This window comes from Leucopleurus acutus (assembly GCF_964270905.1).
Source record: "Leucopleurus acutus genome assembly, chromosome: 12".
Classification (NCBI taxonomy): Eukaryota; Metazoa; Chordata; class Mammalia; order Artiodactyla; family Delphinidae; genus Leucopleurus; species Leucopleurus acutus.
This window is the reverse complement of record NC_139154.1, coordinates 18,996,886-19,122,570: the sequence shown is the minus strand read 5'-3', so window position 1 is coordinate 19,122,570 and position 125,685 is coordinate 18,996,886. Positions and strand designations below refer to the sequence as shown.

Below are 125,685 nucleotides of genomic sequence, written 5' to 3'. Positions count from 1 at the left end.
CTTTAAATCATTAAAAAACTATTCAGGGATGATGGAGAATTAGGTCAGCTACTTACTCTCAAATGGCTGGGAGGAGAGGGAAAGGCCTTTGTACCATGCTTGCAACTTTGCTGTAAATTTGAGATTGTTTCAAAATAAAAGGAAAATAATATATGTTAGGTGTCTGGCATTGTAATAAAGACTGTGAGCACCCCACCCAGGTCCCCTTTACCCTTAATTCATCATCCATTCTCCAGCTGGTGTGAATGAAGGAGCTAGCAGGCACAGGCACACCAGAGTGATTCACCCTGCATCCCTGCCCACCAGCCTCCCCACTTTGGCTTGGAGGTGGCAACCGATGCCTGACTGGCCTAGCGCTGCAATAGTCCCACCCCTTGCCTCAAAGTGGGACAGTAGGACAACTCTGCAGTATGATCCCTCCAGAGCACCCTGTGAGTCAGGCCATGAATTTATCTGAGTGCTCATTCTTCATTGATTCCTTCTGCTTCCCTGACTCCCTTACAGGCTTACCTTAAAGAGCACACTCTCAAAAATCATGTGCATCTGGGTCCTTGTCTCAAGCAGCTTCTAGGGAATCTCAACTAAGCCAGTTACACAACAGCTCAGTAAATGATAACTATTATTACTGGCATCAATGACAACACCATTAGATGCAATACCAATGCATGTATTATAGGTCTTATAGGTATGTTGAATCTAAGGTCTCCTAACATCCTTATTTCTCCTGAACTATATTATTTTTATATGGAAAGTTTCTCATCAGAAACAACGGTAGAACTCTGAAAAATGTTCACTTTAGGATTCTTCTTGTAGAATTCTTCCATAAAACAAATAAACACCTAAGTGAGGCTGTTGTTCTGATTAAACTTATTCCATTTGACCCCTTCCAGGAAGTATTTGTGGATTTCCATTCCCAGGTGTGCTGCTAAAACTATGGCTTCACTTGGATTTTGGGATTCCAATTCTCTGATGTCTTAGCAGCAATAGTTCTCAATCAGAGTAATTAATGCTTGCATTTGTTATCATCTCAATGACTGGATTGTGCTACAACATTTGACATCCTGCAATGCCCGGGGCATCACATACAATGAAGGACATCCCAAATTCAGTGTCCAACACACTATCAAATGTCCTGTTGGACATTCATGGAGGTGAAAAACCAGTCTGTAAATATTTGAGCCAAGTCCCTATTAAAGAAAAAAGTGGTTTTGCTAAGGTCACTAGTGCCATTCATGTTGCTAGATCCAGTGGACCTTTCAAGTCCTCATCTACCATTTCAGTTGACTGCCTCCACCTTAAAGACTTCTGTGGGCAATCTTGACTTTATCCTGTCTTGGTTTTCCACCAACTCTGCCAACTCTTCAGTGCCCTTAGCCAGCTCCCCCTGCGCTGACCAGCTACACCAACTCTACCAACTCTTCAGTCCCCTTAGCCAGCTCCCCATGCGCTGACCAGCTCCACCAACTCTGCCAACTCTTTCAGTCCCCTTAGCCAGCTCCCCCTGTGCTGCCCAGCTCCTAAGTGTTGTAGTTGCTTTATCTCACACTATACATCCACCATAAGCAACCTCTTTCGTTCCCATAGCTTTAGATACCATTCTGTATACAACTTCACAATTTGTATTTTTTCATTCCATACATAGGACTGTCTGCCTTAGAAACAGGTATGCCCAAAACCCATGCTCCCAAGCTCTTTCCCCCAGGGAACCTCCATGCATCTAGCTTTTTTTTCTGTTTTTGTTTTTTTTTTTACTAGAAATCCTTTCATTTTCCTCATTTCCCACTTTAAGACCATCAGTCTGCCCTGCCAAACTTCACCTGGACTCTGTCCCCTTCTCGATATACCTCGACCATCAACATCACCTCACTTGGACAACCATGTCCCTGCAAAAGCTATACATGTCACGTCCTCAGAGAAGCCTTCCTAGTTCCCACAATTAAAAATCAAGTGTAGGGCTTCCCTGGTGGTGCAGTGGTTGAGAGTCCGCCTGCCGATGCAGGGGACACGGGTTCGTGCCCCGGTCTGGGAAGATCCCACATGCCGCGGAGCGGCTGGGCCCGTGAGCCATGGCCGCTGCGCCTGCGCGTCCGGAGCCTGCGCTCCGCAACGGGAGAGGCCACAACAGTGAGAGGCCCGCGTACCACAAAAAAAAAAAAAAAAAAAAAAAAAAAATCAAGTGTATGTGTTATGTCTCCTCTTCTGTCTCTCTGAAATTTAACTTTTTCTTCATAGCACATCACAATTTGTATCATATAATTACTGTCTGACGTTCTACCTTCCCTGGTAGACAGACAGTAAGCACTATGAAGGTAGTGGTAATTTATTCACCACTGTATCCTGAGCACCGAGCACAGTGCCGGGCTAGGTGAACAAATGAATGATTTGTGTATTTTTTCTCTCCCAAAGAATTATATTCTATAAATGATAAAGAGCATTATCTTAGTGGCTTACATCCCATTCAATGTTTTTTTTTTTTTTTAACTCTACAAATACGTGACATCTGTTTGGTTTTTTTCTGATTTACAAAATATTTCTTCTCCTAAAAGAAGATGCCTTTTCCTGTTTGAATATGCCTTTTTCCTTTATGAATATTAAGGAGATTACTCAATTGAGCATTAGAGATCACCAGTAAATATTAAAGTACAGGAAAATGTTCAAACCATACACAATAGAAATATTTATAGGTCACTGTTTGTCCAGACACAAATGGTTTTTAACTTCAGCTTACATTACTTGGGACAATACTGCTGTTTCAAACTACTAGATGTTTTAATAAGAATGGCAAACTGATATATACAAAACAAGAATTTTTTTTAACAACTAGGCTGTTTTATTATATTAAATATTGGTGGTATAAAATGGTAACATCCACAAGATAAATTATTACACTTAGAAAAAACTGTTTTGTGAACTCTGAAATGAATTCCACGTGGGTGAAAAAAAAGTTTTAAAAGGATGATTTGAAATGTGAAATGCTTCTCAAGGTACGTAATTTACTGGTCTTTGAGTTTAGCTGCCAGTGATCTTTAACAGAACAGACATGAAAAAATGCAAGAAGATAAAGTATTCTAAAGCAAAATCCCTAACTGGAATTTCAACATACAAAATCAGTACAGCAGAAATCATGTGAAATACTGATGTCAAATTGTTTGGGCACTGTTTTTTGGGTTTTTGATCACTTGTTAGAGAAATACATTATAATTAAAATGTTTTGGTGCCATTTAAATACTGTTACACAAAAACTCTGATTTTTTGACAAGGACAGAATGTAATACCAGAGAAATCTTCTTTGAATTTTGGAAAGCTTCTTCTCTCTAAAGCAACTTTTCTGAATATGTATCATCAAAAAGTGCAATCTACAGTGATTCATAAATAGTGAAAAATAAGCAATCGTCTTCCTTCATTTTGTTAGGTTTTCATAATAAGGTTAAGTTCTCATTCAACAGGCCCTCTTAGTCAAAACCAATTTTTGGTTTCTTTGGTAACATACACAAATAACTTCATTCCACATCTATCATTTCTATTCCATCACTTTCTTTAACATACACCACTGAACCCAAGGCTTTCTCCGAAAGAGATCCTGTGCCAGTATCTTTGCTCCTTGTAAAGTTTTCTTGGTTTGTGTCTTCTAATCTTATTTTCTTGGTGTTTTGAAATAACTGAGTCACTGGTTCCAATTTGCTTTTCTCAGTGCCTTGCATTAAGTGATCATCCACTTTTGAATCCATACGCATAGCAGATACCTGAGTAGCAGATTTACTAAGAGAAAATCCCATTGGGACAGTTGAATAGAAATAGTTTGCAGGTCCCTCTTTAAGTAGTGGAGACGTTTCTTCAACTTGACTGCTTGGGGAAAAAATTGTTACAAGTGAATACAGCGGGAATTTCAACTAACGTCATGGCAATGTTTGTTTTAATGAAATTTCATGGTGATGATGCCAAAAATATAAAGTAAAATCGCCTTCCACCTCTCAGTGTTTACATTTTCTTTGTGGAAGGGTTTGCAGGTTCTACAGATTCTCCGAAAGTCTTTTTATTAAAAGGAATTTACTAGATGTTACCTTTTATCACCTTGCAGAAAATAATAGAACTTCTCTACTTAGTCCTGCCTATCATTCTTTTTTTTTGCAGTACACGGGCCTCTCACTGTTGTGGCCCCTCCCGTCGCGGGGCACAGCCTCCGGACGCGCAAGCTCAGCGGCTATGGCTCACGGGCCCAGCCGCTCCGCGGCATGTGGGATCTTCCCGGACCGGGGCACGAACCCGTATCCCCTACATCAGCAGGCGGACGCTCAACCACTGCGCCACCAGAGAAGCCCATGCCTATCATTCTTATTATCAAAAACTTTTAATTTATTATTAATGGATTAAAGAAATAATTACTGAAGGCCAAACACTCTGCTAGGTGTTCTGGGAAAAAAAAAAAAAGCTGCCCAAACTGTAAACATTTACACACGTAATAATACACTATCAAAATAATGAAGGAAAAACTGACAGAAATGAAGGGAGAAATAGACAGTTCTACAATAATAGTTGGAGATTTCAAAACTGAACTGTCAATAATGGAGAGAACAACCAGACAGGACACAAGTAAGGAAATAGAGGATTTAAACAACACAATAAACTGACTAGAGCTAACAAACACATGCAGAACACTCCGCCCAACAACAACAGGATACATATTCTTCTCAAGGGGACATTTTCCAGGATAGACCATATGTTAGGCCACAAATTAAGTCTCAGTAGATTTAAAAAGATGGATAGCATACAAAGTATGGATATCATACAAAGTATCTTCTCTGACCACAATGGGATGAAGTCAGAAATCAACAACAGAAGTAAAACAGGAAAATTCACATATTTGTGGAAATTAAACAGTATACTCTTAAACAACCAATGGATCAAAGAAATCACAAGGGAAATTTTAAAAAATACTTAGAGATGAAGATAAACAAAAACACAACATATCAAACTTACGAGATGAAGCAAAATCAGTACTAAGGGGGGAATTTATAGTTATAAATACTTGCATTAAAAAAAACAAGAAAGATCTCAAATCAACAAACTTTACAGCTTAATGAACTAGAAAAAGAAGAAGAAACTAAACCCATTACTAGCAGAAGGAAGGAAACAATAAAGACTAGAGCAGAGATAAATGGAGTAGAGAACAGAAAAGCAATAGAGGATAATCAATTAAACCAAAAGTAGTTTTTGAAAAGAGCAACGAAATTGACAAACTACCTCGATGGACTGAGAAAACTCAAATTACTAAATCAGAAATGAAAGGGGACATTACTACTGATTCTACAGAAATAAAAAGTATTATAAGAGAGTGCTATGAACAATTGTATGCCAACAAATTGGATATCCTAGCTGAATGGACAAATTCCTAGAAACGTAAAACCTACCAAGACTAAGTCAATAAGAAACGAAAATCTGAATAGACCTATGACTGGTCAGACCATTCAGTGGGGGAAAGGGCAGCCTTTTCAACAAAATGTGCTGGGAAAACTGGATATCCACACGCAGAAGAATGAAGTTGGACCCTTACCTAATACCATATACAAAAACTAACGCAAGATGGATCAAAGACCTAAATGTAAGACCTAAAGCTCTAACTCTTAAAAGAAAACATAAGGCAAAATCTTCCTGATGGATTTGCAATGATTTGAATACACCACCAAAGGCAGAGGCAACAAAAGAAAAAATAGACAACTTGGAACTTATGAGAATATATAAATTTTGTGCATTAATAGACACAAGACTATAAAGGCAACCCACAGAAGGAGAAAATATTTGCAAACCATACATATGATAAGGGACTAATACCCAGAATATACAGAGAACTGAAACTCAACAACAACAAAATAATCCAATTCAAAATTTGGCAAAGGACTTGAATAGCCATTTCTCCAGAGAAGATATATGAATGGCCAACAATTACATGAAAAAATGCTCACCATCACTAATAATTAGGGAAATTCAGATCACAGCTACCAATTAGATACAGCCTCACAACCATTAGGATAGCTACTATTAAAAAAAAAACAGAAAATAACAAGTGTTGTTGAGGATGTGGAGAAATTCAAACCTTTTTTTAAAAAAATTAATTAATTATTTTTGGCTGCATTGGGTCTTCATTGCTGCGCACGGGCTTTCTCTAGTTGCAGCGAGTGGGGGCTACTCTTCATTGTGGTGCACGGGCTTCTCATTGTGGTGGCTTCTCTTGTTGCAGAGCACAGGCTCTAGGCACGCAGCCTTCAGTAGTTGTGGCTTGTGGGCTCTAGAGCACAGGCTCAGGAGCTGTGGTGCATGGGCTTAGTTGCTCCGCGGCATGTGGGATCTTCCCAGACCAGGGCTCGAAACCGTGTCCCCTGCATTGGCAGGTGGATTCTTAACCACTGCGCCACCAGGGAAGCCCGAAATTCAAACCTTTATGCACTATTGGTGGGAATGTTCAATGGTACAGCTACTGTGGAAAACAGTGTGGCAGTTCCTCAAATAATTAAAAATAGAATTACCATAAGATCCAGCAAACCAACTTCTGGGTCTTGAAGACATATTTGTACACCCATGTACAAATAACATAAGCTATTATTCACAATAGCTAAAATGTGGAAGCAACTCAAGTGTCCAACGATGGATCATAGGTAAGCAAAATGTTGTATATAAATATGATGAAATATTCAGCATTAAAAAGGAGGAAATTCTGCAATATGCTACAACGTGATGAACCTTGAACACATTATGCTAAGTGAAATAACTCATAAAGACAAATACTGTATGACTCTACTTACATGAGGTAGCTAGAAGTCAAAATCATAGAGACAGAAAGTAGAATGATGGTTGCCATGGGGAGGTGTTGTTTAAGGGGTATAGACTTTCAATTTTACAAGATGAAAAGAGTCCTGGAGATAAATGGTGGTGATGACAGCACAAAATTATGAATATATTTAATACACTGAACTATACACCTAAGAATGGCTAAGATGCTACATTTTATGTTACATGTATTTTACCACAATACAAAAAACTAAAGAAAAAAAAAAAAAGATGTCCAATAAAGAAACAGTACCTTTTATTACCAATGCCCAATCTGCTTAGAGAGATGAGCATGCAACATGGAGGGAGGGGCTTGGAAAGGTTGTGAAAGGAGGGGGCCTACGTCAGGGTTGGGCTTTGAAAGATGGTCAGGAATTTGGTAAGCAGAGTTGACCAGGATGGCAGAAGGGACCAGAGCTTGTTACAGAACAGTGATCTACTGAAGAAGCTCTAGCAGCAACTTGAGATCTGGAACCCACTCCACAGCTGTGAATGAAAGCACTTACTCACCTTTTAGAATGTATTTCTTTAATATTTAGGTACTGGAGTTATCTTTTATGAGTTTACAATTCCATCCCCATCAAGCCCTAATCATTTACTGACAGAAGATTTCTAAAGATATCATCTTGAAACCTGTTTATCCATATTCGTGATTGAATATCAGTGTTTAATCTGTAACAGAACAGAGTCCAGGGTCTACAGTAGTATCCTAAACATAGTAGTTAATCAAATGTTGTTAGTATAACAAATACCTGTTTCTTAGATTTGGAAATTGAAGATGAATTTTTTTCTCATCAAGTGAATATCCAATACTACCTTCAAATGAGTAAAAGTGAGTTTATTCTGTTATTTGGTTCCTCCTCTTTGATTATTTAAAAAGGAAACACTCCTCTCAAAAATGCATAAGTTGGGGCTTCCCTGGTGGCACAGTGGTTGAAAGTCCACCTGCCGATGCAGGGGACACGGGTTCGTGCCCGGGTCCGGGAAGATCCCACATGCCGCGGAGCGGCTGGGTCCGTGAGCCATGGCTGCTGAGCCTGCGCGTCCGGAGCCTGTGCTCTGCAATGGGAGAGGCCACAACAGTGAGAGGCCCACGTACCGCAAAAAAAAAAAAAAAAGCATAAGTTGAATTTAATCATGAGGAAACAATCAGATAAACCTAAATTGAGAGACATTATATAAAATAAATAACCCGTACTCAAAAATGTCAATGTATGAAAGACAAAGAGAAGTTGAGGAACTGCTCCAGATTAAAGGATACTAAAGAGACATGATTTCCAAATGTAGTCAATGATCCTGAATTGGGAGGTGGGGTGGGCTGGAACGTGGAGGAAATGTACTACAAAGGCCATTTCTTGGACAATTGGACAATTTGAATATGGATGGTTTATTAGATAATAATGTTGCATCACTGTTAAATCCCCTGATTGGGATAACTGTATTGTGGTTATATTAGTGAATGTCCTTGGTCTCAGGAGATAACATGCTGACATAGGGGTAAAGGATCATATCTACAACTTGCTTTCAAATTATCTAGTGAGAGATAGATACAGAGAGAAAGTAACATATGCAAAATGTTAATGACTCTAGGTGGGAAAGGATAAAAAATTCTTCAGTATATTATTTTTGCTAAACTTCTATATGTTTAAAACTTTTTCAAAATACAAAGTTAAAAAAAAAAATTAAAGGGACTTCCCTGGTGGTGCAGTGGTTAAGACTCTGCACTCCCAATGCAGGGGGCCCGGGTTCAATCCCTGGTCAGGGAACTAGATCCCACGTGCTTGCTGCAACTAACCGTTCACATGCCACAACTAAGGAGCCCATGTGCCACAACTAAGGAGCCCGCCTGCCACAACTAAGACGTGGTGCAACCAAATTAAAAAAAAATTTAAAAGAAAATACTAACAAAACTATAAAACATACCACATTTGAAATTGACAGAGGGTAAAATAATGGTAATGTATACAATTACCCACTAGCACATTAAACTTCACTCTAACAGAGGGACTGAGAAGGAATGAAATGCAATAGGTTAGATTTGGCCCTATGAGTCTCACTTTAACTTCTCTGGGATTTTGAGGACAGGAAGGGAGAAGAAGTCTATTGGGGGCCTCTTTGACCTAGTATTTCAGTTACCATTCAAAGGAAATCTTGTATGCATATGGAAGAATAAAGATCTATAAAGAGCTAAATAAATTTGGACATACACACACAAAAAGCACAGAGACTTGCCTTACCAGATTTTAAGATATGCCACAGGGCCTTCCCTGGTGGCTCAGTGGTTGAGAGTCCGCCTACCGATGCAGGGCACACAGGTTCGAGCCCTGGTCCAGGAATATCCCACATGCCGCGGAGTGGCTGGGCCCTTGAGCCATGGCCGCTGAGCCTGCGCGTCCGGAGCCTGTGCTCCGCAACAGGAGAGGCCACAACAGTGAGATGCCCGCATACCGCAAAAAAAAAAAAAAAAAAAAAATCTTCCAACAAACAAAAGTCTAGGACCAGATGGCTTCACAGGTGAATTCTATCAAACATTTAGAGAAGAGCTAACACCTATCCTTCTCTAACTCTTCCAAAAATTGCAGAGGAAGGAACATTCCCATACTCATTCCATGAGGCCACCATCACCCTGATACCAAAACCAGACAAAGACACTACAAAAAAAGAAAATTAAAGACCAATATCACTGATGAACATAGATGCAAAAATCCTCAACAAAATACTAACAAACAGAATCCAACAGTACATTAAAAGGATCATACACCATGATCAAGTGGGGTTTATCCCAGGGATGCAAGGATTCTTCAATATATGCAAATCAACCAGTGTGATACACCATATTAACTAATTGAAGGATAAAGACCATATGCTCATCTCAATAGATGCAGAAAAAGCTTTTGACAAAATTCAACACCCATTTTTGATAAAAACTCTCCAGAAAGTGGGCATAGCGGGAACCTACCTCAACATAATAAAGGCCGTATATGACAAACCCAGAGCAAACATCATTCTCAATGGTGAAAAACTGAAAGCATTTCCTCTAAGATCAGAAACAAGAAAAGGATGTCCACTCTCACAATGATTCAACATAGTTTTGGACGTCCTAGCCACAGCAATCAGAGACGAAAAAGAAATGAGAGGAATACAAATTGGAAAAGAAGAAGTAAAACTGTCACTGTTTGCAGATGACATGATACTATACATAGAGAATCCTAAAGATGCTACTAGAGCTAATCAATGAATTAGGTAAAGTTGCAGGATACAAAATTAATGCACAGAAATCTCTTGCATTCCTATACACTAATGATGAAAAATCTGAAAGAGAAATTAAGGAAACACTCCCATTTACCACTGCAACAAAAAGAATAAAATACCTAGGAATAAACCTACCTTGTGAGACAAAAGACCTGCATGCAGAAAACTATAAGACACTGATGAAAGAAATTAAAGATGATACCAACAGATGGAGAGATATACCATGTTCTTGGATTGGAAGAATCAATATTGTGAAAATGACTATACTACCTAAAGCAATCTATAGATTCAATGCAATCCTTATCAAATTACCAGTGGCATTTTTTATGGAACTAGAACAAAAAATCTTAAAATTTGTATGGAGACACAAAAGACCCTGAATAGCCAAATCAGTCTTGAGGGAAAAAAACTGAGCTGGAGGAATCAAACTCCCTGACTTCAGACTATACTACAAAGCTACAGTAATCAAGACAATATGGTACTGGCACAAAAACAGAAATATAGATCAATGGAACAGGATAGAAAGCCCAGAGATAAACCCACGCTCCTATGGTCAACTAATCTATGACAAAGGAGGCAAGGATATACAATGGAGAAAAGACAGTCTCTTAAATAAGTGGTGCTGGGAAAACTGGACAGCTACATGTACAAGAATGACATTAGAACACTCCATAACACCATACACAAAAATAAACTCAAAATGGATTAGAGACCTAAATGTAAGACCAGACACTATAAAACTCTTAGAGGAAAACATAGGAAGAACACTCTTTGACATCACAGCAAGATCTTTTTTGATCCATCTCCTAGAGTAATGGAAATAAAAACAAAAAATAAACAAATGGGACCTAATGAAACTTCAAAGCTTTTACACAGCAAAGGAAACCATAAATAAGATGAAAAGACAACCCTCAGAATGGGAGAAAATATTTGCAAATGAATCAACGGACAAAGGATTAATCTCCAAAATATATAAACAGCTCAGTATTAAAAAAACAAACAACCTATCCAAAAATGGGCAGAAGACCTAAATAGACATTCTCCAAAAAGACATACAGATGGCCAAGAAGCACATGAAAAGCCGCTCAACATCACTACTTATTAGATAAATGCAAATCAAAACTACAATGAGGTATCACCTCACACCAGTCAGAATGGCCATCATCAGGAAATCTACAAACAACAAATGCTGTAGAGGGTGTGGAGAAAAGGGAACACTCTTGCACTGTTGGTGGGAATGTAAATCGATACAGCCACTATGGAGAACAGTATGGAGGTTCCTTAAAAAACTAAAAATAGAATTACCATATGATCCAGCAATCCCACTACTGGACATATATCCAGAGAAAACCATAATTCAAAAAGACACATGCACCCCAATGTTCATTGCAGCACTATTTACAATAGGCAGGTCATGGAAGCAACCTAAATGCCCATCAACAGATGAATGGATAAAGAAGATGTGGTACATATATACAATGGAATATTACTCAGCTATAAAAAGGAACAAAATTGGGTCATTTGTTGAGACATGGATGGATCTAGAGACTGTCATACAGAGTGAAGTAAGTCAGAAAGAGAAAAACAAATATCGTATATTAACGCATATATGTGGAACCTAGAAATACGGTACAGGTGAACTGGTTTGCAGGGCAGAAATTGAGACAGTGATGTAGAGAACAAACATGGACACCAAGGGGGAAAGCGGCGGGGCGGTGGCAGTGGTGGTGTGATGAATTGAGCGATTGGGATTGACATGTATACACTGATGTGTATGAAACTGATGACTAATAAGAACCTGCTGTATAAAAAAATAAGTAAAATAAAATTCAAAAATTAAAATAAAAAAAGAAATTGTAAACAAAGTTCAGAAGACGGAGAAAGGAATGGAAGATGTGCTGTCCAAGCTGACAAGGGATTTATAGCTAAAATATAATAAGAACAACTATGAATTAACAAGGAAAAAGGAAACCCATTAGAAAAATGGGCAAAGGATACAGAGACATAATTCGCCGATTGGAGAATCCCCAAAAGATAACGTGTGCATAAAGCGATGCTCAGACTTATTAGAAATCAGAGAAATGCAAGTTTGCTACCATCTGAATGGCAGATAGGTGGGTAGCACCGAATATTTAGTAGAATGCAGGAAACCTTGTGCATTGCTGATGGAGTAATTTTTAATTTCTACCTCACATTCCACATCCAATCCTTCAGTGAATCCTGTTTCTGTTTCTACCCTTGCCTATGCCTCCCCACTGTTTGTTCTTCTAACTGTATCTGGAATGAGCCTTTTAAAACATAAGCCATATCACATCCATCCTTTGCTCAACACGCTCTAGTTACTTCCCATCACAGAGTAAAGCCAAATTCTCTACCTAACAAGTCTCCAGCTGTGGTAGGCAGAAGAATGGTCCCCAAAGAAGTCCACATCCTAATCCCCACAACCTGCGAACGTTCTGTTACATGGCAAGGGGGCATTAAGGTTGCCAATCAACCTACCTTGAGGTGGGGAGATAACCCTGGGCTAATTGGTGGCTACGAATATAATCACAAGGGTCTTTATAAGTGAGGGAGAGGGGAACTCCCTGGCGGTCCAGTGGTTAGGACTTGGCACTCTCACTGCCAAGGGCCTGGGTTCGATCCCTGGTTGGGGAACTAAGATCTCAGAAGCCACTCAGTGCAGCAAAAAAAGAAAAAAGAAGAAAAATTGACGGAGAGACAGGAATGTCACTGTTAGAGTGATGACTGGCCATCGCTGGCTTTGAAGATAGAAGGGTACCACAAGCTAATAAGCCAAGCGGGCAGCCTGTAGCAGCTGGAAAGGCAAGAAAACAGATGCTCCCTCCCCTAGAACCTCCAGAAGGAATGCAGCCTTGCTGACATCTCAGTATTAGCCCAGTGAGATCCGTTTTGGATTCTAACCTCCAGGACTGTAAGATAATAAATTGGTGTTGCTTAAAGCTACCACATTTGTGCCAAACTGTTACAGCAGCAATAGGAAACAGATACACCAGTAACATTCTGTCATCCCAAGCTCTTCTCCTCTCCACTCTGCCCCCCGCCCTATGACCTCATTACTGTTCCTCCAGGACATGCTTCAGGGACCTCTTCTGCTTCAGGGCCCAGGCACTGACAGTTCCCTCAGGCTGAAGCAATTTCTGAATTGCAAACCACTTCTGATGGGGATGATTAGTGGAGATAGCTGACTTCTGCTTCTGTCCAGGATGGAGTAACATGGACCAGATTTATCCTCATGCCTTAAACATCTTAAAAACAGACAAAACACATGAAGCAATGGTTTTTAGACACTGGACAATAGGTAGTACAAGAGAGTGATCCCTAAGAGAAAGGAGATAAGGTTAAGTCTTATGAGTGCTCAGGGCCTGGAAATTTTAGGCTTCATCACAAGGAAGGGGAATCCAAATTGAGTCTGGCCACTTCAGTGAACTGTGAAGACAGACTTCAGAGTTTGCAGAGGCCAAGATGGCTAGAATTTGTGGAGAGAGGGGAGAGGTGCAGTGAGAGAGCGAGCTCCAGAGATCTGCAGAAGATTCCCCACAGTTCTTTGGCTGAATACTGATCAGTGTATGTGTGTAAAAAAACTATTGAGCCCTGGGGAAAACAACACCAAAAAGGAGAAGGCAGAATAGTTCTTAGAGCCTACACAGGGCCAAGAATAGAGTTCTCACCAGTCAGAGTAGAAAGAACTCTTAATACACTGGTCATTGAATAGAGTCCTCAGAAAGGTATTGCCTCAGTAATGGGGTCAAATTAGCCCTAAATAAAGACTATTTTGGACCTAACAAAGCTTAAAAGAAGGCTTCTAAAGCAGGTCTGTCCAACAGGACTTTTTGCAATGATGGAAATATCCTATATGGATTGTCTAATATAGTAGCCACTAGCCACGTGTGGATGTTGGCAGGAGAGAATTCTAATACAGAACGACCGATGCAAGCTGGATGTTGGAATTTGAAATATACAGAATACAAATGAGGAACTAAACTTTAAATTTTATTTAATTTTATGAATACAAATTCAAATAGCCACATGTAGCTAGTGGTTACTATTTTCAACAGGGCAGCTCTAAAGGATCAAACTGTTTCCAAGTAAACTTGTTGCATCTCAGAAAAAAGCCTAAATATATTTAAAGAAAAACCAAAACCCAAACCTCCAGCACCCAACAATGTCAAATCTGCAACACCTGGCAGCCAATAAAAACTCACCAGGCATGAAAACAAGCAGAAGAATGTGACACATAACCAGGAGGAAAAAAATCAGTTAATAGAAACAATGCCAAGAATGAGACAGATGATAGAATTAGTATACAACAGCTATTTTAAATATATTCCATATTTCCCAAAGCATGGGCATGATGAAGTGAGAAATGAAAGACATTAAAAAAAAATCAAACTGGAATCCAGAGATGAAAAATACAAATCGGACATGAAAAATATCGTGGATGGGAGTAACACTGCCAAAGGAAAGAACAGTGAGCTTGAAAATATATTAGTACAAACTATCCAATTAAAAAAAAAATGAACAGAGCATCAGTTAGCTGCAGAACAGCAAAAAGCAGCTTAACATGTGTATACTTTTTTTTTAAGGGGACCAGGGAGGTACCGAGGAAGAAAAAAGGTGAAATAGAGGTTTTTGTAGCGAAGTTTGTGAAATGGAGAAACCCGACCTCAGACTTGCACAGGAGTATCTATTACAAGGGAGAGAGCTCAGGTGCTATAAAAGGATTAGGTGGGGCAGGAGGGGGCACTCAGCACTCTTTGGGTTTCCACAGAGGGAGGAAATTTTTCACTTTCTTGGGCTGAGGGAGGAAGTCAACAGTCCTTGATAGGAAAAGAAAGGAAACTCTTCATGCCCTGGTCTAGCTTTAAAATGATCTTTTCCCTACATTCTTTTTTTTTTTTTTTTTTTTGCGGTACGCGGGTCTCAGTATTGTGGCCTCTCCCGTTGCGGAGCACAGGCTCCGGACGCGCAGGCTCAGCGGCCATGGCTCACGGGCCCAGCCGCTCCGTGGCATGCGGGATCCTCCCAGACCGGGGCCAGGGAAGCCCCTCCCTACATTCTTTCCAAAGACTCTTTAGTAACATCTACGTGGCGTACGTACCTAAATGCTTAAACTCTTCTAATTTTTTCCCTAAAGGAAGTACTTTCCTACCACCTATATTAACAATCCCCTTCTCCCCACAAGCCTTCAACTCTATCTTAGAGTTTTGAGGTTTGTACATTTTTCCCCATTTCTTTTCAATAATGCTAGATCATGAGAACATTTTATTCAAAATAATCTTAGTATTTTAAGAGGAAATGAGATTATACTTTGTTTTCCCTAAAATAACTTTTCAGGATGGTCTTTGAGAGCTCATTCTTCTTTGTAACTTATTTTATCAGTTAGGTATAATTATATTTCACAGGAAATGTATGTATCTCTTGGGACCTCTGACTTCTTTATCTAAAATAACAGGGACACGATTTAATTTTTTAGTATCTAGCTATACTTACAAAGTATATTATATCTGAAAATATGAGAAAATGTACTGGCACAAATAACAAATAAAATGTACTGGCATAAAAAAATCAGAGCAGAGACTGGAAAAACATATGGCACATATTTAAATGCACTTCTGTGAAATTCGTTCTAACATAAAATTTATTTATGCCTGTCAAAATACATTGTAGGAAAAAAATGAGTACTCACCTGGCAAAAACAGGAAGCGTTAGTCTCTTGAAATGTGAGATTACTTTTGAAAGACACAGGCGAATACTATACCAAGATCATCAGAGAACAGCTATGAAAACCTAGTTTATTTCATCTGTAGGAAAAGACAGGGAGATAAAGCCACCTTTAGAGTTCAGAAGCCCTTGGGTTACTTAAGAAAAGTGGAACATATTAAACATTAAGAAATGTTTAAAGGACAATATTTCTTTTCCAGCTGAGCTCCAAAAATTTGGCAGAATAATGCAATTCTCATTCTTTTTCCCTAAAAAGTTCATTTCTTCATTTTTAGGTAATGTGGTCAATATTAACATAGTTGGATGGCCAAAAATAATATTACACCTGGTTAACTTAAATGAGTGTTCCCAGACTGAAGGCTCCTATTTGAGAGGACAAATTTAAACGGTATTAAACAGGAGCAGAATCTGTACAATATTAAATATCAAGTGATATTTCTTTTTTTTGTTAACCATGATCAGTTTTTCTTCAAAGGGGACTTGGAGAAGGCCTGGCTTGTGGAGAAGGCATACCGGTCAGGAACCTGCGCTGTCATCACTAGTTCTGTCACTCCCAGATTCAACCCAGACTGGATGGTGCCTGGCGGACGGGGCTCGGGGTCCGCAGGCTCCCCAGCTGCGGGCGCTTACCGCAACAGGACCGTCTCTCCCCCGAGGCTGCAAGCAGCAGCACCCGACCCGGGAGGCTCCCCGCAAACAGGCCCCTGACTGCGGACCGAGAGCGCACCACCCTCCCAGCGCCCAAGAGCAACTCTGCGGAGTAACGAATTCACTGAACGTGGGTCCAGAATGGTACCCGATCCCTGGGGAAAATAGCACAAAAGAGCGGCAGCAAAGCAGCAGGTGTCCCAGAGCTAACTGAAGGCAGCCGGAGGGAATGGAGCCCCGCGCATGCGCATTCCACTCAGGTGCGGCCGTCGCCCCCAGGGAGTAAGGAAAAAGTCTTGGAAAAGGGGATAGCGGCTGGTTACTAGGAGACGGGACTCTCGGAGGGGTAGTCTAGACGCTGCGTGGGCGTGCGCCTGCGCGGCGCGGATGAACCAGGAAAAGGCCTTATCCTCAAGCGCCCTGTAAGGCGGACAGGAGGACGTACGCGTCGCTACGTGCGTGGGTGTGCGCGCGCGGCTTGTAGTCCCCGCGAGAGGGAGGGTCGAGCCAGGTACGCGTGCGCACAGGGACTTGGGACGCGCTGGACGGAAGCGGAGCAAAGGCTCCGGGGAGGTGGAGGACGAGTCCCCTCAGGTACAGAGCGTGAGGGCGGGGCCGACGGCGGCGGAGGCCGGCGCTAACCGTCCCCGCCTCCTTCCTGCCGGGTCCCGCCTCCCTGCGACTCCCGGGGCGGGGCCAGGTCGATTTGGGATGGGAAGGGAGAGGAAAGGGGCGGAGGATGGAGACCTCGAGGGACCTGGATCCCTGACGGAGGCGGAGTCCTGGCAGTCGCCAGGATGAGCTCCGGGGAGGATGGCAGGCCGAGAAGCCCGGGGAGGGACCCGCAGCCCCAGGTAGAAGCGCGGGGATGCGCCGTGTTGGGGTAAAAAGCATCTCCTGGGCCAGAAGGCCTCTGAGAGGGCAGCTGCAGGGGGCGGGTGTGGTGGGTGTTCGGGGGTGAGGGCGACCCCTGAGGTGGGTATTGGCTGCTGGAGCCGCTGTTAGGGGCGGTAGCCGGCGGAGTTGCGGTCCAGGGAAGCCCGCCAGGAGCAAACTTTGCCCCTGTTGTCGTTTCTCGGGAGCTTAGGGTTGAGCCCAGTTCCTATGGTGACCGCCTCGCTGCCTACCGCGGCTCTCCGCTTGGTCGTTGCGGGGATTGTTCTGTTTAGAAACGCTCTGGAGTGGAGCTGAGGAATTTGGAAGCGAGAGATTTGGGAGTTCAACCTGGCTCTTCCTGACTCCCAGCCTCTCACTTTTAAGCCACTTTATAGACTTGGCGAGGTGAAGGGCCGAGACTACGTAGTCAATTGCATGAAAATCTCATATAATTACAGTAGAAATTATACACCAGAAAGATAGGGTACGCTGGCTTTCCTTGGAAAAAGTACTTGAGGTTTAAATTGAATAACTGCGGCGATCAGGGAGCTGATACCTAAACACGCATAGGAATACACTTTTTTTTTTCTTTAAATAAAGTCAAGGATAGCGATTTCAGGAAACGTTACATAGATGACACAGGGTCTCTGTGTTTGTTTTCCTTTTTCCATTTAAGGCCATTATATCTCACGATATTCGTTGTTTTAAATTTCCTCTAGTGGTTTTCAAAATTTCAAGCACACTTTTTTTTTGTTTTTTCCTAACCTGTAAGGAAATAAATAGAAGAATAATCGGGTTGCAACTAGAAGAAAATAGTTTAGTTATAACTATGAAAGGAAAGGGTTACATTGCTCAGATCTGCCTCCAGGATAAAACTGATTTTTGTTTGTATGTTAATTGATGAATGAGCTAAGCCATTTAGTCTTAATTAGTGGGTAGTAACTAGGAAGATACATTAATGATATATTTATTTTAAACAGTATACAGTTTAGCATTATCTAATGGCAGCTTCCAAAATAAATCTTGTTTACCTTCTGAAAAAAATCACTAGATGTAGACGTTCTCTGACCTCTCTGTCTTCTTCTTCAGGTGCTTCTTTTTCCATTTGTTTTAGGATTATTTGCTTTTTTTTTTTTTTTTCGGTACGCGGGCCTCTCACTGCTGTGGCCCCTCCCGTTGCGGAGGCTCCGGACGCGCAGGCCTAGAGGCCATGGCCGCTCCGCGGCATGTGGGATCTTCCCGGACCGGGGCACGAACCTGTGTCCCCTGCATCGGCAGGCGGACTCTCAACCACTGCGCCACCAGGGAAGCCCTACGATCACTTGCTTTTAAAAGTACTCCACATACAGAGGCAGTTAGAGCAGGTGTTGTTATTCATTCCCTTTTCCCATCACATGCTCCTCCTTGTTCCCTTTCTTGACTTCTATGATAGCCACTTCCTTGCTTTTCCTCGTAGTTTCACCATCTTTGTATGTGACCATGCACTTCCTAGTTTGGCTTGTTTTTGAACTTTAGGTAGATGGGATTGTACTAAGTTTTCCTTTGTATTTTGCAAAGTTTGCTGTTGTAACAATGTTACTCAATATTGTTTTTACGATTGATCCTTTTTATTGCTTGTAGTTAGTTTGTTGTTTGGTGTTCCATTGTAAGAGTATACCACAATTTACCTACTGTTGGTGGACACTAGGGTTTCTATGTTTTTTGGTGAATATGAGGAACACTGCTGTGAATTTTCTTGTACACATACCCCATGATAATCTCTTGAAGTGTGCTGGTTGGTAAGGTAGTTCTGTTTGTCTTAGTTATGCTATTTATGTCAGTCTGTATTAAATTCCTTTGGTTCTGAAAAGCCTCTTGACAACAACTCTTTGACTCCCTTCTTATGTTTCCAAGAGGAACTGATAAATGATTCTTCTCCTAAGGCCATTGTTTTATGCTCCTTAAAAAGGACAAGTTATTTCTTCACAGTACAGTCTGGATTGAAGAGAACTGAGGAGCTTTGGTTTGGATGGAGTGACTGGAGAGATTATTTCTTTTTAAGAAAGGTTAAACAAGTGACCTTACTGTTTTGTTTGAAGTGAATTTCCAAAACATATATTCACTTATTTTTTATAAATACAGAACCCACCTCAAAATTATTCATAAAATTTTATGTGGTTTTCTACATCCTTCTCTTAGTGAAGCTATTCCCTCCTACTTCAAAGTGTCTTTCAGTCTAAACTTTTGGAGACAGTTTTCTAAAAAGAAAACAAGTTGACCTTTTGTGGAACCAGATTTCAAAATCCTATATAAGATACTCCAGTATTTTCAATTATTCTATCAAAATATTCAGTAGATGTTTGTTGAGCACATATTATATTTTGCTCAGCACTGATGATACTTTTTAGCATGTGATCTCAACTCCTGTTTCACTGAAAAATTAAAATTCTGCCAGGCAGGAACTTCTTCAGATTTCTACCCCTTCTTATCTAAATCGTTACCTGACCTTGCTTTTTTCTGTCTTGTCTCAAAGGACAGTGCGCACCCTTTACCTGGGTTTTCTCTTACTAGCTTATTGGCCTTTCTCCTTTAGTTAACATTAACCCATGTCTTAGGAATCGTCATTGTGTTTATACTGGTAAGAATTTTTAACCTGGAGTACAAGAAATTTGGGGAGTTCTTGAACCCCCTGGAATTGTTTTTAAAGTTTTGTATGTGTTTGCATTTAACTGGGGTAACAACCTAGGGCTTTTGCTTAATTCTGAAAGGGGTCCTTGATATAGAGGAAATTAAGAAGCAAGTTTTTCTCCTCTTCTGTTGGCCCTTCAACAACCCTGCTCTTTTCCCAAATTTTGTTCTATCTTTCTTCTCACAATCATGCTTTGTAAAAGAAATCTACACTTTCTATTTCTTTTTCTTTACTACTCATTCATTTGTTCATCCTCCTACCATTGAAACTACCTTGTTTGAATCATCAAAATTCATTATTTGGGAAATGTTTTATTGAGTACCAACTTTGTGCTGGGCACTCTTCTAGGCATTAGGGATATTACAGTGGCTGGACAAGAGCCTAGATCACTTGGAGCTTACATTTGGTGGGGGGTGACAAACAATAAACAAATGAAGAAATAAGTGATATAATTTCAAATAGTGTTAAGTGTGATAACCTAATGGGCGAGTGAATAGGAGAGAGGCTACTTTAGGTAAGAGGTTGGAGAGGATGCTCTGATATTTCAGCCAAATTGCCAAGGCTAAGAAGGAGCCATTCATGTCAAGGGCTTGGGGGTGAGAATGTTCCTGACGGAGGGAAAGCAAGGGAGGAGGCCTCAGAGTGGAATGAGATTGGCACAGTAGAGGAACAGAAAGAAAACCAATAAACCTGGGGGGTGAACAAAGAAGAGAGTAGTAGGTGTATTTAGGGAAGTGAAGGCAGGGGCCAAATCATGTAGGACCTTAAAAAGTTTGACTTTTTTTAAGAAAATTGAAATCGTATCAAGTATCTCTTCCGACCACAATGCTATCAGACTACATATCAATTACAGGAAAAAAAACTGTAAGAAATACAAACACATGGAGGCTAAACAATGCACTACCAAATAACCAAGAGATCACTGCAGAAACCAAAGAGGAAACCAAAAAAATACCTAGAAACAAATGACAATGAAAACACAACAACCCAAAACCTATGGGAGGCAGCAAAAAGAGTTCTAAGAGGGAAGTTTATAGCAATACAATCCTACCTCAAGAGACAAGAAACATCTCAAATAAACAACCTAACCTTACACCTAGAGCAATTAGAGAAAGAAGAACAAAAAAACCCCCAAAGTTAGCAGAAGGAAAGAAATCATAAAGATCAGAGCAGAAATAAATGAATAAGAAATGAAGGAAACAGAGCAAAGATCAGTAAAACTAAAAGCTGGTTCTTTGAGAAAATAAACAAAATTGATAAAACATTAGCCAGACTCATCAAGAAAAAGAGGGAGAGGACTCAAATCAATAAAATTAGAAATGAAAAAGGAGAAGTTACAACAGACACTGAAGAAATACAAAGCATCCTAAGAGACTACTACAAGCAACTCTATGCCAGTAAAATGGACAACCTGGAAGAAATGGACAACTTCTTAGCAAGGTATAGCCTTTTAAGACTGAACCAGGAAGAAATAGAAAATATGAACAGACCAATCACAAGTAATGAAATTGAAACTGTGATTAAAAATCTTCCAACAAACAAAAGTCCAGGACCAGATGGCTTTACAGGTGAATTCTATCAAACATTTAGAGAAGAGCTAACACCTATCCTTCTCAAACTGTTCCAAAATATAGCAGAGGGAGGAACACTCCCAAACTCATTCTACAAGACCACTATCACCCTGATATCAAAACCAGACAAAGATGTCATAAAAAAAGAAAACTACAGGCCAATATCACTGATGAACATAGATGCAAAAGTTCACAACAAAATACTAGCAAACAGAATCCAACAGCACATTAAAAGGTTCATACACCATGATCAAGTGGGGTTTATCCCAGGAATGCAAGGGTTCTTCAGTATATGCAAATCATTCAACGTGATACACCATATTAACAAACTGAAGGATAAAAACCATACGATAATCTCAATAGATGCAGAGAAAGCTTTTGACAAAATTCAACACCCATTTATGATAAAAACTCTGCAGAAAGTAGGCATAGAGGGAACCTATCTAAACATGTAATAAGGCCATATATGACAAACCCACAGTCAACATCATTCTCAATGGTGAAAAACTGAAAGCATTTCCTTTAAAATCAGGAACAAGACAAGGTTGCCCACTCTCACCACTGTTATTCAACAAAGTTTTGGAAGTTTTAGCCACAGCAATCAAAGAAGAAAGAGAAGGAAACGGAATCCAAATTGGAAAAGAAGAAGTAAAACTGTCACTGTTTGCAGAAGACATGATACTATAAATAGAGAATCAAAAAGGTGCTACCAGAAAACTACTAGAGCTAATCAATGAATTTGGTAGAGTAGCAGGATACAAAATTAATGCACAGAAATCTCTTGCATTCCTATAAACTAATGATGAAAAATCTGAAAAAGAAATTAAGGAAACACTCCCATTTACCATTGCAACAAAAAGATAAAATACCTAGGAATAAACCTACCTACAGAGACAAAAGACCTGTATGCAGAAAACTATAAGACACTGATGAGAGAAATTAAAGATGATACCAACAGATGGAGAGTTATACCATGTTCTTGGATTGGAAGAATCAACATTGTGAAAAAGACTATACTACCCAAAGCAATCTGCAGATTCAATGCAATCCCTATCAAACTACCAAAGTCATTTTTCACAGAATTAGAACAAAAAATTTCACAATTTGTATAGAAACACAAAAGACTCCAAATAGCCAGAGCAATCTTGAGAAAGAAAAACAGAGCTGGAGGAGTCAGGCTCCCAGACTTCAGACTATGCTACAAAGCTACAGTAATCAAGACAGTATGGTTCTGGCACAAAAACAGAAATAGAGATCAATCGAACAGGATAGAAAGCCCAGAGATAAACCCATGCACGTATGGTCACCTCATCTTTGATAAAGGAGGCAAGAGTATACAATGGAGGAAAGACTGCCTCTTCAATAAGTGGTGCTGGGAAAACTGGACAGCTACATGTAAAAGAATGAAATTAGAACACTTCCTAACACCGTACACAAAAATAAACTCAAAATGGATTAAAGACCTAAATGTAAGGCCAGACACTATAAAACTCTTAAAGGAAAACATAGGCAGAACACTCTGACATAAATCACAGCAAGATTCTTTTTCTTCTTCTTTTTTTTTAAATTAAGAATAAACAGTCAATTTTATTGGGCTCAGACTAAGAATCCATGGGTTTTGAGGACCTCTGTGAATTTGTCAATTTTCTTCTCTGTGTTCTTTTCGGCCTGCTTCCATAGCCTCGTGAGCTGCTCCTTTTCCCAGTAGTGGATCTTGGCCTTCTCATTTCTCTTCTCCTCAGGGTGGCTGTTACTGCCTGGTATTCCAGCCAACCTGATGAGCCAGGGACCCTAGGTAGGCAAACTTCCACATAGGCTTCAGATGCACAACCTTGAGGGCGGTAGGAACCACCATCCTCTTTTTCTTGTCATAGGGTGGCAGGATCCCATCAAACGCCTTGAGGCAGTTTAGAGCGGCCTGGCCTTGATTGGCCTTATGGGACAGCATGCCTTGCACTGTCTGCCAGAAGATGCGGCTGGGGGCTCAGAAGTGGTAGGGGGCTGTGGGAGGGGTTGGTGTTCATCCGCTTGCAGAGGAATGCCAGGTACTTCAACTTGTTTCTATAGAAATTGCCAGAAATATTGATGCACTGTCTGCCAGAAGATGTGGCTGGGGGCTCAGAAGTGGTAGGGGGCTGTGGGAGGGGTTGGTGTTCATCCGCTTGCAGATGAATGCCAGGTACTTCAACTTGTTTCTATAGAAATTGCCAGAAATATTGATGCCATCACAGCACATAGCCACCACCTTTTGACCCAGAAGCACCTGCTCGGCCATCATGGCCACCAGGCAGTCCAGGAGATGGCCTTGGCCATCGAGAACCAGGACCTGCCCCTCCGCCATCTTTGGCAGCTGCCTCCAAGATGTTTTTTGACTCACCTCCTAGAGAAATGGAAATAAAAACAAAAATAAACAAATGGGACCTAATGAAACTTCAAAGCTTTTGCACAGCAAAGGAAACCATAAACAAGACGAAAAGACAACCCTCAGCATGGAAGAAAATATTTGCAAATGAAGCAACTGACAACGGATTAATCTCCAAAATATACAAGCAGCACAATATCAAAAAAACAAACAACCCAATCCAAAAATGGGCAGAAGACCTAAATAGGCATTTCTCCAAAGAAGAAATACAGATTGCCAACAAACACATGAAAAGATGCTCAACATCACTAATCATTAGAGAAATGCAAATCAAAACTACAGTGATGTATCACCTCACACTGGTCAGAATGGCCATCATCAAGAAATCTACAAAAAATAAATGCTGGAGAGGGTGTGGAGAAAAGGGAACCACCGTCTTGCAGTGTTGGTGGGAATGTAAATTGATACAGCCACTATGGAGAACAGTATGGAGGTTCCTTGAAAAACTAAAAATAGAACTACCATATGACCCAGCAATCCCACTACTGGGTATATACCCTGAGAAAACCATAATTCAAAAGAGTCATGTACCACAACATTCATTACAGTACTACCTACAATAGCCAGGACATGGAAGCAACCCAAGTGTCCATCGACAGATGAATGGATAAAGAAGATATGGCACATATATACAGTGGAATATTACTCAGCCATAAAAAGAAACAAAATTGAGTTATTTGTAGTAAAGTGGATGGACCTAGAGACTGTCATACAGAGTGAAGTAAGGCAGAAAGAGAAAAACAAATACCGTATGCTAACACATATATATGGAACCTAAAAAAAAAAATGGTTTTGATGAACCTAGGGGCAGGACAGGAATAACTACGCAGACATAGAGAATGGACTTGAGGATGCGGGGACGGGGAAGGGTAAGCTGAGATGAAGTGAGTGGCATGGACATATATACACTACCAAATGAAAAATAGATAGCTACTGGGAAGCAGCTGCATAGCACAGGGAGATCAGCTTGGTGTTTTGTGATCACCTAGAGGGGTGGGATAAGGAGGGTGGGAGGGAGAAGCAAAAGGGAGGGGATATGAGGATATACGTATGCATATAGCTGATTCACTTTGTTATACAGCAGAAACTAACACAACGCTGTAAAGCAATTATACTCCAATAAAGATGTTAAAGGAAAAAAAAAATATATGAGCTACCTTTGTAAGCTAGAGATTAAAGTAAAAAAAAAAGTTTGACTTTTATTCTGATTTCAGTGGGAAGCCATTGGAGTGTTTTGAGCAGGATCTCATTATTTTAAAATGATTGTTTTGATTTCAGTTTGGAAAAGAGGTTGCAGGGAGCAGCAGTAGAAGGAAAAAGACCAGTTAGGAGACAATTGCAGTAATCCATGTGGGAGATGATGGTGACTTGAACCAAGTAGGTGATAATAAAAGTGTACAGAAGTGGATGATGGATTGGGGATATATTTTGGAGGTAGATCCAAAGGGCTTGTTGATGGATTTGATGAGGTTCAGGAAAAGAGGAAACAAAGACAACGCCTTGGTTTTTGACTTTGATCACTGCACAAATGACAGTGCCATGTGACATGGGAAAGACTGGGAAGGAACATGGTGGAGGCAGGGTTGAGAGTAGAAGTGCAGGTGGAGGAATTGAGGTCTGTTTTTGTTTTTTTTTTTGTGGTACACGGGCCTCTCACTGTTGTGGCCTCTCCCATTGCGGAGCACAGGCTCCGGACGCATAGGCTCAGCGGCCGTGGCTCACGGGCCTAGCCGCTCCGCAGCATGTGGGATCCTCCCGGACCGGGGCATGAACCCGTGTCCCCTGCATCGGCAGGTGGACTCTCAACCACTGCGCCACCAGGGAAGCCCAAGAGGTCTGTTTTAACATGTTAAGTTGTGATGGCTTTGGACATCCAATAAACAATATAATGTGTTAAGTGCTCCAGTAGGGATATGTTCATAGTTTGGAGGGAACATGGAAAATATATGCTAAGTCTTTGGGGGGAAGTAGAAGTCAGAAATACTTTTTTGTAGTCCTGTATTCCCTTAGCATACATGTATGTGGCACGAATCATACTGTACTGTAATTTCTGATTTGTTTTGGACTTCCCTAGATTCATTGAGGCTTGAAATTGTAAGTTTTTTGTTTTAATTTAATTTAATTTTATTTATTTTATATTGGCTGCATTGGGTCTTTGTTGCTGCACGCGGGCTTTTCTCTGGTTGTGGTGAGTGGGGCTACTCTTCGTTGCGGTGCGCAGGCTTCTTGTTGTGGTGGCTTCTCTTGTTGGGAACACGGGCTCTATGTGCGCAGGCTTCAGTAGTTGTGGCACACGGGCTCAGTAGTTGTGGCTCGCGGGCTCTAGAATGCAGGCTCTCAGTAGTTGTGGCGCACGGGCTTAGTTGCTCTGCAGCATGTGGGATCTTCCTGGACCAGGGCTCGAACCTATGTCTCCTGCATTGGCAGGTGGATTCTTAACCACTGTGCCACGAGGGAAGCCCCTTGAAATTGTAAGTTTTTATTTGTTTTCTATCTTTCTAGCTTCCCAATCTAATATTGGTTCATCCTTATCCTAACTGTTCATAAATTTGTTTGGTAAGTGAATAAATGTTACAATCTGATAGTATGAACTGAAACAGTGATAGTAGTGATGGAAGAAATGTGTTTGAGAGAGATTTTAGTGAAAAGATCAGTAGGACATGACGGCCAATTAAATAAGTTGAGTCAGTGAGAGGAATTAGTAATAATAGTAATTGTAAATAATAATAATATATATATAGCAGTTATTATTTATTGCCAGGCACTGTTCTAAGTGCTTTACATATAATAACTCATTTAATCCTCACAACAACTCTATGAGGCAAGTACTGTTTTCATCTCTATTTTAGAGATGAGGAAGCCATGGCCAGAGAAGTAACTTGCCTGTGGTCATGCAGCTAAGAAGGGGCAGAACAGGCATTATGAACGGAAGCAGTCTGAGGCTAAAGAACATGCTCTTAACCACTATGCTGTGTTGCTTCCCCGTTGAGAATGATTGTGATTCTAGCTTGGGTGTTTATGATGACAATTTGCTGCTTACAAAGTACTTTACTTGCGTTCTCTGAGATCTGTACAGGAACACAAGTTCCATTCAAAGCTCCATCTAGAGATCACTGGAAGGTGGAAGATATTCAGGTAGCCTGAGGTGGAGAAACTGGCATGCCAGGCATGGGCATTTCAGATACACTGATTTCTCTCCCTTTTTATTGCCTCCAAAGTTAGTGTAGGGAAAGTCGCAGCTCAAATATGATGGCTCACAATTGTCAGGTAGACTCTTGGTCTCTTTATACTTCTGATTTCTAGACTAGACTGATAGTAAACGTGACTGTTCATTTTACCAAAAAGAAGAAGGAAGGTTCCATTTTATCTGCTTTAGTACACTGCTTCATTATCAACCTCTACAAATTTGTATTGACACCTTCCTGTTAGCCAAAGAACTGTGCAGATTGATGGAATACAGAGAGCTCTAGGATATTATTTGTTAAGATTCTAATAACTGTGTGAGGAAGACATATCCAGAAAAAGTAAATAGCTACATAAATTGTTCTATTACCAAGATATTTGGATGTCTCAATGAAGAGGTGATCACCGTTCGATGGAGAAGACAGAGAAAACCTCCTAGAGAATATGGAATTCAAGCTGAGCCTTAGAAGTGTCTTTACTTCAGTGGAGAAAAGAGTGAGGGCAAAGCTCATGAACAAAAGATAATATGTTTCTGAATGTATGTATAAAGAAGGTGTAGAATAGTTTGTCTTTAATAGAGGGGTTCTTGGAGGTGTCAAGTAGGAGGTAAATTTGAAGAAGTAGGAAGGGACCAAATTATGAAGAACTCTGTATGCTAGGCAGGTTTAGATTTTAGGTCCTTGCTATTCAAGGTGTAGTCTGTGTGCTAGCCAAATAGGGATCGCTGAGCAGCTTTTTAGAAATGCAGTATTTCAGACCTACTGTGAGTAATAATCTCATTTTAACAAGATTCCCAAATGATTCGTATGTTTACTAAAATTTGAAAAGTACTGCTATAGTGAGGAGTCATTTGATTCAGTTATACTTAGTCACATGTTTATAACTAGGAACATATTTTTCAACAGAAACTATGTAAGAAATGGTAGTTAGGATTTCAGCCTAACCCATAAAGGCCTAAAACGATTCATAGTTAGAAATGCTTTGTGAGATCTAATGCTGAAGTTCCAGGAGAGGCAGGAACTGCTGGACTAGAGAACAGAAAAAGCAGATTTGTGTCTTGTTTAGGGAAAGGGAAAAAGGGAAATAAACCTGTCAGACTGCTAAGGGCTGAGTTGTACAGGGCGTTAACACAAGGTCAGTGATCCTGAGCCTTAATTTCCCAAGCACTAGATTTTGGAGCATAGCATCTGTGTTGCTTTGCTTGTAGCAAATTCTCTCTTAACGTAATGGTAGCCTTGATTCAGAGAAAGAAAAATTATTTCCTTAAATTATACAGTTTCTAAGATACATAGTCAAGTAAAAAAAGCACAGTGAAGAGTAGTATGTGTAGTATGCTAAAGTGAGAAATCTTTTAACACTGTTATTTTGCACATGTGCAAATATGTATGTAGAAAAATTCTGAGAAATGGAATTATTTGTAAAGAAGCTATGTGCATTTCTAATGTTGCTAGATTTACCCAGTTGATCTCCATAAATACTGTGTCAATTTACACTGCCACAGAATGCTAATTTATATATCCAACTTTATGATTTTGCCAATGTGATGGTTAAAAAATGGTATCCCAGTGTTGTTTTAATTTGTATTCCTCCAAATGGTGAGATTGAATATCTTTAAATCTATTTAAAAGCCATTTCTGTGAAATATCCATATTCTTGGCCAATTTTTATATTAGGGTATTTCTTTTCCTTTTTTTAATTATAGGAATTATTTATATATTAGGGAAATTAGCCCTTTGTGATATGGGTAGCAAACCTTTTTGTTAATATACAAAAATAACAATAAACAGGTAGCTAGTGAACATCATAGCCCTGGAAGTAGACCACTTAATTTGCTGCTGACCCATATTCCCTTAAATAGAGTGGAGTATGTCTTTTTTGAAAAGCATGTTCAATACTATAGTTTCATATTTGGAAAACACACAGAAGAAGTTTTATAATATAAAGTTTTAAGAAAGTAAATGTTGATGAAGTCCTTTTAGCTGGTGGAACAGGTTAAAAACAATTTTTTAATTGAATGTTGTTAATTTTCAAAATTATGATTGTTGTGGGAAATCACAAAGCTGTTTTAAACCTGACTGTCTCTATATTATTCCCATTCCTTCCACTAGGTTACCACCAAAGAACATGATTTTGATCTAGGGGCTCCAGTTTCTGAAGCTGAAAAACACCAGAATATTCTCCAGCTAGAACAAGAAGTGAGAAATCAAGACAAATTCATTTCTTCACTGAAGTTACAGGTTACATTTAATTTCTCTGCATATTTCCCTAAATTAATTTGGGATGGGGGCCTATATTAAAATAAGATAAAGAATAAATACCAATTCAGTGCTCATTTAAATTGTATGGGTCTAAAATCATTCCATTTTTATCTTAACCATTTTGAAACACATAGATTCAGAGTTAGTGAGTGAAAACTGTATCCCAGGTGTTGTATCAGATGCTTTCAAGTACATAATCTTACTTAATCATCCCAACTTTGTGAAATTGTGATGTTATTTCCATTTTACCAATGTGGAAGCCCAAGTTCCAAGAGGCTAAAGAATTATGATATTTGACTAATGAGTGACAGAGCTAGGATTTCTCTGAACTCCCATGTTAGCTAGAATTTGAATCCAGTTGTCTGAACTCCCAAGTTCATTATTGTTTCTGTTCTCCTGGTGTCTGACCTGTGGTATAGCTATTAATAAAGGCTATTAAAAGAAACTTCCTCTTCTAGGAAAATGGAGACTTACTTTTCCTTACTCTTCCCACTAAGTACAGCTAAAAACCCTGAATATTATGTATAAAGCAAGCATAAGAACACTCTGAAAGGTGGGAAGAAGGAAGACTGGCTAGAGACCTCAGCACACAATGAATGTTAGGACATGTTAGGGAGTTCCTGGTTTTTCTTTTTGTTCCATATATCCCAGGCAGAGTACTGGAAAAACTGGCAACCAGAAATCATGGGTGCAGATTTATAAAGGTCTCAGAAAAGCCATCCCTTTCTAGCTGAAGGACTAGGAATTGGGCAATCTAGCAAGGCAGATTACTCTTAGACAAGAACTGCCCATTTTAAGCAGACACCAGGGAAAAAAACTAGCTCCATTCCTGCCAGCAAAGGCTAAGAGCCCAGACATCCACCCTTCTCATGCTATAACAAAGAACCCCATCCTTCCCTCATCCCCCCACCCTGCCCCACAAGGCCCCCATCCCACCAGGGTGGTATCAAAGAAGGCTGAGTGGGGAACCAAGACTTTTGTGTCATTCAGGAAGTAAGGAAGTCCCCAACCCCATATTGTCAGCAGAGACCACATGGGGAGCCAAGAAGTCCACTGCCACCTGGTAGTAAGAGGTGCCCCATTTCCTCTTTGCTGGGATGATATCAGAAGAGACCTAATGCGGAGTCAGAACCTTTACCACCCTCCAACAGTAACAAGTCCACCCACCCACAGTGGCAGTGGAGGATACATGGGAGCGGTAATAAGGAGCCTCCATTCTTCCAGCTCTGGTGATATCAGCAGAGGCCTGGTGGGGAGCCCGAAGTCCCATCCCTGCGTAGCCGTAACGAGGAGCCCCACCCTTCCCAGGTGTCAAAGGAGGCCTAGTGGAGAAATTGGGCTTTTACTCCCATCCAACAGTAACAAGGCAGTGTCCCCCTTTTCTTGCTGGAGCGGTGTCACAGGAAGCCTACTGAAAGATAAGAGTCGGTGTCTTAGACTATGAGGTCTCAATAAAAAAAAAGGAAAAAACACTCCTCATCCCAAAAATCAGGAAGATTTCAACCTCTATGAGAAAAGACAATCAAGAGATGCCAACACAGAGATGAATCAAATATGACAATTATCTGACAAGGATTTTAAATTAGCCATCATATAAATGCTTCAACAAGTAATTTTGAGCATGCTTGAAACAAACAGATAAAGTACAGCCAACTGGAATTTTGGTAGCAAACAGACTGTTCGAAATAAAAGATATAAAGTAGAGGCAAGTGGAATTTTGGTAGCAAACAAGCTGTTCTTCAGTAGGTGAATAGAATAAACAAACTGTGGTATATAATAGAATATTATTCACTGATTAAAAGACATGAGCTATGAAGCCATAAATAGACATGAAGGAACCTTGAAAGGATATTGTGAGGTGAAAAAAGCCAATCTGAAAAGGTTACATACTCTGTGATTCCAACTATACGACCTTCTGGGAAAGACAAAACATAGAGACATTAGAAGAAGATCACTGGTTGCCAGGGATTTGGAGGGAGGAAGGGGTGAAGGGAGCACAGGGTATTTTTAGGGCAGTGAAACTATCCTGTATACAGTAATGATGGATACATGTCACTGTACATTTGTAAAAACCCACAGAATCAACAACCCTAAGAGTGAACCCTAATTAAACTCTGGATTTTAGTTAATAATAATGTATAATGTTGGCTCATCAATTGTGACCAATGTACCACACTAAAACAAGACGTAAATAAGGGGAAACTGGGGTGAGTTGGAGGGGGGAGAAGGGGTATGTGGGAACTCTCTGTACTTACTGGTCAATTTTTCTGTAAACCTAAAACTGCTCTAAAAAAAAGTGAGTTTTATTAAAAAAATACATGGGAGAAAAGACTTCCAAATTATGTATCTGATAAGGGATTAATATCCAGAATATATAAAGAAATCCTATAACTCAACAACAAAAAACCCCAAAACAACGCAATTCAAAAATGGCAAAAAACTTGAATAGATGTTTCTCCAGAGAAGATATACAGATGGCCAATAAACATGAAAAGATGCTCAACATCACCAGTCATTAAGGAAATGCAAATCAAAACCACAATGAGATATCACTTCACACCAATCAGGACCACTCTTATCAAAAAGCAGAAAATAACAAGTGTTGGTGAGGATGTGGAGAATCTGGAGCTCTTGTGCATTGCTAATGTAAAATGGTTTAAGCATAGTACAAAATTTTGGCAATTCCTCAAAAAGTTAAGTATAGAATTACCATGTGATCCAGCTATTCCACTCCTAGGAATATCCCCCAAAGATTAAAAGCAGGGACTCAAACAGATACTTGTACACTAATGTTCATAACAGCATTATTTATGATAGCCAAGAGGTGGAAACAACTCAGATTCCATCGATAGATGAATGGATAAACAAAATGGGGTACGTACAAACAATGGAACATTGTTCAACCTTAATTCTGAAAGGAGACTACAAGATGGAAGAGCCCTGAAAACAGTGTGCTAATTGAAATAAGCCAGGCACAGAAGGACAAATATTGTATGATTCCACTTATATGAGGTAGGAAAATTCATAGATAATTATTTAATGGGTACAGAGTTTCAGTTTGTGATGATGAAAAAGTTCTGGAAATGGATATGGGATGGTTGCACAATGTTGTGAATGTACTTAATGCCATTGAATTTTACATTTAAAAATGGTTAGAGTGGTAAATTTTATGGTGTTCTATTTTACCACAATAAAAAAGTTTAAAAAAATACAGTAACTGAAATTAAAAACTCAGTGTTCTCAAACAAAAACATGAAGAGGAGGAGAAAAGAATGAATCAGTGAACATGAAGATAGAAATAAAGAAATTACCTGATCTGAACAATAGAGAGAAAATAGAATGAAAAAATGTGAACAGAGGCTCAGGGACAGGTGGGAATATAACAAAAGATCTACATTTGGATTGTTGGAGTCCCAGAAAGAGAGGTAAGAGAAGGTGGGGCTGAAAAAATATTCAAAGAAATAATGGCTAAACAGTCCCCAAATTTGGCAAAAGACATAAACAAATGAAAGAAGGTGAGTGAAAAGCTACCAGGAGTCTCCCAAAGAAATCTACACTGAGACACTTCATATTCAAACTGAAAACTAAAGACAAAAAAAATCCTGAAAGAAACAATTCATTATTTATAGGGGAGCACCAATTCAGATGGCAGCAGGTCTGGAAATGAGATCAGAAGGAAGTGGCACAACATTTTTCAAGTGTTGGAAGAAAAGAACTGTCAACCCAGTGCATATTCTGTATTTAGAAAAGTATGAAGGGAAAAGTAAGAAATGAAGGGAAAATTAAGATATTCTCGGATGAAGGAAACTGAGAATTTGTTGCCAGCAAAGCTACCCTAAAAAAATATCTAAAGGAATTTCTCTAACAAGGAAGGAAGTGATAAAAGGAGTAGTCTTGGAAGAATAAGAAGGAAGGAGGAACAACATATAGAGCAAAAATATGGGTAAACGTGATCGAATTTCCTTTTCTACTTTTCTAAATTATGTTTGTCGAATGTAGTTCTCAGTGCATGTAGAGGAAATATTTAAGAATTATTTTATTAATAAAGGAGGGTAGAGGGACGTAAAGGGAGGTAAGGTCTCTGCACTTCACTTGAACTGGTAAAATGTAGGCTGTGATAACTTATGAACATATAATGAAACACCTAGAGCAGCCACTAAAAATCTGTAAAAAGAGTTATACTCAGAATTGCCATGGATATCTCAAACTGGAATTCTAAAAAATGTTCAAGAAACCCAGAGGAGAGTGGGTAAAACAAAACAGAAAGAAAAATTTTTAAAAAAAACACAACAGAAAACAACAGAAAAGTCACACTTGAATCTTAACATAAAAGTAAGTACATTAAATATATGTAATCTAAATACACCAATTAGAAGCTAGAAATTGGCAGAGTGGATTAAAAAACCATGACCTAGCATTATGCTGTCTATAAGAAATTCACTTCAAATATAATGATATAGCTAGGTTGAAAGGCATTCAGACCCAAATGAAGAAATAAAACTATCCCTGTTTATAGATGACATGATCTTCTTCCTGGAAAATCTCATACCATCTACAGTGTAAAAACTAGAACTAATAAATGAGTTCAAAAGGTCAGAATACAACACAAACATACTGTATTTTTGTTTTAAATGTATTTATTTATTTATTTTTTGGCTGCGTTGGGTCTTTGTTGCTGTGCGCAGGCTTTCTCTAGTTGCGGTGAGCGGGGGCTATTCTTCGTTGCGGTGCACGGGCTTCTCATTGCAGTGGCTTCTCTTGTTGCAGAGCACAGGCTCTAGGTGCCTGGGCTTCAGGAGTTGTGGCTCGCAGGCTCTGGAGCACAGGCTCAGTAGTTGTGGCACACGGGCTTAGTTGCTCCGCGGCATGTGGGATCTTCCCGGATCAGGGCTCGAACCCATGTCCCCTGCACTGGCAGGTGGATTCTTAACCACTGCACCACCAGGGAAGCCCTGTATTTTTGTATATTATCAATTAACCTGTGGAAATCTAAATTAAAAATTACATGCCATTTACAATCACTCAAATAGAAAATGGAATCCTTAGATGTAAATCTAACAAAATAAGTATGAACTCACATTCTGAAAACTACAAAATGCTAATAAGAGAAATCTAAGAAAATCTAAACAAATATTCAGGGATTGATAGCCTCAACATAGTAAGATATCAATTCTCTCCAAATCTATATCCAAGTTTAATACGATTCCCATCAAAATCCCAGCAAAGAACAATTTTGAAAAAGACCAAAGTGGAAAGAGTCATTCTCCTTGATTTACAAACTTAATATATAGCTACAGTAATCATGACTGTATGGTATTGCTAGAGGGACAGACGTAGATCAGTGATACAGAATAGAGAATCCAGAAATAGCCTTACACGAATACAGCCAAATGATTTTTGACAGAGGTGCAAATGCAATCTGATGAAGAAAGGTAGTCTTTTCAACAAAATGTGCTGGAGCAATTTGATATCTTTTAGGAACAAAAATGAGCCTAGACCTAAACCTCACACCTTATACAAAAATTAACTCAGAATAGATCATAGATTTAAATGTAAAACATAAAACTATGAAAGTTTGAAAAGGTAACATAGGAACAAATCTTCAGGACCTTGGGCTTGCTGAAGAGTTCTTAGACATGACAGCAAAAGTGTGATTCATAAAAGAGAAAATTGATAATTTGAATTTCATCAAGATTTAAGTCTTTTGCTTTGTGAAAGACCCTGTTAATAGGATGAAAAGATAAGCTACAACCCCTGTTTCTGTCAAAGGAATCGTATCTAGAACATGTGGAGAACTCTCACAACTCAACAGTAAAAAGCAAACAATCCAGTTAGAAAATGAACAAAGAATATAAAGACATATTTCACAGGAGGATGTATTGTTGACAAATAAAAAGATGTTCATCTTTTCTAAACATCAGGGAAATACAAATTAAGACCATGATGAGATAACAATGCACACTGTTAAGAACAGTTAAAATAAAAAATAGTCATGATACCAAATGCTGGCAAGGCTGAGGAGAAGCTGGATCACTGATACATTCCTGGTGGGAATGGGGAATTGTACAGCTACTCTGGAAAATAGTTTAGTTCTTAAAAAACTAAACATACATTTACCATACAGCCCAGCAATTGCACTCTTGGGAATTTATTCCAGAGAAATGAAAACTATGTCCACTCAAAAACCTGTATACAGTTATACAGTTGTTCATAGCAGCTTTATTTGTTATAGTCCCAAACTGGAAACATCTAAAACTTCCCTTAATTGGTGAATTATTAAACAAACCGTGGTAATCCATACCGTGAAATATTATTCAGCAATAAGAAGGAATGAACTGTTGATCCACATAACAACTTAGATGTCAGGGGCACTGTGCTGAGTGAAAAAGCCACCGTCAACAGATAGCATACTGTGATCTCTATCACATGATTCTATTTATGTAACATTCTCAAAATGGCAAACTTATTATAGACATCAGTGGTTGCTAAGAGTTGAGGGTGGGGAAGGAAGGCTGTGACTATACAGGAGTAACGGGAGGGTGATCTTTGTGGTGATGGAATAGTTCTGTGTCTTACTGAGGTGGTAGTTACAGCAATTTACACGTGATAAAATGGTATAGAACAATAGGCACACGTTGTACCAATGTCAAATCTCTGGGTTTGATATTTTACTGTAATTTAAGATGTAACTGTTTGGGGAAACCAGGTTAAAGGCACATGTACCTCTGTACTACGTTTGCAACTTCCTGTGAACCTTTAGTTATTTCAAAATAAAAAGTTTTTTTTTTGGCAAGTTTTTTTTTTTAATAAAAGCTAATTTTTGAGTACCTATTGTCTGCCAAAAATTTTACTTGAACTTTTATATCTCTCTAACTACACCCTGAAAATTGTAGGTATTCTCTCCATTTAACAGATGAAACTCAAGAAGCTTCCATTTATTTTTTTCTGAAGTCAGATGCATCTCTTAGGATCAAGAAAATATGGTAAATTGTCCGAGGTTAAGTGACTGGTGAGGAACTGCAGCAGGGTTTAAACCTGTCTGCCTCAGTCCAAAGCCCACATCCTTTGTAACCTCCTCTTCTAAAGTACTTGTGTCTTGGAATTAAGTAAAAGTGGGGCTTGATGTCAAGGTGAGGGAAGTGTTCATTTATTTACTTATAATGTATTTGTTTTATTCATTTAATAATTGAGCATCATGTGCTAGATATATAATAAATGATACAGAAAGGAGAGGTATGTTGATACAGAAATTAGAGACATGATCCCTTTAAAGTCGCTTAGAACTTAGTGGAACAGACAGAGAAACAAATGATTATAACACATCTTATAAAATACTAAGATAAAAATATATAAGAAGCTGTATGGGAGCCCAGAGAGGAAAAGCATGTGTAACCTTTCCTGGTGGGAGGTCAGGAAACATTTTTAGCATGTTCTTGTTGCTCAGAGACGTGGCACTGTTGAAGCCATGAACAAAGACAAAAAGATAGATAAATTGAAGTTTGTTTATCCCTATAGTTAAAAAAATGCTAGTAATGAAAAGAGGTAATAAGAGTGCGGGAAAGTAAAGAAACAGTGAAAGCATGGATAAGAAGAGCAAACAGGAAATCATTGCATGGTTTCTGTTGCTAGTTGCTAGAGGTGAGCTGCAGATTTCTTTAAAATTACTACAGGCAAAAGCAACAAGGAAATTGTAAAGTAATTCACGGTACAAAGAATAAAAACAAGCCAGGTATACAAAAGAAGCACATGTTTTTCTGAAATTGAGACCTGAGCGAAGTTTTCCCTGAGCATTCTTTTTTTTTTTTTTTGTGGTACGCGGGCCTCTCACTGTTGTGGCCTCTCCTGCTGCAGAGCACAGGCTCCGGACGCGCAGGCTCAGTGGCCATGGCTCACGGGCCTAGCCGCTCCGCGGCATGTGGGATCCTCCTGGACCCGGGCACAAACCCGTGTCCCCTGCATCAGCAGGCGGACTCTCAACCACTGCACCACCAGGGAAGCCCCCTGAGGATTCTTATAGAGAGGGTTCTGTGATATAGTATATAACATTTTCAATAAATTTCCTAACAGGTTTTAAAATGAGTTTAGCAAGTTTCTTACAGCATGTCTAGAGCTTAGGTGTATATTGGAGATGGTGGAGAGGGCTTGGGCAGGGCAGTAGGCCTGGGACCACAAATGGTATTTGTTCATCTTATTCTCAGTGTAATGAAGCACCATAAGGCTACAGGAATTACTTCAAATTTGCATTTTCAAAGAATTTTTAGCTGTAGTTGGGAGAATGCCAAAAAAGAAGAGAGTAAGAGGTATTGCTGAAATTCAGCCTGGTTGTGATAAAAGGCTCAACTACAGAAATAAGTGCATTTACAGTTTGCGTTTTTGCTTTTTAAAAAATTCTTCAAGTTTTTTTTTTGTCTCCTGGTTTTGACAATTTAAACTCTTTTCCTGTAAATCTCACAAGTTAGTGTGCCTTACAAAATACCAAAGTGAGAATTGGATTAAAATAATGGCTTTTATTGTGCTTCTTGAGTATAATAAATGTCATTGTGGTATAGTTAGTTATATATAATTCATGACCTTTAGGATATTTCTTTATATAGTGACAAATAATAAAGTTTATATTTTTAAAGAAAACTTTGTTGATTTTGATGGTTTGGAAAGAGCTCTCTCTAGTTACTTGAAAAGGGCAAGGTTACAGCAAAAATAATGTTAGAACTAAGAATAATGTTACATAAGAGATTTAGCAATTTTAGATGCTCTTTAAAGACCAAGACTGTTTTTTTCTTCTGTCTTTTCACATCTTGCACACACAGTGCCTTGAATATAGTAGGTGCTCAATAAATATTTGTTAAATATACAGTGAGAGACAAATCCTGTGGAAAAGGGCTTTGTGCCACCCCTTTATCTCAGATATTTCTCTTACGGCACTTAACATACTGTATATATATTTCCACAAGTAAACAATACATTCTCTGAGGCAGATAGCTAACCTATCTTTGTATCTGTTGAATTTAACATAGTTCTTGACATATTATCATTATTCAATCGGTATAACATATCTTTTTTCCTTTAAAGGCATTTGGATACCTTCGTGATAGAAAAGGCCCTTTTCTTCATCCATTGATGGTTTGATAGTGGGCTAGGAAAGAAAGCTGTGGTCCTCCGCATAAGTCAGCAGATACTTGATTGATTTGGTATTTAGCTTAGTCAAGTAAGTTACTGATATGTTCAAAGGACTTTTCTAAAGAGTTAACATATTTTGATGACAGTAGTTAGAAACTTAATTCTAAAGAATGCCTAATTGATGATATTAATTATTTAAATTAAATAATTTCAAGACTGGTTTCTTTTCTGCAGATATAAATATTTGGCAATTTTTCTAATAGTTTTGTTAAATATCAACACTAAGTGTTTTTTTTTTGTTATTAAGCTGTAAATTGTTTTGAGAATTATAGCTATAAACCTTTAAATTTTCACTTAGTATATTTTTTTCAGATAGGTAACACAGTCACATGGTACAAAATTCAGAAAGTAAAAAAAGATATATAGTTAAGTCTCCTTGCCAGGGAAGCAAACCTCCCTTCCTGAATCTAGTCACCTAGTTGTTCTCCTCAGAGGGAAGCTAAGGAAATAGTTTAATTTGATGATTTTCTTTCTACTTGTAACAGATTGAAGATCTCAAACAGACAAATCATGGCTTGGAAGAATGTGTTAGGAAACTCTTGGATGGTAAGGAGGTGGTAAGCAGTCAAATAGAGGATTTAACCAGCCACAATGAGCATCTTTGTCAAGAACTGATTAAAATTGACCAACTAGCAGAGCAACTAAAAAAAGAGAAAAAGTCTGTGGTGGATACTGCCAACAAGGAACTTGAAGAAGCAAAGGTATTAGATTGATCACTGATCAGGTTTTTTTTTTTTAATTGAGGTATAATTGACATATAACATTATATTAGTGTACAACTAGTATACAATTATATTCAGGTGTACAACATAATGATTCAATATTTGTATGTATTGTGAAATGATCACCACAAGTCTAGGTAACATCCAACTACTGATCAGGATTTTAATTCTACTTTAAACATCATATAGTTATTAATGCAGTGGAAAAAGTGGCATTCTCATTTACCTCATTTGAAAGTTTTTTAGATTTGACATTGTAATTAAATGTCTATTCTAAGGATTAAATTGTTTTGTGTTTCACATTTTATTTCTTTTAAAAATTTTTACCCAAAAATTTTCCTAAGTAATATGTAGTCATAGTAAAAACTCAAAGCAATGGGAATGTTCTGTATATAGAACATTTCTCTTTCTCCCTAATCCTTTTTTCCTCTGCAGAGGTATCTACCAACAAGTATATATATTTCCATTCTTCTTTTTTTTTTTTTTTTTAACATCTTTATTGGAGTATAATTGCTTTACAATGGTATGTCAGTTTCAGCTTCACAACAAAATGAATCAGTTATATATATACATATATTCCCATATCTCTTCCCGCTTGCGTCTCCCTCCCTCCCACCCTCCCTATCCCACCCCTCCAGGCGGTCACAAAGCACCTAGCTGATCTCCCTGTGCTATGCGGCTGCTTCCCACTAGCTATCTACCTTACGTTTGGTAGTGTATATATGTCCATGCCTCTTTATCGCTTTGTCACCGTTTACCCTTCCCCCTCCCCATAGCCTCAAGTCCATTCTCTAGTAAGTCTGTGTCTTTATTCCTGTTTCACCCCTAGGTTTTTCATGACATTTTTTTTTTTTAAATTCCATATATATGTGTTAGCATACGGTATTTGTCTCTCTCTTTCTGACTTACTTCACTCTGTATGACAGACTCTAGGTCTATCCACCTCATTACAAATAGCTCAATTTCGTCTCTTTTTATGGCTGAGTAATATTCCATTGTATATATGTGCCACATCTTCTTTATCCATTCATCCGATGATGGACACTTAGGTTGTTTCCATCTCTGGGCTATTGTAAATAGAGCTGCAATGAACATTTTGGTACATGACTCTTTTTGAATTATGGTTTTCTCAGGGTATATGCCCAGTAGTGGGATTGCTGGGTCATATGGTAGTTCTATTTGTAGCTTTTTAAGGAACCTCCATACTGTTCTCCACAGTGGCTGTATCAATTTACATTCCCACCAACAGTGTAAGAGGGTTCCCTTTTCTCCACATCCTCTCCAGCATTTATTGTTTCTAGATTTTTTGATGATGGCCATTCTGACTGGTGTGAGATGATATCTCATTGTAGTTTTGATTTGCATTTCTCTCATGATTAGTGATGTTGAGCATTCTTTCATGTGTTTGTTGGCACTCTGTATATCTTCTTTGGAGAAATGTCTATTTAGGTCTTCTGCCCATTTTTGGATTGGGTTGTTTGGTTTTTTGTTATTAAGCTGCATGAGCTGCTTATAAATTTTGGAGATCAATCCTTTGTCAGTTGCTTCATTTGCAAATATTTTCTCCCATTCTGAGGGTTGTCTTTTGGTCTTCTTTATGGTTTCCTTTGCTGCGCAAAAGCTTTTAAGTTTCATTAGGTCCCATTTGTTTACTCTTGTTTTTATTTCCATTTCTCTAGGAGGTGGGTCAAAAAGGACCTTGCTGTGATTTATGTCATAGAGTGTTCTGCCTATGTTTTCCTCTAAGAGTTTGATAGTTTCTGGCCTTACATTTAGGTCTTTAATCCATTTTGAGCTTATTTTTGTGTACGGTGTTAGGGAGTGATCTAATTTCATACTTTTACATGTAGCTGTCCAGTTTTCCCAGCACCACTTATTGAATAGGCTGTCCTTTCTCCACTGTACATTTCTGCCTCCTTTGTCAAAGATAAGGTGACCATATGTGCGTGGGTTTATCTCTGGGCTTTCTATCCTGTTCCATTGATCTATCTTTCTGTTTTTATGCCAGTACCATACCGTCTTGATAACTGTAGCTTTGTAGTATAGTCTGAAGTCTGGGAGCCTGATTCCTCCAGTTCCTTCTTTCGTTCTCAAGATTGCTTTGGCTATTCGGGGTCTTTTGTGTTTCCATACAAATTGCAAAATTTTTTGTTCTAGTTCTGTGAAAAATGCCAGTGGTAGTTTGATAGGGATTGCATTGAATCTATAGATTGCTTTTGGTAGTAGAGTCATTTTCACAATGTTGATTCTTCCAATCCAAGAACATGGTATATCTCTCCATCTATTTGTATCATCTTTAATTTCTTTCATCAGTGTCTTATAATTTTCTGCATACAGATCTTTTGTCTCCTTAGGTAGGTTTATTCCTAGATATTTTATTCTTTTTGTTGCAATGGTAAATGGGAGTGTTTTCTTGATTTCACTTTCAGATTTTTCATCATTAGTATATAGGAATGCTAGAGATTTCTGTGCATTAATTTTGTATCCTGCCACTTTACCAAATTCATTGATTAGCTCTAGTAGTTTTCTGGTAGCATCTTTAGGGTTCTCTATGTATAGGATCATGTCATCTGCAAACAGTGACAGCTTTCCTTCTTCTTTTCCGATTTGGATTCCTTTTATTTCCTTTTCTTCTCTGATTGCTGTGGCTAAAACTTCCAAAACTATGTTGAATAAGAGTGGTGAGAGTGGGCAACCTTGTCTTGTTCCTGATCTTAGCGGAAATGCTTTCAGTTTTTCACCATTGAGGATGATGTTTGCTGTGGGCTTGTCATATATGGCCTTTATTATGTTGAGGAAAGTTCCCTCTATGCCTACTTTCTGCAGGGTTTTTATCATAAATGGGTGTTGAATTTTGTCAAAAGCTTTCTCTGCATCTATTGAGATGATCATATGGTTTTTCTCCTTCAGTTTGTTAATATGGTTTATCACATTGATAGATTTGCGTATATTGAAGAATCCTTGCATTCCTGGAATAAACCCCACTTGATCATGGTGTATGATCTTTTTAATGTGCTGTTGGATTCTGTTTGCTAGTATTTTGTTGAGGATTTTTGCATCTGTGTTCATCAGTGATATTGGCCTGTAGTTTTCTTTCTTTGTGACATCCTTGTCTGGTTTTGGTATCAAGGTGATGGTGGCCTCGTAGAAGGAGTTTGGGAGTGTTCCTCCCTCTGCTATATTTTGGAAGAGTTTGAGAAGGATAGGTGTTAGCTCTTCTCTAAATGTTTGATAGAATTCGCCTGTGAAGCCATCTGGTCCTGGGCTTTTCTTTGTTGGAAGATTTTTAATCACAGTTTCAATTTCAGTGCTTGTGATTGGTCTGTTCATATTTTCTATTTCTTCCTGATTCAGTCTTGGCAGGTTGTGCCTCTCTAAGAATTTGTCCATTTCTTCCAGATTGTCCATTTTATTGGCATAGAGTTGCTTGTAGTAATCTCTCATGATCTCTTTTATTTCTGCAGTGTCAGTTGTTACCTCTCCTTTTTCATTTCTAATTCTATTGATTTGGGTCTTCTCCCTTTTTTTCTTGATGAGTCTGGCTAGTGGTTTATCTATTTTGTTTATCTTCTCAAAGAACCAGCTTTTAGTTTTATTGATCTTTGCTATTGTTTCCTTCATTTCTTTTTCATTTATTTCTGATCTGATTTTTATGATTTCTTTCCTTCTGCTAGCTTTGGGGTTTTTTTGTTCTTCTTTCTCTAATTGCTTGAGGTGCAAGGTTAGCTTGTTTATTCGAGATGCTTCCTGCTTCTTAAGGTGGGCTTGTATTGCTATAAACTTCCCCCTTAGAACTGCTTTTGCTGCATCCCACAGGTTTTGGGTCGTTGTGTCTCCATTGTCATTTGTTTCTAGGTATTTTTTGATTTCCTCTTTGAATTCTTCAGTGATATCTTCATTATTAAGTAGTGTATTGTTTAGCCTCCATGTGTTTGTATTTTTTACAGATCTTTTCCTGTAATTGATATCTAGTCTCATGGCGTTGTGGTCAGAAAAGATACTTGATACAATTTCAATTTTCTTAAATTTACCAAGGCTTGATTTGTGACCCAAGATATGATCTATCCTGGAGAATGTTCCATGAGCACTTGAGAAAAATGTGTATTCTGTTGTTTTTGGATGGAATGTCCTATAAATATCAATTAACTCCATCTCGTTTAATGTATCATTTAAAGCTTGTGTTTCCTTATTTATTTTCATTTTGGATGATCTGTCCATGGGTGAAAGTGGGGTGTTAAAGTCGCCTACTATGAATGTGTTACTGTCGATTTCCCCTTTTATGGTTGTCAGTATTTGCCTTATGTATTGAGGTGCACCTATGTTGGGTGCATAAATATTTACAATTGTTATATCTTCCTCTTGGATTGATCCCTTGATCATTATGTAGTGTCCTTCTTTGTCTCTTCTAATAGTCTTTGTTTTAAAGTCTATTTTGTCTGATATGAGAATTGCTACTCCAGCTTTCTTTTGGTTTCCACTTGCATGAAATACCTTCTTCCATCCCCTTACTTTCAGTCTGTATGTGTCTCTAGGTCTGAAGTGGGTCTCTTGTAGACAGCAAATATATGGGTCTTGTTTTTGTATCCATTCAGCCAATCTGTGTCTTTTGGTGGGAGCATTTAGTCCATTTACATTTAAGGTAATTATCGATATGTGTGTTCCTATTCCCATTTTCTTCATTGTTTTGGGTTTGTTATTGTAGGTCCTTTCCTTCTTTTGTGTTTCTTGCCTAGAGAAGTTCCTTTAGCAGTTGTTGTAGAGCTGGTTTGGTGGTGCTGAACTCTCTCAGCTTTTGCTTGTCTGTAAAGGTTTTAATTTCTCCATCAAATCTGAATGAGATCCTTGCTGGGTAGAGTAATCTTGGTTGCAGGTTTTTCTCCTTCAACACTTTCAATATGTCCTGCCACTCCCTTCTGGCTTGCAGAGTTTCTGCTGAAAGATCAGCTGTTAACCTTATGGGGATTCCCTTGTGTGTTATTTGTTGTTTTTCCCTTGCTGGTTTTAATATTTTTTCTTTGTGTTTAATTTTTGATAGTTTGATTAATATGTGTCTTGGCGTATTTCTCCTTGGATTTATCCTGTATGGGACTCTCTGTGCTTCCTGGACTTGATTAACTATTTCCTTTCCCATATTAGGGAAGTTTTCAACTATAATCTCTTCAAATATTTTCTCAGTCCCTTTCTTTTTCTCTTCTTCTTCTGGAACCCCTATAATTCGAATGTTGGTGCGTTTAATGTTGTCCCAGAGGTCTCTGAGACTGTCCTCAGTTCTTTTCATTCTTTTTTCTTTATTCTGCTCTGCAGTAGTTATTTCCACTATTTTATCTTCCAGGTCACTTATCCGTTCTTCTGCCTCAGTTATTCTGCTATTGATCCCATCTAGAGTACTTTTAATTTCATTTATTGTGTTGTTCATCGTTGCTTGTTTCATCTTTAGTTCTTCTAGGTCCTTGTTAACTGATTCTTGCAATTTGTCCATTCTATTGTCCATTCTATCTCCAAGATTTCGGATCAACCTTACTATCATTATTCTGAATTCTTTTTCAGGTAGCCTGCCTATTTCCTCTTCATTTGTTAGGTCTGGTGGGTTTTTATCTTGCTCCTTCATCTGCTGTGTGTTTTTCTGTCTTTTCATTTTGCTTATCTTACTGTGTTTGGGGTCTCCTTTTTTTTTTTTTGCAGGCTGAAGGTTCGTAGTTCCTGTTGTTTTTGAGTCTGTCCCCAGTGGCTAAGGTTGGTTCAGTGGGTTGTGTAGGCTTCCTGGTGGAGGGTACTAGTGCCTGTGTTCTGGTGTATGAGGCTGGATCTTGTCTTTCTGGTGGGCAGGTCCACTTCTGGTGGTGTGTTTTGGGGTGTCTGTAGACTTATTATGATTTTGGGCAGCCTCTCTGCTAATGGGTGGGGTTGTGTTCCTGTCTTGCTAGTTGTTTGGCATAGGATGTCCAGCACTGTAGCTTGCTGGTCGTTGAGTGAAGCTGGGTGCTGGCGTTGAGATGGAGATCTCTCGGAGATTTTTGCTGTTTGATATTATGTGCAGCTGGGAGGCCTCTTGTGGACTAGTGTCCTGAAGTTGGCTCTCCCACCTCAGAGGCACAGCACTGAGTCCTGGCTGCAGCACCAAGAGCCTTTCATCCACAGGGCTCCTTAAGTTGGGATGATTCGTTGTCTATTCAGGTATTCCACAGATGCAGGGTATATCAAGTTGATTGTGGAGCTTTAATCCGCTGCTTCTGAGGCTGCTGGAAGAGATTTCCCTTTCTCTTCTTTGTTCTCACAGCTCCCAGGGGCTCAGCTTTGGATTTGGCCCCGCCTGTGCGTGTAGGTCGCCGGAGGGCGTCTGTTCTTTGCTCAGACAGGACGGGGTTAAAGGAGCCGCTGATTCGGAGGCTCTGGCTCACCCAGGCCGGGGGGTAGGGAGGGTCACGGAGTGCAGGGCGGGCCTGCAGCGGCAGAGGCCGGCGTGACGCTGCAGCCTGAGGCGCGCCGTGCGCTCTCCCGGGGGAGCCGTCCCCGGATCCCGGGACCCCGGGACCCCGGCAGCGGCGGGCTGCACAGGCTCCCCAGAAGGGCGTGTGGCTAGTGACCTGCGCTCGCACACAGGCCTCCTGGCGGCGGCAGCAGCGGCCTTAGCGTCCCATGTCCGTCTCTGGGCTCCGCACTCTTAGCCGCGGCTCGCGCCCGTCTCCGGAGCTCTCCCAAGCAGCGTTCCCAATCCCCCCTCCTCGTGCACCAGGAAACAAAGAGGGACGTAAAAGTCTCTTGCCTCTTCGGCAGGTCCAGACCCCTCCCCAGACTCTCTCCCGGCCAGCCGCGGCGCACCAACGCCCTGCAGGCTGTGTTCACGCCGCCAACCTCAGTCCTCTCCCGGCGCTCCGACAAAAGCCGGAGCCTCAGCTCCCAGTCCCGCCCGCCCCGGCGGGCGAGCAGACAAGCCTCTCGGCTGGTGAGTGCCGGTCGGCCCGATCCTCTGCGCTGGAATCTCTCCGCTTTGCCCTCCGCACCCCTGTTGCTGTGCTCTCCTCCGCGGCTCCCAAGCTCCCCCACTCCGCTTCCCGAAGTCTCCACCCGCGAAGGGGCTCCTAGTGTGTGGACACTTTTCCTCCTTCACAGCTCTCTCCCGCTGGTGCAGGACCCGTCCCTATTCTTTTGTCTCTGTTTAGTTTTTTCTTTTGCCCTAACCAGGTACGTGGGGGGTTCCTTGCCTTTTGGGAGGTCTGAGGTCTTCTGCCAGCGTTCAATAGGTGCTCCGTAGGAGTTGTTCCACGCGTAGATGTATTTCTCGTGTATCTGTGGAGAGGAAGGTGATCTCCGCGTCTTACTCTTCCGCCATCTTCCCGGAACTCCCCCCATTCTTCTTTTCTGTTTTCACACATACACAATTTATTATAATTATATAATTATAATTTACACATTCACACTTTTAAAAAAGGTGGGGTTTTTTTAACCAAAGCTTTTAAATTTCTATGTAGTCAAATTTGTCAATCTTTACTGAATTCTGAGTTTTGATCTTTTATTTTTTGAGGTCCCACCCCCTTTTAAAACATTTGAATGAGACTTCCCTGGTGGCGCAGTGGTTAAAAATCCACCTGCCAGTGCAGGGGACACAGGTTTGATCCCTGGCCTGGGAAGATCCCATATGCTGCAGAGCAACTAAGCCCGTGTGTCACAACTACTGGGCCTGCGCTCTAGAGCCCACAAGCCACAACTACTGAGCCCGTGTGCCTCAACTACTGAAGCCCTCGGGCCTAGAGCCCATGCTCCACAAGAGAAGCCACTGCACTGAGAAGCCTGCACACCGCAATGAAGAATAGCCCCTGCTCACCGCAACTAGAGAAAGCCCACACGCGCAGCAACAAAGACCCAACGCAGCAAAAATAAATAAAATAAATAAAAGTTTAAAAATATATATTTGAATAGACTTTATTATTTTAGAGCAGTTTTAGGTTCATAACAACGTGAAGCAGAAGGTAACAGAGATTTCCCATATACTCCCTGCCCCCACACATGCCTAGTCTCCCCCATTATCCACAATCCCCCACCAAAGTGGCACATTTGTTACATTTTATGATAAAGAATTGACATATTGGGACTTCCTTGGTGGCACAGTGGTTAAGAATCCGCCTGCCAATGCAGGGGACACAGGTTCGAGCCCTGGTCTGGGAAGATCCCACATGCTGCGGAGCAACTAAGCCCATGCATCACAACTACTGAGCCTGCACTCTAGAGCCTGCAAGCCACAACTACTGAGCCCATGTGCCACAACTACTGAAGCCTGTGTGCCTAGAGCCCATGCTCCACAACAAGAGAAGCCACTGCAATGAGAAGCCCGCTCACCACAACAAAGAGTAGCCCCCGCTCGCCACAAGTAGAGAAAGCCCGTGCACAGCAACGAAGACCCAATGCAGCCAAAAATAAATAAATAAATAGATAAATAAATTTATTTAAAAAAAGAATTGACATATCATGATCACCCAGAGTCCATAGTTTACATTAGGGTTCACTCTTGGTGTTGTACATGCTATGGATTTGAACAAATGTAAAATGACATGTACCTACCATTATAGTATCAGTAATTTCACTGCCCTAAAAACCCTCTATCTCCACCTAAGGTTTTTTTTTGGGCGGGGGGGATACGTGGGCCTCTCACTGTTGTGGCCTCTCCCGTTGCGGACCACAGGCTCCGGATGCGCAGGCTCAGCGGCCACGGCTCGCGGGCCCAGGCACTCTGCGGCATGTGGGATCTTCCCGGACCGGGGCTCGAACCCGTGTCCCCTGCATCGGCAGGCGGACTCTCAACCACTGCACCACCAGGGAAGCCCTCTCCACCTAGTTTTGAACCTTGTTTAGGAAGGCCTTCTCACCTCAAGAACTACAAGAATATTTTCTACAGTTTTCTTTAAAGAATTCTTAACATGTATATTTAAAGTTTTAATCCTTCTGGAATTTCTTTTTGTTCTAGTATGAGGTATGGTTGAATAGTCCTTTCTTCAGTCACTGATTTAAAGCGCCATTTTAACAGCTACTGAATTCTTGTACGTGCATGGATATGTTTCTGGACGATTTGGTTTCATTGATTCATTTGCCATCTTCTATGCCCCTACCGTATTATTTTAATAACTATAGCTTTATGATATTTTGATAAACATTTTATTTCTTGATTAAATTTTAGTACCCTACCATGACCTTTAGAAACTAGGAATTTAAACACTACTATAAAATGAAGACTTTGATTTCTCATTGTTGTCTAATGGCTTACAGGCAAGACACATGGTATATATTAAAGCCAGAAAACAACCTGTTGAAATTTTAAGTGATAACATGTGCTTATTCATCTTGATTTTATTAATCACCAAATTAGTAAATTGTGTCTGTAAGATGGTAGTTTCCCAAAGCTAATTGTTATTACATGTTATTTCATACACATCCTTTTAATATACTCTTGGTAGCATATATAATATAATAAAGCATATATTATTATATAATATAATAAAATAAAAATATATTATTTATTATAATAATTTAATAAAGCATATTATATGGTACTCTTGGTAGCATATGATAAAGCACTTAAATGATCAGGCTATAAACCTAAGTGTTACTGAAGACATTATTTGTTACAGTAATTTGAAACCTAAGAGCCTCGTTAATGAGCACTAGGATGGTATTTGTTTACATACAGTAGCCTCACTATTTAGAGTGTGTAAAGGATAACTCTGTATTAATGAAAAGTCTGAATAATGGAATATTTAAATACATGAAGTTTATTACTTTAATATAAGGACACAATCTTCCCGGAGGAAGATTGTGTTGCCTGGAGGAGGTCCTTAGGAGAACTATTTGAGAGAGTAGATAAGAATGATTTGTTTTTAACTTGCAAATTATTTATCTTGTAATAGTTGTTACCAAAGTATTTGAAGGGTATTTAAAAGTAACTTAACTATTTTAAACATTCTCAACAAACTTTTTTGTTTGTATTGTTTCTTTTTTAATAATAGTTATCATTCATTCACAGTTTAATGGTAAATTGAGTTCAGTCTTAATTATAAAAATTGTCAAAAAACACTGGATTGATGTTTTATTATGTCTTTCTTGTTTTCTTCTTCAAATTTAAAATTAACAGCACTCCTTCCCAGACTGTGGGAAGCCTAGTTGGCCAAATTCCCATAAAGAGAATGCCTGGTTTAGAAGTCATCAATTTTAAAGTGTTGTTAGGGTCTGTGTTCTAGAGAGAGAGTGAGTACTCTTTGAGGGTGAATCCTCTGCTATCAAAAGGAAGAATTTCAGGAATGCAGAACATCTAAAATAAAAGAGCTAGGATTTACCTAAAACTGAAAATATTAAATTCATAGATGGAAATTCTGCCTAGCTCAGAAAAGAGTGTTTCTAGGAAATAGATATCCATATATATATATATGATTTGGAATGTTTGGTGTATTCGAGAATTGGAAAGCTATTTGTAGAAGAGGTGGACTGTAGTCTTAGGGTAGAGATAACATTGCTGATGCAGGGAAAACATTGGAAAGTCAATAAAGAGAGGACAAAATGGAAATAGGTCCTTTGTGTTGGTAAAATGCCCTGAAATGAAAACACCAACCTCAGTAAGGGGATGTTCCAGGTAGAATGGGGATTAGAAAGATGCGTGAAAGGTGCTGGGAATGTGAATACCAGTGCGTGTTGTTATCATCATGAAGTCATTGGGTGTACAGTTTAGGCATCCAGTCACTGGGGAGAGATTCCTTGTCTGATGTGTGAGATGAGACTTGAAACAAGAGAGTTTCTAATTTGAGAGCTGAGAATGTTTGGGTCCCTGTACTATTTGAGATTATTCTTTAGATATGTGGAGGTAGAGTCTGAGGCTAAAACTGCTGTTTGTCTAGAATTGAGATAGTATTAAATTTATTTACTCAGAAGAGTTTACTTTTAGTCATATTTTTAAAGTCCACTGAGTAACTTCTTCCATCATTCATTCCATGAAAATGTTTTGAGGATTTGCTATTGTATTATCTATCACTATGTAACAAGTTACCCCTAAATCTTAATGACTTCAAACAACAAACATTTATATCTCACAGTTTTAAGTGCAGCTTAACTAAGTAGTTCTAGTTCATGGTTTCTCAGGAAATTGTAATCGAGGTGATGGCCAGGCTGCAGTCATGGCTTGATTGGTACTGGAGGATTTGCTGTTAAGATGACTTATTCAGATGGCTCTTGGCTTTTGACAGGAAGCTTAGTTCCTTGACATGTGAAACTCTCCCTAGGTTGTTTGATATATTCTTTTTTTAAAAATATAAGTTTATTTATTTATTTACTTTTGTTTGCATTGGGTCTTCGTTGCTGCGCGTTGGCTTTCTCTAGTTGCGGTGAGCGGGGGCTACTCTTCATTGCAGTGCGTGGGCTTCTCATTGAGGTGGTTTCTCTTGTGGAGCACAGGCTCTAGGCACGCGGGCTTCAGTAGTTGCGGCACGTGGGCTCAGTAGTTGTGGTTCTCAGGCTCTAGAGTGCAGGCTCAGTAGTTGTAGCTCGTGGGCTCTAGAGTGCAGGCTCAGTAGTTGTAGTACACAGGCTTCAGTAGTTGTGGCACGTGGGCTCAGTAGTTGTGGCTTGCAGGCTGTAGAACGCAGGCTCAGTAGTTGTGGCGCACGGGCTTAGTTGCTCTGCGGCATGTGGGATCTTCCCAGACCAGAGCTCAAACCTGTGTCCCCTGCATTGGCAGGCGGATTCTTAACCACTGCGCCACCAGGGAAGTCTCTTGATGTATTCTTTATGGCATCTGGCTTCCCATTGGAGCCAGTGATCCAAAAGAGACAACAAGGAAGAATTTCCAGTGCCTGTTATGATCCAGTCTCAAGAGTTACATACCGTCACTTCCACCATATCCTGTTCTTTAGAAGTGAGTCACTAAGTATAGACCACACTTAAGGGGCAGAGAAATTAAGCTCCATCTTTTGAAGGAAAGAGTATCAGAATTTTGGGACATATTTTAAAGCTTCCACAACCGTAAGCCTTCTTTGATTTTTTCTTCTTGAGTTGTTATCATTCATGACTTAATGCAATGTTTCCCAGATTACTGAACACAAGTTTGTGAAATATGAAGAAACAGAGTTGCAATTTTACCGTTACTATTTCTTCATACAGTTTATATCTTTAATTAACATGGGGCCATTATTGGACTGGATCTCTGGTAGCTCTTGTCATTACTATTACTTTGTATGTGATTCGGTCAAAAATGCTTCAGAACCTACTATGAGGAAGACAAGGCGTAAAGCCTGTATCAGTTTCTGACCTACACCCCCAACCACACATGCTTATTCCCCCTCTCTCTCCCTGATTCATTTTTCTCTAGCACTTTCCTACTACTTTCCTCCTCCTTCCCTCTGCTGCAGCCACACTGACCTCCTTACTATTCCTTGGAATTTAGCAGACAATCTTTTGCCTTTTGCTATAGCTGAATGTTCTGCCTGGAATATTCTCCCGAATTTTTACATGGTTGACTCCCTCAGTGAGGACTTCCCTGATCACCCCCTTTAAAATTCCAGCCTATTCCTTCATAAACACTCCCAATATTCTTAAGGATATTGCTCTTTTTTTCTAATGTAGTATGTAATTTATTCGTTAGGTTTATTTTTTGTTGTCTATCCAGCTGGAATGTAAGCTGTCCAAAGGCAAGGATCTTTGTCTATTTTATTCCCTTTTTAAAAATCTTAAGTATAGAACAGATGTGAGTACTCATTATATATTTTTGAATGACACAATGACTATCTGATATATACTTTACCTATTATCTTTTATTTTTCTCTTTTCAACGAGAATGTAAGCTCCATGAGGGTAGACGTTTCTGTCTGTTTTATTCACTGCTATAGCCAGCAAATAACACAATGTCAGACACATAGTAGACACTCATTAAACAATTGTCAAATAAATGAAAGCACTGGGCTGGCATCTTTTCATTTGAGCCAGTTATAAGTTTGTTTTTCAGAGTGGAATAAGCATTAATGTTTTTATCTTTATAAAAGTAATACATATTTTTTTAATAGAAGAGTATAATGAAGAAAATAATATGTACTGTTAATCACACCTTGCTATACCTAGACATAATCTATCTTGCGCAATTTACTTATTGGTTATGTTCCATCTGTATCTAGGATATGTGTGTATGAATTTATTTTTTACAAGAATGTGTCATACTAGATAAAATTTTTGGCAGTGTGAGTTTTTATACTTAATATATATGGACATCTTTGCACAGAATTCAGTATAGATCCATTTTTTTTACTGTCTACATAGTAGTACACATTAAAGCATTGAAAAATTATCCAAATTATCCAAAACCATATATAACCTTATCCAAACTGTATGTAAGTTATATTCTATACCATAACACCCCTTAGTATATCATAAACTAAAATATAACTGCCAGAGAAATCTTAGAACTTTGGTCTAAAGAACAAATGAGAAGGAATAATTGCAGAAAATTCAAATTTAAAATATAACAGGAGACATTTGTGATTAGAATAACAAGGGGGAGGTTTACGAATTGAGAAATCCATTAAACTAATATGCCAACTTTTAACAAAGAGATTTACAGCTTTACATAAAAACATAGTCACTATCCTCCAGGAAGGTACAATCTAGTCATAGACTAGATATATGATTGCAGGTGGCTATACTGTAAGACTTTTAAGACAATGTTATAAAACTGATACAAAAAGTATTTTGTGGGTTGGATTGAACTAAACTATTAAAAGAATTCAGAGGAAAGAGCAATCACTTCTGACTATGGTGACTTGGGAAAACTTATTCTAGTCATTCTTTTGACTCTTCCGCATTATCATCTTCAAAATTATAATTAGTATTAACAGTTTGTTCCAGTTTATGAGGAGCAATTTGACAAAATAAAATCAATTAGTATTTTATACAAAACATTAGACAATTTAAAGGAACTGCTTCATTTCATTCTAGGTTCTTTTACCATCAAAAGTAGGTAAACATAAGAGTGGATTATCTTTTCTTTCATAAAGTATTCACTGTCTGCATGTTTTTATTTTTAAGCAGCTCCTGTTTTTGATGCTCTCTTTCCAGTGAAATCAGTTTAAACATTTTACACCTAAATAACAATTTTTTCTGGCTTGTTTTTCAGATTGAACTCATTTGCCAGCAAAATAATATAATAGTATTGGAAGATACAATAAAAAGACTCAGATCTGTAAGTACATTTTTCATAAATATATATTAAGGAATCATTTTTATTCTGTTAGTAGGACAGCAAAAATTGTACATATGTTTTGGCTCTCATGCATTTTGTGAACAGTAAAAAATGTTTGTTTTCTAAAATCAGCACGCTCTGCTTGATGCCCAGGGGTACTCCCATCCGTAAGAGCGATGCTATTCTTGCTCTATTTCATCATTACTTCTTTCTTTCCTAGAGCTGGAGAGAACTTTTGGTTGGTTTTATTAATGCTCTTAGCTGTTACTTGATTAAAATGACGGCTGTGAGTAATTTAATTCTCAAAATGTAAGATGTATTTGTGTACACATTTATTCCTCTTAATAATAAATATTTTAAAGTCAAATGTTGTTACTTAGTTCTGAGTAATATGTTCTCTTTAACAATGTGAAATGAAAATTGCTCTGATTAGACATTTTAGTGTTATCATTTAAAATATTTGAAACATCCTCTCTAAAATATCCGTACTTTTTTCCCAATAAAGTATTGGTAAAATAAATATTGTAAAACAAATGTTTCTAAATATATTAAAGTGAATGGAAATGCACTTGAAAGTATATATACGTATAGAATATCCAGCATTCATTTAATTTATTCATTCATTGAATGATTATTGAACAAAATTGAACGCTATGAACAGGTGCTTTAATAGTAGCATACAAGTTTCTCTAAGCAAATTAATTCCATTTTTAGGATTTGTTACTAGATCTGATACAAGAAACAATTCTGGCCTCTCTGAAATTTCTTTACTATTTTTTCTTCAAATTATTGAGTAAATGTAGGGACATTTTCAGTGAAATAAAAATACACTACATTCAGAAATGCTGGAAAAGAAAGGTGTCTAACTGCTTTTTAAAAAGTATTGATGAATTATTATTTTTTGAATTATTTTCAAAATACCAAATTTATTATTTTTAAGGATCCTGTTTGCTTTCAACTTTCATTTAGAAAATGATGCTATAGTTTAGCTTGAAATAATGGCCTAATTTTTTCCTCCTTGGCAAGATAATTTTAGAGACTGAAAAAGCACAAAATAAATCTCCTTCCAGACTTGATTCCTTTGTCAAAACTTTAGAAGCAGACAGAGAATACTACAAGAGAGAAGCTCAAAATTTGAGAAAGATGATCAGAAGTAGATCTAAAAGCCCAAGACGCCCATCTCCATCTTCCCGGGTAGGTTTTGGAAACTTATAAATACTTTGGAGTTTGTTGCTCAGTGACTTTTATTCTTTGATTTATCTAATCTGGAAATAATTCCTTTTAATTTGGCATGAATTGGTATACCAACGAGGATGGGAGACAGAGCTCTCTTTGATAGCACAGTGGACCGTTGAAATTGGCCTTTATCCCCAGCATTAGTAGTGGTTGGGGGTAATCATACAAATGTGGAGCAATTTGGGATGAAGTTGTTTAAAAGAGAGGCGATTTTTAAACTTTTTTCATCATTTCATTATATCGTCATGTTTGCTTAACTAGAGATCGTGTGCTGCCATCAGTAGCACCTTTCTATCAGTAACACATGTCAAAGAATAATTTCAGATTTCTTTTTTAAAAAATTTTATTGAAGTATAGTTGATTTACAATGTTCTGTTTAATTTCTGCTGTATAGCAAAGTGACTCAGTTATACATATGTATTCTTTTTCATATTCTTTTCCATTTTGGTTTATCACAGGATATTGAATATAGTTCCCTGTGCTCTACAGAAGGACCTTGTTGTTTATTCAGATTTCTTATGTAATAATTGTAGGGTACAAAGTGTGATGTAGAGCTTTTGAAGACAACGAGAGACCGTGAAGAGCTCAAATGCATGCTGGAAAAATATGAGCGTCATTTGGCAGAAATTCAGGGTAATGTCAAGGTTCTCACATCTGAGAGAGACAAGAGCTTTTTTCTGTATGAGCAGGTAAACTTATTTATAAGTAAACAAAATACATAAATACTAACAATTCTAGAGATAAGTAATTCTTTAAGTTCTATGAGAATGCTTAAATCTGTCAATCAAATTAATCTAACATTTGGGAATTGCCTTTGTTCTTATGATATTCTTAATGAAATGTAATGTATTTGTGTATGTGTACACACACACACACACACATGCACACACGTTATCCCCGTATCCGAAAAAGCTCATACGCATGCATCGGAATAGTCTGATTTTTGGAATAAGAAATGGGGAAGGTGTTAAATGATAGGGTGTGGTGAGTTCAAGGTAAAAAATTTGGACTTGGGGGTTAAAAAATACAAACACATCACTTTGATGTACTGTCAGTCACTTTAGGAATTGCCATATAATTTAATATAGAGAGTAAAATTAGTTTGTAGTTTATCTCTATTTTTAGCTTAAGATTATATAACCCTTATTAATCAAATGGCTTCTTGACTCAACAAATAAACCCCATACATCACCAATATAATTTATTTTAAAAATATCAAATTTTATTAAGAATTACAGCTACTAAGTGCAGGGTTCTGGACTTGCTACTCTAAAAGATAGAAAAAATAAACCAGACACTGTTTTATATGTTTGCAGTCTAGTTGGGGAGATAAAATATATTATCTTGTATTTACTTTTTGTTACTTTAGCGTAAGTAGTCTAGAAGATACTGTAAGAAATAAAAGAGGTGAGTACTTTTAGTTATGGTTATCAAGATCTTTGCTAGACGATGTGGAGTTTGAGTCCTGAAGAATGAATGGGGTTTCTTTTATCTTGAAAGGGGTAAGAAAGAACATTCCAGACTAAAGGAATGGTATGAAGCAAAGGATAAAGGTGGGAAAGTCAGTACATAAATGGATCAGTTTATGACTAGAATAAAAGTATATGTCAGTGGAGTAAGGGCTTGAGAGGTAGACTAGACTAGAGCAGGAGTCTGAAAACATTTTCTGTAAAGGCCCAGATAAGAAATAGCTTGGGCTTTGCAGGCCATGTGACTTCTGACACAGCTATTCAACTCTATTGTTGTAGTGTGAAAGCAGCTATAGATAATATACAAATGAATGAGTTTGGCTGTGTTCCAGTATAATTTATTTATGAACACTGAAATTTGAGTTTCATATTCTTTTTACCTGTTGTGAAATATTCATCTTGTTTTGATTTTTTTTTAACCATTTAAAAATATAAAAAACATTTTCAGCTTACAGAGTTACAAAAATAGGCAGGCTGGATTTGGCCTGTGAACTATATATAGTTTGCCAATTTCTAGACTACATGGTAGAAGCTGTTCAGAGGGCCCTATAGGAGGTTTATACTTTGCTTTCTTATAAGCAATGGACAGTCTGTTTGTTTTTTTTTTAAAGTGGAAGAAATATGATGAAATCTACATTTTTACAATTTTAATCTGGTAACAGTTCTTTATTATCTCTTACATAATCTTTCTATGTTATCATCTTATATAACAATTTCTCCTTCAGGAGATTTGGAGGAGGGGGAAACCATGGACTCTTTTTTTTTTTTTAATTAATTAATTTATTTGTTTATATTTTTGGTTGCATTGGGTCTTTGTTGCTGAGCGTGGGCTTTCTCTAGTTGCAGTGAGCGGGAGCTACTCTTCATTGCAGTGTGTGGGCTTCTCATTGCTGTGGCTTCTCTTGTTGCTGAGCATGGGCTCTAGGCGTGTGGGCTTCAGTACGTGTGGCATGCACGCTCAGTAGTTGTGGTCCACGGGCTTAGTTGCTCTGTGGCATGTGGGATCTTCTCAGACCAGGGCTCAAACCCGTGTCGCCTGCATTGGCAGGCGGATTCTTAACCACTGCACCACCAGGGAAGTCCCCATGGACTCTTTAGAAGGCTGTTAACAGTAGTCCATGCATGAAGCATTAAGGGACTAATCTAGGGTGCGATCAGTGGAAATAAAGATAGGGACAGATGCAAAAGACACTGAAAAGGAAGACTTAACAAGATTTGACTTTAGCACAAAGGAGGGACAAATGGAGATCACTGAAGTTCTGTTTTGAATGACTGAAGAATTGTGGTAATAGAAAAAGAAACAGGAAAGTCATCAGTGGTTTGAGAGAAAAGATGTGTTTGGTTTCAGAGAGATAGAGTAAGATGATGGCGGTACATCAGGTAGTAACTACCATCAGGCAGTAAGAAATGTGGGACTGGAGTGGGGAGAGAGGCAAGAGCTGAGTATGTAGATTGAGAAGTCGTCTGTTTTGAGCCTTCAGAATGGATGAAGTTTCTGAATGAGAAAGCTATAAATAGAGTAACAGAGAAGTCAAGATGGAATCTTGGGAAGTTTTATTCAATTGGTAGAGGAACCTTTGAAAGAGATAAAGAAGACAGGAAACTAAGGCAGAACATTGTTATACGCCCAAGGAAGGAAGGAATCTCAAGGAGAGTGTTGAAGGCAATGGCAAGTGTTGCCGAAATATCAAGAACAGGAACTGAGAAGAGGCCATTAGATTTGGTGAGGTCATTACGTGAAATTCTGCAGAGTGGTGGGTGTGGGAGCCAGGTTAGACTGGGGAGAGAGAGTGGGAGGTAAGGAACAGTCAAGATGTACAATCCATGGCACTAAAAAAAAAAAAGCCTGTCAAAGGAAAGAGAGACATTTGATGGTAAATGGGGCAGCAGGATTTAGTGACAGTTTTTCAAGATATGGGGGTTGTGTGCATGGTTGAAGAAGTAGAGAAAGAGTCAGTGGAGAGGATGATATTCAAAAAAAAGTAGGATGTGAAACAAAAGTAGGATTCAAAAAGTAGGATATGAAATCATCTGTAGATATAGAATAGATTTGGAACCCGAGGATGGTTGTTGAACAAGTGTGTGAAGAGTTTGTTGGGTTGTCAGTAAGGATTGATGGGCCCTTCTGTCAGGGTAAAAGTAGCCAGGACATGGAAATGGCATATACATTTTGGAGAGAAAGACTGGAACGCTATGATATTTTTTAAACCAGTATTCTACCTGAGTTGTGCTGAATTCAAATTTTACAAAATGGATGGAGTAAACCCACAGCCAACATCATTCTCAATGGTGAAAAACTGAAAGCATTTCCTCTAAGATCAGGAACGAGACAAGGTTGCCCACCCTTGCCACTGTCTTTCAACATAGTTTTGGAAGTTTCAGCCACGGCAATCAGAGAAGAAAAAGAAATAAAAGGAATCCAACTCAGAAAAGAAGAGATAAAACTGTCACTGTTTGCAGATGACATGATACTATACGTAGAGAATCCTAAAGATGCTACCAGAAAACTACTAGAGCTAATCAATGAATTTGGTAAAGTAGCACGATACAAAATTAAAGCACAGAAATCTCTTGCATTCCTATACACTAATGATGAAAAATCTGAAAGAGAAGTTAAGGAAACACTCCCATTTACCATTGCAACAAAAAGGTAAAACACCTAGGAATAAACCTACCTACGGAGACAAAAGACCTGTATGCAGAAAACTATGAGACACTGATGAAAGAAATTAAAGATGATACAAATAGATGGAGAGATATACTATGTTCTTGGATTGGAAGAATCAACATTGTGAAAATGACTATACTACCCAAAGCAATCTACAGATTCAATGCAATCCCTATTAAACTGCCAGTGGCATTTTTCACAGAACTAGAACAAAAAATTTCACAATTTATATGGAAACACAAAAGACAACAGCTAAAGCAATCTTGAGAAAGAAAAACGGAGCTGGAGAAATCAGGCTTCTGGACTTCAGACTATACTACAAAGCTAAAGTAATCAAGACAGTATGGTACTGGCACAAAAACAGAAATATAGATCAGTGGAATAGGATAGAAAGCCCAGAGATAAACCCATGCACATATGGTCACCTTATCTTTGATAAAGGAGACAAGACTATACAGCGGAGAAAAGATAGCCTCTTCAATAAGTGGTGCTGGGAAAACTGGACAGCTACATGTACAAGAATGAAATTAGAACAGTTCCTAAAACCATGCACAAAAATAAACTCAAAATGGATTAAAGGCCTAAATGTAAGGCCAGACATTATAAAACTCTTAGAGGAAAACATAAGCAGAACACTCTATGACATAAATCACAGCAAGATCCTTTTTGACCCTCATCCTAGAGAAATGGAAATAACATAAAAGTAAACAAATGGCACCTAATGAAGGTTTTGCACAGCAAAGGAAACCATAAGCAAGACGAAAAGACACCTCTCAGAATGGGAGAGAATATTTGCCAACGAAGCAACTGACAGAGGATTAATCTCCAAAATATACAAGCAGCTCATGCAGCTCAATATCAAAAAAAAAAAAAACTAACCCAATCCAAAAATTGGCAGAAGACCTAAGTAGACATTTCTCCAAAGAAGATATACAGATTGCCAACAAACACGTGAAAGGATGCTCAACATCACTAATCATTAGAGAAATGCAAATCAAAACTACAATGAGGTATCACCTCACACCCAGTCAGAATGGCCATCATCAAAAAATCTAGAAACAATAAATGCTGGAGAGGGTGTGGAGAAAAGGGAACCCTCTTGCACTGTTGGTGGGAATGTAAATTGATACAGCCACTATGGAGAACAGTATGGAGGTTCCTTAAAAATCTAAAAGTAGAACTGCCATATGACCCAGCAATCCCACTACTGAGAAAACCATAATTCAAAAAGAAACATGGTTCATTGCAACACTATTTATGATAGCCAGGACATGGAAGCAACCTAAGTGTCCACTGACAGGTGAATGGATAAAGAAGATGTGGCACATATATACAATGGAATGTTACTCAGCCATAGAAAGAAATGAAATTGAGTTATTTGTAGTGAGGTGGATGGACCTAGAGTCTGTCATACAGAGTGAAGTAAGTCAGAAAGAGAAAAACAAATACCGTATGCTAACACATATATATGGAATCTAAAAAAAAAAATTGTTCTGAAGAACCTTGGGACAGGACAGGAATAAAGATGCAGATGTAGAGAATGGACTTGAAGACATGGGGAGGCAGAAGGGTAAGCTGGGACAAAGTGAGAGAGTGGCATGGACATATATACACTAAAATGTAAAATAGATAGCTAGTGGGAAGCAGCTGCATAGCACAGGGAGATCAGCTCAGTGCTTTGTGACCACCTAGAAGGGTGGGATAGGGAGGGTGGGAGGGAGACGCAAGAGGGAGGGGATATGGGGATATTTGTATACATATAGCTGTTTCACTTTGTTATACAGCAGAAACTGACACACATTGTAAAGCAATTATCCTCCAAATAAAGATGTTAAAAAAAAAAAGTCTAAAAAAAAATAGATGGAGTACCATATATATTTCTTAGTAAAACACTGTCTCTTTCATTGACTGCTTCCAAATTAATTTTTTTTTAAATTTTTGGCAAAGACATTGTAAACCAAGCTTCTATTTGTAGACATTCATTTACATATGGGGGAATCATTTGCATTTATATGTGTAAACTCATTAAAGAATTATACCATTATCCTGCCGCATGCATATTAATATAGGTTTGCATTTTAACTGGCTGGATATAAGATAGCTGTATTTATTTCTGTTCTAAAGCTTGTTAAATAAAAGTCTATCTGTGTATTTAAATAATAGGCACAGGAAGAAATTGCCCGACTTCGACGAGAAATGATGAAAAGCTGTAAATCTCCTAAATCAACAACAGCACATGCCATCCTCCGGCGGGTGGAGACTGAGAGAGATGTGGCCTTCACTGATTTACGAAGAATGACCACAGAACGAGATAGTCTAAGGGAAAGGCTGAAGGTTTGGAAGAATTTTATCTATACGAGCATTTGTGAGACACCATGCAGTGACATTGAAAGCGCTCTGTTTTGTTTTTGTTTTTTAAACAGATTGCCCAAGAGACAGCATTTAATGAGAAGGCTCACTTGGAACAAAGGATAGAGGAGCTGGAGTGTACAGTTCATAATGTAAAGAAAAATCACTTTTGCACTTTCGGCTATAAACTCTCAGCGGTTCCCTCCTTTCCCCCTTTTCTGTGTTCAGAGAAGTTGGTTTTTTGTTTTTTGTTTTTGTTTTTGTTTTTTTGTGGTACACGGGCCTCTCACTGTTGTGGCCTCTTCCGTTGCGGAGCACAGGCTCCAGACACACAAGCTCAGCGGCCATGGCTCACAGGCCCAGCTGCTCCGTGGCATGTGGGATCTTCCCAGACCGGGGCACGAATCCATGTCCCCTGCATTGGCAGGCGGACTCTCAACCACTGCGCCACCAGGGAAGCCCCGAGAAGTTGGTTTTTTATGATAGTGTTTGTAATCCTAATATATTTATGGTAGTATGTATGGTGTAAATAGTCACTTTTTCATTATTTATTTCCTTCTAAAAAATGTGAGTGAAGTCTTTTTTTGTGTTAGGTTGCAAAGTGTGTTCTTTTAAATAAACCATTAGGGATGCATTCTAAGGGATTTTAGCAACTTTGTCATCTCCCTGTTTCATAAACGATAACATTGCCAGGGATAGAAAAACTGGCTTATTCTACCTAAAGAGTAGCTAGGGTAGAGAAAATTATAATGAAATGGCAATTAATGAAATGTATTTAAACTGAATTTCATTGAGAAGCATCACCTTTTTACTAATCAAGGATTTGAGATGCTATGCATATATATTTGAAGTGTTTTTACTATATAAACAGAATTAAGGGAATTCAACTTTCCTTTAACCAAATTTAATTGATTATATTTCTGAATTCATCTGTTTTATGTTGTTATAATGAGTTTTAGAAAAAGCAGTAGACAGGAGAAAAACATTATTTTTCATAATCCCACTTTATATATGTAATTTGTTAATGCTGAGCAACAAATAAGAAATCCTTTTGCAAATAAGCTGTGTGTGCTATAGTCCAGCTGAACCAGACTGAAAATATAGATATGTATACTGTGATAGGCTTTATGGAAAAGCTGTGCAGTGGCTTGTCTGAGTTCCTGCTCCACGGTCGCCTTGTCCGTACAGCCTCCTGCAACGTTTAAGTCTAATCTGATCATCTCATTGTGTGAATCTTATATACCGGTTTGTACAGAGAAAGGATGTCTCTTTAGGAAGATTACTGAAACGTTTTTAGTGATGGCAGTAACTTTGTCATTCTGCTTGTATAGCTCGATGATGAACGTATGGAACAAATGTCAAATATGACTTTGATGAAGGAAACCATAACCACTGTGGAAAAAGAAATGAAATCACTAGCAAGAAAGGCAATGGATACCGAAAGTGAACTTGGCAGACAAAAAGTAGAGAATAATTCTTTGAGGTAAACTCAATTACCATTAAACAACTAATAGTTTAACTATAAATAATAGCTCTGCTTTTTGTAGTGTATTTTATAGTGATAATTAAGTTATTTGTTGACTTTATTTTCTGAGAGGATTATTATGAAGCAGTCATAGACACCTTAGCAGACATTAAATGATTTCCTGAAGGTCAGTCACAGACTGGGAATGCCACACTTAACTAGTAATCTTAATCTTATATTTGCAGAAGGCCTCAATGTTTAGCTGAAATAGCTTTTACACAGCCCTCCTGTGTAAAGAGCATATTTGACTTTGGTATTTCACTGCTTAATTTATTTTTTATTTTATTTATTTAGTTTTGGCTGCATTGGGTCTTTGTTGCTGAACGCAGGCTTTCTCTAGTTGCAGCGAGCGGTAGCTACTCTTCGTTGTGGTGCGTGGGCTTCTCATTGTGGTGGCTTCTCTTGTCGTGGAGCATGGGCTCTAGGGCGTGCGGGCTTCCGTAGTTGTGGCGCGCGGACTCAGTAGTTGTGGGGCACAGGCTTAGTTGATCTGCGGCATGTGGGATCTTCCCAGACCAGGGCTCGAACCCATGTCCCCTGCATTGGCAGGTGGATTCCTAACCACTGCACCACGAGGGAAGCCCTCACTGTTTTATTTACCTTATAACTTTAGTTATGTTCTGGGATCTGAATGATATAAGAAAGCACAAAGCACTGGTTTGATAGTAGCTTAGGAAAGGGGTAGTTTAGCATGTAATAAAAGCCATAGCAGAGAAATAGGAATATGTAATAGAACTTCTATTAATTGAATGCTACGTACTGTGCTTAGCACTTCTACATATTGCAGAAAGGTAGCAGAAGATATTCCAATTGAAGCAACCTACAGGCAATGACGTAGGGGAATAAGTGTTTGAAGACCTCCATGTTAGTGCTTTACTTGTAGTATGTATTGATGTGAGAAATAGACATTCTACAGATTCAGTAAGGTTGAATTTCAGTGCATCTATGAACATATGAAATATAATAGTTCATATGAGTATGAAGTATATTATTAAATCTACAGATAATATTTGGTTCATATGTGAATTCCCAGAATCCCCTCTTTGGTCTTTCACGGGTCTGTGGTGCATATATTGGAATCACTTGTCAGGACAGAGAGTCACTTAAATTTTTTCCCTTCATTTATTTTTTACTTTCCTGCTTAAAAGGATATTGCAAGCTCAGGTAAAATAAAAATAGTAATAAAATAAGAAGGACAACAAAGAAAACTTTGGAAAATAGAGAAAAGCATACAGGAAATTTAAATCACCCATGATTCCATAACCCAGGGAAAACTATTATTAATATAGATCATTTTTCTAACCAGAACTAGATCTATCTGTGTGTATAAAAGCTTTCTATGTAATTGACATCTTCCTATATTAAGTTATATATTTGGCCAACTTCACTTAATTGTATACCATAAACATTTACACATGTCATTAGAAATTCTTTGAAAGCATTATCATGGTTTATTAAAATATTCTAACAGATAAATGTACAATAAGTTAGAGGTTTTTTTGTATACAGTTTTAACAGTATTATTCAAGTTTAATTGATATATGTACAGTAAACTACACATATTTAAAGTATTCAGTGTGGTAAGTTTTGACATGTGTGTGTACCTGTAAAACCGTCACCACCCTCAAGATAGTGGCCCTATCTATCAGTCCACAAAGTCTTCTTGTACTCCTCTAACCTCTCCCCTACCCTGCCCTCCCCAGGCAACCATGATTTGGCTTCTGTCATAGAGATTTGTTTGGATTTTCTAAAATGTTGTATAAGTGAAATCATACAGTATATATTCTTTTGTTGGGCTACTTTCACTCAGCATCATTATTCTGAGATTTATCCATGTTGTCACATATAATCAATAGTTTAATCCTTTTTATTACTGAGTAGTATTCCATTGTATGAATATACCACATAAATATTTCAGTTGCTTCCAGTTTAGGGCTATAACAAATAAAACTGTTATGAGTATTCTTATATGGGTCTTTGTGTGGACATATGCTTTTATTTCTCTTGGGTAAATACCTAAGACTGAGTCATATGATGGATATATGTTTAACTTTTGAAGAAACCATTAAACTGTTTTCCAGAGTGGTTGTATTATTTTATTTTACATTTGCACCAGCAGTGTGTGAGTGCTAGTTGTTACATATCCTCACCAACACTTGGTATGCAGTATCTTTATAGTTTTAGCCATCCTAATAGGTACGTATTATGGTTTTGATTTGCCTTCTCTAATAACTAGTAATTTTGAGCATCCGTTCATGTCCTTATGTGCCATACATATATCTTCTTCAGTGTCTGTTCAGAACTTTTGCACACTTTTATTGAGTTTTTTATAGTATTAAGTCATAAACATCCTCTCTATATTCTAGATAAAAGTCCTTTGTTAGGTACATATATGTTTGGCAAATATTTTTTTCCCAGTCTATGGCCTGCCTTTTTATTTTCTTAAGTGTCTTTTAAAGAGGAAATGTTTTTGATTTTTGATTAAGCAAAACTTATTGATTTTTAAAAATTTATATCCAGCTTTTGTGTTCTTTTAAAGAAATGGTTGTCAAGCCTAAGATGAGATTTTTCTCCTGTGTTTTCTTCTAGCAGTTTTATAGTTTCAGTTCTTAAATTTAAATCTATGCAAGTTAATTTTTGTATATAGTACAAGGTGTAGCTCAAAGTTCAGTTTTTTTGCATATGGATATCCAATTGTTCCAGCACCATTTGTTGAAAAACTTTCCTTACTTGTCTACACTGAATTGTTTTGTACCTTTGTAGTAAGTCAATTGTCCATATATGTTTAGGTCTGTTTCTTGATTATCTATTTTGTTTGGTGGATCTATATATATCTTGATGCCAAAACAACATTCCTGATTCCTTTTTTTTTTTTTTAATCCTCAAATTAGGTAATGTTAGTCCTCCAACTTTGTTCTTTCTCAAAGTTGTTTTGGCTATTCTGGTTCCTTTGCATTTTATTTTAATTTTAGAATTAGCTTCATAGTGTAAACACAAAAGCCTGCTTGGGGATTTGATTGGAATTGGGGAAAAACTCCCACTCATAAACACTTTCCATTTCTTTATTTAGGTCTTTAATTTCCCTCTGCAATGTTTTATACATATAGATCTCTCATTTCTTTTGTAAGATTTATCCCTAAGTATTTTCCATTTTTTGATGCTGTTGTAAGTGGAATTTTAGAATTTCACTGTCTGATTGTTTATTGCTTGTATATGAAAGTATCAATACGATTGTTTTTAAAAAATAAACTTTGTATTATATAACAGTTTTAGATTTACAGAAAAATTGTGAAGATAGTGAAAAGTTCCTACGTACCTCACACCCAATTTCCTCTGTTAATAACATCTTACATCAGTATGGTACATTTGTTAAAATGAATGACTCAACATTGATACACTATAATTAACTAAAGTCTGTAATTTATTCAGATTTCCTTAGTTTTTCCCTAATGTCCTTTTTCTGTTCCAGGATCCCATCCAGGATACCACATTATATTTAGTTGTCATGTCTCCTTAGGCTTCTCTTGGCAGTCTCAGACTTTCCTTGTTTTTGATGACCTTGACAGTTTTGAGGAGTACTGATCAGGTATTTTGTAGAATATCTCTCAGTTGGGGTTTGTCTGATGGTTTTCTCATGATTAGGTTGGGTAATGTTTTTGAGAGAAAGATCACAGAATTAAAGTGCCATTTTAGTATACACAGATACCCAGGGTGTCATGAGTACATCTTATTGATATGATTCATTACTGTTGATTTTGACTTTGGTCGCCTGGCTGAGGTAATGTTTGCCTTATCCAGAATGTCATATAATTGAAATCATAGAGCACATAGCCTTTTCAGACTGGCTTCTTTCACTTAGTAATGTGTATTTAAGGTTCATCCATGTCTTTTCATACCTTGATACCTCATTTCTTCCCATTGAATAATATTCAATCATATATATGTACCACGTTGTGTTTATCCATGCATCTATTGAAGGTCGTCTTGGTTGCTTCCAGTTTTTGTCAGTTGTGAATAAAGCTGCTATAAACTTTCATGTGCAGGTTTTTGTGTGGACAGAAGTTTTCAGATCAGTTCAGGAAATACCTAGGAGCACAATTGCTGAATCATATATAGAAAAACTTATTTAGCTTTGTAAGAAACTGCCAAATTCTCTTCCAAAGTGACTGTAAAATTTTGCATTCCCATCAGCAGTGAAGGAGACTTTCTGTTGCTCCACATCCTTGTCGGCATTTGGTATTGTCAGACTTTTGTATTTTAGCCATTATAAGTGTGTAGTGATATCTCATTGTTTTAATTTGCAATTCTCTAATGACAAGTAATGTGGAACATCTTTTCGTATTGCTATTTGCCATCTGTATATCTTTGATGAAGTGTTTATTGTTTAAATGTTCTTAACCAATTATAATTCTAATGACTTCCGCTTTAGATAAGCAGATCTCAGTTGTAAGTCTCCTAATTTGCCATACTTTTCAGTTTTTGGGGTGGTGATCTTGCAACTCACTACTCTGATATGTCCATGAAAAGTCTTTGATTCTCAGCTTTTTCATCTTTATTTCCCCCATAACAATGGGAATGATGGCTCCTAAGCTCTTTACATGTCAGGGCTAAAACCAAAAGTCCTACAATTTATTTTTATTTATCCAGTATTCTACAACCATGCTAAATATACCTTTTAGTTCTAGTAGCCTTTTTATAGATTCCATTCAATTTTCTACATAGATAATTAGATCATCTGCAAATAAAGACCCTTTTACTTGTTCAAGTTGCATGCTTTTTTTCCCTTTATTTTTCTTGCCTTATTGCACTGGCTAGAACATCCAGTGATTTGTTGAATGGAATTGGTGAAGTGGACATCCTTGTCTTGTTCCACATCTTAGGGGAAGCATTCAGACTCTCAATAGTTGGTATGATGTTAGCTTCATGTTTTTCCCAGATGTTTTCTATCATAATGAAGCGGTTTCCTTCTATTTGTGGATTACTGAGAGTGTTTTTTCAGGAATGGATGTGCTTTGTCAGATTGGTCAGGGTATTATTATACTTTTTATAAATTTCTGGTCTCAGTTAACTAATGCTTTGTTTAAAATATTTTTCAACTCTAATTTTATAAATGAGATTGGCTAATAATTTGCCAATCTTGGGGGTTTTTTAAATCAGATTTTGGTATCAAGGTAATATAAACTTTATAATAATCTTTCCAATTCATTTTGTCTTCTTTCATTATCTGGAATAATTTATTACTTCCCAGTGAAGCCAATTAGGTCTCAAGTTTTCTTTGAGGGAAGCTTTTATTTTATTTGTTTAATGGAAAAAGGGACAATCAGAAATTTCTTCTTATGCCTTTCAAAATATATATTTTTGTGGCATTTGTCCATTTTCCCTAAATTTTAAAACATTTTTAGAGTAATGTTGTATACAATATTCTATCAACATTTTACCGCCCACAGAATCAGTAGTGATTTGCTCTTTTTCTAGTCTGTTATTAGTCTTTTCAAAGGACCAATTTCCCTATTGTTTGTCTTATTAGTTCATTAACTTCTGTTCTTTATTATTTCCTTTCTTCTATTTTCTTTAAATTTATTTTCTATTTTTTAATTTCTTAAGGTGGATGCTTACATTTATTACTTTTAAGTCTTTTTTCTCATATAAACATTTAAGGCCATATATTCTCAAAATATTTCTTTTAATGTAAGCTATAAGTTTTGGTATGTACTTCTTTCTTTATAAAATATTTTCTAATTTCCATTATGACTTTTTATTTGATCCATTGGTTATTTATAAGTGTGATTTTAAATATCCAAAAAACATAGCGAATTTTCCCTTTGTGATTGATTTCTTGCTTAATTACATTGTTTTGTTAACATACTGTTAGATTTAAAATTTCTGAAATTTGTTGTTCTCTATTTTATGGTCAGTTTTTGGTAGTGATCTGTGTATACTTGAGAAATTATAAATTCTGAAATAGTTGGTGCATTGTTTTTGTATTTGTCCCTTTGTAATCAGATTTGTAATCATGTTATTCAGATGTCCTATATTTGTACTAAATCTTGTGTCTCATTTACAGGAATTTCACTGAAAGAGTTGCCTGAACTTCTGGCTCCAATGTCTCACTTCTTGTTTTCTCTTGAACCTACTATAATCTGCCTTTCTCCCTCACCATCCTATCAAAACTTCTTTTCAAGGTAATATTTACTTTCATGTTGCTCAGTGCAGTGGTCAGTTATCAGTCTTCATTTTATTTGACCTATCGGCAACATTTGGCAAAGTTGATCACTTACGTTCTCTTTCTCTGCTCCTTTAAACACATGTTCATTTGGCTTCTGAGATACCATGCTCATTTGATTTTCTTTTTATCTCTTGGGTTGTCCTATTCAGTCTTTCCTGATAGTTCTTCCTCATCTCCTTACCTCCAAATGTTGGAAGTGTCCCTGAGTTCAGTCCTTAGACTGCTTCTTTTTTATATCTATACTCATCCTTAGGTGATCTCATTCACTCTCATGTATTTACTCTTGACTCTCAAATGTGTATCTGTAGCCTGGACTTCTCTGTTGGACTGTAAACTTGAGTGTCCAACCACATTCTTGTCATCTTCACTAGGATGTCTAATAGGCCTCTCAAAATTAACATTTCCAAACTTGAGTTTCTCCACCCTTCCCCCTCTGACACACACAAACCCAAACCCGCTCTTTCAGTCTTCTCATCTCAGTCAATGGAAACTCCATTCATACGGAAACCTTGAAGTGATCCATGATTTCTCTTTCATATACCCATATACAATCCAGTTGATTTTGTCTGCAAAATGTATCCAAAAGCTGAGTGTTTCTCACTACCTCTATTGCAACCTTACTGTACGGAAGCATATTTTTGCTAGGTAGAGAATTCTACAGTTTGGGAATTATTTTTCGTTTAACACTTTGATGATATCCTACTGTCTTCTGACTTAAATTATTTCTGCTGAGAAGTCAGCTGTCCATTTATTTTAATAGGTCAATGTCTTTATAACGCACTCACATTTATCATAGATTTCATATATATGTGTACAAAAGGCAAAGAATTATAATGAACCTATGCATAGTTAAAATACCATTGTCTCTGTTTTCCATTTTGTCAGTTCATGAGAAAAATTTTAAGTTTATCCCACATGTGAACTCCACTCGTTAGAAGTTAAGTCCTGAGCACAGTTCAGCACATGCTTAGGTTTCTATAACTCTAAACTGAGGTTCCACAGTGTTCAGGTTGAACCAGCCAGAAAGAAATGTATCTATTGCTGTTTATGTTTCATTGCTAGTGAAAAAAAAAATCTCCAGGTTTCAAAACCAATACTTATTTTCTGTGTTTCTATACTGCTTACACGAACTTTTCTCTCTAAACAGGTATATTTTAGTAGTAGAAGTTCTTCTGTTTGGATTTTGATGTCAGATAAATCAACACTTCTAAAAAGCTGGAGTGTTGTCAGAATATTTCCTAGAAGCATATCATTTTGAAAAAAAGGTCTCTATGTCTGCATTTGTACATCAAACATCTCTAGGCCCAAAAAGTTAGAATATCCCATGGAGTTGAATGATCGATAGAGTTATCTGTTACTAAAAAGTTAGTTTGGGTCTCCGTGTCCAGTGATTCTAAAACTGGTTTCGTTTAAATTTGGATATTTGAAGCTAAAAATATTTCAATATTAAAATCTAATCTAGATGACATGATATCCTAGAAAATCCAAAAGAATCAACAAAAAAATCTGGAACTAATAAACATTTATAACAAGGTTGCAGGATACAAGGTTAATATACAAAGTCAGTTGCTTCACTATTTATTAGCAATGAAGAAGTGGAATTTGAAATTAAAAGCACATTTATATGAGCACCCCCTCCAAAAGAAATACTTAAGTTAAATCTAATAAACTTTGTGTAAAATTTATATGAGGAAAACTACAAAACTGGTGAATGAAATCAAAGAAGAACTAAATAACTGAAGAGATATTCCATATTCATGGAAAGGAAAACTCAATATTGTCAAGATGTCAGCTCTTCCCAGCTTGGTCTACAGATTCAGTGCAATTCTGATCAAAATTGCAGCAAATTATTTTGTGTATATTAACAAATGGATTCTATTTTATATGGAGAGGTAAAGAGGTAAAAGATACTGAAGAAACACAATTGGAGTACTGACACTACCTGACTTAGGACTTACTGTAAGACTACAGTAATCAAGACAGTGTGGTATTGGCAAAAGAACAGACAAACCAATGGAACAGAATAGAGAGCCCAGAAATAGATCCAGATAAATATAGTCAAGTGATCTTTGATAAAGGCGAAGGCAATACAATAAAGCAAAGACAGTCTTTTCAACAAATGGTACTGGAAAAACTGGACATCCACGTGCAAAAAAAACAAAACACAACAACAACAAAAAACCCCGAAACAAACAAAACCCCACCCATACACAAAGAAACAAAGGATCTAGACAGAGTCATTACACCTTTCATATTAACGCAAAATGAATCATAGGCCTAAATGTAAAATGCAAAACTATGAAACATCTAGAAGATAACGTAGGAGAAAACGTAGATGACCTTGGGTATGGTGATTACTTTTTAGATACAGCCCTTAAGCACAATCCATGAAATAAATAATTGATAAACTGTACTTCATTAAAATTAAAGACTTCTACTCCACACAACACAATGTCAAGTAGGTGAGAAGACAAGCCAGAGACTGGAAGAAAGTATTTGCAAAAGACACCTCTGGGGCTTCCCTGGTGGCACAGTGGTTGAGAGTCTGCCTGCCGATGCAGGGGACATGGGTTCGTGCCCCGGTCTGGGAAGATCCCATGTGACGTGGAGCGGCTGGGCCCGTGAGCCATGGCCACTGAGCCTGCGCATCTGGAGCCTGTGCTCTGCAACAGGAGAGGCCACAACAGTTAGAGGCCTGTGTACCTCAAAAAAAAAAAAGAAAAAAGACATCTCTGATAAAAACTGCTATCCACAACTCAATTTTAAAAAGACAACTCAATTTAAAAATGGTCAGAAGATGAATAGACATTTTTCCAAAGAAGACATACAGATGGCTAACAGGCACATGAAAAGATGCTCAACATCACTAATCATCAGAGAAATGCAAATTAAAACCACAATGAGATATCAGCTCATACCTGTCAGAATGCTCATCATCCAAAAGACCACAAATAACAAATGTTGGGGAGGATGTGGAGAAAAGGGAACCCTTGTGCACTGGAAACGGAAATTGATGCAGCCAATGGAAAACAGTATAGAGGTTTCTCTATACTGGAAAACAGTATAGAGGTTTCTCAAGAAACTATTGATAAAAATGGAACTACCATATGACCCAGCAATTCCACTCCTGGGTATTTATCTGAAGAAAATGAAAATAATAATTTGAAAAGATACATGCAGGGGCTTCCCTGGTGGTGCAGTGGTTAAGAATCCGCCTGCCAATGCAGGGAACACGGGTTCGAGCCCTGGTCTGGGAAGATCCCACATGCCGTGGAGCAATGAAGCCCGTGTGCCACATCTACTGAGCCTGTGCTCTAGAGCCCGCATAACCCAAATACTGAAGCCCACGCACCTAGAGCCCATGCTCCGCAATAAGAGAAGCCACCGCAATGAGAAGCCCTCACACTGCAACAAAGAGTAGCCCCCGCTCATCGCAACTAAAGACCACATGCAGCAATGAGGACCCAACACAGCCATAAATAAATAAATAAATAAATAAATAAAATTAAAAAGATAAAAAGAATGACTATAAATCAAAAAAAAAAAAAGATACATGCAGCCCAGTGTTCCTAGAATCATTATTTACAGTTGCCAAGATAGGGAGAAAACCTGTGTCCATCAACAGGTGAATAGATAAAGAAGATGTGGTATATATATGTCTGTGTGTATATATATGTATGGGAATATATACATATATATATTAATGAATATGAATATACAATATAAGAAATTTTGCCATTTTGCCCTTTGTAACAACATGGATGGACATGGAGGGTATTATGCTAAGTGAAATAAATCAGACTATAAATGGCATAAACCTTTAAAAATTGTGAATCACTATGTTACACACATGAAACTTATATAATATTGTACATCAACTGTACCTTAATAATAGATAGATAGGTTTTCCAAAACATACAAAGAACTTTTAAAAAACTCAACAATAAGAAATAACCCACTTAAAAAATGGGCCAAAGACCTTTACAGACATCTCACCAAAGAAGTTATACAGATGGAAAATAAGCATATAAAAGGATGTTCCACATCATATGTCATCTGGAAATTCAAATTAAAAACAACAATGAGATACCAATACATATCTATTAGATTGGCCAAAATCGGAAACACAATAAATGCTGGTGAGGATGTGGGTCAACAGGAATTCTTATTCATTGCTGGTGGGAATTCAAAATGGTACAGTCACTCTGTAAGGCTGTTTGGCAGTTTCATACAAAACTAAACATATTCTTATCATATAAACCAGCAATCATGCTTGTTGGTATTTTTTTTTAACATCTTTATTGGGGTATAATTGCTTTACGATGGTGTGTTAGTTTCTGCTTTATAACAAAGTGAATCAGTTATACATATACATATGTTCCCATATCTCTTCCCTCTTGCATCTCCCTCCCTCCCACCCTCCCTATCCTACCCCTCCAGGCGGTCACAAAGCACCGGGCCGATGTCCCTGTACCATGCGGCTGCTTCCCACTAGCTATCTACCTTGCATTTGTTAGTGTGTATATGTCCATGACTCTCTCTTCCCCTGTCACAGCTCACCCTTCCCCCTCCCCATATCCTCAAGTCCATTCTCCAGTAGGTCTGTGTCTTTATTCCTGTCTTACCCCTAGGTTCTTCATGACATTTTTTTCCCTTAAATTCCATATATATGTGTTAGCATACGGTATTTGTCTTTCTCTTTCTGACTTACTTCACTCTGTATGACAGACTCTAGGTCTATCCACCTCATTACAAATAGCTCAATTTCATTTCTTTTTATGGCTGAGTAATATTCCATTGTATATATGTGCCACATCTTCTTTATCCATTCATCCGATGATGGGCACTTAGGTTGTTTCCATCTCCGGGCTATTGTAAATAGAGCTGCAATGAACATTTTGGTACATGACTCTTTTTGAATTTTGGTTTTCTCAGGGTATATGCCCAGTAGTGGGATTGCTGGGTCATATGGTAGTTCTATTTGTAGTTTTTTAAGGAACCTCCATACTGTTCTCCATAGTGGCTGAACCAATTCACATTCCCACCAGCAGTGCAAGAGTGTTCCCTTTTCTCCACATCCTCTCCAGCATTTATTGTTTCTAGATTTTTTGATGATGGCCATTCTGACTGGTGTGAGATGATATCTCATTGTAGTTTTGATTTGCATTTCTCTAATGATTAATGATGTTGAGCATTCTTTCATGTGTTTGTTGGCAGTCTGTATGTCTTCTTTGGAGAAATGTCTATTTAGATTTTCTGCCCATTTTTGGATTGGGTTGTTTGTTTTTTTGTTATTGAGCTGCATGAGCTGCTTGTAAATTTTGGAGATTAATCCTTTGTCGGTTGCTTCATTTGCAAATATTTTCTCCCATTCTGAGGGTTGTCTTTTGGTCTTGTTTATGGTTTCCTTTGCTGTGCAAAAGCTTTGAAGTTTCATTAGGTCCCATTTGTTAATTTTTGTTTTTATTTCCATTACTCTAGGAGGTGGGTCAGAAAGGATCTTGCTGTGATTTATGTCATAGAGAGTTCTGCCTATGTTTTCCTCTAAGAGTTTGATAGTTTCTGGCCTTACATTCAGGTCTTTAATCCATTTTGAGTTTATTTTTGTGTATGGTGTTAGGGAGTGATCTAATCTCATACTTTTACATGTATCTGTCCAGTTTTCCCAGCACCACTTATTGAAGAGGCTGTCCTTTCTCCACTGTACATTCCTGCCACCTTTATCAAAGATAAGGTGTCCATATGTGCGTGGGTTTATCTCTGGGCTTTCTATCCTGTTCCATTGATCTATCTTTCTGCTTTTGTGCCAGTACCATACTGTCTTGATTACTGTAGCTTTGTAGTATAGTCTGAAGTCAGGGAGCCTGATTCCTCCAGCTCCGTTTTTCATTCTCAAGATTGCTTTGGCTATTCGGGGTCTTTTGTGTTTCCATACAAATTGTGAAATTTTTTGTTCTAGTTCTGTGAAAAATGCCAGTGGTAGTTTGATAGGGATTGCACTGAATCTATAGATTGCTTTCGGTAGTAGAGTCATTTTCACAATGTTGATTCTTCCAATCCAAGAACATGGTATATCTCTCCATCTATTTGTATCATCTTTAATTTCTTTCATCAGTGTCTTATAGTTTTCTGCATACAGGTCTTTTGTCTCCTTAGGTAGGTTTATTCCTAGATATTTTATTCTTTTTGTTGCAATGGTAAATGGGAGTGTTTTCTTGATTTCAATTTCAGATTTTTCATAATTAGTATATAGGAATGCCAGAGATTTCTGTGCATTAATTTTGTATCCTACTACTTTACCAAATTCATTGATTAGCTCTAGTAGTTTTCTGGTAGCATCTTTAGGATTCTCTATGTATAGGATCATGTCATCTGCAAACAGTGACAGCTTTACTTCTTCTTCCGATTTGGATTCCTTTTATTTCCTTTTCTTCTCTGATTGCTGTGGCTAAAACTTCCAAAACTATGTTGAATAAGAGTGGTGAGAGTGGGCAACCTTGTCTTGTTCCTGATCTTAGTGGAAATGCTTTCAGTTTTTCACCATTGAGGACAGTGTTGGCTGTGGGCTTGTCATATATGGCCTTTATTATGTTGAGGAAAGTTCCCTCTATGCCTACTTTCTGCAGAGTTTTTATCATAAATGGGTGTTGAATTTTGTCAAAAGCTTTCTCTGCATCTATTGAGATGATCATATGGTTTTTCTCCTTCAATTTGTTAATATGGTTTATCACATTGATAGATTTGCATATATTGAAGAATCCTTGCATTCCTGGGATAAACCCCACTTGATCATGGTGTATGATCCTTTTAATGTGCTGTTGGATTCTGTTTGCTAGTATTTTGTTGAGGATTTTTGCATCTGTGTTCATCAGTGATATTGGCCTGTAGTTTTCTTTCTTTGTGACATCCTTGTCTGGTTTTGATATCAAGGTGATGGTGGCCTCGTAGAAGGAATTTGGGAGTGTTCCTCCCTCTGCTATATTTTGGAAGAGTTTGAGAAGGATAGGTGTTAGCTCTTCTCTAAATGTTTGATAGAATTCGCCTGTGAAGCCATCTGGTCCTGGGCTTTTGTTTGTTGGAAGATTTTTAATCACAGTTTCAATTTCATTACTTGTGATTGGTCTGTTCATATTTTCTATTTCTTCCTGATTCAGTCTTGGCAGGTTGTGCATTTCTAAGAATTTGTCCATTTCTTCCAGATTGTCCATTTTATTGGCATAGAGTTGCTTGTAGTAATCTCTCATGATCTTTTTTATTTCTGCAGTGTCAGTTGTTACTTCTCCTTTTTCATTTCTAATTCTATTGATTTGAGTCTTCTCCCTTTTTTTCTTGATGAGTCTGGCTAGTGGTTTATCTATTTTGTTTATCTTCTCAAAGAACCAGCTTTTAGTTTTATTGATCTTTGCTATCGTTTCATTTCTTTTTCATTTATTTCTGATCTGATTTTAATGATTTCTTTCCTTCTGCTAGCTTTGGTGTTGTTTTGTTCTTCTTTCTCTAATTGCTTGAGGTGCAAGGTTAGGTTGTTTAATTGAGATGTTTCCTGCTTCTTAAGGTGGGCTTGTATTGCTATAAACTTCCCCCTTAGAACTGCTTCTGCTGCATCCCATAGGTTTTGGGTCGTTGTGTCTCCATTGTCATTTGTTTCTATGTATTTTTTTATTTCCTCTTTGATTTCTTCAGTGATCACTTCATTATTAAGTAGTGTATTGTTTAGCCTCCATGTGTTTGTATTTTTTACAGATCTTTTCCTGTAATTGATATCTAGTCTCATGGCGTTGTGGTCGGAAAAGATACTTGATACAATTTCAATTTTCTTAAATGCTGGTTGGTATTTATCCAAAGGAGTTGAAAATGTATGTCCACACAAAAACCTACATGCAGTGTTTATAGCAGCTTTAGCCATAATTGTCCAAATTTGGAAACAACCAAAATCTATTCTAGGACTCTGAGCTGGAGATGACAACTGTATGTCAGATCCCATATTAATGTCATACTGAGAACCCTCACTATCTGATTTCTGGCCAGACAAATCACCTGATACCACATTTTCCAAAATTGCTTTAAAAATCTATGATTTGGTTCTGATTCTGTCATTTTGTGAAGGAAGCATTCTGTGCAGTGAGGTTTATAATAAGTGCAGATTTCTCATCTTGAATTTTAAGTCTTAGAATCATTCTGAGGTAACAAAGCATGAATTTCAGCCTCTGCTAATCAAACTGTTGCTTGTAATATTATTTGTTAAAATGCTGAGTGGAAACTATAAAAAACTGTCACCATACGTTACAGCTTGGTTTATCAGTGCTGTCGTCTGTAGAGTTTTCTATTTCACTGGTTTGAGTTTCTCTGGAGAGTCTACTTGATTATAACCAACTATGTGTAAGAGCATTATTTTGAGTGTCTCTGAATGAGTGTCTCCCTTAGAAATGGACAAAAGTGTATACATCTGAGCTCTAATGGAGAGTGCAACTTGAGAACTAAATGGTAATTTGTTTTGAGAATAAGACCATACAGAGAAATCAGGGGAATCGCACCCCATGGCAGATCCCTGATTTTTAACACCTCCTACTAAGGCTGCACAGAGGGTTGGTTTTAAGCCCCAAAATAGGCATTTGATATAAACCATGTTAGATAGCTTAACCAAAGCCCCTTTGGGCTTTGGTAAAAGCAACTCCTAAACATATCTTGAACAAGTTTTCTGAGTGCCTGTTTTCTCATATTGGAGTTAGAAGAGTCTGCAAAAGAAGCTACCAGCTTTATTTCTAAAGTTTCTATTTCTTGAATGTCTGTTTTCGGTGTGGGTTTATTGGTCAGTGATTTAAAGGTCTGATCTGAGAACTTCGGATTATGAATGTAGTTTTCCATTTTTCCTTTTTCTTATTAGGTATATTCTTGTGTTGTGCAGGGGTCTTATGGCTATTTGGGAAGATATGTGGCTGCAGTGCAGTTTAACAGGATAAGGACGGCCACAGTGTACACCGGAAGGTTTTGCCACATCCTCTGCTTGTCTTTTCTGGACTCATTCATTATCATATGCATTGATATACTTATTATTGCAATATATTTATGTCTCTTATATTAGCATCCATTTTTTAAAGAATTTTTTAATGGAGTTGATTTACAGTATTGTGTTAGCTTCAAGTATACAGCACAGTGAATCAGTTATATACATATACATATATATATTCCTTTTCAGATTCTTTTCCCTTATAGGTTATTACAAAATATTGAGTATAATACCCTGTGCTCTACAGTATGTCCTTGTTGGTTATCTATTTTATACATAGTAGTGTGTATATGTTAATCCCAACCTCCTAATTTATCCTTTCTCCCACTCCTCTTTCCCCTTTGGTAACCATAAGTTTGTTTTCTATGTCTGTGAATCTCTTTCTGTTTTGTAAATAAGTTCATTTGATCATTTTTTTTAGATTCCACATACAAGCGACATCATATATTTGTCTTTGTCTGGCTTACTTCACTTAATATGCTGATCTCTAGGTCCATCTATGTTGCTGCAAATGGCATTATTTCATTCTTTTTTATGGCTGAGTAATATTCCATTGTATATATGTACCACATCTTCTTTATCCATTCACCTGTCGATGGACAATTAGGTTGCTTCCATGTCTTGGCTATTGTAAAGAGTGTGCCAGTGATCATTGGGGTACATGTATCTTTTCACAGTACGGTTTTCTCCAGATATATGTCCAGGAGTAGGATTTCAGTATCATACTGTAGCTCTATTTTTAGTTTTTTAAGGAACCTCCATTCTGTTCTCCATAGGGGCTATACCAATTTACATTCCCACCAACAGTGTAGGAGGGTTCCTCTTTCTCCACACCCTCTCCAGCATTAATTATTTGTAGACTTTTTGATGATGGCCATTCTGACTGGTGTGAGGTGATACCTCATTGTAGTTTTGATTTGCATTTCTTTAATAATTAGCGATGTTGAGCATCTTTTAATGTTCCTGTTGGCCATCTGTATGTCTTTGGAGAAGTGTCTATTTAGATCTTCTTACCATTTTTTGATTGTGTTGTTTATTTTTTTGATATTGAGCAGTATGATTAGCATGCATTTTAAAAGTGTTTTACAAGAAGAAAGCTAAGAAAATAATCCGTCAGAGCATTTGAAGGGATTCTTCTTGGACTACAGTAGAATTTAACTATATTTTAAAATATTTTATTACTGTTGATTTACTATGCATTGGTGCTTTTTTTCCCAGATGCATACTGAATGAGGGTTATCAGGTAGGATCTTGTAACAGTCAAGTATAGTGCACAGAATGTTGGTCTCTGTTGTCAAGGGCAGCTCTCCACCAAAAGCCAGATAAGTACCACTGTAAATCCTTGCTGCCCTGATCCTATAACCCAAGGACACAGTGGTGGTTCCCCTGATAGCTTCCAGGGCAGCCAAACTGTTTTCCAAAATTGTTTTACCATTTTATATTCCCACCAGCTGTGCATGAGAGTGCAGTTGTGTTATATCCTGATCAACATTTGATATCATCTTTTTACTTTAGTTATACTAGTGGGTGTGTAGTATCTGAGTGTAGTTTTAATTTGCTTTTCCCTAATGATCAGTGATATTGATTATCTGTTCATTTACTTATTTGCCATTCATATATCTTCTTTAGTGAAATATCTGTTCAAGTATTTGCCCATTTTTTATTGGTTTGTTTATCTCTTTATCATTAACTTATAAAAGTCCTTTATAGGGTCTAGATACAAATTTTTTGTCAGATACATGTTTTGCAAATATCTTGCCCCAGTATAGAGCTTGCCTTTTTATTTTGTTATCAGTGTCTTTTGATGAGCAAAGACTTTAAATTTTGATGAAGCACAATTGAAATTATTTTTCATTTATATCATGCTTTATGTGTTCTATTTAAGAAATCTTTGCCAAACCTAAAGTCACTAAAAATTTTTGCTGTGTTTGCTTCTAGCAGTTTTATAGTTCTACCTCTTACATAAATGTAAGGTCTGTAATCCTTTTTGAATTAATTTTTGTGTAAAGTATGAGATAAAAGTAGAGGTAGTTTTTTGGTTTGTTTTTTGTATATGGGTATCCATTAGTTATTTGTTAAGATTATCCATTCATCCACTGAATTGCCTTGGCATCTTAGTGAAAAAATTGGTTGACCACATATGTGAGTCTGTTTCGGGACTCTATTCCATCAATCTATTTTTCCATCTTTATGCTATTATCACTCTGTCTTGATAATTGAAGCTGCATAATTAGTCTTGAAATCAAGTGCTGTTAAGTCCTTCAACTTAGTTTGTTTTCAAAATTGTTTTGGCTGTCCTAGATCCTTCACATTTTCATATAAATTTTAGGATCATCTTGTCAACATATACAAATTATTATTGGGATTTTGCTTAGAATTATGTGGAATCTACAGATCAGTTTTGGAAAATTAACTATGAACAATATTGAGCCTTTTGATCCATAAATAGAAAATCTCTCTCTATTTATTTAGATCTTTTAAAATTTCTCTCAACAGTGTTTTATATTTTTTCATTGTACAAATCTTGTACACCCTTTGTCATATTTATACCTAAGTATTTCACATTCTTTATGCTATTATAAATGCTTTTTAAATTTCAGTTTCCTATTGTTTTTTTGCTAGTACAAGCAGACCTTGGAAATATTGCATCTTCTGTTCCAGACCACTGCAGTAAAGCAAATATCACAATAAAGCAAGTCACATAAATTGTTTGGCTTCTTAGTACATATAAAAGTTATGGTTACACTATACTGTAGTCTCTTAAGTGTGCAGTACCATTATGTCTAATAAACAATGTACACACCTCAATTTTAAAAGACTTTATTGGACTTCCCTGGTGGCACAGTGTTTAAGAATCCACCTACCAATGCAGGGGACATGGGTTCAAGCCCTGGTCCAGGAAGATCCCACATGCCGTGGAGCACCTAAGCCCATGCGCCACAACTACTGAGCCTGCATTCTAGAGCCCGTGAGCCACAACTACTGAGCCCGTGTGCTGCAACTACTGAAGCCCATGTGCCTAGAGCCCGTGCTCCGCAACAAGAGAAGCCACTGCAATGAGAAGCCCGTGCATTGCAACAAAGAGTAGCCCCCACTCACCGCAACTAGAGAAAGCCCACACACGGCAATGAAGACCCAACACAGCCATAAATAAATAAATAAATAAATAAAATAAAAAGACTTTATTGCTAAAAAATGCTAACTATCATTTGAGCTTTTAGCAAGTCAATCTTTTTGCTGGTGTAGGGTTTGAAATATTTTGAAAATTACCAAGATGTGACACAGAGACATGAAGTGAGCAAACGCTGTTAGAAAAATGGTGTTAATAGATTTGTATTATGCAGGGTTGCCACAAACCTTCAATTTGTAAAAAAAAAAAAAAAATGCAATATCTGCAAAGTGCAGTAAAGCAAAATGCAATAAAATGAGGTATACCTGTGTAAGAAACAAAATTGATTTTTGTGTACTGCTCTTGTATTTTGCAATCTTGCTAAAACTCACTTGTTAAGATAGTTTTTTTTGGTAGATTCAGTAGGATTTTCTACATAGATTATCATGTTGTCTGTGAATAGAGAGTTTTGCTTCTTCTTTTCCAATCTGAATGCCTGTTTCTTTTTCTTGCCTTATTTCTCTGGCTAGAACCTCTAGTATAATGTTGAATAGAAGGATGAGAACAGTCATCATTGTTTTATTCTTAATCTTAGTGGGAAAGCATTCAACCATTCACCATTGTGATGTTTGCTGTAGACTCTTTGTAGGTGCCTATTATCAGATTGAAAAAGTTCTATTCCTAATTTGCTGAGAGTTCATATGAAGAGTGGATATTGAATTTTGTCAGATGTCTATTTTGCATCTATTAATGTGGTCATATGGCTTTTTTCTCCTTTTTTTTAGGGTGTTAATATGGTGAATAACATTAAATAATTTTAGATTGTAAACCAACCTTGCATTCCTGAGTTAACTCCACTTGGACATGATGTATTATAGTTTTTCTATATCCTTGGATTTGATTTACTAAAATTGGTTAAAACTTCTTATGTGTATGTTTGTGATTTCTCTCAAAAGCATTATATTGATAGTTTTAGCTTTTATATTATGTCTTTTGTATGTGGTGTGATGTAGGGGTCAAGATTCATTTTTTTCCCCACATGGCAATTCAGTTGTTCCAATACCAATTGTTTCTTTTCCCCATTATATTGCTTTTTGTTGAGAATTAATTGACTGAATAAATGTGAGCCTATTTCTGGGCTCTCTATTATGGTTTCTATAGTAAGTCTTAAAGTCAGTTTTGGTAAGTCTTCTAACTTTTCATCTCACGTTTTCAATTTTTTTTTTTTTTTTTTTGCGGTACACGGGCCTCTCACTGTTGTGGCCTCTCCTGTTGCAGAGCATAGGCTCCGGACGTGCAGGCTCAGCAGCCATGGCTCACGGGTCCAGCCGCTCAGCGGCCTGTGGGATCTTCCCGGACTGGGGCACGAACCTGTGTCCCCTGCATCGGCAGGTGGACTCTAAACCACTGCGCCACCAGGGGAGCCCTCATGTTTTCAATTTATTTGTCCTTTTATACTTCATTCTGAGAAATATCCTCAATTTGGTCTTTCAGTTTGCTAACTCATTGATCAGCTATATTCATTCTGCTATTTACACCATCTGTTTTTTTTGTTCTTTTAATTTCATCTACTACATTTCTCATACCTGTCACATCTGTTTTTCCCCTTGGTTCTTTTTTCATATTGCTGATATCTTTCTCTTTCTTTTAATATGTTTATTAGTCTAATTAAAAATTTTTGATCTGCTTCTTCTAATATATCTGCTATTGCTGGATTTTGTAATCAGTATATTTTTTTTCTTTTGAAATGACTTGTCTTTTCAAATGTCTTGTCATTTTGGTCTGTGAGCACCTTTTTCCATTGAGATATAAGTTATTATGTCATACAGTCCTTTGGGGGGAACAGCCTCATTGAGTTCACACTATGGGGGATGGAAGAGTGCTAAGGTGGGAGAGACACCATAAAATTGCAATAACATTTTGTCTTACATAACATCTGCTTGTCAGTTTTTCACCTTTTGCTCCCCTGGGTGAAGCAGCAGTAGGAGGCACTCCTTAACAACCTTGGCTGCATATTGAAATCAAATAAGGAACTTTAAAAAAAATAGTGATTCCTAATTCCCACCCTGAGATTTTGTTTGTGTGTTTGTTTTGCGGTGTGTGGGCTTCTCACTGTTGTGGCCTCTCCCGTTACGGAGCACAGGCTCTGGATGCACAGGCTCAGCGGCCATGGCTCACGGGCCCAGCCACTCCGCAGCATGTGGGATCTGCCCAGATTGGGGCATGAACCCGTGTCCCCTGCATCAGCAGGTGGACTCTCAACCACTGCGCCACCAGGGAAGTCCCCCCACCCTGAGATTTTTATTTATTTATTTTAGTTGTGCAGGTTGGATTTGAGAATTTGTTTTACTTCTTAACTTTAAAATAATTTAGGGTGAAAGGAAGTTGCAAAAATACAGAGAGATTCCTTCACCCAATTTCTCCCAGCTATTACATTTTATATAACTATAGTACAATATCAGAAGCAGAAATTGTCACTAGTTCAATGTGTATGTATAGTTTTATGTATTTTTATCATTGTATTCCATGGTATGGATGTACCACAGTTTAACCATTCATCTATTGAGGGACATTTTGATTGTTTCTAGTGTTTAGCTAACACAAATAAGGTAGACCTTATGTATTTAATGTAATTATTATATGTTAGGGCTCAAGTCTCCTGTTTTATTTGTTTTTTTGTTTGTTTCTTCCCTTTGTTTTTCTTATCTCTGTTTTCTTTTTCCCACCTTTCTGTGGGTTACTTGAACATTTTTAAGAATTTCATTTGGATCTATCTTTAATACTTTTGAGTATCTCTATGTAGATGTTTTCATTGGTTGCTCTAGATATTACATTATACACACAGCCTACTGGTGTCACGTTTTATCAGTTTAAATGTAGAAATCTTGTGTCCCTTTAAATACTTTTACCCTCCTCCATTTATAATTGTCTTAATAGATACAGCTTTTTTTTTGGCTCTACCCATGATTTACATTCCCTCAAAGTTGCTGTTTATGTTTTTCATTGATGTTTCTTTAGTTTAAGATTTCATGTATTATATGAGCCATTGTTTCTTTGAATATTATGTTTATTCTCTTGTGGAATTTTTATTAGGTGAATATTGGACCTTCTCATTCTATTCTTTATGTCTCTTAAACTTTATTTTGTATTTTTTCTATCTTTTTTTTCTGTGCTCTATTATAGGTAATTTCCTCTGATCTGGCTTTTTTTTTTTCTTTCTATCTTACTAATTGTCTCTTTAGCTGTGTCTATTTTGTTCTTAAACTTGTCATTTGATGTTGTCCTTTTAAAAGTTTTATTTCAGTGACTTCAGTTTAATTTCCTGAAGTTCTCTTTGGTTCTTTTAAAAATCTGCTGGTTCTTTTTTCTTTTCATTGTGTATTCTATTACTTATGTTATGTCTTAGTATTTAAAACTATTTTTAAATTGCTATTTAATAATGCTATAATCTGAAGTTCTTTGGGATTTAATTTAGTTTGTGTGTATTTTGACTCCCACTAAGTTTGGGTTGTTTCTTAATGTGTTTTTAAGTTTGAATTGTGAGCTCATTTTCAACAGACCTTTGTCTGAGGTTTAGTTTGTGCCTGAGTTGAGGGCATGTCCCTCCAGATAACTTTTATTTCCACTGAGTGTTCTAGATTATATGACCATCCTGGAACCGGATTTTATTTTGATTTCTTATCTTGAGGTTGAGAATTCCCAATGAAGACTTTTAGTTATTTGTATTACCCTGGCCCTAGCAATGTTTGGCAAGCTGATTTCTTCTAGTCCTCTCCAGTAATAGTGTAGCCCTTAGTGGCCTTACGGTAGAGGATCTTAATTCTTTTTTTTTTTTCTTTTTTGGCCATGCCACATGGCTTGTGGGATCTTAATTCCCCCACCAGGGATCAAACCTGGGCCCTCAGCAGTGAGAACACAGAGTCCTAATCACTGGACCACCAGGGAATTCCCGGACCTTAGTTCTAATACTTGTGTTGCAGCCATCTCTGTGGCCTTATCTTCTGTTTCTGAGTTAAAAGGCAAGACTCTAGGCCACAGAGACAGGCAAACCCCAACTGTATCTAACATAACATCAGTTCATTGTCTTATTGCTCTGATTTGGCTCCAGGGGACTTCCCTTACAAATCCTTCTAAGTTTTGCTATACATTTAAAAGGATGCTTCTTACATCATATTTAGTATGTGTAAGTGTTTTGTGGTGAGAGGACTTTCAGATTATCTAGCTTCCATATTTCCAGAAATTATAGTCTGTTTACTTATTAATATTTGTTTATTGACTGTGAACTCCATGAGACCAGGGCCACTGCCCACCTAGTTCACCATAGCTTCCTCAACACCTAGTGCCTGGTACATACTAGCCACTTAATAAATGTTTGTGGACTCAATGAAATGCTATTCATTACAGATTTATTTGTAATAGTGAAAACCTGAAATGAACCTAAATGTCTAATATTAGGGGAGTACTTAAGTAAATGGTTACTGCTCATATAAGGTTTTTCAGCCAAAAAACGATAATTTGGAGGGCTGAATAATAAGACTAAAAAATATTAAAGATTAAGTGTAGGTGGAAAAAAATCAGGATTCAGTTTTGAATTTAGAATATGGTAACTTTAAAATACGTGTAGCCAAAAAAATACAAACTAATGAACACCAAAATGCTAATAGTTGCTTATGTTGGAGTGGCGGATTGAGTATCCCTTTTTATCCTTTATATTTCAAACCTCCTATAATGTGTTTTTATAATGAAAATACTAAGAAGAAAAAAATGTACATTAGTATTCTTAAAAGTTTTTAGATTTAAATACACTAAAAAGTTGATAAAACAAAATTTCAGAATTAGTTTCATTATTAAAATGTTTACAGACTTTTATATGAAAACACAGAAAAAGATCTTTCTGATACTCAACGATACCTTGCTAAGAAAAAATATGAGCTACAGCTTACTCAGGAGAAAATTATGTGCTTGGATGAAAAAATTGGTGAGTTTTTTTTTTTCCCGATGTTACTTTTTTTTTAAAGTCTGGTTTAAAAAAAGTTTTCTTCTCTTCAGTTATAACATAGATAAACTTAGAAATATGCCCTTAAAGTTTTTTAGTCAGAAATCATGGGAAAATGTATTTTTCTTTGATAATAAAAATTTTTACTTAAATTTAGGACCATAAATACTTAGACATGGCTTCATATTTTTCAATGAAGAAATAGCTAAACAAAGCAGCAATACTTTGTAAATTTATGATGATCAATTTTGAATTTATAAGTTTTTGTATTATATGTCATGCCCATAGCTGTTGTAATGAAATACATTACGTATATACTATCTTTGGTGGAAAGTGTACATATATTTGGCTATATCTATGGTATCACTTGAGTTTATAAAGATTATTTTTATAAAGTCTCCTATTATTGTTTCTTACCAGTGATCTTTATGAAAATATGGTTATAACTTTAAAGTAAAATTTTGGTCAAGACTATAAAAGAGCCCATTTTAAAGCAATAAATATTTTTTAAGATTTACTATTATGCAGTTCAAAAATATCTGACATAAGCAATTAGGTGGGTGGAGGTGCTTTTTATTGAGACAGGAAGTATTAAAAGAAAATATAAAAGGGGAAGATTGAAGAACTCATTTCTGGATATTTTAAGTTCAAGTAAAAAGGTAGGGTAAGCAGGTAAATAGATAAGTTTGTATCTCAGATGAGAAATCTAAGCTAAAGATATACATTTGGGACACATCAGCATATAAATGATATTTTAAAACCATGAAATCACCTAGGGGAAATATAGAGAATGAGGAGAAGAGGATTCAGGACTGAGTAAGAAGAAGCCAAAGACATAGGAAGAAAACCCAGAAGTGAGTGTCATTTTGGGAAGCAAGAAAGCAACATGTTTTAAAAAGGAGGATATGATCAATTGTCAGATACTTTCAAGAAGCAAAATAAGATGAGAATGAAAAAACATTGATTGGATTGGCACATTGGAGGTTTTGGTAGCACTGATCCCCCCCAAAAAGTTTGAATTACAGTGTTAGATGTGGAAGATGGGGTAGGTTGACGAATGATTGGGAAGTGAGGAGGTAGAGACAGGAGAGAATAGAAGTCTTAAGAAGTTTGACTATTAAGAGTAGTAGAAAAATGGGGTGGTAGCTTAAGTGGGATGTGGGGTTGAGGATTTTTTTAAGCTAGGATATACTAGTTGTTTTAGAGTTTATTTTATGCCAATGGGAATGAACTCAGATAACAGAACACCCAAAACATGTGGTTTGCCTGGAAAAGGGATGTGATGTATTATATAAATCACCCTCTTGGCATATGGGATTACGTCTCTTAGTGGTGCACTGGGTGGTCCTTGGTGGGCATTTACTTAGAGGTCTAGTCACACAGAGCTTCCTTGGTAGAGCTCTAGACCAGTGGTTCTCAAACTTCAGTCTTTACCTGGAGAGCTAACCTCATTGAGCTGGGCTTCTCGAAGTAGGCTACGGCCAGGGCTTTTGTATCCTTACCAATTTCCTCAAGTGGTTCTCAAACTTTATTGTGCATTAGAATCACTTGGGAGGGGTGCTTGTTAAAACATAAATTGGTCTGCCCACTCAGAATTTCTAATTCAGTAGGACTAGGATGGGACCTAAGAATTTGTATTTCTCACAAGTTCCCAGGTGCTGCCAATGGTGCTGGTTGAGAAACCACAATTTAGAAACCACTATTCCACACCATCTTTCAGTCCTTCAACAGTGACATTGGCTTGCCAGCGTTCTTACAAATCAAATCAGACTTCCTGGGATGATTTTTTTTCTAGGAATTTTTATAACACTACTTTAGAAAAACCAAAATACTAGAAGATATTTGACTCTGAAGATGACTTAACTGGATATTTTATTAAGATCTGTTAGTTACCAGCTTACATCCAACAGTGATTCTAAGCTAGAGGGAGGTGAAATTAGAGGGGGGAAGATTGATAGTCCACATGCTACATCCACACACCCTCCCTACCCCACCACACATCCTACTTTGAGAACTTATTATAATAAGAACTTTCCTTTGCTGTTCTTTTTTTAAAAAATATACTTTATTGAAGTATAGTTGATTTCCAATGTTGTGTTAATTTCTGCTGTACAGCAAAGTGATTCAGTTATACATATATATCTATATATACATTCTTTATCATATTCTTTTCCGTTATTTTTTTAAAATTTATTTTATTTATTTTTTTATACAGCAGATTCTTATTAGTTATCCATTTTATACATTTAGTGTATATATGTCAATCCCAATCTCCCAATTCATCACACCACCTCCCCCCACACCTCTTTCCCTCGTTGGTGTCCATATGTTTGTTCTTTACATCTGTGTCTCTATTTCTTCCTTGCAAACCGGTTCATCTGTACCATTTTTCTAGATTCCACATATATCCTTTGCTGTTCCAATTCAAATGTATTAATTGTGCTTTTACATTTATATCATTTAGAATTTCATGATCAACCTTCATTTTTAATCACTAACAACAAAAGCCATTATTTATTTGGGATACAGTACTTTATATTTAGTCATTGAATATAATACAGGATAATTTTCTTTGAAAAGTATTTCACTCTGCTTGAACTGGAAAAAAATTTATCTTGATTAAAACAATGCCTTTATGATTACACATTTAGATAATTTTACAAGACAAAGTATTGCCCAGCGAGAAGAAATCAGCATTCTCGGTGCAACCCTCAATGATCTGGCTAAAGAAAAGGAATGCCTGCAAGCATGTTTGGATAAAAAATCTGAGAATATTGCATCCCTTGGAGAGAGTTTGGCAATGAAAGTATGTTCTGACAACCGTGGTTTAAAAGAAATGTTTGAACTTGAATCTGAATAAAATAATAGGATTTTCTCAATTTTTTCCTAGAGAGCTAAAACTTTAAAATCTGATTTTGAAATATTTCAAGATAGTCTTAGGAAATATGTGTTCAAATTCACTAGCTAATATTTTGAAATAGATTTTTCTTTCATCACTTTATGATCAACATTCACTAACAATAACTAATTCAAATATCAAAATGTAAAGCATAATAAAAAAAAAGCAGTGAGACTGATTTCTTTTTAAAAGCACACCAGAACTTACGTTTTCAGGTAGCCACCTTGGGAGGCAATATGTGTATTTCATTAAAACCACCTTTGTAATTGTATTCAGAACTGGGGCACGTTGTTACATCATCCTTAGCCTTTAGAGTGGATCACATGGAACTGGTGAATAAAGTTAGATGATAAGCTTCATCCCACATTTCTGTTGTTCAAACAACAACAACAAAAAGGTGTTCTCAAAAAGGCAGGGATATATTGACCCCCTTTTCTAGCTCATAAGCTGATTCTGAAGGCAATTCCTAAACTGTTTTCCACAAATGTTTTAAGCAAAGGCAGCATCTCTGGCATAAGGTCTTTCCCCTCTCTAAGGGAACTAATTCATTCATTTATCCAGCCATCCATCCATTCAACAAACATTTATTGACATGTACCAGGAATTATGTTAGAAACTGAGGTTGAGTGGGCATACCTTCCAAAGGCCTATGGTATAATTCAGAGAAAGATAAAGAAAGAGGCTGTTATGATAGAATGTGCTAAGTACCATAATGACGTATGCACAATGTATGAGTGAAGTTTGTCAGAAACATACCTGATTCAGCCTGGGGGTTGGATTAGGGGAGGGAGAAGATCTAGGAAGCCTTCCACACGGTGATGGTGCCTACACTGCCCTGAAAGATGACTAGGAATTAGCCAAGAAAAGATTTAGAGAAAGGGGACAGTGAGAGAAAGAGTGATCCAGACAGGCAGAGCACTTTTTAGAGAAAGGGTGATCCAAACAAGTAGAGCAGATTATATGAAAGCCCAGTGGCTCTCATAAGAGAATTTCATGAGATTTCTTGATAGTTTAATATGTCCAGAGAATAGAGTGCAAAGGGGAGTATGGGGGGATGAAGGGGGGGGCGGTGGTAAAAGATGAGGTGGGATAGATAAGCAACAAATCAGAACTACACATGATATTGAGTTTAGTTTCCATCATCATGGACATAGAGGAACATTGAAATAATGAAAATGAAATGTTACAATTAGATCATTAAAACATTATCCTAGCCCTTGTTAATCTACATAAAAGGTGGATTGTAGGGAAATGAGAGTAGTGACAAGGACACTAGTTAGGAGTAAAATGATAAGAACTGTATTAGGAGAGTGGCAGTATCCATGAGAGAAATAGACAACTCTAGGAAGTAAGACTGACAAGATGCGCTTTCTGACTTCAGAACCAAATGAATAGTTCCTATGTGTGAAGTAGGAAACACAGGACACAGAACAAGCTTAGAGAGGAAGATTATTGACATGCCTTTGGGACATGTAGTGAAATATTCATAGGCTCTTGGATTTTAAGGTTTGGAGAGAAAATTGAAGTTAATAGATTTGAGAATCATGAGCACAATTGAAGTTATCAAAATACATGAGGTAGTAAATTTTGGCTTTTAACTTGTTGAAAAGTCTGACTCATTATAGTTAATACCTTTTAATATTTTTGAAATTTTATGGTATTTTGGGGGGTGGGATTTTGTTTCTCATTATATTCAAACCACTTTTTGAATAGTTAAACATGATTTTCTTTAGAAACAAATTACTCAATTCTTTCTGAATATCTGTTCCTTCTGTTATATCTTGTATTTCACATTTCTTCCATTCTACTAACTGTACCAATATTATCTTTTCCTTCACAAAGAATATTGAGTTGCAAGTCTATTTCAAAATTAAGAGTTTTGTATAGGATTATGAATGTAAACGCATCCATCCTATGAAAGGAAAATAACTTTTTAAAGCAGTGTTAGACATTCAAAAGAGGAAATGTTCTCTAGAGTGATATTTCAGAGCTGAATTTATAATGCCTTTCAGTGAAAAGCAGTAGTTTTATAGTTTAATCTGGAGATCACAGAAATAAATTACCAAGGAAAAGTCTATATTATAGTGAATAAGGTGAATTTTTACTGGTAATCATAGTTTTAAAAGATGTTCTACTACCTGCTACCAATTAAAGTTAGAAAATTCAATAGCCAGTTCACCGATTTTTGAATCATAAAAGCCAGAATTATTTGTGTAAAGTTTTAGTTTGTTTCTTTTTTCTGAGTAGATTTATGACCATCCTGTCCAGGTTGAATTTTTAACAATTAACTTGAATCTATGTCACTGGTTGGACAGACGTATTGAGATTGTACAAGGAATATCAAATTGATAATGATGGCATAAATTTCAACAATTTAAGAAACAGTACTATTTGGGTCATATTACGAGAAAAATAGGCTAAGAGGATATATTATTGGATACTATACAGTAATTTTGTTGCGCTGGATACTTTACAGTGTTCTTAGAGAGTCTTTCAAGATGAATTTCTATTGATAAAGGAAAGTCCTTTTTAGGCTTATAAGCCATGTTTAAATTTTAACCAAGGAACTTCTGTCAGAAACACTAGAAGTTCAATGAGCTTTTCAGAATTTATTTAGAAGTGTATTAAGTTATATTTCGAAAGCATGTGTAAATATTCCATTTTAAGTGGTATTGTCTCTTTGAGTTTTTCTTCCATTGGCTTGTGCTTCTTAAAGGGGTTTAACAGTTTTGCTAATGGATATTTTAACCATACTTCAATACCTATTACTGCCAGATGTGGAATCTGTACCATTCTACCAGAAAGCAGAATGGGAAACCAGAGATAAAAATACCCTAGAGAGGAGCATGTGAATAAAGGAAGATCACGTACGCACGCACACACACACACACACACACACACACACACACACACACACACACACCTGTCTCTCTGATGAAAAAAACAGCACTAGTTGGGAAATACAGATTTAGTTTTTCATCTTGCTACTTGGTTACTAAGGATTTGAAAATTTAAAGGGCAAAGTGAAATCTAGGTATTTAGTGAAAGAATAATTTTCCTTTTTTAGGACTAATGTTAGTGCTAAGAACCTATGTAAAGTATCTGTAACTAGTTCAGGATCGGCGAGTTTTTAAAGGAGGAGGTGTGGGAATGGTATTGATGGCCTTAAGATATTCCCCCTCATTTCAGTCTTGATTGACTCCATTAATTCTACTTCCTCACCATACCCTTGAAAAGGAAGAATAGCAATTTATTTTTTTATACCTTTGCTCTAGGCCTAATGCTTACCTCCTTGTTAACTCACACCTAAAATTAATCATATACTTTTATAAGTAATTCCATTGGAACAGCTTTTTGAATATGATGTTGATGACATATATATATTATACTTGGTCAAAGTTATTATTCTTAATAACTAAATTCAGTTTTACATGATTCACTTTCCTGGGTTTTATAGCATGAAGAAGTGAGGAAGTAAATCAGTCCTATTCCCAGTATAGAACACTACAATGCCAACCATTGGTTTTCTTCCAAAAACAGGGTGCTTAAGGGGTTCTTGTGTTGCTGGATAACTGCACAAAACATCTTTTAACAGTATTTGATATAATGATATCATATCAATATACTTAAGTATAGTCTTTGCTTAAATGAGCATAATCTATTGTTTTTATCCAGTACGTATACTCACACTGATATATTAGGCTTTAGTTTTAAAGTGTAGCAAAGAAAAATAGAATATAAATGTTTAAAACCAAATGGAAATCCAAAAGGGAGGGGAAATTCTTTTAGTTTATTCAGTTTTAACAGAAATAACAGTTTAAGATAATTTTTTATTTAATACTTATATTACTTTTCAAGGAAAAGACCATTTCAGGCATGAAGAATATCATTGCTGAGATGGAACAGGCATCAAGGTAAGTCACTTATTCAACAAAAATGTGAGCACTTATTGGGGGCAAAGTACTATGTTAGGTATTGTACAAAGATAGTAAGAAACAAGGAGCCTAATGTTATATGTAAGATGATAACTCTCTAATGTTGAAAGGAGGCCTAAGTCTGTTTAGGGAAGTAAAGGGAGGATACTCTGTTTGCCAAGGAAAGCAAAGAGAAGGCATTCAAGGTAGAAAGAATAACAAAGCCACAAAGAACCACAGATCATGTTCAAGAGCCTCTTGAATGACAAGTAAGTGAGTGTGTTGGAACCCAAAGCGTAAGGGGAGAAATGAAGGAGAAGAGGCTAGGTAGGCAGGCAGAGGCCTGTGTTACAGACAAATGAGTCTGTGGGCAATGAGAAATCATTAAAGAATTTTGAGATTTTTATGCCGGAAAGATGAGCTAGGCTGCAGAGGTGATGATAAATTGGGGTTGGGAGTTTGGAGGACAGGAGTGTGGTGTTTGTAAAGGAGAAAATCTAGGAAAATGCCAGGTTTCTGTCTGGGGATGAATACTGGACATGATGAACCTACGTGAGAAAAGATTTTTCTTTGAAGAGCTTTTGAGATGTCCTTATAAGTATGTCTAGTTAGCAGTTAAATATAAGGGTCTAGAGTGTGAGGGAGATGCTGAGGCTGGGGTGATCATTTCAGAGTCATCTGGGTGTAGACAGGGTTGGGAGCCACGGATATGAATAGGAATTGTCTGAGCGAAGGGGTAGCGTGAGAAGAATCAGGAGGCTAAGGGTTAAGCTCTGAGAACCATTCATTTTTAAGAGGGCAGGAGAAGAGGAGCCTGCAGAGGAGACTAAGCCATAGCAGCTAGAGGTAGGATGAAGTCTTTCTTATACTTGAATGTCAGAAGTTTTGAAATAGTTAACAAATCATTGACTACTGTGTATATTTGGCATCCTTGTTTATAGTGAAATGTTGGCAACACAGAGGAACTGCAGTGCACTATCTCTGCAGTGTTTCTTCCTACACATTTAAATGTATTTAAAACTTCTTCAAATGTTTTCATGCTAACTGTCTATCTTCTGTCTTGTGAAAATTTGTTATTCTTTTCTGGTAAAATGTCTCTTCTTATGTACTATTTGATTTGTGGAATAGACAGTCTACTGAAGCCCTAATTATGTGTGAACAAGACATTTCCAGAATGCGTCGGCAATTGGATGAAACAAATGATGAGCTGTCTCAAATTGCCAAGGAAAGGGATATCTTGGCTCATGAGAATGACAGTCTCCAAGAACAGTTTTCTAAAGCTAAACAAGAAAACCAGGTATACTTGTTCCTACAATCTTTTTCTCTGAGAAAAATAGGTATTTCTTCTGAGACATAACCCTCATTTCATTTTGTAGAAAAGCTCAGGCTTTGGAACTAGCCATTTTTTACCTTTATTACACAGAATATGCCACATAATTTCTAAATGAAATTTTCAGACATATAGTTTAAATATCAGAGAAAAGAGGGAACGGGGATATAATAGATTTGCATTAAACCTTAGGAAGTACTTCCTTAGTGAAGGATAAATATTTGAATAAACCAACAAATGAAGATAACCTTCCGAAATTTTTACGAAAAGCATAGATTTATTTGATGGACTGTTACTCCGTTTGAATATGAGTATACAGACCATGATACATTATTTGGTCCTCTTTAGCACTGTGATTCTTTTTAGGAAAATTTCTCTTTTAATTACTTGCTCTCTAAGCCAGTACAGTTCAGCTTTATCCAGAGCTCTCATTACCAATATCACTTTTAATTTTAACATTAAAAAATTCTACTTGGGGCTTCCCTGGTGGCGCAGTGGTTGAGAGTCCGCCTGCCGATGCAGGGGACACAGGATCGTGCCCTGGTCGGGGAAGATCCCACGTGCCGCTGAGCGGCTGGGCCCGTGAGCCATGGCCGCTGAGCCTGCGCGGCCAGAGCCTGTGCTCCGCAAGGGGAGAGGCCACAACGGTGAAAGGCCCGCGTACCACAAAAAAAAAAAAGAAAAAAGAAAAAAAAATTCTACTTGGAAACTTTCTTCCCCCTTTAAAATTTTTGGTCCAAATAATTTCCCTTGCTTTGCTATCACTCTCAATGTGTTCAGTTTGCATCATAAAAGTCTGTATTTTTTTAACTGTTAAATATTTTAATTTACATAATCAGATATAAAGATGCAAAACTTGATTAATTATTAAAAAGTTGCCTGAGGTGTTAAAGTACTTTGTTCAAAAATTAATGAATAATGGGATCCTGGAACAGAAAAAGGACATTATGTAAAAATGGAAGAAATCTGAATAAAATATGGACTTTAGTCAATAATGTATCAATATTGGTTCATGAATTGTGACAAATTTACCATACTAATATAAGATGTTAATAATAGAGGAAGCTAAGTGTAGGGTATATGGGCACTCTCTATACTATTTTAATAACTCTTCTATAAGTCTAAAACTATTTTAAAAGAAAGTTTATTTTTTAAAAGTTAATAGCAATAAAAACAAGAGATGTGAATTTATAGGATCTACTTTGTGTGCTCTATTTATAGCTAAAGCAAATAGGCTAAAGGTAAATATAACTTATATTTATGAAAATTAGATTAAAAACTCTCATATTTACCACCCAGAGTTACCCACTGTTAATGTATTTTTTACTGATTTTCAATGTACTTAAAAAATTTTTATACTATCTTTTACATGAACTTTTTAATGTAGCTGGGATAAAACCACATAGCACTTTATATCATGTTTTGTTCTACATGAGAAGACAATAGAGTGGAGTGTTTAAGACCCACATGAGTTCAAGTCCCCTGCCTGGCTGTGTGATCCTATCATTTAACTTCTCTCAGTTTATCAACTGTAAAAATGGAGAGTAGATGAGAATATGCCTGGCAAGAATGTAGAGTGTCTCGCATAATCACTAGATAAATATTTTTTAACTGTTATTAGCTTACTGTAACATCATAGTTGTTTGTTACACCTTCATAAACATCTTCTATAATCAGAAGAAGAAAATTAGTATCATAACAATATACAAATGTTCAAGAATAGTTTTTTCCTTTGTTTGGGTCAGAGGGCCCAAGAGTAGAAGATGGATCCCTCTGTGGACTGCAGGTTGTTTAAAAACTCATATCATATTGCCAACAAACACATGAAAGGATGCTCAACATCACTAATCATTAGAGAAATGCAAATCAGAACTACAATGAGGTATCACCTCACACTGGTCAGAATGGCCATCATCAAAAAATCTACAAACAATAAATGCTGGAGAGAGTGTGGAGAAAAGGGAACCCTCTTGCACTGTTGGTGGGAATGCAAATTGATACAGCCACTATGGAGAACAGCATGGACGTTCCTTAAAAAACTAAAAATAGAACTCCCATATGACCCAGCAATCCCACTACTGAGCATATACCCTGAAAAAAACATAATTCAAGAAGAGTCATGTACCACAATGTTCACTGCAGCTCTATTTACAATAGCCAGGAGATGGAAGCAACCTAAGTGTCCATCGACAGATGAATGGATAAAGAAGATGTGGCACATATATACAATGGAATATTACTCAGCCATAAAAAGAAACAAAATTGAGTTATTTGTAGTGAGGTGGATGGACCTAGAGTCTGTCATACAGAATGAAGTAAGTCAGAAAGAGAAAAACAAATACCGTGTGCTAACACATATATATGGAATCTAAAAAAAAAATGGTTCCGATGAACCTAGGGGCAGGACAGGAATAAAGACGCAGACGTAGAGAGTGGACTTGAGGACACAGGGAGGGGGAAGGGTAAGCTGGGGCGAAGTGAGAGAATAGCATTGACATATATACACTACCAAATGTAAAATAGATAGCTAGTGGGAAGCAGCCGCATAGCACAGGGAGATCAGCTCGGTGCTTTGTGACCACCTAGAAGGGTGGGATAGGGAGGGTGGGAGGGAGACGCAAAAGGGAAGGGATATGGGGATATATGTATATGTATAGCTGATTCACTTTGTTATACAGCAGAAACTAACACAACATTGTAAAGCAATTGTACTCCAATAAAGATGTTAAAAAAAAGAAAAAACCCATATCATAAAAGATTTGGAAAGCAGAAACCTTAAAAAAAATTTCTTCCTCAATACCACGATTTTAAACAAATTGAGTTGTTTTTAGTGTTTTATCCTGATTTTTTTCAAATATACATTAACATTTTTCTCTGTTATTAAAAATTATTCCAAACATTTCTCATGAATTCATAGTATTCTGTGTGGTTTTACCACTATGTAGATACTATTATGTACTGCATCATTCACCTAATGTGAATAAATATTGTCACATAGCAAATAATGCCTTAATAAACATTCTTTTTCATTAAATTTTATAGATTGAGTTTCAAATTGAATCAAACGCTTATGAGGTTTCTTTTTTAAATTAAAAAGCCTTCTAAGTGGACATGGGTATCGTGAATACCCAAGTATCCATCTCCCACCTTTAACAAAAAGTAACATATTTTTGTCTTTCTTGTTTTTATGAGCTTTTAAAAATGTCTCATGTCATCACCAGGTAGCAGATCACAGATTTGCTTTTCTCAAATTTACATTTACTCTAATAATACATGGAAACGCCCATTCCTTACCATATCTTTGATTACTAGTAAATTTTAACTTTTTTCAAGTATTATCCACTTATGCTTCCTTTTTGTGAATTGTGTTTGGGTTCTTTGCCCATTTACTGTTTGGACTCTTGTGTTTTTCTCACTGTCTTTATATGAGCTTTATATATTAGGTATATTAATTTTTATTTATCATATTTACTGTAAATATTTAAAAATTTATGGTAGTTTTGACACAGAGCAATTTTTAATTTTTTGTAGTCAGATCTAACTGTCTTTTTCTTATAGGCACTGTCTAAAAAACTGAATGATACTCATAATGAGCTTAATGACATTAAACAGAAGGTTCAAGACACTAATTTGGAGGTTAATAAACTGAAGAATATATTACAGTCCGAAGTACGTATATATATATTTCCACCTTGGCTCGAGACACTTGAGTTTTCACTAAAGCTGTTGATGGATTGCACTCATAGGGACAGCTGAATCAAGTGCATTTCTTTAAGGCATAACCTATTTTGATGTTGACAGTTACGTGTTAACTATATATTTAGAATGTCACCAATGTCCAGAAGGGTAACTCAAGGATACACCCCTTTTATTTGCCACTTAGCCATTTTAGATAAGCAGAATCCTCCTAACTGGATGAAGAACAAGGGGCCAGAATCAAGTTGGGCTCACTTATATTTGGAAATGGTAGTTTACAGTTACAAACCTTTGACAAAAGAGGCTCCACCTGACTGTGTAGCAGATCAGAATTGATCTCTCTGTTGTGGAGCCACCTGTTTCCCAGGACCAGAGGGCAGATGGCTCTCTTCTCCATTTCTCTGTTAGTAACCAGTAGACTAGACACATGTTGACGAGTATGTCTGATATCAGATGATTCCCGATAAATTTGGGCACATGTGTGACAACCCTGGAATAAAGAGACAGCTAGACCAAGGATGTTAGGTATGTCCATCTGATAAACTATTATATAAAATAGTGTTGGATTGACTCCTGTAATAGGTGTGGTGTTACCTACTTACGTAACAATCAAACCACTAATAGGAATTCCTCCCCCAAACAATTTTCCTCATCGTATTTAACATATCATTTAATTTCAGTCCATAAACATATCTTGAGCATTTATTTATGGTGTACATAAGACCGTTCAGGACTTTGAGAGGTGAGAGATTCTAAGGACTCCTGAATTGCAACCCTTGTTTTCAGGCAGTAAGGCAGCAGCCTCATGTTGCCAAATCAGGTGATTTCCTACCCTTCTTGAGTTGAAGGTGCTAGCAATGTAATGTCATAAATGGACAGAAGCTTTGGAGTCAGGTAGGTCTGACTCTTCCTCTCACTAATGCCATGGACTTCTGTAGGCCACTCAACCTCCCTCAGTCTCAGTGTCCCATCGGTAATTGGGAAGAACACCCAAGTGAGTAAGATACGCCTAGCACAGTGAGCCATCTAAGTCTATTCTGGAATAGGGCAGAATTAAATAAAAGACTATCTGAGCAACATTTAGCGTAGTAAGCTTTCAGTCGGTGTTAGACACTTTTTCTCCCTAGCCCATCGCATTACCTGAAATTCCACCATTAGGGATTGGGGCTTTTAGATTCTGGAATTGTATTTTCAGACATCACACATCAAACTCCTCTCAGCTTTTAGCATCCTCATGTGAGTTCTTTTTTGAGACTCTGTTTCACAACATAGCTGGATGGATCCAGGCACCCGCCTGAGAGAAAGGATCACGGGTCCATTTTGGTAGGGAGGTCCATTAAGGATTGTCGAGTACTTTATTCATCACCCATCCATTCAGTGTGCAGTATGCTGGGCGCTGAGGTGACAGAGTTGAAAAACTGCGAGGAGACAGAATGGCATCCCTGGCAGTGGGAACAACAAGTAGAGGGGGGAAAAGTAGGTCCTGTAGCTAGAGTGGAATGTGAAAGTGGGTGGTAATAAAGAGGTAAGAAGGATATGTCTGAACTGTGTTTTTAGGAAGCTCTCATTACAACATACACAGAAGTTATTTGAAGAATTGCCTTTTAGAAAGATTGTTCAGGAAATGTTGGAAAAAGAATAAATCAGAAGGGTAACAAAAGAGGGGGAAGAGCAGTTAGGAGAGGGGAGGGTGTAAAGAGCCCAGTGGTCAACCAGAGGGAACTGGTGGGGAAGCACCAGAAAGAGGGAAAGAGATCTGCAAAGAGAGAACTGGAGAATACCAAAGATCAGTTGCACTTTCTTTATAATGTTGCCCATCTTGCACCCCACACTGCTCTGGGTGCTTTGGGCAGGTACAAAAACGGGTAAACTGGTTGCCGGCTGCTGGGAGGGAGGGCACTAAGTGGTTAGAGGGCAGAGAGACGTTTTAATGCAGGCTTTTTCGCTGCTTAAACTTGGACCCATATATTACCTAGTCACAAAGCCAAATTTAATATAAAAATGATTTCTACCTTAGAAAACTGAATTCAACATAAAAATAGTTCCTATCTTTGAGGAATCTGAGGGGTTATTGGGGAGATGGTACATCCACAGCTAACTACATAAAGCTATAAGGCTCTTTTAAGAGAATGACACACACAATAAGTGCTACAGAAAGTTAAAGAGGGTAAAAATTAATGTGGGTAAAATTCAGTTTATGTATATTATATCATGTAGCTCCCAAGTACATACTCTGTACAAAACTGTTATTTTTAGTACAATAATAGAAAACACACATCAGATTCCTACCGGCACATTTGGAATATCTGAATCTTAAAAGCCAATACAGTAGTTTAGTATGTTAACTTGTTAATCAACAGACTTGGCAAAGATCCTTCATATTGGTCAAGGTACAACCAGACCACAAGGTGGCAATATTAACTGAATTTCAACCAGTCTCATGATTAATCATATTTCTGAGAAAAATCTGATTTGAAAGCTTTATACAATGCGGTGTTGTTTATTGTAATTTGCCTTATACAATTAGATGTTGCTTATTCCAGTGTTTCTGAACTGTTTATTAACAGGTAGGAGGCAAAGAGATCTAGTGCCTTTTTAACGAATTACCAGAATTATAAATGATTTTTTAGAATGAGTTGGCCAAACCATACTACTAAAATTATATTTTTAAAAGTAGCTTCATAATTATTACTCCGTATAATATATTATTTGAGGAGCTGATTGTTTTCCTTTAGAAATGAGATCCTACTTTAGTCAGTCCATCATGATAGAACTTTATCATGATAGGTTCTAACAGTGGTTCTATACTGTATGCCCAGTATGTACATGAATGTATATTTGTGAGTAGTGTTTATTGGCATAGGTTCCATATTTTACTTCTGAGCAACTTGAGGCAAGTTATTAGAACAGTGAGCAAAAGTGAATTATAGAACAGTCCATGATCGAGGAAATTAAGGCTGGGGTTATGAATGAAAGGCAGGAACCAGATAGGAAGCACGCCAAACCAAGAGAAGTATCAGAAGCTGATGCTTAAGAGATGCAAGCAGGCAGAAGCTCTATCGCCGTAGTACAACCCAGAAGAGCAGTCAGGAACAAGGGAATTACACAGATACAAAAGGTCAGGTCGAGGCAGAAACTCGGAAACCAGACCAGCGAGTAGTCAGCAAGCAGCTATAGGGAGGCAATGAGGATTTTGTTTGAACAGAAGCAAATAGAAGAACATATTCATTGAGGTCTTGAAGATAAGAGTGAAAACTTTACTAGATGAGTGAGTGTGACTCAGGAGCCAGGGCAGATCCTGCTTCCATTCCCTTCTGTTAATTACAGGATGACCAATTTTCTAAACTGAGAGTAGAGATAGGAGTCCTTGAGATTGTGGTACAGTTGGTCATCGTGGCAAGTAAATTCCCAGTGGCCTGGCAAATAATGTTTAATTTGCATCACATGTTTAACATTTTACTCTCCTAAAGTAATACCTAAGATTTGCTTTTTAGGAATCTGAGAACCGGCAAATGATGGACCAACTCCGAAAAGCCAGTGAAGATGCTGAAAACTGGGAAAATAAGTGCCGTCAAGCAGAGGCAGATAACAGTACCCTCAAATTAGAACTTATCACTGCTGAGGCAGAGGGTAACAGATTAAAAGAAAAGGTAGATGCCCTCAACAGAGAGGTTGAGCAGGTAAGTTTGGTAAAATATGCTTGTAGTACATCCTGTATCATATTTAAAAGAGTTTTGTTTGGCTTTCCGTAAATTAAGTGTATAAACAAACACTTAAGTTATTTAAATATACTGTGAATTGTAGTCTGTTAACTGTTCTCCGCTCTGGTTCTCTAATCTCTTACCTACTCTACAACTAGAATAATCTTTAGCATTTTTGAAAATTAGAAACTATATCAAGCATACAAAAACAGTGCCCTCCCCAAAAGTAATATAAAAGACCCACATATGCCCATCTCCAAAGTTGAAGGATGCTAACATTTTGCCATATTTATGAAGAATATATTTATTATTTAAATAAAGTCTCTCTTTATTTAAAAAAACAAAACATTGCAGATACAACTCCTCATCCTTTCTTCTCCTCCCTCCCTAATGGTTGGTATGTAGAACTTTCATGTCAGTTGTATAACTCTTTATCATATGTTTGTACTTTTTCTACATATCTGTCACCCACAAATGATGTATTTTGTGTTTTGTGTGCTTTAAGTTTTTTTAAGTGATAATACACTGTAGGTATCTATTTGCAATTTGCATTTTTTGCTCAATATTATAATTTTGAAATGTATCTATTTTAATACATAGAGTGTACATCTAAACAGTTGCTTCTATAGTCATTGAATAAAATATTTTATTTTTAAAATTCATTCCCGTACTAAAGGACATTTAACTGTCTTCACTTTTTCTATAATAAAATGCTGCAACAAGCAGCATTTGGTAAAAGTTACTGAGGTACATAGGCCTTTACTGTGAAGTTTTGTGTTTATCTGTCTATGAGTTAGGCTATGATTACTGTTTACTGTAGCCGTGCATGTCAGAGAGGCTAAAATTCCTTCTGGTTTCCTTCTTTGTCTCCTCTATTGTCTTTGGGTTCACTTAAGAGACTCCTTAAATAGAGTCTGAACCTTGTAGTTCTTTCAACTGTGACCTCCTGTTATTATACAGGAGCCCTGTTGATGTGGTAGTGAAGTGTAGGTGGAGGAGACGTGTTCTATTATCCTACGATTAGGTCTTAGTCTTTTAGTGGGCATGTGCCCCTGGGATGCGACCTTCACAAGCGTTTCTCAGTTTTTTTCTCCCTTAGATGAGGTAGAAAGGCTTGAGAGACTCTGCGTCAGGTACTACCATCCCTCCACATTGGTTAGGCTCTGGTACAACCATGTTGGTTATGCTGTCACAAAATCATCTCCTTTGAGGGCAGACCTTTGTCAAGAAGTACAGAATCCTGTGGGATTATTCAAAATGGTTACTTTTCCCCTCACCCTGCTAGAAGCATGAGGGGATTTTTCTCAGATATTAATCCTGAAAACCCAGTGGGCTCCAGGAGGTAAAACTAATAAAAATGTGGGGTTCTTCTCAGGCTGGGAGCCCAGGAGGATGTATCTCTCAAGCTAGTTCATGCTCAGTCTCTAGCAGGTGGTCAATTACCCTTTAAGAGTCGCTACCGGTTGCTAGCTCCAGCGGCAGTTTCTCCTCCTGGTAAGCTGCAATTCTCTGTATTTACCTTTCTCTATATTTTGGGTGCAGTGATTCATTTTATGTCTTCAGTTCTCTGATAGATCAAAGAGGAGTTGCTTATTGTCATATTTTCTGCTTTTTTTGTATTGTGAGCATGGGAGTGATGATCTCTAAGCTGTTTGCATGTTGGAACAGAAACTGGAAGGCTGCTTGTTTATATGATTAGAGACTGGCTGGATTATTTAGTGAAATCTCTTTCTCCCCTGTCCCCTTGAAGTGTGAAGCCTCTGATGTTTCTCCTCAGAGGTGCAGCCTTGAATGCGTCCACAGTTACCCTGCGATGACAGTGGTTTTGGCAGGGCCTTTTTTGACTCTCTTCCTTTACTACACTCAGCTGTTAAGCCCAACGAATTTCTGGCTATTTGCTTTATTGTTTGCAACAGTGCCCTCAAGCACAAATTGCTTCATAGACTGATTCAATTAAATTTGGGTTGTTTTACAGGGATAGCTTTTGAGGTCAATGTTTGAGTTTTTTCTGAACCCGAGAACATTCTTTTTAGCAGTCTCTTCCCCTAATTTTCACTGGTAAACTAGCTGACCTATGGTGGAGCTTGTATCTCTTAAGAGTTTACCATTCTTTTTAAAATTTCTTTTCAACATAGCCTTGAAGTATTTTCGCTGTACCTTCCATTGTTCTTGAGAGTGCCTTAGACTTGAATTTTCCTATAGTCAGTTGTAAATGAAGTAAAGTTCCTTTGGAAGAATTTAGGAGCTTCCTGCTTTAAGGCCTCTCTCTCTCCCTGGGCAAAATCTCTGAGCCCTGGCTCTAAAGCTGGTATGGGGACAGTGGTGCAGTTCTCTTGCAGTGACGTGCCCACTTTAGGATCTGGGCACTTGGAGGGGATGGTGGGTATATGGCTGTAGCCTCTGGCCTTCTCAGCATGCCTCTCCAGGTATGGAACCTCTTCCTTATGAATAACCTGTGTCAAGGAGAATCAGAGCCACAGTGTTCTCAGTATGCCACAAACAAGATAGAACCTCCATCCCATGTGGAGAGGCTGGTCAGAATGCCTCCCAGACATTGTTGCCAGAAACTTGGCCTCTGAAATAAGTAGCTGTTGGAGTGGCATGAGAAATGCTGATAGCCTGCCTCTCCTGGGAATACACTATAGTTCTTGACTGAGTACTGAGGGGAGAGGGAGCATTGTTTTTAGCTGCACCCACCTGGAGTGGAATTTCCATCGTGCTGAGCTGGGTGTGGGGAGAGAGGGTCATACTTCAGATGCCACGGACTTTTCCTGTTTTCTCCCAGTTTTAGTTGGTTTTCTTAAAAGTGTTTCTTCATTTACTGTATGTTCTTAAGACCATTTCCAGAGACTATTTAAAGACCATTTAAGGTTGCTTTTTTATAGTTTTCACTACTTTCACTGGTTCTATGGAGCTGCTCACACTGCCGTGCCAGAAATGGAACCTTATTCTACACAGTTGATATGTTTTCATTTTATTTTATGTCAAAATAATTTTCTGATTACCCTTATATTATTTTGTGGTATTGTTTAATTTTCAGTATTTGGAGATTTTAAAAAAATACCTTTCTAGTTATTGATTTTTCAGTCTTTTACATTTATTGAGACTATGGCTAGCATATGGTCATCTTTCTGGGTTTTCCATGTACACATGAATATAACGTGTATTATTTTGTTGTTGGGTAAAATGTTCTATAAATGTCTATTGGGTCAAGTTCATCAATAGTGTTTTTCAATTCCTATCATTACTGAGTTTCTGTTTACTTGTTCTACCAATTATTGAGAGAAGAGTGTTGAATCTCCAAACATATTTGTGTATTTTTTATTTCAGTTCTGTCATGTTACTTCATGTATTTGAATCTGTGTTATATTACTTCTTAATGAATTCATCTCTTTATCCATTGTAATGCTTCTCATTCTGTAGTATACTACAAGTAAGTAAGTAAGTAATACCTTACTGTAGTATACTACAAGTAAGGTATTAATATAGCCACTTCAGACTTCTTTTAATTATTGTTTGTATGGTATATCTTTTTCCATGCTTTTGTTTTTAATCTTTCTATGTCTTTATGTTTAAAATAGTATTACTGTAGACAGCATATGGTTGGATCTTGCTTTTTTATCCTGTCTTACATCTGTCTTTTAGTTGTCTTTGGGCCATTTATATTTAATGGAATTATTAATATAGTTGTGTGTAAACCTACCATGTTATTGTTTTCTATTTGTCCCACTTATTTTTTGTTTCATTTTCACTCTTTTTCTGCCTTCTTTTGAGTATTTTTTTTTTAGTATTCCATTCTATCTCTATTATGGCCTTATGAGCTGTACATCATTATTTTTTTCTGCTGATTATTCTGGAGTATAGACCATGTATCTTTTTTTTTTTTTTTTTTTTTGCGGTACGCGGGCCTCTCACTGTTGTGGCCTCTCCCGCTGCGGAGCACAGGCTCCGGACGCGCAGGCTCAGCGGCCATGGCTCACGGGCCCAGCCGCTCCACGGCATGTGGGATCTTCCCGGACCGGGGCACGAACCCGTGTCCCCTGCATCGGCAGGCGGATTCTCAACCACTGCGCCACCAGGGAAGCCCTAGACCATGTACCTTTTAATTGTCACAGTCTACCTTCAAATAATAGATTACTTCTTAGTACCCCTTTACTTCCCCCTCCCATTCTTTATCCTACTGTTCCTCCATTTTTCTTCTACATATATTGTAAACCCCATAGTACATTATTATTTTAACTTTTAATAGTTATCTTTAAAGAAGTTAAAATATGAAAGACATTTTTATTCACCCACATATTTACTATTTCTCATGCTCTTCATTCCTTTGGGGAGATCCAAGTTTTCATCTACTATAATTTTCTTTTTGCTAGAAGAAGTTCCTTTAAACATTTCTTCTAAATAAAGTAACAAATAGAAAAAAATTTAACAAAAAGTAAGTAAAATAAAATAAAGTGGTAAGAGCTAAGTTCTTTTCAACTGAGGGGGAAAAAACCCGTTTTTTGTAGTACGTTGGCATTGAATTCTCTCAGGTATTGTTTGTTTTAAAAAGTATTTATTTCACCCTCATTTCTGAAGAACCTCCTTTTTTTACATGTCTTTTATGTGTTTATTTTCCTTACACACTTCCTACCCCACTGCTGATTGGTTTGGCAGTTATATGTTCTCAGTCTCTTCTTTTGGTAGTTAAAATTGTAATATGCATACTTAACAAAGTCTGTTGTTAGTATCTCCAACCTTTCTCCTAAACAGTAATATATGGTCCTGAGAAAATTTGAATACTGAGCATAAAACTACTGCTTACTAGATCTTGTGCCCTCTCTCTTATTTTCTCTTTCACACAAACACACATACACCAATCTTTTATGATACTGTTGTATACTATTTTAGTTCCACCTTGTTTTTATATTCTTAAAAATAAATCATTACTATTGTTCTTATTCTTTGTCAATCCTTATTTGTATCTACCCATATGTGTACAGAATCCTTCATTCATCGTTGCTTCTTTTTTTGTCATGAATATATTAAAAATCATCTGCTTTAATCACTGTAAATAACTCTTGCTCAAAGAACCTTATAAATAATTGGTATGCTTGTTTCAATATCAGTGTTGTTTGTTTTTGTCATTGTTATATGACAATATTGCTATCCTTGATCCTAAAACCTTGTGATCAAATCCAGGAGGGTTGACTTTAGGTGATATTAAGGGCAATAGTGATCAGGGCCAAGAGTTTGGTATAAAACATGCTCAACCCAATTCTAAAAATCCAGTTCTCTGCAGAACTTTGGTAAAATATACTTAGCAGAATATATGTTACTGAAATTTGGGATTTCCTAAGGATACATTTTTCACTTTTTCTAAAAGGAAAACATTTTTGAAGACATTTAATATGTGTTCACATGTCTGAGTAAATTCATTTATATATTAAAACTTGTTCAAGTGTAAGGAAAAGAGATCTACTCCAGCTAGTTCAAGAAAACAGGAGTTATTGTAAAAACACAAGCGGAACGTGTGGGAGAAAGGATTTCATGGGAACTCTTAAGTCCTAAATCTGCCAGGAATGGAGACTAGAGGATCGTTTTGTGATAGAAAGTAGCTCTCAAGACCTCCACAACCCAGCCAGAAAACGTTCATCTTTCCTGTTGTGCTTCACTGTGAATTTCAGGGAGGTGCATCTGCTTCTACAGAAGGACTCTGAGTTATCATTGGCATGGAACAAACATTATGTTAAACTTTAGAATTGTTTATGGCAGGGTAAAGTCAGACTCCAAAATTGGGTGAAGCCAGACCAAAGTTTTCAGTTTCTTACAGAAGACATTTTTTTTTCTCTATCCAGAGACTAGGTCAAGATAAACTTTTGGTTGTCTCTCTGTGAGGTCGAGTGAATTTTTTTTTCCTGGAGCCTCCTTTCGAGGGTCCCAGATTATATGGAGATCTCAGTTCCAAGTCTCCATTAGTCCTAAATTCTTGTCTCCTAGTCTTACTTGAGTGTGTTAAGCCATTCGCCATTACTGGGTCTTCCAACCCCCAACTCTTAGCTTCAGACCTGCTCATTTGCTCCTTGCTCTGGTTTTGTTTTCTCTGTTTTTGGCATGTGAGAATTTCTCTTTCTTACCTGCAAGTTCAACTATGAACTGCAAAAATAATTTTTTATTCTGTTTTATCCAGATTTTCCTCTTAGCTTAATCAGCTATTTTACTAGAACCTGAAACGTCCAAAGCATTCTTCTCAAAACACAAAACCGATAACATAACCTACTCTGTAAGATCTGTCAATTGTAATAAAGACCTGAATTTTACATGGCTTACTAGGCTCTATTTTGTAAATTATGTACCTTTTCAACTGCACCTCCTATCACTCTTCCCTGTAGTCTCTGGGCTCTAGCCATACTAGCCTTCTCTCTGCTCTTGCTTTGCACTTAGCATCCTCTGATTTGAAAAGCCACCCTCCCCCAACACACTGTATATCTACTCACTCTTCAGATCTCAGTTCAAGTGTCATTTACTTAGAGAAGACTTTCCTGATTTCCCCGATCCCATCAGTCTAGGTCACTTTCCTGTGTTCTACACTTTTTTCTCTAGAAATATTTGCTCAATATATATTTACATATTCATGTGTATGATTATTTTATTAATGCATGATTCCCCCATAGTCTGGAAACTTCACGAGAGCAGAGACCATTTTGCTTATCATTGGATATGCATCAAGGCACATTGACTGGAACATAGAATATACTCAATAAGTATGGAATGGATGGGCGGGTGGGTGGATGGATGGATAGAAAGTTGTTTGAAGAATGAGTGAGAAATTGAGTGAGTGAGGAAGGAAGGGAGGCAGAAAGGTAGGAGTGAATTGTGGCCAAATAACTTATTCCAGGAGCAATTTTTTGTGCATTGTACTTGTAAAAACGCTTGTAAAAGCAGGAACATTTCTTTATTTGTCTCTCAGTTCTGTTAGTCTCACATAATAGCAAATACTCTGTAGGTGGCAGTGCACTTACATAAGACATTTTTCTGAAAAAAAAAGGGGCGGTGTGTGGAATTATCTTGAACATTTGAAAGCATTTATATAACTTGACTCTCATATTACAGTTTTAAAGGCATGCTCTTATTTTCCATAATGTGGATGTGTTCTTGATTTATACTTGCCCGGAGTCTTTTTCCCTCAGAGGTATTAGTAAGTGCTAGAGAGTTATCAGCTCTCGTTTTATGATATTATGATCCATATCAGCATGCCATTCAAGAATTAGAAAATGGGTATTGTGAATGAAACAGTAGACAATGTTTTGTCTTTAACAATAATAATATTTATACTGTAGAATAATTGGAACTATGGCAAATATAGACAGAACTGCAGGCCAAACGTGTATATCTCAACTAACTTTGGGGATGAGACTTTTCAATTGTTTTCTAAATACATTGAAAAGAATGACCAGGGACGTCTCTGGTGGCATAGTGGTTAAGAATCTGCCTGCCAATACAGGGGACACGGGTTCAATCCCTGGTCCTGGAAGATCCCACATGCCGCGGAGCAACTAAGCCCGTGCGCCACAACTACTGAGCTGGTGTGCTGCAACTATTGAAGCCCGTGTGCCTAGAGCCCGTGCTCCGCAACAAGAGAAGCCACTGCAGTGAGAAGCCCGCGCACTGCAATGAAGAGTAGCCCCCTCTCGCCGCAACTAGAGAAAGCCCGTGTGCAGCAACGAAGGCCCAACGCAGCCAAAAATAAATAACTTTATTTAAAAAAAAAAAAAAAGAACGACCAGTTGACCACTTTACTCCTGGATTTTATATATAGAAATTTGAAGCCCAAATTTATCTTTCCCAGAATGTTTTGTGCATACTATTGCCACCTATATCATCTAAAGTTCCTTATAATCTAAAAGTACTATCATTAAAATATTTGCCCCACTTTGTTTTCCATGCTGTAGGTTTTTTTCAAGTTAAAAAATACATATATATAATAATTTTGTCCTTGCAGCACTTAAATGCAGAACGGTCTTACAAGTCCCAGATTGCTACTTTACATAAGTCTGTTGTAAAGATGGAAGAGGAGCTTCAGAAGGTTCAGTTTGAAAAAGTGTCTGCCCTTGCAGACTTGTCTTCCACAAGGGAACTTTGCATTAAACTTGACTCAAGCAAAGAACTTCTTAATCGACAGCTAATTGCTAAAGATCAAGAAATAGAAATGGTATGTATTATGTTTTGAAATGGTTCTTTTAATATTACTATAAAATTACCACCATTTTCAAAAAATGAACTATTTTTTAATAAAATATTACATCAAGCCATGCCTTTCAACTTTAGATTTTATTTTTAAAGTCCAAGAAATTAATTTATGCTGTGTTCCAAACAACTCAAGACCATAACAGAAGCTCTTCCTTTGAGTGTGTAATTTGCATTTACTTTTAGCCAAAAGAAGTATAAAACACATTGACATATCAATCAGCAAAGAACCATGAGGCTGAGGTTTATCTAGCAAAATAATAACTTTAATGATATCCTTTTAAGCAAAATTTACTATTTGGCTGAGTTCTTTTAAACTGTAATTCACTTGACTGTGTCTACCACGTGCCTGACATTGTGCTTGCCACTGTGAATATAATGTTCAAAAGATACAGTCCCCTGCCCTCAAGGGCCTCCTGGTATTGACGTACAAATTATTTGGGGTGAATATTTTACTAGTAAGGAATACTCAAGTTTTCAGAGAGGGAATTCCTTTTTGGCCTATGGGTGTCAGAGAGGAGTTCACAAGGGCAAACTACTGAACTCGGAAGTGGTGAGGCATCCCATTCAGAGGGAACAACCACTTAGGCAATGGTCTGAAGTTATAAGTAAATTCTTGAGTGAGTAGTAAGTCATTTGCAATGGCCAGGTGGCTGAGATGCATCTGGAAAAATAGATGGAGCCTGAGTCCTGAAGGGATATGTATTCAAGATGCATAGTATAATTGAAATATCAACACATTTTGGTTATATGTTGATACACATACACAAATACACCATAACCAAAAGGATTAGTAATCTTTAAGCTTTAAAATTATTACCCTTAGCAGAACTAAATATAAAATCAATAATGATTTATATTTATTTTTTAATCTTTTAAGGATGTTTACCACAGGTTTTGTTGCTTACTTACTAGTCTTTAAATATTTTTTCTCTTATTGTGTTAAAATACATATAACCTTTACCATCTTAACCATTTTAAAGTTCAGTGGTTTTCACATTGTTTTGCAGCCATCACCACCGTCCATGACCATAACTTCTTTCATCTTATAAATCTGAAACTCTATACCTATTAAACAATAACTCCCCATTCTCTCCTCCCTGCAGCCCCTGGCAACCACCATTATATTTTCTGTCTTGATGATTTTGACTTCTCTAAGTAACTCACATAAGTGGAATCATACGTATTTGTCTTTGGGAGGCTGACTTATTTCACTTAGCATAATGTCCTTAAGGTTCATCTATGTTGTAGCATATTGCAGAATTTCTTTCCTTTTTTTTAAATAGATTTTTATTGCAGTATAATTGCTTCACAATACTGTGTAAGTTTCTGTTGCACAGCAAAGCGAATCAGCCATATGCATACACATGTCCCCATATCCCCTCCCTCTTGAGCCTCCCTCCCATCCTCCCTATCCCACCCCTCTAGGTCATCGCAAATCACCAAGCCGATCTCCCTGTGCTATGCTGCTGCTTCCCACCAGCCAACTATTGTACATTCAGTAGTGTATATATGTCGATGCTACTCTCACTTTGCCCCAGCTTCGCCCTCCCACCCCATGTCCTCAAGTCCATTCTCTATGTCTGCCTCTTTTTTCCTTCCCTGCAACTAGGTTCATCAGTACCATTTTATTTTATTTTTTTAGATTCCATATATATGCGTTAGCGTATGGTATTTGTTTTTCTCTTTCTGACTTACTTCACTCTGTATGACAGACTCTAGGTCCATCCACCTCACTACAAATAACTCATTTTCATTTCTTTTTATGGCTGAGTAATATTCCATTGTATATATGTGCCACATCTTCTTTATCCATTCATCTGTTGATGGACACTTAGGCTGGTTCCATGTCCTGGCTATTGTAAATAGAGCTGCAGTGAACATTGTGGTACATGACTCTTTTTGAATTCTGGTTTTCTCAGGGTATATGCCCAGTAGTGGGATTGCTGGGTCATATGGTAGTCCTACTTTTAGTTTTTTAAGGAACCTCCATATTGTTCTCCATAGTGGTTGTATCAGTTTACATTCCCACCAACAGTGCAGGAGGGTTCCCTTTTCTCCACACCCTCTCCAGCATTTATTGTTTCTAGATTTGTTGATAATGGCCATTCTGATCCATGTGAGGAGATACCTCATAGTGGTTTTGATTTGCATTTCTCTAATAATTAAAGATGTTGAGCATCTTTTCATGTGCCTCTTGGCCATCTGTATGTTTTCCTTGGTGAAATGTCTATTTAGTTGTTCTGCCCATTTTTTAACTGGATTATTTGTTTTTTTGATATTGAGCTGCATGAGCTATTTATATATTTTGGAGATTAATCCTTTGTCTGTTGTTTCATTTGCAAATATTTCTCCCATTCTGAGGGTTGTCTTTTTGTCTTGTTTATGGTTTCCTTTGCTGTGCAAAAGATTTTAAGTTTAATTAAGTCCCATTTGTTTATTTTTGTTTTTATTTCTGTTACTGTAGGAGGTGGGGTAAAAAAAGATCTTGCTGTGGTTTATGTCAAAGAGTATTTTTCCTATGTTTTCCTCTAAGAGTTTTATAGTGTCTGGTCTTACATTTAGGTCTTTAATCCATTTGGAGTTTATTTTTGTGTATGGTGTTAGGGAGTGTTCTAATTTCATCCTTTTACATGTAGCTGTCCAGTTTTCCCAGCACCACTTATTGAAGAGGCTGTCTTTTCTCCATTGTATGTTCTTGCCTCTTTGTCGTAAATTAGGTGACCATATGTGCGTGGGTTTATCTCTGGGCATTCTATCCTGTACCATTGATCTATATTTCTGTTTTTGTGCCAGTACCATAGTGTCTTGATTACTGTAGCTTTATGGTATAGTTTGAAGTTGGGGAGCCTGATTCCTCCAACTCTGTTTTTCTTTCTCAAGATTGCTTTGGCTATTCAGGGTCTTTTGTGTTTCCATATGAATTGTAAAATTTTTTGTTCTAATTCTGTGAAGAATGCCATTGGTAGTTTGATAGGGATTGCATTGAATCTGTAGATTGCTTTGGGTAGTATAGTCATTTTCACAGTATTGATTCTTCCAATCCAAGAACATGGTATATTTCTCCATCTGTTTATGTTATCTTTGATTTCTTTCATTGGTGTTTTACAGTTTTCTGAGTACAAGTCTTTCGCCTCCTTAGGCAGGTTTATTCCTAGGTATTTTATTCTTTTTGTTGCAATGGTAAATGGGAGTGTTTCCTCAATTTCTCTTTCTGATTTTTCGTTGTTGGTGTATAGGAATGCCAGAGATTTCTGTGCATTAATTTTGTATCCTGCAACCTTACCAAATACATTGATTACTTCTAGTAGTTTTCTGATGGCATCTCTAGTATTTTCTATGTATAGTATCATATCATCAGCAAACAGTGACAGTTTTACTTCTTCTTTTTCCAATTTGTATTCCTTTTATTTCTTTTTCTTCTCTGATTGCTGTAGCTACGACTTCCAAAACTATGTTGAATAAGAGTAGTGAGAGTGGACATCCTTGTCTTTTTCCTGATCTTAGTGGAAATGTTTTCAGTTTTTCACCATTGAGTATGATGCTTGCTGTGCATTTGTCACATATGGCCTTTATTATGTTGAGGTAGGTTCCCTCTATGCCCATTTTCTGGAGAGTTTTTATCATAAATGGGTGTTGAATTTTGTCAAAAGCTTTTTCTGCATCTATTGAGATGATCTTATGGTTTTATTCCTTAATGTGTTATTGTGGTATATCACATTGATTGATTTGCATATACTGAAGAATCCTTGCATCCCTGGGATAAATCCCACTTGGTCATGGTATATGATCCTTTTAATGTGCTATTGGATTCTGTTTGCTAGTATTTTATTCAAGATTTTTGCATCTATATTCATCAGTGATATTGGTCTATAATTTTCTTTTTTTGTGATATCTTTTTCTGGTTTTGGTATCAGGGTGATGGTGGCTTCATAGAATGAATTTGTGAGTGTTTCTCCCTCTGCAATTTTTTGGAAGAGTTTGAGAAGGATGGGTGTTAGCTGTTCTCTAAATGTTTGATAGAATTCACCTGTGAAGCCCCCGGTCCTGGACTTTTGTTTGTTGGAAGATTTTTAATTACGGTTTCAATTTCATTACTTGTGATAGGTCTGTTTTTGTTTTCTAATTCTTCCTGGTTCAGTCTTGGAAAATTGTACCTTTCCAAGAATTTGTCCATTTCTTCATGGTTGTCCATTTTATTGGCATATAGTTGTTTGTAATAGTCTCTTATAATCCTTTGTACTTCTGCAGTGTCAGTTGTGATTTCTCCTCTTTCTTTTCTAATTTTATCTGTTTGTGTCCTCACCCTTTTTTTCTTGATGAGTCAGGCTAAGGGTTTATCAATTTTGTTTTTCTTCTCAAAGAACCAACTTTTAGTTTTATTGATCTTTGCTATTGTTTTCTTTGTTTCTGTTTCATTTATTTCTGCTCTGATCTTTATGATTTCTTTCCTGCCACTGACTTTGGGTTTTCTTTGTTCTTTTTTCTCTAGTTGTTTCAAGGGTAGGGTTAGATTGTTCATTTGAGATTTTTCTTGTTTCTTGAGGTGAGATTGAATTGCTATAAACTTCCCTTTTAGAATTGCTTTTGCTGCATCCCATAGGTTTTGGGTCGTCATGTTTTCATTGTCATTTGTTTCTAGGTATTTTTTTATTTCTTCTTCGATTTCTTCAGTGATCTCTTGGTTATTTAGTAGCGCACTGTTTAGCCTCATGTATTTGTGTTTCTTTACAGATTTTTTCCTGTAATTGATTTCCAATCTCATAGCATTGTGGTCAGAAAAAGATGCTTGATACAATTTCAATTTTCTTTAATTTTCCGAGGCTTTGTGGATTTGTGACCCAAGATGTGATCTATCCTGGAGAATGTTCCATGTGCACTTGAGAAGAAAGTGTATTCTTCCACTTTTGGGTGGAATGTTCTATAAATATCAGTGAGATCTATCTGGGCTATTGTGTTATTTAAAGCTTGTGTTTCCTTATTTATTTTCATTTTGGATGATCTGTCCATTGGTGTAAGTGGCGTGTTAATGTCCCCTACTATTACTGTGTTACTATCGATTTCTCCTTTCATGGTTGTTTGCATTTGCCTTATGTATTGAGGTGCTCCTATGTTGGGTGCATAAACATTTATAATTGTTCTATCTTATTCTTGGATTGATCCTTTGATCATTATGTAGTGCCCCTCCTTATCTCTTGTAACAGTCTTTATTTTAAAGTCTACTTTATCTGATATGAGTATTGCTACTCCAGCTTTCCTTTGATTTCCATTTGCATGGAATATCTTTTCCCATGTGTTCACTTTCAGTGTGTATGTGTCCCTAGGTTTGAAGTGGGTCTCTTGTAGACAGCATATATATGGGTCTTGTTTTTGTATCCATTCAGCCAGTCTGTGTCTTTTAGTTGGGGCATTTAATCCATTTACATTCAAGGTTATCATCGATATGTATGTTCCTATTACCATTTTCTTAATTGTTTTGGGTTTGTTTTTGTGGGTTTTTTTCTTCTCTTGTGTTTTCCGCCTAGAGAAGTTTCTTTAGCAGAAGTTTCTTTAGTTTTAAAGCTGGTTTGGTGGTGCTGAATTCTCTTAGCTTTTGCTTGTCTGAAAAGCTTTTGACTTCTCCATCGAATCTGAATGAGATCCTTGCTGGGTAGAGTAATCTTGGTTGTAGGTTTTTCTCTTTCATCACTTTAAATATACCCTGCCACTCCCTTCTGGCCTGCAGAATTTCTGCTGAAAAATCAGCTGATAACCTTATGGGGATTCCTTTGTATGTTATTTTTTGTTTTTCCCTTGCTGCTTTTAATATTTTTTCTTTGAATTTAATTTTTGTTAGTTTGTTTAATATGTGTCTTGGTGTGTTTTTCCTAGGGTTTATCCTGTAGGGGACTCTGTGCTTCCTGGATTTTGGTGACTATTTCCTTTCCCATGTTAGGGAAGGTTTCGACTATAATCTCTTCAAATATTTTCTCAGACCCTTTCTTTTTGTCTTCTTCTTCTGGGACCCCTATAATTCAAATGTTGGTGTGTTTAGTGTTGTCCCAGAGGTCTCTGAGACTGTCCTCAATTCTTTTCATTCTTTTTTCTTTATTCTGCTCCTCTGCAGTTATTTCCACCATTTTGTCATCCCGCTCACTTATTCGTTCTTCTGCCTCTGTTATTCTTTTATTGATTCCTTCTAGTGTATTTTTCATTTCAGTTATTGTATTGTTCATCTCTGTTTGTTTGTTCTTTAGTTCTTCTAGATCTTTGTTAAACATTTCTTGTATTTTCTCAATCCGTGCCTCCATTCTACTTCCGAGATTCTGAATCATCTTTACTATCATTACTCTGAATTCTTTTTCAGGTAGATTGCCTATTTCCTCTTCATTTATTTGGTCTTGTAGGTTTTTACCTTGCTGCTTCATCTGTGACATTTTTTTTTTTTTTAATGAGTGGGATTGTGTTCCTGTCCTACTGGTTATTTGGCCTGAGGCTTCCAGCACTGGGGTTTGTAGGCTGGGTCTTGGTGCTGAGATGAGGAACTCTGTGAGACCTCACTCTGATGAATATTCCCTGGGGTCTGAGGTTCTCTGTTAGTCCAGTGGTTCAGACTCGGAGCTCCCACCACAGGAGCTTCAGCCTTACCCCGGGCTCGTGAACAAGATCCCTCAAGCCACATGGGGCAGCAAAAAAAAAAAAAGAGAGAGAACAATAACAAAGTAAAAAATAAAATTAGACTAGGAACTAACAGAGAGGTTAGAAAGAACGTAAAGATATAGATGAGCCAACAACCGGAAGGTACATCAGCGCCCCAATAGTAAAAAAGAGGAGGGAAAAGCAAAACAAAGCTGTGTGGGGAAGACTTTGGCTGTGGAGGGCAGGGCCTAAGCAAGGGCGAGGTTTGGGTGGTGGGCGGGGCCTATGCTCAGGACCCACAGGGCTGGAAAAGACCCTGGGGGCTGTGGGGGGTTGGGGCTTAGGCTCTAGGAACAGAAGAGGCCCAGGCATGCCCCCCACCCCTGGTCTTAGAAGGCAGGAAACCTTACCTGGCAGCCCAGCAGGCTTCCTGGGCTTGAGGGGGTAGGGCAAATGCCCTCCTCTCCTCTCCTGCTCTTCCTGTCTGGGAGGGCCCCTCCCACCTGCCTCTCCTGATCTTCCTGGCCTCCCTCCTATGTCCCCAGGACCAATGAGGGGTGGGCGGCCTTGGAGGGCAGGGGACCGGCCTGGGAGCTCAGCAGGCTCCCTGGGCCCGAGTGGGCAGGGCAATCATCCTCCACTCCTCTCCTGCTCCTCCTGGATGGCCTCTCCCACCTGCATCTCCTGATCTCTCCAGCCTCCCTGCTATGCCCCCAAGGACGCATGTGGCCTGGATCGGGCTTTGGATAGGGGAAACCAGCTTGGGAGCTCAGCAGGCTCCCCGGCCCTAGTGGGCCAGGCGATGGCCCTCCGCTCCTCTCCCTCTCTTCTGGGAGAGTCTCCCCCAACTGCCTCTCCTGATCTCTCTGGCCTTAGGGGGCACAGATCCTGTCTGGCCTCCACTTCTCCTCCCCCCTCAGTCCCCCTACATCCTACTGGTTCACTTTGGGGTTCCTCCCATCTCCTTGGGTGTCAGAGTCCCCCACCAGTGGCCAGCAGGCACCCTAGTTGTGGGGAGAAGCTAACTCCACGTCTTCCCACACTGCCATCTTGACTCCACCCTCTCTTTCCTTTTTAAGGCTGAACAATATTCCATTGTGTGAATATACCACAGTTTGCTTATTTATTTGTCAGTTTGTGGACAGTTGGGTTGCTTCCATGTTTTAGCTATTGTGAATAATGCTGCTATAAACATGGGGGTATAAATCTCTCTTCAAGATGCTGCTTTCATTTTGTTTGGGTCTCTACCCAGAAGTTGGATTTCTGGATCATATGGTAATCATATGGTAATTCTATTTTTAATTTTTTGAGGAATCTCCATACTGTTTTCCAAAGCAGCTGTACCATTTTATATTCCCACTGACAGTGCACAAGTGTTCCAATTTCTCTACATCCTTGCCAACACTTGTTTTTCAGCCTTTCTTTCTTTCTGTCTTTCTTTCTTTCTTTCTTTCTTTCTCTCTCTCTCTCTCTACCCCCCTCCCTCCCTCCCTTCTTCCCCCAACCTCTCTCTCTCTTTTGCTAATAACTATCCAGATGGGTGTGAAGTCATCAGGCTAATTCTCATAGTATTTTTAAATACTCCTGACATAAATTTTTTTGCCTTAGAATTTAGTTATTTATATATTTATGTTTATCCCCATAATAAGCTGTATTTCAAGTGCAAGAACTATCTTATTTATCTTTGTATTTCTTCAGCTGTACTATGCATATAAGGGACAGTCAAATAATTTTTCTAAGTTAAACTTTTGATTTTGAGATAATTGTAGATTCACATGCAATTATAAGAAACTATACAAAGAGATGTTGTGTCTCCTTTACCTGGCCTCCCACAATGGTAACATCTTGCAAAACCATAGTATAATATCTCAACCAGGCTTTTGACATTGTTTCAGGCAAGATATGGAACATTTCTATCACAGGACCCATCATGTTGCCCTTTTTTAGCGCTATCTACTCCCCTTCTATCCACAACCTCTCCTTAACCCCTGGAAACAAACAGCTAATCTGTTCTCCACTTGTAAATTTTGTCACTTCAAGAATGTTATATAGATAGAATCATACGATATGTAAACTTTAGGGATTGAATTTTTTCACTCAGCATAATTCTCTGAAGATTCATCCAGGTTGTTGCATATATTAGTGGTTCATTCCTGTAACATAGTTTGTTTAATCATTCATCCTTTGAAGGACATCTGTTATTTCCAGTTTGGAGACAGAGAGATAGAGAGAGAGACAGAGAGAGAGAGAGAGAGAAAGACAGAGAGAGAGAGAGAAATTAAAGACCCAAATAAAAGGAAAGACATCCCACATCCATGGATCAGAAGACTTAACACTGTTAAAATGGCAGTACTACCCCAAATTGGTCTACAAATTCAATACAATGCCTATTAGAATGCCAGCTGGCTTCCTCATTGAAACTGACAAGATGACATAAAATTAATATGGAAGTGCAAGTGACCCAGAATAGCCAAAACAATCTTGAAAAAGAAGAACAAAGTCAGAGCACTTCCCAATGTCAAAACTGTCTATAGTAATCAAGACAGTGTAGTACTAGCATAAGGAAAGCTATATAGGTCAGTGGAACAGAATTGAGAGTCCAGAAATAAACTCTTACATTTGTGGTGAAGTGATTTCCAAAAAATTGGTAGTAATACAATTTAATGGGGGAAGAATAGTCTTTTCAACAAATGCTACTGGGACAACTAAACATCTACATGGAGAAGAATGAAGTTGGATTCCTATCACGTACCATATACAGAAATTAAATTCAAATGTTTTATAGGCCTGTATGTAAGAGTTAAAATTATAAAACTCTTAAGAAGAGAACATACAAATAAATCTGTGTGACCTTGGGTTAGGTAATGCTTTTTTAGAGTCACATCAAAAGTACAACAGAATAAAAAATAGATTAGAAGGACTTCATCAAAATAAAAAACTTTTGTGCTGCAAATGATATCAACAAAGTAAAAAGACAATGCACAGAATGGGGAAAACATTTGCAAATCATATATCTAATAAGAGATTTTTATCCAGAGTATATAAAGGACTCTTGCAACTTAGTAATAACCCAACTCAAAAAATGGGGAAAGGATCTCAATAGACATTTCTCTACAGACACTACATAAATGGGCAAAAAGCACATGAAAAGATGCTCAACATCATTAATAATCAGAGAAATGCAAAACAAAACTATACCATTTCATAACCACTAGGATGGCTATAATTTACAAAAGACAATAGCAAATGTTGGCAAAGATGTAGAAAACTTGGAACCCTCATACATTGCTGGTGGGAATGTAAAATAGGCTTCTTTGGAAAACATTTTGGCAGTTCCTCGAAATGTGAAAAAATAGGATTACCGTAAAGTCCAGAAATCCCACTCCTATTTATCAAAGAAGAATGAAAACATAGGTCCATGTAAAAACGTATACACAAATGTTCTTATCAGCATTATTTATAATAGCCAAAAAGTGTAAATAACTCAAATATTCCTACATCTATGCAATGGAATATTATTTGGCAATAGAAGTAATGAAGTACTGATACCTGCTAAAACATGGATGACTCTTGAAAACATTACACTAAGTGAAGGAAGGCAGTCCCATAAGACCACACACACATTGTATGATTCCATTTATATGAAATGTTTAAAATAAAGCAGTTCATAGAGATAGAAAATAGATTAGGGATTGTCTAGGGCTAGTGCTGGGGTAGGAGTGGGGGAATGACTGCTAATGTGTGCTGGGTTTCATTTTGGGATGATGAAAAAGTTCTCACAATAGGTTGTGAGATTGTGGTATGATCATACAACTCTGTTAATATACTAAAAACCATTGACTTGTACAATTTAAATGGGCAAGTGGTATGGTATGTGAATTATATTCCAATAAAGCTGTTACCAAAAATGTGACGCTCCATTTTATATTCCTGCCAGCAAGGTATATGAGATTGCCATTGCCCACTTTAATGTTAATCAACACAAAAGCTAAGAAATTTGCCAGTTTGATAAACTACAACATTGGTTCACCTGAAAGAGATTTTGCTCCCCAGGAAACACTTAGCAATGTCTATAGACATTTTTGACTGTTACAACCAGGGTTGGGGGCTGCTGTGGATCTCTGGTAGGTAGAGGCCAGGGATGCCACTAAACATCCTGTAATGCATAGGGCAACTCCCTACCCCAAATAAATGTCCAACCTAAAAGATCAGTAGTGTCAAAGTTAAGAAATCCTGGACTAGAAATACCGTCTTGATTTAATTTCTATTTCTTTGATTATTAGTAAGGGTAAGTTATTCTATATGTTTACTAATTAGCTGTATCTTGTACATTTTCTGTTCACAACATTAGTTCATATTTCTCCGCAGTTTGTTCATCTTCCTTATATTAATAAGATATTAACTATTTACTGAGTTTATTTTCATCTGGTTTTTTTTCCTCGTAAATTTTGTTTCTTTATAATGAGTATAAATATGTTTGTTTTTTCTACAGTCAGACATAATTTTTTAATTGTATCTAGTCTAAAAAGTTCTTCCCCTACCTGCCCGCCCCTTTCCTAATAATTTCATTTTTATTTAACTTTTTTTTCTTAGGGTTTTATCTTTTACATTTAACATTTTTTTTTTTTTGTGGAACGCGGGCCTCTCACTGTTGTGGCCTCTCCCGTTGCAGAGCACAGGCTCTGGACGCACAGGCCCAGCGGCCATGGCTCACGGGCCTAGCCGCTCCGCGGCATGTGGGATCTTCCCGGACTGGGGCATGAACCCACATCCCCTGCATCGGCAGGCGGACTCTCAACCACTGCGCCACCAGGGAAGCCCAACATTTAACTTTTTTAATGCATATGTAAATTATTATAATATGTATTATGAGATAAGGAATATTTTTTTTCTAAATAATGTCTGGTTTTTCTCCTTTTGAAGAAACATTTGGCTTATAGAACGTATTTTAGGCTCAAGATAACCTTCAAAAAGTGAAGTTTTCCACAGGATCATGCAAGAGAGGGAATGTGCAATTACTCCTTATCTTTCTTAACTATGGAGCGCGATGACATTCTGTCAGGAAGTTAGGTGTTTATAATTCACCCAACTCAGGACAAAGCAGTAGTTACAGATACTACCATGTCAGTCTTGCAGAAATAAGAAATATCAAAGCTGGAAATGGAAATTGTTTGAAGTTTGAGATTAATAACTCTTTACTTAAATTAATGAACTTTCTGATATTATCAGAGAGTTGGGGAAAGTGATACTCAGTGTGTGTGCGTGTGTGTATCTGGTAAGAAGGAGGACACAATTTCTAATCAAGAAATTAAAAGTGGTTGTCAGTTTATAACATAATACAGACATTTTATGAGTCTCTGATAATACATCAGTTAAGTGAACGAATAGGAATAAGTATAGGTATCTTCCTATTATTGTACAGATGGAGAATGAGTTGGATTCTGCTCGTTCTGAAATAGAACTCCTCAGGAGTCAGATGACAAATGAGAGAATCTCCATGCAGAATCTAGAAGCTTTGCTGGTGGCCAATCGAGACAAAGAATATCAGTCTCAGATAGCACTTCAAGAAAAAGAATCTGAAATTCAGCTTCTTAAAGAACACCTTTGTTTGGCAGAAAGTAAAATGTGAGTTGGTTAGCAATATGATAACATAAAGTCATATTTCTAAAGTTTTGGTACTTTATAGATTAATAGACTTTTAAAGCTGGCGTTTAGACAATTTAGTGTCATAATTTGCTATTAATTAAACTAAGGACCCCAAATATTGTGATTTGTCTAAGATTTAGCACTTATTTCTATTATATGTTTATCTAAATTTAAGTTTAACCATCTTTGTTGATTGTTTGGGTATAAATGAACACCTACTGATCTAACATATTGCCTTTAGGAAATAACCAGATTAGAAGAAATTAAGCACTTCTGAAACCAGAAGAATTTTTCCATTTATGGACCCACCTGATAGTGCTACCGTCTTTCCATTTGCCACATAATATTTCCCTATGTACCTGTAAGTGTATGCTGGTTACCTGGAAGAACTGCTGCATTTACAGAATGCTGAAGACTTCCCCCAGAGCATTGATTTTGACTTTTTTTTTTTTTTTTTTTTTTTGTGGTACGCGGGCCTCTCACTGTTGTGGCCTCTCACTGTTGTGACCTCTCCCGTAGCACAGGCTCCGGACGCACAGGCTCAGCGGTCATGGCTCACGGGTCCAGCCGCTCCGCGGCATGTGTGATCTTCCCGGACCGGGGCACAAACCCGTGTCCCCTGCATCGGCAGGCGGACTCTCAACCACTGCGCCACCAGGGAAGCCCTGATTTTGACTTTTTATTTTAAGAATCCCTAATACCGTTAGCACCTTATTTACAAGACTGGAGGATTAGGTGGAAATGCCTGCCTGCATAGTGAATATTTTATTATTAAACATAGTGAATATTTTATTATTAAAATATTAAACTAATATTTTATTATTATTTGTTTTTTTTTTTTTTTTTTGCGGTACGCGGGCCTCTCACTGTTGTGGCCTCTCCCGTTGCGGAGCACAGACTCCGGACGCGCAGGCTCAGCGGCCATGGCTCACGGGCCCAGCCGCTCCGCGGCACATGGGATCTTCCTGGACCGGGGCACGAACCCGTGTCCCTTGCCTCGGCAGGCGGATTCTCAACCACTGCGCCACCAGGGAAGCCCTAATATTTTATTATTAAAATATTTTATTATTAAACTTAATATTTTATTATTAAACTCACTTCTCACAAAACTTCATGGGGACCTTTAGCCTCTGTTCTTATCTGTCCAACCTAAAACACTTTTTCATCCAGCCTCAACTCTGCCCTCCCATCCGAGCAGGGGACGTGGGGAAGGACAGGAATCATGGTCTCAGGAATCAGCTACTTGTAGGAGCCCCGACTAAGCAAAGGCTGCAAAGCCAGGGCCCGTTTCCTTCAGAAACTGATTTTAGGTTTTGGCAGCTGTGATTGAGTCATTCTTTTCAATCACTGCAGCTGGGCTTTTGGGGTACCTTCAACCAGTTCTGCAGGATCATTTCCTCAAGCCGTAGATGGAAATTGCCTCAGTGAAATGTGCCGACTCTCCCACCTTAAGGGGTACATTCTGTTTTAGACTGGCTGGTGAGTAGTATCAAGTAAGCTTGATAAAGTTGTGTGTTCTTAGTCTCTAAATTTTAGACTCCAGCAGTCTGTAATGCAGTCCTGAAAGCCAGCAGATAGGATAGAATGTTCTGTGCAAGAAGCATTCACCTCTGTCATCTGCCTCATGGTAGTGTGCCTTATCACAGGGTTTTTGAGGCAGTGTTTAGCCCTAAGGAAGATCCTGTTAAATTGAAGAGATTTTGTTTTTAACAGTAGATATATCAAATTTCATTGCAAGTATATATAAGGCATTTGGTCAATTAAATGTACATATATACACACACATTCATCATGGTGCTAGTGAATTCTAGTATTATATGCACTGGAATATGCACCTAATACCTTAAAGTACACTTGTAAAAATGATCTGCAGTAAATAAGTAATATAGGTAGGTAATAGATAATAGTACCCCTCTAAACATAAAGAAACTGAAACAGAAAAGGTTTAACTAATTGAATGGGGCTGGGACAGCTTAGGCTTTTAGTAGGCTACTTTGCACATTTACTACATCTAAAGCTGGCATATTTTAGATGCACTAATACATCTATGAAAATGACAATTTTGCTTGGATCCAGCTGAGAAACCATTGCCAACATGGTTTCATGTACTCTAGGAGTCCTAGCCATATTTTACCTGTAATTAACTGTCACTCACATTCTTTTACACAGGGCCATCCAGAGTAGAGATGTGGCCCAGTTCAGGAACGCCATAACGCAGTTGGAAGCTGATTTAGACATTACCAAGAGACAACTAGGGACAGAGCGCTTTGAAAGGTAAGTGTGTCTCTATGCCACGTTCAGCCTGGAAAGCATTGTTCCTTGGATAACCACAGATTTTGGTTATTTCATGATGCTTAGATTTTAAAGCATGATTTGAACTATAGTTCTACGACAGTGTTAATAATGTCGCTGGATATAAAGTTTAGTAAAAGTCTCACTGTTTTGCTTTAGGGAAAGAGCTGTGCAAGAACTTCGCCGCCAGAATTACTCAAGTAATGCTTATCATTTGAGTTCCACAATAAAGCCAAATACAAAATGTCACTCACCAGAACGTTCTCACCATCGATCTCCTGACCGAGGCCTGGATCGATCAGTAGAAGAGTAAGTGGTTTAAGGATCCATTCTTCGGGAACCATATAGCAATAAAAACTGAATATCTGAGGGGGTAAGAAAACTCTGTAACAGTCTACCATTAATAGTGCTATTTAAACATCATTACATAATTAGATATGTAGACATAAAAATAAAGTATTTTGATAATTAGTTTTATATAAATATGTTAAAGAAAGGTCTATTTTATCTAATGTCTACATAAATTATATTTTTAAAATCTGATTTTCTTTTTTTTCTACATCATACAGTTTTTTCATATACTTTCATTGACAAAATATTGGCTAATTATTACAGCACCATAAAATACATATACTTCAGGAAAATAATAGGCTAATTTTTCAGAGGAAAATATTTTAGATATATTCCTATATGTCACAAATTTCGTAAAAACATTTTTATTTAGAAATAATCTCAACGTTACAAGAAGTTAAAAAAAAATAATACAAAGAACATCTGTGCAACCCTTTACCCATACTCACTATTATTAAAATTTTACCGCATTTGCTTTTTCTGTGTTTATGAGACAACACATGCTGTCTCATGCACTCACATTCTTGCACTTGTTCCTCCCTCTCTCTCTCTCTTCTATCACATTATCTTGCTAAATTCTTTTACTTTTTCATTAAGTTTTGTAATTGAATCTTTAGGGGTTTCCAGATATACTATCATGTCACCTGCAAAAAGAGATAATTTTATTTCTTCTTTTCCTATATGTATCTCTTGAATTGTATTCTCTAGTTGACTGCATTTGCCAGTATCATCAGAATAATGATAAATAGCTGTAGCAAAAGTGGACATTCTTGGGGCTTCCCTGGTGGCGCAGTGGTTGAGAGTCCGCCTGCCGATGCAGGGGACACAGGTTCGTGCCCCGGTCCGGGAAGATCCCACATGCCACAGAGCGGCTGGGCCCATG

At 37.6% G+C, this 125,685-nt stretch overlaps 2 protein-coding genes and 1 pseudogene across 3 annotated transcripts; 1 reads left to right on the top strand and 2 right to left on the bottom strand.

Moving 5' to 3' along the window:
• Positions 1-3,500: 3,500 nt before the first annotated feature.
• On the bottom strand, positions 3,501-3,776 carry LOC309969646 (uncharacterized protein C2orf15; the record flags this gene model as incomplete). The annotated part of the gene is made up of 1 exon (XM_082851480.1): positions 3,501-3,776. The coding sequence occupies one exon, from the start codon at positions 3,774-3,776 to the stop codon at positions 3,501-3,503; it is 276 nt and encodes a 91-aa protein (XP_082707606.1).
• A 13,511-nt stretch (positions 3,777-17,287) lies between these two features.
• Positions 17,288-124,764, top strand: TSGA10 (testis specific 10; the record flags this gene model as incomplete). Its single annotated transcript, XM_082851316.1, has 18 exons — positions 17,288-17,318; positions 29,293-29,379; positions 39,105-39,320; positions 53,479-53,544; positions 54,571-54,738; positions 55,314-55,469; positions 61,081-61,251; positions 61,341-61,418; positions 62,598-62,749; positions 85,996-86,111; positions 88,781-88,935; positions 92,887-92,942; positions 94,071-94,239; positions 97,831-97,941; positions 101,463-101,648; positions 121,936-122,138; positions 124,329-124,433; positions 124,611-124,764. Exons 5-18 carry the CDS (start codon positions 54,688-54,690, stop codon positions 124,762-124,764), a joined length of 1,863 nt encoding a protein of 620 aa, XP_082707442.1. The 5' UTR covers positions 17,288-17,318; positions 29,293-29,379; positions 39,105-39,320; positions 53,479-53,544; positions 54,571-54,687.
• Positions 23,176-24,163, bottom strand: LOC309969634 (large ribosomal subunit protein uL13-like; annotated as a pseudogene). Its single transcript has 2 exons — positions 23,814-24,163; positions 23,176-23,673 (listed from the first exon to the last, which is right to left on the bottom strand). The product of its transcript is annotated as a large ribosomal subunit protein uL13-like (transcript).
• Positions 124,765-125,685: the final 921 nt, after the last annotated feature.